The sequence below is a fragment of the Alnus glutinosa genome, chromosome 12, assembly GCF_958979055.1.
Source record: "Alnus glutinosa chromosome 12, dhAlnGlut1.1, whole genome shotgun sequence".
Lineage (NCBI taxonomy): Eukaryota > Viridiplantae > Streptophyta > Magnoliopsida > Fagales > Betulaceae > Alnus > Alnus glutinosa.
The window spans coordinates 20,828,423-20,950,318 of NC_084897.1; the positions used below are offsets into that span (position 1 = coordinate 20,828,423).

At 36.0% G+C, this 121,896-nt stretch overlaps 13 protein-coding genes, 1 long non-coding RNA gene and 1 pseudogene across 18 annotated transcripts; 9 read left to right on the forward strand and 6 right to left on the reverse strand.

Moving 5' to 3' along the window:
- Positions 1–9,719: 9,719 nt before the first annotated feature.
- Positions 9,720–13,763, reverse strand: LOC133851921 (F-box/FBD/LRR-repeat protein At5g56420-like). Of its 2 annotated transcripts, XM_062288547.1 has the most exons (4): positions 13,396–13,756; positions 12,172–13,129; positions 10,209–10,367; positions 9,720–10,118 (listed from the first exon to the last, which is right to left on the reverse strand). In XM_062288547.1, the coding sequence occupies exons 2-4, from the start codon at positions 13,111–13,113 to the stop codon at positions 9,816–9,818; spliced, it is 1,404 nt and encodes a 467-aa protein (XP_062144531.1). In that variant the 5' UTR covers positions 13,114–13,129; positions 13,396–13,756; the 3' UTR covers positions 9,720–9,815. The 2 variants fall into 2 exon arrangements, with proteins under 2 accessions (XP_062144531.1, XP_062144532.1); XM_062288548.1 differs by lacking the exon at positions 10,209–10,367 and having other exon boundaries at positions 13,396–13,763.
- Positions 13,764–24,014: 10,251 nt separating this feature from the next.
- LOC133852641 (F-box/LRR-repeat protein At4g14103-like) lies at positions 24,015–27,890 on the reverse strand. The gene is made up of 4 exons (XM_062289409.1): positions 27,785–27,890; positions 26,504–27,477; positions 24,372–24,530; positions 24,015–24,290 (listed from the first exon to the last, which is right to left on the reverse strand). The coding sequence occupies exons 2-4, from the start codon at positions 27,455–27,457 to the stop codon at positions 24,015–24,017; spliced, it is 1,389 nt and encodes a 462-aa protein (XP_062145393.1). The 5' UTR covers positions 27,458–27,477; positions 27,785–27,890.
- Positions 27,891–39,126: 11,236 nt separating this feature from the next.
- On the forward strand, positions 39,127–44,645 carry LOC133852025 (alpha-crystallin domain-containing protein 22.3-like). 2 transcript variants are annotated; one of them, XM_062288689.1, is made up of 3 exons: positions 39,127–39,344; positions 43,353–43,678; positions 44,116–44,645. In XM_062288689.1, exons 1-3 carry the CDS (start codon positions 39,328–39,330, stop codon positions 44,349–44,351), a joined length of 579 nt encoding a protein of 192 aa, XP_062144673.1. In that variant the 5' UTR covers positions 39,127–39,327; the 3' UTR covers positions 44,352–44,645. The 2 variants fall into 2 exon arrangements, with proteins under 2 accessions (XP_062144673.1, XP_062144674.1); XM_062288690.1 differs by having other exon boundaries at positions 39,130–39,344; positions 43,353–43,660.
- Positions 44,646–45,259: 614 nt separating this feature from the next.
- Positions 45,260–49,974, reverse strand: LOC133852119 (uncharacterized). The gene is made up of 4 exons (XR_009895895.1): positions 49,155–49,974; positions 47,100–48,598; positions 45,635–46,017; positions 45,260–45,500 (listed from the first exon to the last, which is right to left on the reverse strand). It is a non-coding gene; the product is annotated as an uncharacterized LOC133852119 (long non-coding RNA).
- Positions 49,975–52,325: 2,351 nt separating this feature from the next.
- LOC133852642 (putative pentatricopeptide repeat-containing protein At3g05240) lies at positions 52,326–54,153 on the reverse strand (annotated as a pseudogene).
- On the reverse strand, positions 54,124–55,162 carry LOC133852364 (uncharacterized). Its single transcript, XM_062289106.1, has one exon. The coding sequence runs from the start codon at positions 54,967–54,969 to the stop codon at positions 54,241–54,243; it is 729 nt and encodes a 242-aa protein (XP_062145090.1). The 5' UTR covers positions 54,970–55,162; the 3' UTR covers positions 54,124–54,240.
- Positions 55,163–56,006: 844 nt separating this feature from the next.
- On the forward strand, positions 56,007–58,677 carry LOC133852497 (root phototropism protein 3-like). Its single transcript, XM_062289264.1, has 4 exons — positions 56,007–56,222; positions 56,312–56,381; positions 56,553–57,611; positions 58,024–58,677. Exons 1-4 carry the CDS (start codon positions 56,044–56,046, stop codon positions 58,387–58,389), a joined length of 1,674 nt encoding a protein of 557 aa, XP_062145248.1. The 5' UTR covers positions 56,007–56,043; the 3' UTR covers positions 58,390–58,677.
- A 4,610-nt stretch (positions 58,678–63,287) lies between these two features.
- LOC133852094 (uncharacterized) lies at positions 63,288–68,314 on the forward strand. The gene is made up of 7 exons (XM_062288767.1): positions 63,288–63,411; positions 65,483–65,577; positions 65,805–65,884; positions 65,979–66,034; positions 66,132–66,244; positions 67,614–67,675; positions 67,879–68,314. The coding sequence occupies exons 1-7, from the start codon at positions 63,303–63,305 to the stop codon at positions 68,177–68,179; spliced, it is 816 nt and encodes a 271-aa protein (XP_062144751.1). The 5' UTR covers positions 63,288–63,302; the 3' UTR covers positions 68,180–68,314.
- A 483-nt stretch (positions 68,315–68,797) lies between these two features.
- On the forward strand, positions 68,798–73,564 carry LOC133883029 (amidase 1). The gene is made up of 9 exons (XM_062322207.1): positions 68,798–68,953; positions 69,743–69,895; positions 70,267–70,391; positions 70,472–70,597; positions 71,164–71,346; positions 71,503–71,650; positions 71,785–71,953; positions 72,702–72,836; positions 72,929–73,564. The coding sequence occupies exons 1-9, from the start codon at positions 68,844–68,846 to the stop codon at positions 73,079–73,081; spliced, it is 1,302 nt and encodes a 433-aa protein (XP_062178191.1). The 5' UTR covers positions 68,798–68,843; the 3' UTR covers positions 73,082–73,564.
- Positions 73,565–77,879: 4,315 nt separating this feature from the next.
- LOC133851582 (mevalonate kinase) lies at positions 77,880–86,428 on the forward strand. The gene is made up of 6 exons (XM_062288052.1): positions 77,880–78,169; positions 79,503–79,746; positions 79,820–80,073; positions 80,706–81,119; positions 82,081–82,225; positions 86,213–86,428. Exons 1-5 carry the CDS (start codon positions 78,037–78,039, stop codon positions 82,197–82,199), a joined length of 1,164 nt encoding a protein of 387 aa, XP_062144036.1. The 5' UTR covers positions 77,880–78,036; the 3' UTR covers positions 82,200–82,225; positions 86,213–86,428.
- A 333-nt stretch (positions 86,429–86,761) lies between these two features.
- On the reverse strand, positions 86,762–89,085 carry LOC133852434 (NADPH-dependent aldehyde reductase 1, chloroplastic-like). The gene is made up of 4 exons (XM_062289191.1): positions 88,861–89,085; positions 87,662–88,038; positions 87,232–87,590; positions 86,762–87,070 (listed from the first exon to the last, which is right to left on the reverse strand). The coding sequence occupies exons 1-4, from the start codon at positions 88,981–88,983 to the stop codon at positions 87,048–87,050; spliced, it is 882 nt and encodes a 293-aa protein (XP_062145175.1). The 5' UTR covers positions 88,984–89,085; the 3' UTR covers positions 86,762–87,047.
- Positions 89,086–91,694: 2,609 nt separating this feature from the next.
- LOC133852644 (uncharacterized GPI-anchored protein At3g06035) lies at positions 91,695–93,651 on the forward strand. Its single transcript, XM_062289410.1, has 2 exons — positions 91,695–91,767; positions 93,152–93,651. Exons 1-2 carry the CDS (start codon positions 91,695–91,697, stop codon positions 93,649–93,651), a joined length of 573 nt encoding a protein of 190 aa, XP_062145394.1.
- Positions 93,652–95,665: 2,014 nt separating this feature from the next.
- LOC133851965 (uncharacterized GPI-anchored protein At5g19250-like) lies at positions 95,666–99,642 on the forward strand. The gene is made up of 2 exons (XM_062288601.1): positions 95,666–95,819; positions 98,830–99,642. Exons 1-2 carry the CDS (start codon positions 95,735–95,737, stop codon positions 99,345–99,347), a joined length of 603 nt encoding a protein of 200 aa, XP_062144585.1. The 5' UTR covers positions 95,666–95,734; the 3' UTR covers positions 99,348–99,642.
- A 3,454-nt stretch (positions 99,643–103,096) lies between these two features.
- Positions 103,097–111,821, forward strand: LOC133851183 (uncharacterized). Of its 3 annotated transcripts, none has more exons than XM_062287507.1 (12): positions 103,097–103,811; positions 106,121–106,189; positions 106,435–106,755; positions 106,841–107,149; positions 107,235–107,540; positions 107,634–107,702; positions 108,181–108,678; positions 108,774–108,842; positions 109,300–109,464; positions 110,293–110,509; positions 110,648–110,989; positions 111,252–111,821. In XM_062287507.1, the coding sequence occupies exons 1-12, from the start codon at positions 103,155–103,157 to the stop codon at positions 111,362–111,364; spliced, it is 3,135 nt and encodes a 1,044-aa protein (XP_062143491.1). In that variant the 5' UTR covers positions 103,097–103,154; the 3' UTR covers positions 111,365–111,821. The 3 variants fall into 3 exon arrangements, with proteins under 3 accessions (XP_062143491.1, XP_062143492.1, XP_062143493.1); XM_062287508.1 differs by having other exon boundaries at positions 103,097–103,805; XM_062287509.1 differs by lacking the exon at positions 106,121–106,189 and having other exon boundaries at positions 103,097–103,805.
- A 2,672-nt stretch (positions 111,822–114,493) lies between these two features.
- On the forward strand, positions 114,494–119,774 carry LOC133852177 (serine--tRNA ligase). Its single transcript, XM_062288870.1, has 9 exons — positions 114,494–114,773; positions 114,859–114,929; positions 115,884–116,045; positions 116,125–116,230; positions 117,218–117,411; positions 117,921–118,024; positions 118,108–118,291; positions 118,689–118,868; positions 119,407–119,774. Exons 1-9 carry the CDS (start codon positions 114,641–114,643, stop codon positions 119,614–119,616), a joined length of 1,344 nt encoding a protein of 447 aa, XP_062144854.1. The 5' UTR covers positions 114,494–114,640; the 3' UTR covers positions 119,617–119,774.
- Positions 119,775–121,896: the final 2,122 nt, after the last annotated feature.

Here is a 121,896-nt window from a genome sequence, read left to right on the forward strand (position 1 = left end):
GTTAAAAAAAAAAAAAAAAAAAAAAAAAGAAAAGAAAAAAAGAAAAAAAAAGGACCAGTTTAAGTAAGTAGGTTTTATATTAATTTTATTATATTATGTCAATCCTATGTAATCTCTATTATTGAAATGTTGTGTGTGAACACCTTAGTTGTTTAATATTTTTTAATTTTTAGTTTCATGCCTATACGTACTCTGTCTTCTTTATTTTGACGCCCTCTGTAATTGTCTCATTGCCTATCTATCATCTGTCCCTGTTTTTCTGTTCTTTCTTCTCCTTCTTTTTATTCAATTAAGGGCGAAACAAATTGGAAATTACAACATTAAAAAAAAAAAAAAAAAGAAAAAAGAAAAAAGAAAAAGAAAGTAAAAGTTTGGCAACTCAAACAAAAGTCTCAAACAATTAGGAAATCAATGTAATAAAATTTAAAACTATTAAGAATTGGTTAAATAAACCACTCAGCCCATTAAGAGAGCTAGTATTGCCACAAAGAGAGATTTTACAGAGGGAGTGTTCCATGAATGAAACTACCTGCATAGCAACAATTGTGTCAAGCAAAAAAATGCTCCACAACAAAAGAACAAGCATTGAAAAAAGTTGGATGGAAGCTGCCGAAGAGAAGCTTTACCACGGTATCCAGTAAGGACAATACCCGACAAGGAGAGCTTAGTGTACCCAAAAGAAATGCAACTAAATCTAGGATTCTCCAAAAGCAAAAATAGGATACCAACTTCAAAGATCCAACGAAAAAAGAATAAGGAAAGCCAATGTTTCGACAAGTGAACCAAAAACCGGCAGGGAAAAAGTAGCACATGCTACACATGCGCTAGATTAGACGCTGATGGTGCAAGAGGAGTGGCGCGTAGGTGCAGCCTTCACAATTTATTTATTTCAAAAATCAAATAAATTGAGTAAATTTTCCTATCTTTTTTTATTTCATGACCAACTCTCCCCTACACTACTCTAGCCAAAGGGGTTGAGATATTTTAACAATCGAAGAAGGGGGTATCCTCTTTATATTGAGTTTTTTTTCATAACTTTCAAAGATTAATTAATACCTGTATCCCACTACCATTCACAAAAATTATCTTATTTTCATTAATCATAACTTTCGGTAATATGCATAAGAGTACAATTTGGAATGCATGGAGATTGATTTTATTTTATTTTTATTTAAATAGAGTACCATGCCACGTAAGCTTTAGGGGAATAAAAAAGGAATGAAGACATGGTGCATAGCATTATTAATATTCTATTGATAATGACATTTAAATATTTTGAAGAAGTTACATTTACTCATTATTATTAAACAATTTGTAATTTTTTTTGGACTTTTAATTTGTGCAAAGTCCCCTCTCTAAATTATCAGCATTTCTTCCACCCCATCCGTTGACCTCTGTTCATTACTAGGTATATTCAGTTTTCAAATCTACTAGTGACGGGTGCTGCGAAAAAATCTTGGGTTTTAGTTAAAGTTGCAAAGGGTGCGAGTTCTTCCTTCACAAATCATGCGGCAAACAACCCCACGAGTTGCAGCACCCATTGCACCCACAACACCCGTTTATTCTCCAGAGTAGAACAAGCCCAGATAATGAGCTATGTTATTTCTACTATAAATTTATGAGAAATGATAAAATTACAACTATTGTACAACTATTCTACAACTCAAGACATATTGGGTAAAACCCACATGTGTTTGAGTCTCACTCATATATCTTGGTTGTAGGATAGTTGTGCAATATGGATTGTGCATAAATCACTTTGCTAAGAGCATTTACAGCAGATCATGTATATTTCAATTTAAAATAGTTAATCAAAACCCACTTTATCTAGTTTAGCTAATGAATTTTAAATAACACCTTACATCCGATTATTTATTCTTAACTCTATATTCTTTCTTTATTTTTTTTATTACTTTTTTCACTATTGTATTTTTTTTTTTTAAGAGATAGAAGACGTGGGTTTGGCTTGTCTATCTTGTCTAATTTTATTAATGTCAATAAATTTTCTCCACAACAACATTTCAACACTCTTAAGAACATTAGTTGTATTTCAACAACATTTAATTTCATGTAAATTATGTCTATATAATAACGTCAATATTTATTGCACAAGAATTAAAGAAAAAGAAAGCCAAAAAAAATGAAGAAGAAAACAAAAAGAATGAAGAAGGGAGGTGAAAGAAAGAATTAAATACAGATAGATTTGTCACGTGGAGTTGTACTGTTCACATATGTGAAGAAAATGTATTTTAAATTTGGTTTATATAATCAATTAGAAGAATATTTTAGTGATTTTAATATTTATTTTAATTTAAAAAATAAAAATAGATAGTCCACTGTGAGCTATTTAAATAATACTCGGGGCTTAATTACCATTTTTCTCATTGACAGACTCAGGGGCAACCCTCAGTTGTCCTTGAGCAGCGTGATTTCTGCATTGAGGAGTGATCGCTGCACTCTTTGAGCACAACTTGTGCACCCACAGCAGGCACAAGGGAGTGGGACCCAGTGTGATTTTTGCTATGAGTACACAAGTTGTGCAGCAAGAGTGTTTGTATCATTTTCCTTCCACATTTTGGCAGTGTACGTAATTGTTGGCACATTTGGCAGGGTCGTTCACTCTCACTTGGGTGGCAAGAAAAACCCATTACAAAAGCTGAGCATTTGTTGTTGCTGATGGGACAACAGGATCCGGCTTAGGTGCTATAGTTTAAAACTACAGCACCGTGCTGTAAAAAATAAATGGCCTAGATTTAATCTAGGTTTTAAAGCAAACGCTTGCTTTAAAAGAGCAACACTCCGGTTCACCGGTCCTAGCATATATGCGAACTTCTTGCATCTCCAATATTTGATTATATGTAACACTCCGGTTCTAGTTTGAGAAGATGAGTACGTGACTCACATATAGTGAACAGTTTATAAAGACATTAAAAGCCAGAGGACTTGATTTGTCTTACTTTTTTTTTTATGATGTTTTGGATGCAATACAAAAGCAAATATGCAAAGTTTAACGACGTAAGTACAGTATTTTCGAATAGAGGCAGCATTGGTTTTGGACGCAATACATAAGATGATATGCTAAGTTTAACAATGTAGGTGTTGGAATAGTTTTTTGGGGGTGAATGCATGGGTGATGGACATTGAATCAAGTTGCACCTACAAGAAACGGAAATTGTGACAATAAAATTTTGTTGGTGTGTACTGAAGGGATAATTCTGATGCTTAGGTGATGATAATATTCAGGAAAGCAAATTGAAAATAATTAGTTCTGAGTTTTGAGCTAAGGCCAAATGTCCATGTTACGTGGTTGGAGCTTTCCTTTTCAGCCTCACTGATTCGTGGGAATGAGGCTTAATTATTGGTTTTTTTATTATCCCTCAAAATTTGGGATGTTGGCAATATTCCGAGATTGTGTATGATTTTGATTTTTTGCTACTGGAGATGATCCCTTGCTTTGTGTGGCGCTATGAAACCGGATTGGTGTATCCTTTTCTGGTTTTATTGGGCCCAAGGATGTTTGGTTAATAGTGCAATGTGGGCTGGCTTTCTATATCGGCCCAATTCCCAACCGTAGGTAAATTATTTTCAAATCAAGTCAGCATTGGAATTTAGAGAATTTGCTTGTCCAATTTTTTTAGAAAAAAATGTATAGTTGACTTAATTTACAAATCATTTTATATAATATAGAAATGAATTTTAAGGTTCTTGTGGTAGGCAAAAATTACAAATTACTCCATATTCATTCCGATTGCATTATTGGAGAATCCTCGTATGAGAAATAATTGGCATCTACCACCTCTTTCTCATAGCGCTAAGATCGTTAATTACATGAGCAAATTTAAGGATTCTCATAGTCATGTTGTGAATCAGATCCCGATTGAATTGTTCATTTATATTCTAAAAGACAGGCATGTTCGACATTTTCAATGATTATTTGTGTTCTTACGTGTTAATGAATACATAATAGTTTTATAAATTAGATTAGAAGATAAATATATTATTATTAGACACCCAGAATCATCTGTTATTGTTCCCAGCTTTGGTTTATAGTGGCAGAAAATTTCATCTGTCAGGATTATAGCTGCTGCCATAGCCTCTGCTTCAGTTTATATAGGAAAAAATGAATGTGATTTGGAAACATAAATGAAATTGTAGATTTAGTTATCCTCTTTTATGGGATGTAATTTGTGCCATCAGCTACTCAAATATTGGCATCTCTATCCTACACTTTTTCTACGTGAAGATCGAATGAGTGTTACCCAAGTGTCAAGATCTTCATCGCGTTGTTTAACTCTGTTTCTCTTTTACCAAAAATTGATTACTTTTGATGGTCAGACAAGGCTTGTAGATGAATGAGGATGATAAAGTTAGTAAAGATGTAAACAATTTAGGTAGAAAAGTTATAGATAGTGAGAATTTGAATACTATAGGACCTGTATGTCTTAACTTTTTCAATGATGGTTTTCAACGAAATACAAAAACAAATATGCAAAGTTTGACAACATGGATAAAGTATTTTTGGATGGTACGGTGTCTACATTGGAATCTAGACGATGGGCTTGTCTTAACTTTTCCTATGATGGTTTTGAACGCAATCAGAAGTAGGCATGCAAAGTTTAACAATAAAAATAAAGCATTTTCGGATAGAGTCAGTAATAAGATCTAGAGGACATGGTTGTCTTAACTTTTCTAGTAATTGTTTTGGAAAAATGTTTCTTACACAACAACTATATATGCACAACAATTATACAACTTTACTAACAAGAGGTGGGGCCCATGTGGTGGGACCTACTACATGAATCCCATCTCATGTGAGTAGAGTTGTGTAATTATTGTGTATGATTGTTGTATAAGAATCACCTCTCATTGTTTTGAACGTAATACAAAAGCAGATATGTAAAGTTTAACAATGTAAGTAAAGTATTTTTCAATGGACATGAATTTCTTAAAAATTAGTTTGTAGAAAATTTTTTACAACTCACATATAAAAATAACATCTGTCCTTTAAGCATATGAGAAGCACATGTTGTTTTAATTGTATATACTTCTCACATGTTTTTTTAATATCATTAATTAAAAAACATCTGTTTCTCACCTGCTTAAAGAACACATGTTATTTTTAAATACTGGTCGTAAAAAATTTCATACAAATCAATTTGTAAGAAATTTTTATCATTTTCGAATAGAGCTAGCATTGAACAACAGAAGCAAGAGATGTGTTTCTAGCCGATCGATCTTACCTTCCGAAGCCAAAATCCGATGCTTTGATGTGAATATTGATGACTGGTTATGCGATCTAGCATGTGGTTTTTTCTCCTTTTAGTAAAATAGTACGAAGGGAAAAATTCATTTTACCCCAAGTTTTTACTACCTTTTTTTAAAAAAAAATTCTTAATTTTGTTTCAAATGTTTAAAAATTAGCAATTTATGTTCACCAAGTTTCTGAAATGGTTGATGTAGCCATTTAATTAACAAAATTCATCTTCTTTTTTTTGTATTTTTTTTTTTTTTGTATGGAAGAAGACCATTATGTGGTGCTGACGCATGTGAATTTTTAAGAGATAAAAAGTTTAAAATGCCATCATTTTCCTTGAAAAAAGAAAAGAAATAAAAATGTGGTTAATTTGATCACCCCTAAAGGCTAAATGGGGATAGTCGAAACCACCTCAAAAAGGTTTGAGCCACCACCAAATGCCTAAGGGGGTGGCTATGGCCACTCCAATCAATTTTTTTCCACCCCATAAAAAATGGGGGCATTTTGGGGAAATCATGCGTCAAGTTGAGGGTAAGTTGAAGATATTTGTCTATAAACGACTTTAAAATGTCCGATTTAAAAACGCGATCGTTAAAAACACAATTTAACCTTTAAAATTGTTCACTTTTAAAAACTCATCCTTTTTCCGTTAAAAAGAATTGGTCATTTGCCCTTTTTCCTTTAAAATTAACAAATGGAGCAACAACTTTATTCCCAGCTGCTGCATGCATCAAAATGTCTGCATAATCCATATGGGCTTAGTAATTAATGCTGAGATTTGCACTGCATATGCATAAAGTCGTGATGGGGTGTTATCCATTCCATTTCCTTTAGCTTTAAAATTGCATTGGAAAGGAAATATAAATCAAAAGATGATACTAATTAATGTTCCTGAAAAAGCAATTTAAGAGTTCACGAAAACATAAATTCGTCTAAATTAGGTTGTCGGAATTTCCTTCGACCAAAATTTTATAATATTGTATATTTTTGAGCATGTGAGAATTACGTATTTTTATTTTTTGGTTAAGTACTTGGGTCCTTTTTATTTTGAAGATAAATTTCTCATTTTGGTGTAGGGTAATCTATCTTTTTGGAAGAAGCTGATCAGGGGTCCAAAATACACACATCTAGATCTGTGCTCATCTCTTGAAGTAAGCTTAGGAGAGAATCATCTAAATATTTCATTATTACAAAAGATGTTGTCTTAAAGTATTGATTAAATGACTAAATTTTTCTATTCTTAATTGTTTACGCTTTTAGAATAAGTGAAGATTTAAGAGTACTAACAACAAACTCCCTAAATTTCATTCTCTTTTTTAAATATAGAGAAAACTCTTAAAAAAATCATACAACAAACTCTCTAAGCGTTCTCTAAAATAAGAAAAGCCCAAGGGAACCTATAGGGTAGTACTTTTGGTTCCTTATCCATTATTTTATTGATTGTTTTTTTTTTTCCCATGGCATTTAATTTAAAGAATGTTTAAATGACTTTTTTGTTCTTCTTTCATTTCCTTAACATTTAGTTGAAAGAATATTTAAATGGTAAAAGAAAATTATAAAAAAAACTATTATAAAGTTTATTTGAATAGAGAAATAAAAAGTAAATTAATTTTTTAAATTTAAGAAAAATTTAAAGAAAGTTACAGGTATCAGAGTTAGAGATTCTTTGTTTCGATCACTCCTATTTAATTAAAATATTTTACATGTTAAATGAGTTTAAACCTAACCGTAAGAAAAAAATGTTCAAGTGTTGATTAAATCGATCCTTCGTACATAACATCTTAAACTTTAGGGATTATTCTTTACCGAGCGGATCAACCTTCACTGCTCACCATAAAATTTCACTAGCTAGTTTTATGATAGTGCAATTTACCGAGTGGATATTGCTAATTAAAAAGTGGTCTTGCATGTAGGAAAATTAGTTTAATGGATCGAGAGAGAAAGACACGTGGAGCTTCAACATTTCTTCCACCCCTATCCATTGACCTTGGATCAGTACTGGGATTTGATTGGTTATTTTGGTGATTTATGTCATTGTTCTGGGTGTGGCGAAAAATTTTTGGGTTTTAGATACGGTTGCAAAAGGTGCAAGTTCTTCCTTCACAAATCATGTGGCACACAACCCCGCGAGGCCACGAGTTGCAGCACCCATTGCACCTGCAACACCCTCTTATTCTCCAAATCGGAACAACCCCAGATGATGAGCTATGTTATTTCTGCAATAAGTATATACGCTGGGGCTACGCTTACCATTGTTCTGACTGTAATTTGAACCTGGCCTTCATCTTAAATGCGCTTCTATAGTACCCTTCACCGTAGAAGTTGGATTTCATGACCACCCATTGAAGCTCCTGCGGAAATCAGTCTCGTTCACTTGTGATGCATGTGGGAAAGAAGATAAAGACATGTACTCTTACTTATGTACCAGTACTCTCACATGCTCACTCATGGTCCACCGAAAATGTGTTGCCTTACCATTGACTATCAAACATTCAAGTCACCGCCACGCTCTCAACCTCACCCGCTCTTCTCAAGTATCCGACCATCGAATTTGTCTTGTGTGTGTTAAAAAGGTGGACACTGACAGGGTTTATTATTGCTTAAAATGCAATTTCGTTGCCCACCTTAATTGTGCTACACACGAGGGATACACGGAGGAAATAAAAAAGGAAGATTCAGAAGTACTGGATGAATCCATTAACGACTCATTACCTTATGCTATCAAAAAGATCACGATGGGGGAGGATAAAATTGAAATAGCCCAAGAAATCCAACACTTTAGTCATGAACACGACTTAAAGCTTATCAACAATGAAAAATGTGATGGGTGTATGCATCCTATATTCCCTCCGTTTTACACATGTGCTCAATGCAGATTTTTTCTTCATAAATTGTGTTGAATAATTACCAAGAAAAAAGCAATACCCACTTCATCCCCACCTCCTCACCCTCCTCGCAAAGGCGCCTTATGCTTACTTCATTTGTAATGTTTGTGGTCATGATTGTTATGGCTTCACCTACAGTTGCGAGAAAAGCAAGTTTGATGCAGATGTTCAATGTAGTTTGATCTCAAACATCTTCACTCATGACGGTCACGACCACCCGCATATTCTGTCAAGGGCAACCTATCATGAGAAGTGTAGTTGTGATAGAAAAGGAAATGTTTTGATAAAGTGTGTTGATTGTGAATTCACTTTGGATCTCAGATGCGCTACGCTGCCGCATACCGTGAGGCACTGATATTGGAACAGCCCTTCAACCTATGTTATAATGCTAAAAATGATTCTAACGACGAATATTATTGTGATATTTACGAAAAAGGAGATCCAAAATATTAGTTTTACTACTGTGGAGATCTGAGTTTTCCTGCTCATTCCGATTGCATTCTTGAAAAACTTCCGTATAAAAAATATTGACATCTACCAACTCCTTATGACAGCCTTTGAGATCGTTAATTACGTGAGCATGTTTAAGGTTTCTCATCATCATGTTGTGATTTAGATCCTCGATTGTTAAGGAGTGATTTGGAGAATTTCTTGAACCCAATTTGAAAGGCAAATATGTCCGATAAATATAAGGATATTTGACTTATTTGTCGACTTTTTACCGAGTATACTTAGCAAGGGATGAAATTCATTTTGATAATCAGGGTGCCATTTGATGGATGACTAAATTCATAACTGCTTTTAACTTGCTAGTTTCTTGGGACAAACAAATACCTTCTTTTTTGTTTGTAATAATACAACATAAGAGTTATTATGCTAGCCACTAAACTAACGTTGCAGTCCACGTAACTTAAGAGTGCCTCGTAAACAAAACAGTTAAGGCGTGATTGTACTACTCCTTTGTTTAACCCTTTAAGGGGCAATCGCGTCTACCCACATGAGCCATCATAGTGGTCGAGTGGTCAGTGGAGTTTGTTCGGCCAACCCACAATCGGTGAGAGAGGATGGCGAAACCATCGAAGTGCAGAGCTACTAAGGGAGTGAAATTTTAAGCACTGCACCAAGTCACCAACCAATATGCTTTGTCACCGTAGCCAATTGCATTCCGAATCGGCAGAGCATTGGTCTCCCAAATATGATGTCAAACCAACAGCTCACCAACATAGTACGGATATCTACACTGTAACAAAGCTTTTAGAAACATTCCATGAATATACTGAGATGTTTAAAAAGAAGGTTTCAGAACTCGTAAATGAGACGTGCAGAAAGTATGCAGAATAAATTTCCTATATTGCCTCAAAGCATCCTTTAGGTGAAGATAAAAAGTACTAAGTATCGATCAATCAAAACACAATGTGCTTGAGAAAAACGGTAACAACACTAACATTTTGGGCTGATTTGAATAATTCCATGTTTTTATACATTTAGCAGAACAAAGTTCAAAAAATAAAATAAAATAAAAACAACAATAGAAAAAACAAACACTGGACACCTAAAATTAGCATAAAAAGTTTAAAGGATTCAAAACTAATTATCACAAATAACATAAACCAACATTCTATAACAGCAAGTTAGTAGTTACCAAGGTAGGGTAGAAGGCTAACAAGCCATACTTTTTACTGTTTTACTACATCCTGCCATGGATTTAGAAAAACAATTTCACAGTTCTGTGACCCTTTAGGGATCTCTATCAACTGTTTACAAAGATTTACTTGCTTCTCTAAGTTCCCTGCTAAGCGCTCTGAGCAATATATATCTATTTCATCCAATACAATAGCATTCTTGAGCAAAATCTTCATAGCAAAAAACTCCTCCTTATCTCCATCATAATTCCGTACTACAATCCACTTGAGATGGGACAAGAAACATGGAGGCAATGGGTCTAGTTTCCAATCATCGTTCTCCCGCAAGCTGATCCCCTAAATTATCATACAAATTAAAAGTTTTAGTCATGCTAATAAATCAGTAATAGGATGGAACATATACAATCTCAAGTACAATAAAGTTACCCAAGAAAATTTCATAGTCTTGAGACAAGGAGAGTTATGCAATATCCTCAATAATCCAACACAACCAAGATCTATTGTCGAACCCTCAAAAAAAACCAAATTCGCCAGGTTATTGAACATAGGCATATGATATAAGCGTTCTCCTGCATCTCTCAAAGCCTAAGAACAAAATAAAGCAATGCAACATAATTAAAATACTTCCAAGAACAAAGAAAAAATAAATGACAAATGCATTATAAAAGCATTATTGAAAAATGTTAAGGCTCCACTAATTACATATGCCATACACAGGAGGGAGTTCCAACAAGCCCAAAAACCAAAAAACAGCAAAAACACCCACAACTCAACCAGCCCAAAAAGCCCACAAACCTAAAACCCACAAGACAAAGCCCAAAACCTCAAACGCCAACAAGCGTGAGCCTTGCCTTTCCCACACCTAGATGATGCTCCCTTCGCATCATAGTTAAAGGAGCATTCCAAATTCAGATTCTCCCTTCTACCCTTAACCTCCCAAGGGGTATCCTCTATTGAGTCTTCGATCCCCTCATCCCCCAACAATGCCCAATCTAAAAAGGTAGCAAGGGGAGAACCACCCAAAGGGTACGGAAACTCTCCATCCTCCTCAACCCAAAAATCTCCATCCTCCCATCACTAACAAAAACCTCCGGAGACGGATCAAATCCAATCAGCCACTTTTGCAATTGAACCAAGCCTGTCACCTTCTCCATCACTACAAACAAGACACTGAAAGTAGACATTGCCTCGACAATCAAGGTCTCCCCCATATTCAAAAATCTGATATCCCCCAACTTGCGGTTATATCACCTTACGGGTTTAGGGGTCGGCATTGCAACCCTAAACCCATTGTCGGAACACAAGGCCAAGCCAATGAAACAGAATGCAATGGAATCTGGGAACTATACTTATCTTCCATCGAATCTTGCAAAGTTGCCACCGTAGGTTCATTGGCGACACCTGAGGTCACCGGGCCAATCCCATCGAGCCGGAAAACCCCCAACAAAGTCGTCAAAACCAACCCATTAAACAAAAACCTATTCAATAATTTCCAATCATTCACTAATGTAGGTAGTCATATGGATTTAATAGTAAGAGATTGGATGGGATCGGGGTAAGAATTAGGTAATTAGGTTCAAGTCTTACCAAGCAATAGAAGAATTATGTGTTTAAAATGAATAACACATAACCTACGAGTAGAACATAAACGATATATGGAAACTTTCATCATTCCAATAGAAGCAATCAGAATAGCACTTATCCAATGGTTTTCCAAATGCTATACAGATACAAACCCCATTTGGTCACATACTTTATAAAAAAGAAGAAACAAAAAGAATGAATTAATTTATGAATAGAATACGTACTTCAATATCTTTATTAAGTTGAGTATTGCATGATTATATTTCAATTTCAACCACTTAATGTGTGAGCATCATTAAAAAATTACAAAAACAAGAGCTCTCATCACTAAAGTAATTAACTTGACAATCGAATGGTAAATCACAAAACTACAACCGTCTTTGAAATTTTACACAAACTGAAATCCATAATATAATTGTACTTTTGAAGTTGCATAGAATTACATGATCTTTTATGGGAGTAACACTTGTTACAAGGGAGTGAAACACCTTGAGAAATTTCTCAAGTGAGATCATGATACAGATGTTAGGAGAACACCTTAACCTAAAAGTTTAAACAAATTGATTAAGATCTTATTGATAACATCTTTCTGTGTCATGACATTTTCTTATCCACAAGAATGCTCGTCTAACATCAGTCACCACTCAAATAGCACGAAAACATGGAAGGGTAACTTTCCCTTCATATGGAAGGAGCTTTATAATAGCATATTTATGCAAGCAGTTCAAGTAGGTGTTGATTTTTCTAGAATTATGTTGATATGCTACAGTAAAATTTGAATTTACAAAGAGAGAAGCAGCCATACCTCAACCACCTCAAGGGAAAGACTTAGTACTTCAACATTGGAGAGCCCTATAAGAAGCTTATACATGCGATGAGCAATTTGAGCTGATGCATTATCGAGGATAACATTAATCTCTGCCCTTTCCAGTGAGAATGACTTGTATAAGCAATACTCGTTGAACAGTTCACCAAAGTAATCAAATTTTTTTAGACCTAATGCAAAAATCATAATCTGACAACCATCCCCATAACTCAAATTTAGCCACTTAAGTTCCGTTATGCTCAAAGAATGAAGCTTGGGAGCAGAAAGATGCACAAACTTGAGACCCTTCCAGCTGCAATTCTTTAAACACAAGTTCTCAAGGACCGGCAAACCAGAGAAAAATTGCTGGGTTAAGTACTCATCCGAAAATGTAACTTTTATGATAGTCAAGGTCTTTAGATTTGAGAAACAAATTGTAGTGGGAAGCTTGAGGATATAGGACATTCGAAGGTGTAAGCTTATAAGTGTCTTACAGGTAAACAAGCAATAAGGCAATGAAAATTTTCCCTTGAAGTTGTCAAGCTTAATATACAACTCTTGAACATTATGCCTTACAACGGCAGAGATCCACCTATTAACACGAGATGCATCATGTAGCACATCACAAGAGAGAGTGAATTGTTTTATAGCATAAGAGTCACGAAGACAGAGCACTCTTTCCACAAAATTCATCAAAAGATTTCTCTTAGCGGGAAAGGATCGTCCAAAATCTAGATTTGGAATTGATGCCCATAGGTATTCCCACCTTTTAGAAAGTAGGCTTGTCCTGACGGCATCTTTTGTTGGAAGAAAGGAAAGTATGTGTCGAAGGATCTCCTCAGGTAAGTCACCTAAACATTTGTTGTTTTCATCAATGTCCTGATCTTCTTCATTCAGTTTCTGCTTCTTTTGGGGTTCTTTAATCAAACAAGTTTTCTCCATAATTCAGATGGTTCCCCTGATTCATCCAATAATTTGTCAGATACAACAATTTCTACAAAAGGCCTATAGTGGAACTTTTCAGAAACACATTGACACTGAGATACAAAATTACAAACATTCAGCTAAACACACGATGAGCATTATTTTGAGCTACAAACGAAGGTGTTTTCATTAGGAAAAATTTTAAGCAATCAAAATTACTTGTCATGATTGTCAAAATCTACAAGACTTCCTAATGCGTAAAAGGATCATAAAAACAAAGGTTGAATAATTACTGCTCACCTCACGCCACTGGCGGGAACTAAACGACGGCGTTTCTAGTGGGTCGTTTGGTGTTCCAGTTGGAGAGAAGCAAAAAGGAAAGCACGGAGACGGAGGGATACGATTTGGTGGATAGAATGTTGCTACAGATCTGATTAGTAGGAATCAGATCTGTTGATGGGTAGGGTTTGATGCTGACGAAGGAGGAAGTGAGGAACTTTTGTTAGAAGGGAGTTCGGTGCTTAGGAGAAGGAACGGATACTTTGGAAAGGGAAAGGGGCAAGTATGCGAAGTCAGTCCCTCGAGGATCGAGCCAAGCGTTTCAAAGCTGCCCGATTGTGTTCTAAATGCGAAAGTTGGGATCTGGCTTGCTGTTAGTTAAAACGACTAACAGCAGCGCCGTTTTGGTTGTCTCTCTCTCCACTTTTCCACTTTACTTTTCGTTTGCTTTTTATACCCAGCTATAAATGCCACTCCTTTCAAATTCCAAAATCCTGGCCCTTGATTAGATTCATAGGTCAAAAACATATCTTATTTTTGTCTTATCGAGGAAAGCAAAATTTTCAGCTTTTTCTCCATTTTGGATGGTTACCACGACCCGGGTTAACAAGCCTGAAAAAAAAAAAAAAAAAAAAAAACGCACTTTAGTCTTTTGATAATTGTAATATTAATCCTTGTGGTATGCTATAATTATTTTTCACTCTGTATAGTTTAAAAAGTTCATAGGAGGTCTTTATGATAAATAATAATTACAAATCGATCCTTAGTGTTAAATTCTATTAAAATTTTTAACAGATTCTGTTAAATGTCACGTCAGATCAATGAGAATGTGACAAGTGTCCATTTTAATAAAAAAATTATTAATAAATAAATAAATATACTTATTCTTTAAAAAAAAATTTAAATTCAAAAAAAAAAAACAAAACAAAAAAGTAAGGGGTGGCTGCCGAGGGTGGCGCGCAGTCACCCCCAGTGGCCGGCAGTGGCCATCGGGCCACCCCTAGTTGGTCCAGGGGTGGCCTTCAGGCCACCCCCAGGTCATTGGGGGTGGCTGGGCCACCCCTTGCTTTTTTGTTTTTTTTTTTTTCAATTTGAATTTGAATTTGAATTTGAATTTTTTTAAAAAAATAAATTTTTTTATTTATTTTTTAATATTTTTTTTATTATTAAGATGGACACGTGCCGCATTTTTATTGATCTGACGTAACGCTGATGTGGAATTTAACAGAATCTGTTAAAAATTTTAACGAAATTTGACGTTAGTGATCGATTTGTAATTATTGCTTACCACAATAACCTCTCATGAACTTTTTAAACCATAGGAAGTGAAAAATAATTATGACATACCACAGGGACCAATGGTGCAATTATCCCTTTAGTCTTTTATTGAGTTTTCCCCCTCTCAGTCTCTCTCTCCCAAAATTTTTCCCTCTCCTCCCCTCTCCCACCCACTACAACCACAACCACCACCAAATACATCTCCTATTATGGGCATGAAAATCTAACAAATAAATTGTAATTGACATAATGATAAATGATAATGAAAAATAACAATTTGACACTTTAAAAGGTCAATTCCTCATCTCACTCTAACACACAGTTAAGAGATGAATCCTTTCACTCAAACACACGATAAGAGATGAACTTTTGATAATTTTTTGGTTACCTTCATTGATAATCAAAGCTGAATTTAAATACAAGAGACAAGCTAAATTAACTAATTAACTACCCACTAAAACCATTACATAATAACTACTAATTAAACTATCCATTACCACATAACTGACCCACTCACATTACACTACCTACATGGACAACCTCTGCATAATAACTACTACATTACACTACTGTCTTGCACTAGCCTAGCCACTGTCATGTCTTCCACACGTCTTCTGCACGAAGCTCATAACAATCATGCCCATAACATACCCCCATTCTTCAGGAGACCTTGCCCACAAGGTTAGAAAAATAAAATTTGCAACACGCTTCTTGTGTAAAAAATTCCACACTCGTACCATTGCATCATCACTTCCGCAGAAAAGTGGTGATTTAGTCGGATCAGGATGAAACATAATACAAGAAACAACCCTTGCGTGGCTCTTGAAGAATTGAGCACAAAAGCCACCATCAGCGTTCCAAATAAGAACTTTCCTATCAGCTCCTGCAGTTGCAAGCAATCCTCCAGACAAGTGGCAAGCCATACCCTTCACTGAACGTTCATGGCCCTTTTTATCCTCTTCAGAAATTAGGCACACTTGCACAAAGCTGGCAGTCCATTGAATTTTGCAGAACCCATCATTCATCATCGGTTGTTCCTCTGCCAGATGTAGACCTTCCGTGGACACTTGGTTGATAACTTCATTCTCAAGCATCTGAATGAGAGGTGGTTGATCAGGAATCGAATTCCCAGTCCCCTTAATTTCAGAGGGATCAAAACACATATACTGCAAGTTGTCATCATCTGCATTAAAGAATGTCAGATTTTCGTCAAGCATGTCAAAACTTGCAGGATCTGCCTCCAAGGGGTTTGAAAGATCATTAGATTCAAGGTATAATCCATCGCCCAATGGATGATAATCAGTTACCCTTGTGACTATGGGCTTCAACCAATGTAAGCCTCCTCCGTGGTCTATCTCTGCTTTACCTGGTTTACGACTCTTCTTCCTTTCATGGTAGACAATACTAAGAATTCTTGGATGCTCAACCTGATTCCTTAGCTTATTTAGCCAAACAGAATCTGACTCTATTAGCTGATATATTTTCTGCTCGTCCACAACTGGGTTTTGCTCTTTGGATTCCTCTGGTACTTTGATATCTTCCTTCACCCATGTATTTTCTTCAAGCTGTAACTCTCCAATTGGCGAGGCTTTTTGGCTAGGCACTTCAACAATTTCTTTGAGAATAACATCTGAACGTACATCAGTTGCAAAAGCTGCTTCTAACTTTGGGACTTTGTCATGTTGAGGTTGTTCTTCTTCCTCCTCTTCTTTAAGCGCATCTTCCACTTCGGTGAGCAACGATTGGCTATTCGCTCCATACTCTCCTTCATTCGCTCCGTACTCTCCTTTAATTGGGCAACATTAACCGCAACATTATCTCCCCTCAAAAAAAAAAAAAAAAAAAAAACCGCAACATTATCTGTAAACATCTTTAAATCTTTTTGAAGTTAGAGCACTAGTTTCCAGATTTCTTCATAATTTCGTTTCTTTGTGGATGCAGGAACGTGGTTTAAGGTTGCAAGAACGCAGCTCTGATACCACTTGTTATGGGCCTAGAAATCTGAGAAATAAATTGTAATTGACATAATGATAAATGACAATGAAAAATAACAATTTGACACTTCAAGGAGTCAATCCCTCCTCTTACTCTAACACACGGTTAAAAGATGAGTCCTTTCACTCAAACACACGGTAAGAGATGAACCTTGGATAATTTTCTGGTTACCTTCGTTGATAATCAAAGCTGAATTTAAATATAAGAGACAAGCTAAATTAACTAATTAACTAACCACTAAACCCATTACATAATAACTACCCATTACATAATAACTACTAATTAAACTACCCATTACCACATAACTGACCCACTAACATTACATTACCTACGTAGACAACATCTACATAATAACTATTGCATTACACTATTGTCTTGCACTAGCCTAGCCACTGCCACGTCTTCCACACACGTCTTCTACACAAAGCTCATAACAATCATGCCCATAACATCTCTGGCCACCACTAACTACCGCCAGCCACCTCCATCCAGTACTGCCGCCAACCATCTGGCCTTTTTCCCCTCTCTCTCCGCCAAAACTTTTCCCTCCCCCCTCTCCCACCAACCACCAAATACCCGGCCACTACCTTCCAATGCCGCCAACCATCCAGTCTTTTCCCTTTCTCTATGCGCCAAACTTTTCCCTCCCCCCACCACCAAATACCCAGCCATCACTGTCAGTGTCGTTGCCCACCATCTGGCCGATCTCGCTAAGCCTCACGCGGTTTGGTCGCCTCCGCCCCTTGAACGACGCCACGGCCGGTCTGTTTTCCTTTCTCTAAGCCTCATGCGGTTTGCTGCTTGTTAATTATATTTTTTTACCATGTTCTGTTATTTTTGTCAGATTAAACTAATTTTAGCCCTTGGAAAAAAGTCCTATATTTGAAGTATGACCAAGATTTGTGTAGAGAAGAGGTGGTTTAGAAAATTATGTAGGGGAGGATCTGAATGGCGGCAATGTCCCCATGTATTATTTCTTCTCGCAACCTGTGGGGGACAAAGAAAACTACAAGCTTCTTCAAGTATTGAGCAGGAATTGTGGATAATTGTTTATTTATGAGTTATTGGATGTGTGGATATTAGTTGATATAGTGAATTGTTAAAAGATTTATATGGACTACTGCCTAATGAATTCCAAGTTTTGAGAAGAATTAGGAGGGGCCGGAGGGCTATTCCCAGTCTCTTCTATGCTATTTTGTTTTACTATAAATGTGATGTCCGAGTTATTTCCCTTGAAAAAGGCTACTTGAACATGTTTTGTCTCCCAAAATAGGGAGAAAAAAAAAAAAAAAAAGATCGTAAAAAATGTTTCTCCAAAAAAATTTACTATATCATGGAAAATGTTTCTAGAAACAACACTTAAAAAAGAAACCTATATATCCTTAATGTTTTAGTCATTTTTGATATAGTATTCTGGTAGGTGACGTGTCGATCAAAGATTTGCCAAAGTGCTCCTTCTTCCCTACAAGTGAAAGCTGCGTCGAGGGATGCCGACAATCCTGCTTCGATGCTTAAATGAGTGTATGGTTTGAGAGTAAATGCTCAGAGTAATATTAAGAAGATAAAATGAATGTACCTCGATAGTTGAGGAGATTCTGGTATTTATAGAGATTAGGAAGCAGTTAGGATCGTTCCTGGTTTATGCACAAGCCGGTATTTGAGGAAGTCATGGCCTCGGGTGCATGGATATTTCGGGCTCCACGTACTCCTATCTCGGGTGCACGATTCGTTTCTGAGTGGCGTGTCACTGAAGCGGTTCACGACGCACGACCTTAGTATGGATTGTGTGTCATGTGCCTAGTGATTTCGAGATATTCGCAGGCAAGAGCTTCTTGGACCACCCGAACCGACCCGGGTGGTCAGGTCGGATGGATCGGGCCGAGCCTAGACAAAGTCTAATGTGCTTTTAGTACTTGAAGGTGTAGAGTGATTTTCTCGACTAGTTTGGCCCGGTCGGACGGACCCCCTGGGCTTGTCTGATCGGGTTGGGCCCAGTACCCGAGGAGAGCGATATTCTCCCAAACAATCATTGATTCATGTCTGGCTTTATAAACTATTTAATTTGATTACCCAATATGCCTTGGTTTAATTAGAACCAAAGATAAATTCCCGAAAGATGGTTTTCATCATCATGTACTAAAATTTTCAAAGCAAGTGTTTACTTGGAGTATTTCAAATGATATAGTTCACCAAATCATTTATGTAGATAATTCTGGACTTCTGAATTTCTGTCACAGTAACTATTTGTTGCAAGAATGTATACAACCTTGATGACACATAAATGGGCAATGTCAGAGTTCTTCCGGAATCCTGCAAGCATGACAAAAGCTCAACAATAAATCAAGAAAAAAGAATTTGATATTGCTTAAGGCTCCAAAAGAATTTGATATTGTCCAAGCTGGAATTTGTGGTTGTATTTCATATAGATAAATACTTTACACTTGGTGTTGTACGTTGTTGGGTCTTGTAATTGTTTGTAAGTTTCTTCTTGTTGTTTGTAGTTAACGGTGGTGTTCATGTTGTATCTTGTTGGGTTGATTTTGTTGATTTTTTGAGTTTGTAGTTGCCATAACTTATGTTGGTGTTTGTAATAGGTGTTAGGTGGTGTACCATGTACACAAAAGAATTGATGTTGTCTTCGTGTATAAGAATTGCATTGTTTTGAAAGTTGTATTGTTTCAATTGATCTTATCTTCATATATAAGAACTACATTATTTTGAAATTTAGCATGTGCTTGTTAAATTGAACTAATAGAGTTACAAAAACAACATATTTCCTTACTTCATTGATTATATCCTTGTGTTTACAAAAACATGCACTTTATGCTTAATTTCCACGTACTTAATTTTTGAGCAGTCAGGCCATGAAACATTGCATGGAAGATGATGCATATGAATTTAAACTTCTTGTGTTATCCTCTGAATGTTTGAAGGGATGCTTACATTTCATTGGAAAATCTTGATGCCAAAGTTAGTGTTACTGATATAGCAGTTTTCTCAGCAAATAAAAAAGAATTTACAAAATTAACTATGGACTGTTTTTGTAGGGATGTTATGCCTCAATATTACCAATACACCAATACTCGCCTAGACCCCCCCCCCCCCCAAAAAAAAAATAATAATAATAATAAAAGAACTTGTTATGATCTAGTAGGTAGAGTTTGACATAATCTATTGAACCAACCTAAATACCATTAAAAATATAATTTGATAAATCAATAAACATATCATTCATTACAGCTTGATGAGTTTCAGAACCAACCAAATCAGCAAGTCACAACTTACATCACAATATATGACTTCTATTATGTTACATCACATAAGTAAGATGAAGGCTCATCCTTATCAAATATGTGCTTCTTAAGTCATAGTGAATATAGGATCAATTTTGCGCTTCTTAGGCTTATCTTCTCACTGCTGCCTTGATAGAAAATTGCCCATGACATGCTGATGGATTCAAACAGTTCACAAGAAACAAAACACGGCTCTTTAAGGTGAAAGAATCATCTACAAGCTCAAATCTGCCCACCACCAGCTGTGAAAGTGTTGCACAGAGAGCATTTAAGGTGAATGGAGCTCCACTGCAGGCATTATTAAACCCTCCTAAAAGAGAAGAAAAAACACATTGTATTAACAGAGGACATTGAAACAAACAGATGTGATTTGACAAGGAAGCTTTTGGTTGGGCATACCGTTAAACTACCCCACAGCTTGAAAAGGATTGATTCCATATTTGAGCATTGCAGTAATATTTGTTGGCAGCTGTGATCCAGTGTCCTGATGCGAGTATGGAAAACATGACAACATTACAAAATTTCATCGCATCAGGCTTCACACATTAAAACATCATGCTTCGAATATAAATAAATAAATATCATTCCAAGTAGAACTAAACAAACCATGGTACTTAACACTTTGCTTACAGCTACTTAACACTTTCACAGCACAAAGAATCTAACATCACAAAAAATTCAAACATTTCAATTCACTCTTGAGAATCAAATGGCCCAAAAAATAGAATCAACTAAATAATTAATAACCAGATGATAAAGACGGAAGAAGATAAAATGAACCAAAATTGAAAACATTTTAACCCCGACCCACAAACACAAGAACGTAAAAAGAGTGATAAAGCTTCTTACTTAATAATAATAAAGCAAAACACCGTAATATTCCAAACACCACTACTCAAAAGAGAAAACCCAATACTCCATTACATTGAACCTACAAAATCTAGAGATAAGACTTGGTAAAACACCAAATAGTTCTGGAAAACTTGTTGTAAATTGAAAACATCATCCAAAGAATGAATACCCATAACTCGGTTCTATCTCCAATCCACAAAATACACTCTTATTAACCAATTTAATTAATGTGTATGCTAAAGGGAGCTATAGATCTTATGGGTATCCAAAAAAAAAATGGCCAATTGAATACACAACCTAAACCTAAATCAAGCACCAAAAACAACAAATACATGCAAAACCCGGATGAGTGAACCCAAAAAAAAAAAAAAAAAGAATAAAAAGAAAAACAGATTGGTGGTGTCGTGGTGGGTGGGCGTCGTTCAGTGGGCGGAGGCGACCAAACCACGTGAGATTGAGATAGATCGGCCAGATGGTGGGTGGCGGCACTGCTTGGTGGTGGGCAGAGGCACTGGATGGTGGCGGTTACGCTGCTTGGTGGGAGAAGGGGAGGAAAGAATTTGGGGGGGAGAGAAAGGTGGGGGGAAATGAAAATTTGGGGGAGAGAAACCAACGCACGTTTTGGTTTTTAAATTTGAATTTGAATTTTTTTTTTTTTTAATAGGCTAGTTAACCTCAGATCATTTGTAGTGAATTCGTCAAACTAACGAAATCACCAAAATCAGACGATTTTGCTCAAATTCACGTCTACAGCAAACTCGTTATTGCTATAGTAATTCAGGCAATTGTCAAAGACCATCGTCTCTTCAGCCGAGTGACTTTAGATCGTCTCTTCTTATTTTTCATTTTTTTTATTTCATTTCCCCGCGTACTCGTTTAGTCTCAAAGCTCCTTCACGCCGGTTTTGCGTCTACCAGAGATAGAAGAAGATCCACGGGAGAGGGAGATCGACGCATTCGTTGCTAGGTGATTTTCGCTCTAAATCTGCTTGCTTTTTGGGTGATTTGGGTTCCTGTGTGTTTTGTTTGGGGAATTAGGGTTTGGGTTTGCTTGAATTTCCGTTAATGTTGGGGTTTTGGGTTTCTTGGTTGGGAAAGAATTTGGGTTTTAGGGTTTTGGGACTGTAGTTCGTGGTAGGTTGTATGAGAATTTGGTTTCTAAGGTTCTTGAGGACGAAACGCCGTCGTCCTAGTTTCTCGGCTGATCAGTTTCTCAGACTTTCTCGGCGATTTTTCTCCCTGCGAAACATTCCCTGGAAAAGTAGTAATAAAGGGAGTAACAACGACTGGTAAAAAAATAGTGTGCAAAAACTCCCAAATCTTTCAGATGCACACAAAATCTGTGCCCACTGGGGCACTTCTCTATCTCATCCCAGCTGCCAGGTCCAGTCGACCGGCAACAATTTTCTGGTTCTTTTGGAATTGATGGGATTTTGGAAGGCCTTGTACATGAAGAAATGGTGATTAACAAGTCTTACATTTTTGGTGAGCATGGACTGATTTAATTTTAGTTGAGAGCATAACTAGGACAGGAGGAGCTTTAGAAAGAATGTGGTTCAGAGTGCTGTTTGCCTGCAACTTCCACCTTGATGTACAATGTAGATATTTATTTCCTTTGTAAATGTTGCTTAATATCCCAGCCTTTCATTTGTTCCATTTGTAATATTGCCGTAAATACTTGACGGCTAGTAACGTTTAAGAATTTGTATAGCTTGATAACTCATGCATCTGTAACTTATGTATCTTTGAATATAAATAAGAATGCATACTCTGTTTTTGGTTAAGATAACCAAATCAGTTTTTCAAATTATTACAGATCATTTGTAAAGGTCCAATTTATCTATCTTTTTCTTTTGTTCTTCCTTTGTCCCCCTCTATTTTCTCTTCTTCATCAACACGTCTACTGCCACCCCAATGCTTGTTGCGGTTCCATCCCTGACCCTTCCCCTCCATATCTTCCTAAAAGATAGAAAAATAAATAGCAATTGTTACTGCCCAGAGCCAGTTTCTTGGTCGGTTATAACAGGACCGGAATTGCACCCCTACCCTGTATGTGTATTTTCAATATCCAAAAGTCGTGTTTGTAGAAATTAAGGATGTCAATCGTCATATAATGTATTCATGTTGTGTTGATCCACTTGCGCCATGTGGTTGTGTATGTATGTTGTTTGGGGACAAAGATTTTCTGTAGTTAGTCTATAAATTAATTGTTACTTGTTTTTTATTTTATTTTAATAAAATCGATTTATAAAAAATTGGCTTGTATCACTTAAGCACGTAATTTTACATATTAAGGATTACTAGATTAGAGGTATCACTTAACTAGCTAGGTTGGAAAATTCCTTAACCCAATTTGAAAGGCAAATATGTCCAATAAATATAAGGATATTTGACTTCTTTGGTGACATTCTATCGCGGGTAGGAGTAGAAGGATTTGAAATGGAGAGGATACCGGTTAGTATATTTAAGAGGATGAAATGGTCATTTTTTATTTTATTTTTTAAATTACCATTTTACCTTCTCAATTGAACTAACCGACTCCTCTCCATTACATTTAAAATGGAGACGATCCATTTTTCGGGTAGCAAGGGATGAAATTCATTTTGATTATCAGTGTTCTATTTGATGGATGATTAAATTCATAACTACTTTTTACTTGCTTTAAAAAGTAAAAATCAAATTTATTACATTATCTTACAAATTTTTTTGATAAGTTTTTCATTACATTATCTTACAAATTAATGTGACAATATAACATAACACTTATTATGATAGCCATTAAACTAACCTAAGCAAATATGATGTCAAACCAACAGCTCACCAACATAGTACGGATATCCACACTGTAATAAAGCTTTTAGAAACATTCCATGAATATACTAAGATGTTCAAAACACAATATGCTTGAGAAAAAAGGTAACAACACTGACATTTTTGGCTGATTTGAATAATTCCATGTTTTTATACATTTAGCAGAACAATAAAGGGAAAATTCAAATGATCGACATATTTTGTGAGCTTGTATAGATAATAAGAAAAATAACCAAAAAAGTTTAAAAAAGAAATTAAAAACAAAAATAGAAAAAACAAACACTGAACACCTAAAATTAGCATAAAAAGCTAAAGGATTCAAAACTAATTATCACAAATAACATAAACCAACATTTCACAACATCATGTTTGTAGTTGTAAGGAAGAGGAATTAAGGACTTTAGGTAAAGGCTCATTGTAAAACAATTTTACAATTTTGTGACCCTTTAGGGATCTCTATCAACTGTTTGTAGAGATTTTCTTGCTTCTCTAAGTTCCCTGCCAAGCGCTCAGAGCAAAATATAACTATTTCATCCAAAACAATAGCATTCTTGAGCAAAATCTTAATAGCAGAAAGTTCCTCACTTTCTCCATCAAAATCACATACTTCAATCCACTTGAGATGGGACAAGAAGCATGGAGGCAATGGGTCTAACATCCAATCATCGTTCTCCCACAACCTGATCCCCTAAATTATCATACAAATTAAAAAGTTTTAGCCATGCTAATAAATCAGCAATAGGATGGAATACAAGTACAATAAAGTTACCTCAAAAAACTTCATAGTTTTGAGACAAGGAGAGTTCTGTAATATCCTCAACAGTCCTACACAGCCAAGATCTATTGCCCAATCCTCAAAAAATACTAAATCCGTCAAGTTATTGAACATAGGTAGATGAGATAAGCGTTCTCCTGCATTTCTCAAAGCCTAAGAACAAAATAAAGCAATGCAGCATAATTAAAATACTTCCAAGAACAAAGAAAAAAATAAATGACAAATGCATTATAAAAGCATTATTGAAAAATGTAAGGCTCCACTAATTACGTATGCAGTATACACAGGAGGGAGTTCCAACAAGCCCAAAAACCAAAAATCAGCAAAAACACCCACAACTCAACCAACCCAAAAAGCCCACAAACTCAAAACCCACAAGACAAAAAAGCCCAAAACTTCAAACGCCAACAAGTGTGAGCCTTGCCTTTCCCATGCCTAGATGATGCTCCATTCGCATCATAGTTATAAGAGCATTCAAAATTCAGAATCTCCCTTCTACCCTTAACCTCCCAAGGGGTATCCTCTATTGAGTCTTTGATCCCCTCATCCCCCAACAAAGTCCAATCTAAAAAGGTAGCAAGGAGAAAACACCCAAAGGGTACAGAAACTCTCCATCCTCCCATCACCAACAAAAACCTCCGGAGACGGACCAAATCCAATCAACCACTTTTGCAATTGAACCAAGCCTGTCACCTTCTCCATCACTACAGACAGGACACCGACAGTAGACGTTGCCTCGACAATCAAGGTCTCCTCCATATTCAAAAATCTGATATTCCTCAACTTGCGGTTATATCACCTCACAGGTTTAGGGGTCAGCATTATAACCCTAAACCCTTCGTCGGAACATAGGGCCAAGCCAAAGAAACTGAATGCAGTGGAATCTAGAGCTATACTTATCTTCCATCAAATCCGACGAAGTTGCCGTCATAGGTTCATTGGCGACACCGAGTTCACTGGACCAATCCCATCAAACCGAAAAACCCCCAACAGAGTCGTCAAAACCAACCCATTAAACAAAAACCTATTCAATAATTTCCAATCATTCACTAATGTAGGTAGTCATATGGATTTAATAGTAAGAGATTGGATGGGATCAAGGTAAGACTTAGGTTCAGGTCTTACCAAGCAATAGAAGAATTGTGTTTAATATCAATAAAACATAATCTAAGAGTAGAACATAAACAATATATGGAAACTTTCATTGTAACAACCCACCTCCAATATTGTCCGCTTTTAGTTCCCCTGAACTAGACTTCTCAGGAAGTTACCCATCCTGGTACTACTCTCGCAATAGCAAGCTTAACTACGAGATTTTGATAGGTTTATTGCCATCACGGCTTTAAAACGCGTTATTGTCAAAAATGATATGTTTATACATATAAGCACATCTCCATTTCCAGGCAATGTGGGACGTCACATTTATCATTCCAATAGAAGCAATCAGAGTAGCACTTATCCAATGGTTTTCTAAATGCTATACAGATACAAACCCCATTTGGTCACATACTTTCTAAAAAAGAAGAAAACAAAAAGAATGAATTAATTTATGAATAGAATACATTCTCCTTCGATATCTTTATTAAGTTTGAGTATTGCATGAATATATTTCAATTTCAACCACTTGATTTGTGAGCATCTTAAAAAAATTACAAAAACAAGAGTTCTCATCACTAAAGTAATTAACTTGACAATCGAATGGTAAATCAGGAAACTACAACCGTCTTTGAAATTTTACATAAACTAAAATCCATAATATAATTGTACTTTTTTAAGTTGTATAGAATTACCTGATTTTTTATGGGAGTGGCGTGAAACACCTTGAGAAATTTCTCAAGTGAGAGCATGATACAAATGTTAGGAGAACACCCTTAAAGTTTAAATTGCTTAAGATCTTATCAATAATACTCTTTGTGTCATGACATTTTCTCATCCACAAGAATGCTTGTCTAACATCTGTCATCACTCAAATAGCATGAAAACATAGAAGGGTAAATTTCCTTTATATGGGACTGGCTTTATCATAGCACATTTATGCAAGCAGTTCAAGTAGGAGTTGATTTTTCCATAATTATGTTGATATGTTACAGTAAAATTTGAATTTACAAAGAGAGAAGCAGCCATACCTCAACCACCTCATCGGAAAGTAATAGTAATTTAACGTTGGAGAGCCCTGTAAGAAGTTTACACACGCGATGAGCAATTTGAGCTGATGTATCATAAGAAATCATACTAATCTCTGCCTTTTCCAGTGAGAATGACTTGTATAAGCAATAGTCGCTGAACAGTTCACCAGTGTAATTAAATTCTTTTAGACCAAATGCAAAAATCATAATCTGACAACCATCCCCATAACTCGAATTTGGCCTCTCAAATTCCGAAATTCTCAGAGAATGAAGCTTGGGAACAGAAAGATGCACAACCTTGAGACTCCCCCAGCTGCAATCGTGTAAACACAATTTCTCAAGGACTGGCATACCATAAAATAATTGTTCGATTAAGTACTCATCCGAAAATGTAACACTTTCGATTGTCAAGGTCTTTAGATTTGAGAAACAAATTGCAGTGGGAAGCTTCAGAATAATGGGCATATAAAGGTGTAAGCTTGTCAGTGTCTTACAGGTAAACAAGCAGTAAGGGAGAAAAAATTCTCCCTTGAAATTGTCAAGACTAATATCCAACTCTTGAACATTATGCCTCACAGCGGCAGAGATCCAGGTATTAACACGAGATGCATCACGTAGCACATCACAAGAGAGATTAAATCGTTTTATAGCATAGGAGCCACGAAGACAGAGCACCCTTTCCACAAAATTCATCAAAAGCCTTCTCTTAGCAGGCGACGACAGCTTCAAAAGTTCTCGACAAAAATCTAGATTGGGAATAGATGCCCATCTGTATTCCCAGCTTTTAGAAAGTACGCTTGTCCTAACGGCGTCTTTTGTTGGAAGAAATGACAGGATGTGTCGAAGAACCTCCTCAGGTAAGTCACCTAAGCATTTGCTCTTCTCATTAATGTCCTCTTCTTCGTTCAATTTCTTCTTCTTTTGGGGTTCTTGAATCAAACAAGTTCCCTCCATATATAATTCAGCTGGTTCCCCTAATTCATCCAATACTTCGTGAGACACAACAATCTCTACAAAAGGCTATATTTAGGCTTCAAATGAAAACTTTTTAGAAACATATTGACACTTTTACATAAAGAAAGTTACAAACATTCAGCTAAACACGTGATGAGCATTATTTTGAGCTACAAACGAAGGTTTTCACAAGGAAGAATGCTTAAGGAAAATTTTAAGCAATCAAAATTACATGTGATCATGATAGTAAAAAACATCTACAAGACTTTCTTAAGGAAGAATGCGTAAAAGGATCGTAAAAACAAAGGTTGGTTAGTTTCCGCTCACCTCACTCCACTGGCAGTAGCAGATTTAAGGTGACGGAAGAAGCAAGGCAGAGGAGAAATGAGAAGAGACGTCGGAAGAAGATGATCGAAGGTGTTGGGCGTTTGGGTTTGAATTGGTCTTAAACGTTGAGCAGTGCGTCAAGACAGTGAAGTGATGTGATGTGATGTGGCAAAGTATTGTGTTATCAGACGTTGGGCAGTGAGTGAGTCGTGCGTGAGAAGCAATGGTTTAAACGCACCGTTTTGAATAACTGATATTAGTTTTGTTTGTTTGGTTGGGGTTTGGGGTGAAACGCACGTTTGTAAATAAGCCCTGTTAAACCCCTTTTTTACTGTATATAAATTTAAATGTTAATATATTCATGAGTCTCCTCTTATATGGTACTTCATTCTTACTACTACCGTGACATGTAATCAAATTAATTTGATTCTCGTTCTTTCAATCTATTTCTTCATGCCTATAAATTTTAAAAATAAATTCATATGAATTTTAACATTTCAAGGTTTTGTTTTTAATTGTAAAATATATATATATATATATATACAGGTTATAGTTTTATGAGTTAAACGAGTGGACATGTAATTTGTTGTAATATATGTATTACAAACATTATTTCTCTTTTATTTATTTTTTAAATATTTTACCATTTGGTATTAAAATACATTCATAAGTTTGTATGGCAAAAAAAATTAAACTGACTTTTGTTTTGACCATTGAGCTTTATTAAGCCTTGAAAAGTTTTTATTATTTTTTTTCTTCGATTATGTTGACCATTTGTTATTAAAATTAACTTTTAAGGTTTTTTTTTTTAAAAAAAAAAAAAAAACCCTTATCATGTTAACGTTCATGCATGGATTTTAGTTAATTTTATGGCTTTTGTTTTGCTCTTTAAACGGTCTTTTTTTTTTTTTTCTTCTCGAAAAGGTCACGTGACCGTTTGATCAACAAAAAATTATGAGAAATGCTAGAGGTACCAAATCTTTTACTAAGAGATAAGTATCAATATGATGTAGAACTTGTTCATTGGTACTCATAGTATTTCTTTTTATTAATTGTTTTGATCATCTCCAATGAATAAGTTTCACATCATCTTAGCACCCATCTCTTTGTAAAATTTTCAATCCTCCTAGCATTTCTCAAAAACCATTATGGTTCATGGTTTTTTTCTGTTTCAGTTTTCTTCTTCAAACATTACCGTTTTGGTCAAAAATTTATCACACAACTTTAGTTACACCAGAATTTCACGTGTAATCATTAGTTCTTTTTCATTGCTTTCCAACTTATACACGTACATATATATATATATATAGCTTATAAAGGAGAAAAATGTGATTGAACTGTGTTGTTGTTGCAACATTCTTGTTTTCAAGGCATGAGGCCATAGTTTATATTATTAGTTTTTCTTTGGAGAAAAATATTTTTTTTCAAAATCTCCCGTCCACTTTGATCTAAGGGTTGTTCTATGTGATCTTTGTTCTTGAAAGTGTCTTTAACGAAAATAGATGCTATAGTCTAATCTTGAGAGGTTGCATACCAAGAGATTCGATCACACTGAGTTATGCACTCCGATAGACACGAATCAACTTTTAAGGACAATGCTCTTACGTGATTCTATAGTGAGATCTTTCCTTACTTTAAGCCCTTTAATTTGCAATCGTTAAACCCTTAACTTCATTGTAATATAACATTTTGCTTTGTTTTAATGTTTTGATCATTTTCAAGTGACTAAAGGAAAAAGACCTAAAAGCCATAAAAAATCGAGCTTAAAATGAGCAACATGTTTTCTGCCAAGGAAGTGGGATCGAGCACCGCAATTCCTCAATCAAGCTCATAGGCGCTCGAGCGCCATAAATCTGAGATCGAGCGCAAGAGCGCTCAAGCGCACTTGATCTGGGATCGAACGCAAATGGAGGCGCCGAAATGCAGAAATGCAAACCTGCTGTTCTGAAAATGGAATAAACAGAAAAATCAAAAGGTAGGCGATTCTTCTGGTCTGGGCGGCACGAAATCATGATGGAGATGCCTTTCCTCACCTTGAAGAAACCCCCTACTTGTCTATATAAGGGATCCCACGTTCCATTTTTTCTTCTCTTAGTTAGATTTAGGTTAGTTTAGGAGTAGCGGTAGGATAGTTTTTTTTTTTTTTTCCAGAGAACAGAAACAGTGAACATGAGGGAGAGTATTTCTTGTAAAATTTTCAGAAGCTCAATGGGGGATTGCACTTCAACTCCAAAGGATCAAAGGACCTCCATGAGTGGCTAAAGCTCTCCATAGGGTTTTGATAAACCCTATCCAAGTATCAATGACTTAATTGTGCTTTGTTCTTTGAGATTTTAATTTTGGGCATTGATGATTGTATAACTATGATAATTACTATATTGTAATTGGTTTTAATGTTAATGCAATCTTGATTAATTCCTTATCTTCTCTATGATAAAGCTTTTTATCTTGATTGTGCACAAATTATATTTATTGTTCAAAAGATGATAAATGTAATGGTTATGCAATGGTATTCTTTGAACATGCAACAAAAGGTTTTGATAATTCATGCCTAGGATAGACAAATCATGCTACACTTTAGGTTAGAGTAATTTAGGTAGATGATTTGTACTAATCTTAAGATGAGCTACACTTAATCATTGTTTGTGTGTAACCAAATTAATGAATTTGATAGCCCATGCTTAGGGTAAACGGATCATGATGCACCATAGTTTAGGTAGACGATCCGTGCTAGTCGAAGATAGGTTACACTTATTTTTAATGATGGTACTTTCTTGACAATTTTGGTGTGTGCTTGACAACCACACACAAGTAATATCATGCCTAGAATGAATGTCCCATGTTTATTGTGATAGCCATTGGTACAAGGAAAGTGGTGAAGTCAATTCCCTATTTTCCATTTCATTAAGTTCAACTCAAATTAATTTTCCAACACTTAGTGTAGTTTTTAGTTTATAAAACAAAAATCAACAAAAAAATCGTTTTCTAACGGATAAATAAGAATTGATTTTATTAAGTCTTGATAGATGCAACCAACTCAATCCCTGAGGATCGACACCCTCAATATAGACACTATCCTACAGTGATTCATGCTATTGGGAGTGGTATTTATTATTGAAGTTTGAAATTGACCGCATCATAAAACCTCCCTCTATCGGCTTATGTAAAGCAAACCTAAAATAGAGTTGTCGTCCATTTGTGAACAGTGCAATACCACATGAGGCGTTGCACTGTACACGGATCTAGTGAATATTTTATTGTTATTTCTTCCACTTTCTTCCTCTCTCTCTCTCTCTCTCTCTCTCTCTCTCTCTCTCTCTCTCTCTCTCTCTCTCAAACACACACACACACACACACACACACACATATCTTTTCCTTTTTTTCCTCTTCATTTCCCTACTGAAATTGATGGTTTTGGGGCTTGGTGTTGGGGTTTTGATTTTATCAACCCAATACTAGCGAATCAACTTGTGCCGGTAGTTCTATTTTAGTGGCTCTAGGCTGTTGGCATACTCTGGGTTCAGGTTCGGTGGGTCCGTGTTGTGATTTGGTGTTACCGTACACACGCCAATGATGAATAATATGAGAAGAAAAGAGAAGATAAAAGAGAGAAAGACACAAGATTTACGTGGTTCAACAATTTGCCTACGTTCACAGGAGAGAGTGCGGCTGTATTCTGTATCTCAATTGTTATTGGGTTACAATACAACATATATATAATAAACCCTTGCAGCTACCCCGAAACCCCATTTCCTTACAAGATGTCGCGTATTCCCTGTGGCGTGTCCAAACGCTAGTGACCTACCGTCCGAACGGCTACATAAAATCCTACCCCTGTCTGCGTCTATCGCATCCTTATCTGGACACCCCATCGAACATGTACTCTCGGGAGTAGGTGTTCGCTCGATGGTCCTGACGCCCATGCGAACATGAGCTCTCTGTAGTAGCTATATGCTGACCCATTCGGATAGACACCGAACACTGGAGGGCATCTAGACGGTTCACAAGCCCATTCGGACTGTTGACTACGAATAAGAGCCACATGTCTTCAACAATCTCCACCTTGGCAAGTATTCACCACCTCGAAGATAGACACCATCGTACTCCACCTATAACTGGTAAGTTTGGGGCTGCCGCCTCTCCTCATCTCCTTTCTAGTACCTTGAGACATTTATCAAGTCCAAGCAATGCTTGAACTTGTCCGCGGTAACTGGCTTCGTCAACATATCTGTTGCATTCTCAGAAGTGTGGATATTCTCCAATAACAAGTCGCCTGTAAAAACCAATTCCCTGATCTTGTGGAACCTCACATCAATATGCTTGGTTCTCAAGTGATACACCTGGTTATTCGCCAAATAGATGGCATTCTGACTGTCACAATGTAACTGAACTCCACCTTGTTGAATACCTAGCTCCTTGACTAACCCTCTGAGCCACAAAGCTTCCTTTGCAACCTCAACCATTGCCATGTACTCTGCCTCAGTTGTGAACATTGTAACAGTTGACTGGATCATGGATCTCCAACAAATAGGCCATCCTACAAAAGTAAACACATACCATGTGGTAGACCTCCTATCATCCAAATCGCCTGCATAGTTTGCGTCAACGTACCCCGCAATTGACACATCACCCTTTTGCCCTGCAATAGTGATGCCAAAATCTGTTGGACCCTTCAAGTACCTAAAAATCCACTAGACTACATTCCAAAGATGCCTTCTTGGATTTGCCATGAACTTGCTCTCCACACTGATTGCTTGAACTATATCTGGCCTAGTATAAACCATTGCGTACATTATACATCCCACTGCGCTGGCATATGGGACCTTGGACATGCCTTCAGTTTCTTCAACTGACCTTGGACATTGTGAGGTAGACAAACAGAAATGATTCACCAAAGGTGTACTCACTGGTTTGCATCATTCATGCTAAACCTCTCTAGCACCTTCACCTAATCGGCCTGGGATAGCCACAATTTCCTGGCGTCCCTGTCTCTGCGAATTTCCATCCCAAGAATCTTCTTCGCTACACCCAAGTCCTTCATGCCAAATTCCTTGCTCAACAACGCCTTCAGCTTGTAGACTTCTTTCATGCTCCTTGCTGCGATAAGCATATCATCCACGTATAGTAACAGAAAAATATATGAGCCATCAACAAGGCTCCTCACATACACACTGCAATCATACTCGCATTTGTTGTAGCTAATCTTGATCATGTAGGAGTCAAACCTCTTGTACCATTGCCTAATTTGCCTTGGAGACTGCTTCAGCCCATAAAGAGACTTCTTCAATTTACAGACTAAGTGCTCCTGTCCAAGTTTACTGAACCTCTCTGGTTACACCATGTAAATTTGTTCTTCCAGCTCACCATGAAGGAAAGCTGTCTTCACATTCATTTGCTCTAGTGCCATATCAAAGTGTGCTACCAACGCTAAAACCACTCTGATGGAAGTATGCCTGACCACCGGGGAAAATATTTCCTTGTCAACTCCTTGCTGCTGGGAGTAGCCCTTAGCTACTAGGCAAGCCTTGAACTTTTTCCCACCTTTTTATGATACTGCTTCTTTCTTCTTGTACAACTATGTGCATCCTATCGCCCTCTTCCCTTCTAGAACCTCCACCAAATCTCATGTCTGATTCTTGTGCAGGGATTTCATTTCTTCCGCCATAGCGCCCACCCATCTGCTTTTCTCCTGGCTATTGATAGCTTCCTGAAAAGAAGTAGGATCTCCGCTACTAATAACAAGAGCAAAAGAAACCATGTCCTCGAATCCATACCTGACTGGTGGCTTGATAGTACGCCTGGGTCTATCTGTGGCAATAGTGTGCTGCTCATCAGCACTTGAAGTAGAGGCCTCTGCACCCTGAGATGTTCTCTCCTACACCTGAGTCTCTAACTCCACCTCCACAATAAGCTTATCACTGCTGCTGCTTTCTGGCACCTGCTGCACTTTCTCCTGAGTACTCTTCAACATGGCATTTTCATCAAATACTACGTCTCTACTGATCACCACCTTGTTTATCGTAGGATCACACAACTTGTATCTCTTCACCCCTTTCTCATACCCAAGAAAGATACACTGTCTAGACTTCGAGTCAAGCTTCGATCTCTCCTCACTAGGAATATGCACATAATGCTGGACAACCAAATACTCTCAAGCCAGAGTAATCTACCTCGTTACCTGTCCATGCCTCCTCTACAACTTTCCCTCCCAGTAATGCCCTTGGTGATTTGTTTACCAAGTAGCAAGCCATACTCACCGTGTCAGCCCAGAAATTCTTCGCAAGTCAAGCATTCAACTTGAGACATCGTACTCTTTCTACAATCGACCTGTTCATCCTTTCTGCCATACCGTTTTGTTGTGGTGTCCTACGTACTGTGAAGTGTCTTCTTATGTCATGCTGCTCACAAAAGACTCTGAACTTATCATTTGTGTACTTAGTCCCATTGGCTGTCCAGAGGCACTTGATCTTCCTCCCGGTATGGTTCTCCACTTTATCTTTCCACATCTTGAACTTTGGAAACGTTTATAACTTGTGCCGCATAAAGTACACCCAAACCTTTCTAGAAAAATCATTAATAAAAGTCAGAAATATATATGTTCCCTCCCTGTGATGCTGTCCTCACTGGCCCCCAAATATCGGAATGGATGTAGTCTAAAACACCATCTATCTTATGCGTGGTTGACTTGAATTGTACCCTGCTTTGTTTTCCTATAACACAAAACTTACAGAATTCAAGTTTACATGTTTTAACCCCCTTCAACAGATTTCTCATATGAAGTTCTAACATGCCCCGCTCACCCATTGGTGTGTGCACATATGCCACAAAACAGTATCATCACATTCAGACTCCACAGAAGCTGCTCCACCTACAACTGTGTTTCCTAACAGTTTATAGGTGCTTTTGGAATTCTTTTCTCCCTTCATTACAACCATAGCACCCTTAACCACTTTCATTACCCTACCTTCAGACTTATAACAAAAACCATTAGAGTCTAAAGTGCCTAATGAAATCAAATTCTTTTCTACTTCTTGGACATGTCTAACATCACACAACGCTCTAACCACACCTTCAAACATCCTAATTCTGATATTTCCTATCCCAGTAATTTTGCAATGTGCACCATTACCCATAGTAACAATACTAGAATTTACTGACCTGTAGGTGTCAAACCAACCTCTGTTGGACGTCACATAAAAAGAACATGATGAATCCAAAAGCCAAGAATTCACCAAATGCTCTGAAGTACTTGCAACAGAGAGCATATCACCATCAACAACTTCTGAATCATCCTCCACCACGTTGGTAGACCTTGAGGAACCTTCCTTCTCATCGTCCTTCTTCTTCAGGTTTGGACAGTCTCGCTTCATGTGACCTCTTTTTCTGCACTTGTAGCAATTGACGTCCTTCCTCCTTTTGTACTTTGACTGAAAACTTCTTGAACTCGACCCTCCCTTGTTGTTGCTTCTTCCACGCTCCTGGTTACCCTTTACAAGTAGCCCTTCCCCTTGAGAATTCTCATCACTGACTTTCTTGCTCTGATGAAACGCCAGCAGGGCCCTTTTAACGTCTTCTAACCCCAGAGACTCTTTCCCCCATGTCAAAGTTGTAACCAAATTGTTGTACATGTTGGAAGTTGGGAGTGAAATCAACAGCATCAACACCTTGTCTTTGTCTTTGAACTTCACATCAAGCCTATTCAAATCACCAATTACCTGATTGAATACATTGATGTGCTGGCTCAAATCTGAGGCTTCCGCCATCTTCAGCCCGTTAACCGCTGCTTCAGATAAAGCTTGTTCGTCAACGATTTGGACATATATCTACTTTCCAGTTTTAACCAAACTGCCCCTAGAGATTCTTCGTCCATGACATGATATATCACGTCATCTCCCAAACAAAGGCGAATAGTAGTCACCGCCTTTGCCTCAAGCTCCTTCTAATATAAGTATGTCATCTTAGTTGGTTTCGTCTCATATAACGTCTTTATCATTGATAAGTCTTGAATTATTCTTTTCAATAACCCTTAATTTGCACTTGTTATACATAGTTTGTGTTGTATATATAATGTTTTGTTGTAGTTTAGTGTTTTGTCTTATTTTCAGGTCTTAGTTGAAATCTAATTCAAAACACCCGAATTAGACCTGAAAAATACATCAATAGCAATTTGATCATTTCCAGAGTTCAAGTTTGATCCTACCAAGTGAAGAATCGGCTAAGGCAAATCGATCGATCGATTATCTGTACAGCCAAAAATGCAATCGATCGATTCATCAGTCGAACAAAACTCGATCATTCGAGATGTGATCGATCGATTATCTATGCAGCCACGAATTCAATCGATCGAATTGGGATCTTTTTGAAAAAATCTGGAATGATGTCGACATGATTTTGTGCGGATGAAATTGATCTGATTTGTGCGGTCCTTGGGGGATGTCGACATCCAATTTGAGTGGCTCATATTGATTCTTGATGATATATGTTGTAAATCCAAATTCCTATATATATGGGAAAAGGGTTAGGGTTTAATTCATGCATCTTTTGGGGGTTTCGATTTTCGCAGGTGTATCCCTTTAATTTCTTTGTGCTTTAGCTTTCCTTTGATGCAACTCTCTGGGCCGAAATCCAGAGAACTTGTTTCCTTTGCATTTCTTCTTTAATTTTCAAGTTATAGCGTAGGTTTTGTATTTCCTTATCTTTCCTTTTGTAATCCGAATTTTTAGAAGTTTAATATAGTTGTTTTTAAATCATTTTGATCTTGTTTCTTTACTGTTTTCATGCTTAGATTAGTTTAATCATGTCTAGCTAAATCTTCTCTTAGGGTTTTGATAAGATCTTTTCCAAAAATCATGGAGTTTTCTTGAGTTGTATGATGATTATGTAAGACTAGAGGATTTCAAAACTTATGCTAAAAAGTTTTGTTATCAATATTCCAATCCATTTATTCATGAAAAACAGTTATGCTTGTCTATGAGATTTATTGAGTAAAACCAACGTTCTCGATTTCTTTGATTGAGAGAACAATGTATTTGCAATGGTATTGTTTGGTGTAGTTTGGTGTAAAACTAAGATACCTTATCATTGTGGAGTAGTTTGGTGTGAAACTAAGATACCTTATCATTGTGGCCTAACTAGAGTGTTCATGTATTGTGTATGATTATTAGGAGGTTTTATAGTCCATGCTATGGAGTTTAGATCATTTCACATGTAGTTGTCAGGTGGGTGATTTAGATGTAATTAGATGGGTTATTATTTCTTCTTAACTAAAGTATATTTATGTCGAGGTCGTCGTATGATTGACACTCATTACGCGCTCATATCATGCATGTTAGGAAAATCCGTTTAGACTTTAGACGTTCCATTGGTTGAGAATTTGATGCGATCATTACCTTAAGTTTCATTTTAAGTTTGTTTTTATCACTTTATTTGTTATAGCTTCAATTCTACAACTTTCATCTTTGTTTTCAAAGTTAAGTTAAATACGCCTTTTAAGTATCTCGTTACGCAAAATAACCCCCTAATTCTTGTGGTTCGATAACCTTTACTATAGTACAATTGATTCGTACTATTGCGAGTGGTTCAAACTTATAAATTTAAAATCCACGTAGTAGTCAGAATTAGCCTGACGCTACCAACCATACCTTGTTGCACCAACAAATCCTTGACATGCTGCTGCCACAATCTGAAGTTGCCCGTTCCATCGAACTTCATAACATCGAATTTCGCAGAGAAGTGGCAACTCCAACCATTGCAAGAGAAACTTGGCTCTGATACCAATTGTTGTGATTTTCTGTTACCGTGCACACACCAATGATGAATAATATGAGAAGAAAATAGAAGAAAAAAGAGAGAAAGATACAAGATTTACGTGGTTCAGCAATTTGCCTACGTCCACAGATGAAAGTGTGGTTATATTCTATATCTTAATCGTTCTTGGGTTACAATACAAAAAAAATAAAATAGTAAACACATGTAGCTACCTTGAAACCCCAGCTCCCAACAAGTATTCGCATATTCCTTGTGGCGCGTCCGGATGCTAGTATACCGTCCAGACAGCTACATAAAACCCTACCCCTGTCCGCATCTATCGCATCCCTGTCCAGACACCCCATTGAACATGTAGTCTCGGGAGTAGGTGTTCCCTTAACAACCGAACGCTCATGCGAACACGAGCTCTTTGTAGTAGCTGTCTACTAACCTATTCAGACAAACACTGAACACTAGAAGGCGTCCAGACGGCTCACAAGCCCGTCCTGACTGTTGATTGCGAATAAGAGCCACCTGTCTTCAACAGTTCGGTTCGGTGGCCCTATGGGGTGCTCTCCCCCTTCTCTCTCTCTCTCTCTCGCTCACTCGGTTGTTCTTGTTTAAAGGTGATGGTTGCCAGTTGTATGTAGAAGTTTCTAGTGTAGTGGGTTGGTGGGTCTGGTGTGGTGTGGTGTGTGTAGAAGTTTCTATGGGGGTGCTCTCTCTCTCTCTCTCTTAGTGGTTCTGTTCAAAGGTGACAGTTGCCGGTTGTGTGTAGAAGTTTTTGGTACAATGATGTGTTTTATTTTAGTGTTTTTGGTGAAGATGTGTTTTTAATTAAAATGAATAAAAATAAAAATTGATTATTTTAATAAAATAGAGAAGAAATTTAGATAAATTGATGGATGAAGGTGTTGAAAAGTGATTAGCTAAACTAGCAAAAGTAGATTTTCGTTAGCTAGTTTAGATAAAATTTTACACAAGCGGCTATGAGTGCTCGGCTATGAGTGCTCGAACAAGAAAGCCAACGATTTGACAAGTAAACCAAAAACCGGCAGGAAAAAAGTGATGCATGCTACACGTGTGCTAGATCGGACGCCGGTGGTGCAAGAGGAGTGGCGTGTGGGCAGAGACTTTCCAATTGCAAACAAAACAGGGAAAAAAGAAGAAAATGAGGAAAAGAGGGGACATCATAAAAGTTTTCAAAAATCAAAGAAATTGTGTAAATTTTGCCCCTTTTTTTTTTATTTTTTCGTGACCAACTCTCCCCTACCCTGTTTTTACTCTCCATACTGGAAGACCATTAGCCAAAGGGTTGAGATTTTTTTTTTTTGAACAAAGAAATACTTCTATTCCAATTAGAGATGACCAAGTTAAAGTCTAGAGACCTCACTGTCTCTACAAACAACAGCAGAAATAAAGAGAGACATCTCCTCGAACCAAGTCTTAGAAATACATTTAGAAGAAGCCTTCCTAGCCTTCACATGGATAACAACATTAAAATCTCTAAAGCAATGAGCCCAAGAATAAGAAGAAAAACATGACGTGTCTTGTTTAATTGCCTCCACAAAATGGCCAATTCCACATTTAATTAGCCTTCACAAACCCCAAGCCAGGGACCTTCCAAACTTTGTTAAGCTTCCTCTTTATATTGAGTTTTTTCATAACTATCAAAACCCCCCAACTCCGTCTATTTTAACAAGAGCTTGAGAAAAGCAAAACCCACTTCAATTTCTTACAAAACCCTTCAAAATACTCGACGCCGCAACAAGCAAAGTCTGTACCGTACATCTCCAATGGCTTCCCCTCTCAGGTAAGTACTGCAAATATACATGATGCACAAATGTATAATTTCGTGCTGGCGCGTAAAAATGCAGATACATAATAGACATTTGTTCTTTGTAATTTGGGGTTGTTCTAGAGGCAAGTCTTCTTCTTGGTAAATGCGCGCTTGTGATATTCATGTCGTTTTCTTTCTTAAAAATTGTTTGTGTTATGGTTGTGAAGAAGGCATCTATATTTTATGAATATTGCATTATATTTATTATAAAGGAATTAGTTGGTTTTTTCCGCTGATTGATTTTGGAAAATGATTTTTCCAGAGTTATACAAAGAGTGACCAATTTCGGGGAGTCTTATAGGGATTGTATATTAGTGTGAGGGATAATGAATTTGTTTTGTAAATGTTTGGGTCAATGGGTCACAACAAGCACTCATGCGAGAGAACTACAATCGTGAAATATCCTGAAAATTACCAGTAGCATGGAAAATTAGTTTGGAAACAGTTTTTCAAGATGTCCTACCAAATGGCTTTCCTGACTACTTTTGAAGTTTTCTGTTCATGGAAACATAGAAAATGCTTGTATTTTTTTTTTTTTTTGACACCGACTAGACCAATAAATATGCATTTCCCATTATTGGAAGCATAAAGTGTGTTGTTTTTGTCACTAAATCGACCAAGTATTGTAAAAAATGTCACGGTCATTTTCATTTTTTTTCCAGGCTTTCCAGAAATTGAATTGGCTGTTGTTTTTGTGACCAAACGAGCCAATCGGGATTTGTTTTTGCACTGGTACCTCATACCATTTTCAATTATTTAGTTTTGGTTGCTCAGGCGGCCCCTTTTAAGCCGCCCGTTCTTTTCGCCTTCCCCCCTTTGCTGGTTCCGAAAGTGGTACCTCCGGTGACTCTTGGTTGCCCCAGCGATTCCGGCGAGTCCTCCGGTGACTATTGCTGGGTCTGATTCTTCCGATGGTCCTGGGTTTGCTGCTGATCCACTGCCTAGCAGTTCTGGGTTCACTCCTCCGGGTTCTGTCCCCTTGCTGGTTGGGTCTGGGTTGGATCCTTCCTTCTCCTTGTCCTCTCAAGCCCCTGCGGCACCAGTAGAAAAGAAGAAGTCTGCGCAAACACCTGCGGTTCCAGTAGAAGAGAAGAAGTTTTTTGAAGGTTTGGAGGCTCCTAGTCAGGTACCAGAGTCTGGTGTTGCCCCTCCGTTATCCGCTGGAACGACTGAATTGGGCAAGAAGATCTCTTCGGCTGAGAAGTTGACGCCGGAGAGGGAGCTCCCTTTGAAGAAGGTTTTAGAGCCTCCAGAGGTGAAGGATCCGCCTTTTGTTTGCGACCAGAATTGGGAGAAGGAGGCTTGGAAGAAGGAGGCAGAGCTTTGGGGGAGAATCTCTGAGATGTATCCGGGGGTGACTGAGGAACAGAGACAGAGGCTCATTGAAATCTGGGGCAAGATGATAGAGCGCAAGAAACACGAAAGTAAGAGGGAGCTTCGGAATCTACAAAGTTCCGTCAATTACGGAGACATTAAAGCTTCTTCGAGGTGTAGGAAAGACAAGGCCATTAGGTCGTAGGGTTGTATACCTTGGGGGTTCTTGTGGGTTGTTCGCTGGTGTTTTTTCAGTTTTTAGGGTTTTCTTGGTTTTTTTTGGGTGCGTTGCTTGGGTTCTTTTGTAGGTTGTCTTTTGGGTGTTATTTTGGTTTCTAGGTTTTGTCTTGGGGTCTTTTTGTTCGGGTTTTTTCGGGTCAACTTTGGCTCTCCTGTGTACGTAGAGGCGCCTTACGCTTTCTTTTCTATAAAATTTTACTTATTTATCAAAAAAAAAAGATTTTCATCATTTTAGTTTTTGGAAAGTGTGTTTGTAAAAACCTGTTTAGGAGACCTGAACCAAATGAGGAAGTCTGATTATAGACTAGTTTTTTTATGGCCCCTCTTCATTATGTTCACTTCGCTTACGCTCCGCTCTGACAACTGGCCAACTATACCAGTATTTCGCTTCTATGCATAAGAGAATATGAGTTACTTATTCCAACACACTTTATATATTCCATGTCGATGAAAGCATAACACTAGCTACATGGTGTGGAATTTCATTACCGCTTAGTAAACTTGTGGACCGTACTCATAATCAATCTGTTCAAAATCAACCAGAAGTACTGGATTGTCCAAAATATATGGTTCAAGCTTTAGATTCCTTGTTACTGGACCACTACATTGAGCAATGTTTTGAAGGCTAGACACTGTGCAAACGTGGATGTAAGGGTAATGTTGTGTGTTTTGTTGGCTTCCAACATTGTGTAGTTTTCAGGCCAATAATAATAATAATATATGGTCTAATTCCGCTTGGCCATAGAAGGATCGGTAACAGCTTCATTATTTTCCTGTTAGCTTATGTGACACCAACGATCAAGTTTTTACTGTAAAAGGATGTTTGCATGCATTTGGTGGTCTATAAAGATTTCACTGCCTTAGGTGTGAAGGGAAGGGGTTCATATCAAGAACTTCTCCATTTCATGGATTCCATGTACCTTAGTTCTGAATCAGATTACCCTGCTACTTGCCGTCACCAGACCATCTCCTTGTTGCCATTTCAGTTGGTCTCAATGCACAACTAAATACATGGTATGATTTTTCATTCCATCTAAAGTGGCATGGCTGCTTAATTTTATAATGTGTTTTCTGTATGTCATTGTAATCGAAGGTGTGAGGCCTAAAGAATAACCCAATGGGGGTATTACTTTGAGTGTTGACATTGTATGTTGCCCTGTATATGTAGGGTTTCTTTCATTCAGAATGGTTTGTAGGAGATGGAGTTCCCTAACTTGCATGGCCATCAATTTGATATGGTAACTAATTAGGAAATTGCCAATCAAGGACGTATTTGCAAATATGAGTACCTTCCATTGCCTTGGAATATTCAATATGCAGTTTCCATGGTGAGTATTTGTTTTTTGAGGGAATTGCTAAAACAGGATGTTTGAAGTCAAGCCTTGAAGAAGCACGCACTAGTTGCCTTTGGTAGAAGTAGAAAGGCTCCAGCTCCATCTTAGAGGTTGAAAAAAATTATATCCTGGGCGGTATATCTGTGTGTGAACACACACACACTTACATACTCTCACCTTTGACTTCCTGGACATGCATCATTGGCACATATACCCTTCTGGCTTCAAATGAGAGTGTCCACTTCTTTAGCGGGAAGCTTATTGTCCTACTAAATAAGGAAGCTTATCTGTCCTATGAAATAAGGAAGCTCTCGTATTGTTCAATAAATGAAACTGGCACTTTTGTTTTAGTAATACCAATAATATTTGATCACAATGATGAATAGGGGAAAATAAATAATTGGGAGAGGACATAGTAAATAAAGGTGGTGAGAAAATTGTGTCTTGATAATGTGAACTGTATCTGTATAAGAGTCAAGCTTATAGCTTTTAGCCCTATAACACTTCTATGTCTATGTTAAATATACTTGGACATCATTTGCCCCAAGGAAAGCATATCTCAGCTGTAATGAAATTTTTGGTTGTCACTAGCCAAGAAGAAGAAGAAGAAGATGAAGATGAATAAAAAGATGCTGCACTAAGCTGTTCATGATTTTTCTATTATTGATATTTTTATGTGATTTGTCCAAGTATTTTGCAGCTCCTACGTCTTGATCTGTTTAACTCCACTATTGTGATAGTCCTTGTTAGAGGGTCTTTCTTTTCTCTTCCACCCCCCAACCCCACCACAAAGTGAGTTTATAATGTTGTTTGAGGGGGGGTGGGCATCACACAGGATTGAACCTTGGACCTGTTTCTATAGATAGTAGTCTTGTTCAACACTTTTGTGGTGATATTTTCTATTAACTTTCCAGAACTGGTACACATCTTGATATCAAGGAGGCCTATATTTTATTTTATTTTATTTTTTTAGTTGAATTTTGAAATTATTAATGCAGAGTCAAAATGTTTGGTCTACATGGTGCTACATTTTTCATAGGGAACATATTACACATTATTTGCAATCCCTGATGGATTAATTATTTCCTTCCAGGAGTGGGAGATCAAGAAAAGAAAATAATGAGCCAGGGCCTATAAATCCTCAGCAAGCCATTCTGGCTGTGGCACCACTCAATAGTGTGCCATACATTGGTCCACCTACACCGCATAGCTATACTGTATCATCACCAACTAAAAGGTACACAGAGACTCTGGAAAAAGTTGCCACCAGAGTGGGGGTTGCATTGACTGGATGTGCAGCTATGGGAAAGATTGGACCAGTTATAGGACTAATGGACATCGGCGAATCCAAAGATTCTTACCTTTTTCGTGTCTCCCTGCCAGGGGTAGCAAGGGATGAGAGTGAGTTTCATTCACATGGTACAGTTTGATCAACTATTGAATTCAATCATTTTACTTACTAGTTAAATATTCTTAGGAACAAATTTTATTTCTAAATTATATTGCAGGAACTTTAGTAGTTAGTTTGGCCTTTTCTGGTTATTTTATAACATATGAGGGAAATCATTGTTGATTCATGTGATTTATGCATTAGCTCAAGTGCAACTCTTGATATGGATTTTCTTTCAAATCGGTATGAAATGAAATTGATCTTTCATCTGGTCTCTGTAACATTATTTCATTTGTTTCTATAATCCTTCACTTAAAGACTTTCTCGAATTAGCTAATTTACTTGTTATGAACATAGAATTTCATATGATGCGAGAATCATGGTTAATTTCTCCCATTATACTGCCAGCTTCTAATATTCATCTTTCTAACATTTACTGAGCCTTGTCTTCATTTTCTGACTGCAGATGGTTTCCGTTGTGATGTTGAACCTGATGGAAAAGTAGTAATAAAGGGTGTAACAACGACTGGTGAAAAAATAGTGTGCAAAAACTCCCAAATCTTTCAGATGCACACACAAAATCTATGCCCACCAGGGCACTTCTCTATCTCATTCCAGCTGCCAGGTCCAGTCGACCGGCAACAATTTTCTGGTTCTTTTGGAATTGATGGGATTTTGGAAGGCGTTGTGAAGAAAAGGTGATTGACAAGTCTTACATTTTTGGTGAGCATGGACTGATTTAATTTTAGTTGAGAGTATAACAAGGACAGGAGGAGCTTTAGAAAGGATGTTGTTCAGAGTGCTGTTTGCCTGCAACTTTGTAGATATACGTTCCTACATAGAGCTGAATGACAAAAAGCGATAGTGCATCATTTTAAGACTTTGTTTAGTTAAGTCAAGTCTATGCTATTTCTGATAAATTTTACAATTACAAAGTGTTGCTACTTTTGGGAATTATAAATTTTTAGAAGGAATACAACCAAAAGACGGTAACTTTTTTTTTTTTTTTTTTTTTTTTTTTTTTTAAAAAATTTATTTATTTATAAGTACAACAGTAACCAATTACAACAAAAAAGAAAAAACACAACAAGAGAGCTTGGGCAACCCAAAATTGAAACTAAGAATGAAAGTACGCGGGGGCAATGTTTTCGAAGATGCGGGCCCATTAGCTCGAGGCACGGATGCCACAAAGTCGGGGTCACCATTAAAGGTGATTTCAAATGTGTATTGAGTCACAAGGACCCAAACACCTAAACAGGGGAGAAGGGAACAACAAAAAAACCCATAAAAACATACAAACAAACACAATACCCCTGGAGTTGCAACACCCATTACACCCACCCAAAACACCCTCTTATTCTGCTCGAACGAGTGGCAGGGGATGTACGTATGTGGGGGGGCAACCAAATGTTTTCATCCTCCTTCCAAAGGCACCTTATATTGGTAGCTTCTTTTGGTGCCGTGCTTGTCGTTGCCCTTGTAATGGCTTCACCTACAATTGTGACAAATGCAACTTCGGCCTTGATGTACAATGTAGACAAGACCAACACCAAGGTATTGTAAATGCTGTAAATACTTGACGGTTGGTAACGTTAAGAATGCATACTCATGCAGCTATAACTCATGTATCTTTGAATATAAATAAGAATGCATACTCTGTCTTTGGTTAAGAAAACCAAATCAGCATTTGATTTTTCAAATTATTACAGATCATTTGTAAAGGTCCAATTTATCTATCTTTTTCTTTTGTTCTTCCTTTGTCCCCTCTATTTTCTCTTCTTCATCAACACGTCGAAGGCCACCCCAATGCTTGCCGTAGTTCCGTCCCTGACCCTTCCCCTCCGTCTCTTCCTTAAAAATAGGAAAACAAAGAAAAAATAAATAGCAATTTCAATATACAAACAAGCACATACCAGAGAGAGAGAGGCAAGAGGGACTTCTTGGACCTTGACCCCATGATGCTCAAAACTCACGAAAATACTCACAGTTTTGGTTCCTCAACAATTTCCCTGATCCCATTGAAGTCAAACGAAACATCCTCAAAGTGCAGGAAAGTCTGGAATGGGGCTTTTGAGCCGCTTTTCCATGCTCTCATATCCCATAGCATGTACTTCAAGTGGATTTTGAAGCTGAAAATTTCTTGGGGGTCCTTCCATATATGCTTCAGTTTTGGCAGATGAATCAGATGCAATTCTTTTAATTGAGTGGCTGTTACAGCACATGTTTCTTGAACAATAAGATTTTCACAAAACTCAACTTTTATAATCTGAGGTTTGCAAAAGGAATCTGCAGTGAATTGGTTATGCCATATAATCTTCAAGTCAACCATGTAGAAGATTCTCAATTTTTCCAAACTAGGGAATGGAACCTACAGAATTCATCCGGTATGTGTTAATGACATATACAACCATCATATTGAAGATAAGATACCAAGTAAAGATGACAAAAATTTGTAAGTTTGTAATCTTAACAAGGGAACGAGTAGAAGGTAAAAAATTAAAAATCAACCTCTTTGTAGAAGAGAGGCTGCACAAGAGTATGAGGATTCTCCTTTTAATTAGTTCATTTTGCCAACTTTTTCATCTACAAGGTCCCGTTCTATGTATCATAACAAAAATTAGGTTCACTCTGTCTAGACACAATATCACTTCTACCATAATGCTGGACATCTTAAAAAAGTAGTTAAAGCTCTCACCTCTTGCACAACCTCTCTTTGTAGAAGAGAGGTTGCACAAGAGTATGAGGATTCTCCTTTTAATTAGTTCATTTTGTCAACTTTTTCATCTACAAGGTCCCGTTCTATGTATCATAACAAAAATTAGGTTCACTCTGTCTAGAAGCAATATCACTTCTACCATAATGCTGGACATCTTAAAAAAGTAGTTAAAGCTCTCACCTCTTCAACCAAGAAAAAGGTGTGCGGAATTGAACCACCCCCAATGTGTATATAATATATGTGTATAATTAAAACAAATAATAGTAAATAAAAAATATGAAAGAACCAGATATTGCATGATCATGAACCAAGGAAGATTCTTCAATTTGGGTAATGTAGCACACTCGAAAGAGCTTTTCAAAGGTTCTAGCCACCCAAAAAAGAAAAGGGTTTCAAACGTCACAGAGTAGTAGTGGTATTACTAGCTAATTTATGTGTCTTAAGGATGTGATATGGCTTCAAAATTAATCATAAATTGGTTAATAACTAACTAGTATTTTAGAAACCCAATTAACAGATTTCACAAACCTTCATCTCCACAGATACTCCTATAAAGTCGATCCTTGTTCAATGCCCGCACACAAAAAGTCAAAGAAATTTCTTGTGACATTACAAAAATTCTAGTAATGGTAAAGAAGATTAAGTAGTTCGTTCCATTTATAAGCAATATCACTTCTATCACTTCTACCAAAATGTGTGGACATTTAACGAGATTAGTTAAGGCTCTTACATACCTCATCAACCAAGGAAAAGGGGTTGTTTAATCTCAAGTTGGCTCTCTTAAAAGCTTAAAAGTTCAGCATTGGCCATTCTGAAGTTTGCACTTCAAGGTAAAACCACTTGAGTCTTGGTAGCACTGCAAGCTGCAGGACAGTTACTTGCAGGAAGACGAACCCAGCTATTGGTTGCACCGCTTCTTCCCCTGCAACAATTTCCTCCGGTACCTTAAATCAACTATCACAAGTTGCTCCCATTGCATGAGACATCTAGCCACAGAGGCCAGAAATAGACTTTTCAAACTCATACATCCCGCAACACATACACTTTGTATATTTTGAAAGCTGAAAATTGATTTGGGGTCTTTACTCCATACATGCCTCATATTGGGAAGCCAACTCAAATACAATATTTTCAACTGAATGGCTGTTACAACATGCATTTCTGTAACAGTTGGCATATCAAATTAAAAGATGTTCATTATTATATTGTAAGAGCTTGTAAAAGGAATCCACGACAAATTGGTTCCACCATATGATTTTCAAGCCATCCATGTGGAAGATTCCCAAATATTCAAAACTAGGGCAGGCAAGCTGCAGGGTTCATCCCATGTGCTAATTACACACATATTAGTAATAACTCGCATAACGGGTTTTTTTCAAAAAAGTTTAGAATAAAAAAGGGGATGCTAAAAAGATTTACCTCTTCATTGAAGAGAAGTTGGATAGCGATACGAGGGCTCTCATTTGCATTCATTTCTTTGAGTTTTTTGCTGGTTGTCATGCCCAAACTAACAGGTTTGGATATGAATGTCTTTAATTTAGGGTAATGGTCTATCATTAACACCTTCAAGGATGGAAATTTGATATTACTTCCTTTCGCATAATCTTTTTAGGATTGGAAGCTCTTCTAGGAACATGGATTCTAGTCGAGGGAACAACACCTTAGGAATTGTTTCTTCTACTACTCCTAAATTTCTTCTAGGAAGATGGATTCTAGTAGAAGAAACAATTCCTAAGGTGTTGTTCCCTCGACTAGAATCATGTTTCTAGAAGAGCTTCCAATCCAAAAAAGATTATGTGAAAGGAAGTAATATCAAATTTCCATCCTTGAAGGTGTTAATGATAGACCATTGCCCTAAATTAAAGACATTCATATCCAAACCTGTTAGTTTGGGCATGACAACCAGCAAAAAACTCAAATAAATGAATGCAAATGAGAGCCCTCGTATCGCTATGCAACTTCTGATCAATGAAGAGGTAAATCTTTTTGACTTGTTTCCCTGTTTTAGCCTCCTCTTTTTTATTTTAAACTTGAAAAGAAAAAAATAGTTATGAGAGTTATTACATATAGGTGTGTAATTAGCACATGGGATGAACCTTGCAGGTTGCTTCCCTAGTTTGGAATATTTGACAATCTCCCACATGGATGACTTGAAAATTGTTAAATCAGCGCTTGCGATTTAAATTATATTCTAACACTCTTTCTTGAACAAAAACTCCCCTATGCCTAACACCTGCAATAATTACAAAAGGAAGGGATGAGATCCCGAGATTATTATAAGAAATTAAAGCTGAAGCTAGAAATAAAGTCAAAAATAGATCCAAACATATCTATATAATATAATCCTAGAATTCTTTAACTAAAAGACCGAGGAAAGGATATAATGACAATGATATGGCGATCAATGAGACCTTTTTTTTTGTGCCGGTTGAGAAGCTGCAGGAAGTAGGTCATGGTGGATCCGGGGTGGCGACTCAAGGTCAGTGGAGGGCCATGTGCGTGGCGGAGATGAATGGAAAACGGCAAATCTAACTTCTATCTTCCCACGACGAAAAAAAGAAAGAAAGAAAAGACACCCCCCCCCAAAAAAAAAATGAAGGTAAAAGATAAGAGAAAGTAGAAGAGAAAAAAAAGGAGCAGGCACAAACCTAAAAGCAAGAAGAAAACAACCAAAGCAATGCAATGGGATTAAAGAGAAAAGGAGGAGCAGACACTCGTATACTAGTACATCTAGTCACTAGAATAAATTAAACAAAAGCAGAGAAAAGATGGAAATTAGAACCACGTACCTCTCTTTGCCTGCCCCGAATCAAGACTGCACTTCAAAGATGCTCACCGGAATGAATGTGAAAATCAATATCAGACTTTGGCCATGAAACTTTACAGTGTGTGATGAAGATGGTAAAGTGACTTTAAGAGCATCGTTTCACTCAATCTCTCGCTCTCTCTTCTCCCGCTTCTTTCTCTATCGTCTCTGTCTCTCAACCTCTCTCTCTCGTCTTTGTCTCTCAATCTCTATCTCTCTTCTCCGTCTTCTTTCTCTTTCGTCCCTGTCTCTCAATCTCTCCCTCTCTCTCGTCTCCATTGATTTCTGGGTTTTGCTGTTCTTCGTTTTTTTGTTTGTTGATTGTTGATTTCTAGTGGAATTTGGGGGTAGGGGGTTTGAGTTGTGGAGTTTTGGGGTGTGAATTTTGATCAGTGAGTGGTGGCGGAATATGCGTTTTGAGGATTTTGTGTATTTTTATGTGTTTCAGCCTTTTGAGGATTTTGTTTTTCGTTTGTTTAATCCTGCATTCTGGACTGAGATGAGAGAGAGAGAGAGAAAGGCGTGAGTTGAAGAGGGAGATGGGGTGCTGCGAGAGGAAGAAGAAAAGATTGGCAGAGAGAGAGGAAAAACCAGAGCAGAGACGACAATGGATCCAGATCCACGGTAAGAAATTGCCGTGGACAGCAATTTTGACACACAAGGCTAAGAACATCCCACGTAAACCCCTTATTAAATTTTAATTTTTAAACCAAAATTTAACCCCTTTCTTTCTTTTTATTACCTTTCTCCCCTACTCTTCTGCATCTTCCTCTTCTTCATTTCTCACTCTTCCCCATTTTCTTGAAAGGAGAAGCATCACATGCGTCAATAGTATCATTTAACGAAATAGATACAGTCTATTTTAAAGGAAATGTATGGTGCGTTTGGGTATTAAATTTTAAGAATTAGAATTGAATTCTAATTCTATTTACAAATATTGAGGTAAGAAATTATGTTTGGGTGTTGAATTTTGAGATTGAAAAATATTATATTTTAATGGTAAGAAATGATTGATAGTTTAAAAAGTTGTGTGTAATGATTGGTATTTTGAAAAGTTGTGTGAAATAATAATTTAAATAATAATAATTTATTATATATTGATTATTTAATTAAAAATAAATAAATAATTTTTTTTAAAAAAAATAATTGAAATCAAAATTAAAAATTAAAAAAAAAAAATGAAGCAAGGGTGGCTGCCGGTTGGCAGCCACCCTCAGAGGAGGTTGGGGGTGGCCGCGCGGCCACCCCCAGTGCTCGGGGGAGGCCGCGCGGCCACCCCCGGCCACCCCCAGTACTCGGGGGAGGCCGCGCGGCTACCCCCAAGGGTCAGGGGTGGCCGCGCGACCACCCCCAAGGGTAAGGGGTGGCCGCGCGGCCACCCCCAGTAGTCGGGGGAGGCCGCTCAGCCTCCCCCAAGGGGGTGGCTCCCTCTGTTTTTTTTTTTTAATTTCTTTTATTTTTTTATTTAAATTATTAATATTAATTTCTTTTATTTTATATTGATTTAAATTATTAATATTAATATTTTTTTAGTCAACTTTTTCTGCACTGGGTCCCACCAGGAATCTCAAAATTCGGGTCAAAATCCGGGTTTTTGGGCGGGTGGGTGGGTTTTAGAAAAAATCCGGATTGAATAATTATTCATTTCTGTACCCAAACAGTTCATTAGAATTTAAAGTTGATGCATATGAAGTCAATGAAATATAGAGTAACATATTCCTTAATGAAATGAAGAGAATCCTATTATTCAATAATGGCTATTGAAAGAGGAAAAATTATATTTTTACATTTTTTGTACATCTCATTTTTAAATTTATCTTTATATTTATGGAGTTTACATTAAACCCTATAAATTCAATATTTGGTTTATGTAAATGTACAAAAAATATATAAGATATGTAAGTGTATCATTTTTCCAATTAAAAGGGCTACTTGGACATATTTTGGCCGCGACCATTTTTCTGGATATTTATAGTAAATGATGTATTGAGCAAATGTTTGGAGATATTCATGGTATGTTTCCTTTATCTATGTAATAGTTTTTTCAGACAATGATTATGTTTTTATATTGTTTGGAGTACATTATGTGGCTTATATTCACAATTAATAGATATGGAAGTAGTTGAAGGAGTTTTATTTGATTTTTGGATTTAATGATAGTTGAATTGTGAAATAGAATATTCGTGTATTTGGATTTGGGTTGGTTAAGGGTGCGTTTAAGTTTTCGATTTCGTAGACAAAAGTGCAATTTTAATTTAAATCGCAGAAAATAAATTGTTTGAAAATTGTTTTTTTTTTTTTTTAAATGTCTTACAAGTAAAGGGTGATTTTTTGAAAACACATAATTTATAATGTTAATTTACGATTTTAAAGGTAAAACTATAATTTTGTCAAACGCTTAATTGTTTTTTTTTTTAAATTACATTTTCAAATCACACATTTTAAAAATTGTTATTTTTAAATTATACTTTTTGAAATTGCAACTTTCCTAATTAACATGTGCAAAAAAAAGGAGAGGATATATTGTTTTTATTTATAAAATATTAACAGTGATTTTTTTAAAAAAAAAAAATTAAAAAATTTAACACCTCTAATTTTTTTTTTTTTTTTTTTTTGAGTAACACCTATAATTTCTTAGGAAACAAGAAACACGGCGTTTAATTTTTTTTTTTTCCAAAAAAAAAAAAAAAAAAAAAAAAACCCGGCGTTAAAAATAAGAGACAATTCTCGTAGTTTGTAGAAAAAATGCTGCTAATTATCTTCAATATTTTTTTGAGAAGCGACGTTAAAAAATTGGAGATGAAGACAAATGAAGAGAATTATCTTTAATTTTTAATGTCATTTTTTTTATAAACGATGTGAATTTGTTTAAAATTGTCATTTTTTTTTAAAAAAGGTCGCAAAATTTACATTCCCGACATTGGTATTATAGGAAATTAGAAAACAACGATGAAAATAGCATTTTTTTTTTTTTAATGAAAACGTCACTAATCATGTTTTTTTTTTTGACATATTACAAAATGAATTATGATATAATTATGAGCTCGGCAATTTCAGTTCCACCGCACTATGCAAAGATTTTTTACAATCCTTCTGTCATATATTCACCGGCCTAATGCCTGAGGTTCCTTATATGTTATAATTATGATATATTCTATGAACCGTATATGTTAGAAAGAACATGAACTCCACTACCCTGAGGCTCCGGTTCCAACCCCATTATGCGGCTTCTCACTTGGTCAACTAGATTCACGTTTTCATGAATGTCACAGTCATTTAGAAGAGCATCCCATATGGCAATTTTGGGTCTGGCTGGCATTTTCTTCACTAATCTCTCTGCCTCTTCAAAATGACCTGCTCGACACAGAAGCTCAACCCTGCATGCAACCACAGTGTGCTAGTGTTGGCTCCATGCTGTAAACATCTGCCATTGAGGTAAATTGTCTCTGACCTTCTTCAACCAGTCCAACATGGTTATCTGCACTTAGAACCCTAATGTATGTGATCTCGTCAGGGATAACAGTAGCATCCTCTTGAAAGTACTTAGTGCTTCCTCTCCATGTCCATATGCATGGCTAAACCAACGACCATGCTAGTTCATGCCATCACATCTTTGGCTTTCAATTTACAAAAGATCTACTGCGAACTTCTTGCATCTCAAATTTCAGCATACATATCCACCAGGGTAGTTTCAAAAGCAATATCCTTGCTGATGTTGGTCTTTGATACAAAAACATGAATGCTTGGCCCAATGGCCAATGTTAGAGCCCCAAGCAAGTATAGGCAACTATGATGCTAAAAAAGGTAGCTGTGTTCGGCTCAAACCCAGCAATCAGCATATTAAAGAACAGGCCTAATGCCTCCTCAACCCTGCCATACTGATTATAAGCACCAATCATGAAGTTCCAGGCAACCATATTTCTTTCAGGCATTTTGCTGAACAGGTTCCTTGCATATCTGAAGCTGCCACGTTTGACACATATCCATAATGGCTGTTGCAAGTATCACATTGGAAATTCAAGTCTGATTCAAAGGGATCATATCCAAGTTGGCAGACACGAATGTGAACCCATTTTCCAGTGTCTATATATCTCTGGTATGAGCACATGCAACTAATACATCCACCAAGGCAATCTCATTAGGCTCTACGGTCCAAAACTCCATGTCTTCCTTCAAACACCAACCGTTATTAAACTAGTCCTAGCCACCACATTCCACTTTGGTATACAATCAACCACTTATAATCCTTCTTCCATATCTGCACAAGATACATACATATTGAGGAAACCAAAAGAAGCATACACATTCAATTCAACCCAGTTTTCACAATGTGATCGTGAACTGCTTTTCCATAAATTGGATCAGTAACTACTGAACATGCTTTGAGCACAGAAGGGAACATAAAATGGTTCAACGAGACGACCAACCCTTTTGCTGCATTTCTCTATACATAAACAAAGCCTCATCTAGGTTCTACTCTTAGAGTAACCTTTTATCATAGAGTTCCAAATGTATAAATTAGGCACTTCAATTTGGTTAAAAATCGAGTTTGCATAATTGAAGTCTCCAGCTTCAGAACTTGTGCAAAAATCAATAAGCCTGCTCAGGCCTCAGGGGGATTACATTTTTTATGACTGATGTGATCATCAGCCCATTAAACTATTTCAACCCAGTCATGGTTCTGCAGTTAATCTAACAAAGACAGGGTGGAAGGTCTTTGGGGAATTTCCCTGGGCAGATACAAGAGCTTGTGGATGTAATTAAGCATCAATAGGAGCCTAGAGAAAAGTTCGGGTGCTAATGCCACATTTCAAGATATCAAGATTTTCGACTCTATGCAGACTGCAAAGTATTTCAAATTGACAATCACTGATCGGACTAGCAACATCAAGTTCATATAAATTTTCAATCAAAGAATACATAGTATGATTATAGGGAAAAAAGAAAAGAAAAGAAAAAGCATACAGAATTAAATGAATCATCTTTTCACTGTCTATGATAAGAAAAAAGACTAAACAATGACAATCCAGAAAAGAAAAATAACTCCATATTTGTTTTATAGAGCTCTTTTACAATGATCTACCACCTTTACGTCTTCTTCTTCTGCCAACCTCCATCATTGGATGACAAACCCTGACCCTTTCGACCCATTTTTGCATCTGCTCCCTCCTTAACCCAAAACCCATCAAAACCCCGCCTACACAGAACCCCAAAACCCAATCTTTACTTCTTCTCTTTCCCCACCACTGAATCAAAACAACATCAAGTAGCCCAATACCCAAACACCCACAAAGCACATTGCGCTCTAACTCTTTCCCAAACAACAAACCCAAACCAAAAATGAGCAACAACCCAAGGAGCAACATTTTTATCTTCCCTTTCCTTCTCCACCCATCAAATCCTCCTCCTCCAAACACCTTCCAAAGCCACACACCCGCTCCATTTCCATCTCCGCAGCCGATTTCCCCAATAACCAAATCTAACGGCTGTGGTAAAATGTTGATTTTTGAGGCCATGATTGATATCAATTCGAGTGCGTACCTTGTTAATCTTTGAGACCCATTTCTTCTTCTTTTTTTTCTTGCACATATAACTGGTTGTTGGGCCTTTCTTGCACAGATAATTGGGTTTTGTATCTGGGTTCGATGCAAAAGGAAAAGCGATGAGCTAATAAAAGACAATTTCGGTGCAAAGATATTGGTGTTAGAAAGGGAAGTATTCATTTCAGCAATTGGGTATGAAAGAAAGAATTTATGTGACAGGTGGGTTTGGGTTTTGGAGTAAAAGGTCTCCTGCATTGTGCTCTCCTTAGTGCTTTGTGTTCTTGAAGAAGAAATGACCGTTAGAAGGTGCTCTCTCTCACGACTCACGAGCGTTATTACTGAGCAAAGCAGTGGGCCATTTTTTGTTCTAAAGCCATGAGATCCGATATATGGGTCTTGGGTCAATTTATAAACTACGGGTCGTCCATTTGAAAACAAGATGTTTGGGGAAATGTCCTCTTTCGGCCTGTAGGGCAATAATCAGATTCTCTTATAAAAAAAAAAAAAATTAGTATATTTTACTAGAGAACTTCATTTAAGTATATCGAACTTTTACTATTTTTAAAAGAATATATATGAACTTTAAAATGTCTCAATTTAATATATTTATTTTTCAAAAAGTCTTAATTTGGAATCATTTATTAGAATTTTTCGTTAAATCCTATCAAAATTTTTAAAATACTTATGTTTTTTTTAAAAAAAAAAAAATTATTAAAATTTTTAAAGATTCAGGCATGAGTATTTTGTAAATTCTGTTAAATTCTAATAAACACATTATCCTAACAATTTTTTTTTACTTCAAAGGTTTACTGTCTTTTACTTGATCAAGTATCTAATATCTGTTGTGAGTGATAGGACTAAAACAGAGGAGCCAAAAAAGAGTAGGATGTTGAAATGACACTGACCCCATTATATTTGTTCAGATTTGTTGTGAGTGAGGAACCAAAAAGAGCAGAACTTTGAAAATACTATTGAATGAAGAAGAAGTTTGTTCAGATTTGTTGTGAGTGATGAACCGAAAAGAGCAGAACTTTGAAAATACTATTGAATGAAGAAGAAGAAGAAGAAAATGAAACTACTGAATGAGCAGGCTAACTTTCTTTCATTATTTTCATTTTTAATGAGAGCTGACACTGATGGAGAAAGGTGGTTCGATGTCTCTCTCTATAAGTGGATGATATTATCAAGGCGTTGGCTCCATTCTGTCCACACTTTTCACCTGTACCTAAAATGACTCAAGGGATGGCAAAAGGCAACAAACCTTCTTAGTGACATAACCACTGCAAAACAAATATTGCATAATCTCAGTAAGAAAGCCTCGAAAGAAGAATGCAATACAGATGTGCCATCCCTGCCGAACATGTTAAACCTACAATGGGAAGGAGAAGTCTTGACACAGTTAATTTAATTCGAAGCTCAATATCTGGCAGGAAAAGCAACCGATGTGTCATTTTTCCAGCAAATGTCAGCATGGTTGCCGAAGCTCTAGAAAGAAGAAACAAGGATTGGTAAACACACACAACACCCTCCTCCTCTCTATCTATAGATTTATATGGATTGTTGATTATGTTCAACGACTCCCATTTATTCCATGCAGGATTGTCCGAACAAAATTTGAGAGTGATCTGATCATACAAGTTGGAGATTCAACCTTTTACTTGCACAAGGTGCACTCAATCACTCTGTTTTCAATTACTCTGTTTTCAATTCATACAAATATTAGATTAGCTTAATATATTAGCTACAAACTGAAAATAATTATATCTTTGCTAATCATACAAGATATCAGGTCCAGATTCATTAAAATTCAATTAAATAGAACTTTGTTTTTATGGCAGCTCCCTATGGTGTCAAGAAGTATATATTTGAATAAACTGGTATTTGATAGAAGAAGCAATGGCAAGACAGACGTGCAACTAGACAATCTTCCAGGAGGAACAAAAACTTTCGAATCAGTAGTGAAATTTTGTTACGGATGGAAGGTTGAGTTAACAGCAGCCAACATTGCTCCATTATATTGTGCTGCACATTTCTTGGAAATGACTGACGATCTTGAACAAGGCAATCTCATTTCCAAAACTGAGGCTTTTCTAAGCTTTCTAATCCTTACCTCATGGAAAGACACATTTCAGATTTTCAAAAGTTGTGAACCCGTTTCTTCGTGGGCCAAAGAGTTGGGAATTGTGAAGAGATGCTCAGAAGCCATCGCCTTGAATGTTCAAGCAAATAATGTCGAGAACTCAGTACCTGAAGACAGACATCATAATTGGTGGTTTGAAGATGCTTCAGCCCTTCGAATAGATCATTTTATGGAAGTGATTCAATCCATTAAAAGTAAAGGGGTGAGATCAGAGCTTGTAGGATCATGTATAGCACATTGGACTGCAAAACGGCTTTCCCAAATCACTTTTGGACTTCAAAATTTGACTCCCAAGCATATGACACACCAGTTACAAAGAGTTACAACTGAGTGCTTGATTAAGCTGCTTCCTGTTGAGGAAAATTCAGTTTCTTGCAATTTTCTACTACACCTTCTCAAGGTAGCTTTAATGGTGAAAATCAATTCTGAATTACTGAATATGCTAGAAAGAAGAATCTCTTTCATGTTGGAGCAGTGTCGTGTTCCAGATCTCTTAGTTAAGAACTATGGAGATGATGACAGTGTTTATGATGTGGGCATTGTTGTTAGGGTGGTAGAATCTTATGTTTCTTTTGTTTCAAGCAAACCCACACCAAAACTATTTGTTGTGGGAAGGTTGGTGGATGGTTATCTTAAACTGGTTGCAAGGGATGAGAATCTTTGTGCCAAATGTTTCCAGTCACTTGTAGAAGCATTGCCAAAAGATGCGCGGTTTTGTGATGACAACCTTTATGGAGCCATTGACATGTATCTCAAGGTACGTAAATGTTTTCCTTCTCAATCATCAACATTGGCTGAAAATTTAGTTGTTGAGACCAGGAACATCATAAAATAGGGAGTTAGTTTGGCTAAAACAATCAGCATAGTAATGTGATTTTTATTGGATATTTTAAAAGCTCAAAGCTTAGCACAGCAGAACAATTTCTTCATTTACACCTCCCGAAATATAAGTGGTTTTGCAATAATAATCTCGAAGTTTAAAAATTTGCAATATCGGTATATCATGTTTTTCTTTTTTAGTTTCACCCTTTTTTTTTTTTTTTGTTAAAATGTCCAAAATGCCTCTTTAAAAAAATAAATATGATTGCAAAACTGCCTTATACTTCAAAAGGTGTAAGGAAAGCTTTCCCATTTTATTAATAAACCTCAAGAACATGTAACTTGTGCAGGCACACCCTAGCTTGACAGAAGAAGAAAGAGTAGGTGTATGTAGAACCCTTGAATCTCATAGACTATCACAAGAAGCGCGTGAGCACGTGATGAAGAACAACCGGATGCCGTTGAAAATCGTGACACGATTCATCCAATTAGAGCAAGTAAACATGACAAGGTCAATGACAGCTTTTGGATCAAAATATCAAAGAACCAAGACTTCAATTCTTAGACTAAGTAAGTTAGGGAGGAGATGGATGAATTCCCAGAAAGAGATCAAGATAATGAAGAAAGAGGTTGACAAAATGAAGGTGCAACTCAATGAACTACAGATGTGTAAGCTAAAGCTGGAAAAACAAGTGAAGAGAAGATGCCTTCATTAGAAGGAAAAACTCAGCTTTGTACGAAATACTTTTATGTTGGCTCTTCGATTTTGTAACCATTAGATTTCCTGTGTGTGGAGGATGGTCTATGACTACTATGTGCTGGCAATATCAGCTGGCAGCCATCACTTGTTCTTAGAAATATTACCACAGACATTTCCCCTGTACAGCTTGGACTATTTCACATCTGTAGTGTATCAGGACAACAAGCAAAATTCACTGTACTTTTCTAGGCCTTCTAATCGATCATGGTAGTTCTTAGGGATAACTATAAGTAGAATAGAGAGTACAAAATAGTGTATAAGGGTGATTACACCATAACAATGGTGGTCACCCCCTGCACCCTATGATCTCCATGGATGGTGATAACTCTTCATGAAGAGGTGCATGGAAGCCTATAAATAGGCTATGGGGGCAGTGGGTTACTCATTCGATTTTTTCTGCCATTTTCTTAGCTTTGGTTTCCTCCTGCATTCCACCCTAACAAGTGAAACCATCCACACACAAATATTCAAAGATCTATCAATTTGTATCAGAGTCAGTTGGAGGAGGAAATCAAGAACAACGTGAAGAGTGGCTGTAAATGAATTGAGCTGCTCATAAACAGCTCGAGCTCGAGTCGAGTTTGGTTCGTTTAATAGATGAACCGAGTTTGAACATAAATTTAAGCTCCTTTATTAAATGAATAGAGCTTCAGCTGGACTCGTATAAACTCGTATAACTTCATTTTATTATATTTTATAGTATTTTTTATGTAAAAATGAATTCTCTTTGTAAGGTAATAGATATAGCTTATATTATTGTAATTTTGACTCTTGATCTAAATATACATGTATTTTTATGTGTATATTGATTGTATATACATACTATAAGATAAACATATAGACTCGAGGTTAGATTGTTTAATATTTGAGTTAATTTATCTAATTAACTCAAATAATAAAATCATAAGAATAATTAATTAACTAATAATTAGTATGGATTTACGAAAAAATAAACAATCACAACATTTACTTTATATATGTAGTAATAAGTTAGTTGAGTAATTTGTGAACAAGCTTGAATTCGTTTGAAAAATAAATGAACATAGTTTGAATAGATTATCTAGCTCAGTAATAAGATTGAACTCGGTTCGTGTTCGAGAAAAATTAAATAAACAAAGCTTGAACATTCAATATTCATCTCGACTCAGCTTGATTACAGTCATAGTGAAGAGCATTCCAGGGACGTCCTTCAATAGATCGAGACGACCATCAACAGTCAAATTCTTGGTTTGGCATTAATCTGGCATATTATAATCTTCATCAATCCATTGCCAAACGAGTGAAAAACCTCTACAAATCTGTGTGGGTGGTTTTTACTTTTTAGTACACTAAGAATATCACAAACTTGCAGAGACGTTACCAGTTAGAAGAAACTTTCTCTATTCTCCATAGTCAAAAACAGAGGACTTTTTGCACAAAAACTTCTCCTACAAAAGACACAGAAATGTCTCCTCTACTGGGGGACATGGTGGCTATATATGTTTGATAATGTGGTTTGGAGGGTATTTTTTGTTTTTTTTTTTTGTTTAAATTGTTTTTGTGTGAGATAAAGGTGAAACTGTGCTTAAAGGTTATAGAAATAAGTCTAGGCTCAAGAGGGACCCAAAAAAGCCTAACACAAGGCAAATTGTCACAAGAGCTCAAAAAGGCTCAGAGCCAATGAGAAACCTAATGTAAGGCGCAAGCCTAATTAAATACAAGCCTTAGGGCTCAGGACCCGACCAAGTTAAATGATCACTTCTACTAGGGCCCAAGAAACCCCAAAGAAGCCCAATAGGAGCCCGTGAGAAGCCTAATATAAGGCCTCATCCTTTACCACACTCATGTATGCAAAAAGGGGAGTTTTAGAAAAACACCCGAAATGGGTGTGTAATTTTGGGTGTTTTTTTTTTAGCATTTTTCATGCAAAAGACACACTTCTCCCTCTACGGGAGCTCTCTCCATATTTTCTACCCTCAAGCATAGAAAAAATTGACTTGGGCGTCGGAGTGCCTCCGGTCTCCTGACAACCCTTTTCTATTTTGCAGGTGATTATCGACTTAGTCCGGGTGTGCGGAATTTGGATATAAAAGCATTTTTGTGTTAATATTTTTGTTTTGAGAAGATAAAGTAAAAGACAACAAAAATTTTAAGAAACGGAGTCAACTTATTTTCTTCTCAATTTCTCCAAGAAAATAAGGGTCAATTTATATGTGCTTATACTTTGTTAAAATATTAATTTAAATAATTAAATGTACAATTTTCTATTAACTTAAACTTTTGGAATAAGTAATAACTTAATTTGATATCAGAGTAAATGTACTAAATTCGAATATTGTATATGTCATTCACTTCTAATTTCAATTAAATATTCTATGTTTTTAGGCCTCACTTATTCGGTTTGAAAGTTTGAGTCTTGTATTAATTTAAGTAATTAAGTGAACCATTTCCTATCAAGATAAGTGGTGATTTAACAAACTTCTCTTAAAAATAAATTAAATAATTATGAAGTGAGAGAAGGCCCACTTAATTTTAATTACTACAAATCATTATATATTTGCATTTAATTCTATTGTCATGCACTACAGATGTTGCTTCATTAATTAGGATACTATTGTGATGTGTGAAGCCATCATATGTGGAGCAGCTGGAATGAGTTGGATTCAACATAACAGCAACTTGTCCTGATATCAGTAATGTGGGTAACAGCAAAATCTGATAGTTGGATAAGATTAAGATGAGGAAATGTACTTAATGATACAACTTAAAAAGAATAAAAAGACTCTTTAAAAGGCATGAACACTTCATTTCCCTGATGAAGAAAATGGCAGAAACTACAAAGTGTAAGGAAGTCTGTAGCACTTTGCCTGCAGAAACTAACAACTCATGGCCATTTAGAATCAAACTTACAACAGATCATATGCGTTGGGATAGCCTCAAGATTTCGCCTTCGAAGGAGTTTGAAGAACACATTTTAGGTAACATGAACAAGGATAGCCATGTAGTTTTGGATGCATGGAAAGCTGTCGAAATATTGGTTTATGATGTCGACACTGATGAAACCTACCCTGTAAAGTTGGCAAAGAAAGAGTCCTTCTGGTTTGAACCCTTTTCTGATGAGAAGCAGAGAAAGGGAAAACCCTTTTGTCCTAATGCTGCAGCAATGAAGAAGCAGCCTTGTTATGACTTGGAAGAAGCCAGGAAAGAGTTTGTTTATTCGATTGAGCCTTTCAGACAAATTGTAAGGAAAAGGAACCTCAACTATAACCAGGAGATTGGATTGCGATGGTCAAGTTGCAGAGGTGTTGAGAAGTTGGAATTCTCAGTTTTGTATGTACCAAGGTTGGATTTGCACAGCTTAAGGATTTGAGAGGTCAGTGGAAGAAACAACAGAGACATATGATAGATTTTCATAAGTGAGTGAGTGCATACAATTACAAGCATGAGGGCTGATGAGATGGTTCTCATTTCTTATTTCTTCTTTCATTAAATGAGAAAAGGGTTACAAGCAACAAAAAAAATTCAACAGGATTGAGCTCCTCAAGAACAAATCCAAACCAAAGAAACAATGCCGAATTTGTAAACAACAAATAAGAAATGGGTGTGTTTATGATCCCAAAGGGGTCATAAATGTCCCGGTCCTTTAGACCTAGGGCATATACCAAGAAATGAGCTGCAGAAAACAGTATAAACACCAAAACAGAGGAGGGTAGGGGCATGACCCTCTTAATTAAGTTTGCTGTACTTTTGGCCATATTTACATACATTAGATATACATGCACTGCTGATGTATAAAAGCATAAGAGTCTCTCAGAAAACAAACTTCGCTTAACCTCTGCTTTTACACCCACTACTTTCGCTGATTATGTGATATTTTCAAGTAATGAAACGATTTCTTGCATTGTTCAATATGCAGATTGATACAGGTAAAGCAAAGAACTCATGTCAAGCAGAACAAGTTGATATATATAGATAAATTTATTGAAATTAAACATTACTTTCCATGTGTTTCTAATGTAATTGTTTTTAGCGCTTTCTTTTCTTTTGTATCTTGTCTCTCCTTTTCATTTCTCTTTTTCTCTTTGTCTGAAGTTTATACTTGTTGTTAGATTATTTCAATCAAGTAATTTTTTCTCTACTTTTTTCTATTTTCTTTTTCTTAAAAAAAAAAAAAATCAACTTTCCCTCCGTTCGTATATTTCACTTTTATGCATATTGAAAGTTAGAAAAACTTTTATTGCTTTATAACGAATTGTCTTTCACTAAATTTAAATTGGCGTTTGAATAGACTCATGCTTTGTGGTATTATCTAATGCACGCGCATAGGCATACTTTGCACGTGCGCATAGGCATACTTTCGCATGAGCCACAAATGAACATATTATTTTCTTGTGAAATTTGATGCAGTTCTTCTATTTAAAAATAAAATATAAAAAAAAAAAATTGAAACCGAACAGTTGGGACACGTATCTCATAATAAGAAATAAAGAACACGTATTTCAATCTCAATACATCTAGTTTTAATCTAATTGAGCACCCTCTTCTATTTCCTCGAATGTCGTCCGCCTGGTTAATTAGATTATACTCATGGCTTAAACACGACTCAAACCCAACAGAAGAAGAAAAATTACTATGTAATCCGAACTTGTGTGTAACAAAATAATTGGAATCTACTTTTATATATATATATATATATATATATATATATATAGGAATCAACTTAAAAAATTAATAAATAAATAAATAATTGGAATTGGAATTGGAATTGAACAGGGTACCGGGCAATAATCTTTATCTTTTGGGGGTCAAAGATTATTGGGCAAAGGCTATAAATGTGATATGAACATATGGGTTTCCTGAGAGTTCGTAGCCTTTAGACTAAGAAGCGCCATGAACGAGGAATCCAACAACAGCACCTCTAGCTCTGCAGGGGACTCGAACCCTTGCCCCATCTGCCTCGGACCCATCGTTCAAGATTCCTATCTTGACAAATGTTTCCGTACGTCTCTCTCTCTCTCTCTCTCTCTGTGTTTGATTGCCGAGAAAAGTGAAGGGGAAGAAAATATATTGGGGTTGTTGATTTTAGTTTCCAAGTGATGAAAATTTAACATTTATTTAAGATTCGTTTTTATTTTATTTTATTTTAAATTTGTTCTTACTCTTTGCGTTTCCCCGGCAACCAAATGTAGCATAAACTTTGTTCAAAAAAAAAATGGAGCATAAATTTCCTCTATCATCAGTGTAATAAGTTAAAAGACTGTTTTTTTTTGTTCAACTTCATGAGTTGGGTTGTTCAACTTCGGAAATACATTACCATTAGACAATTCAATGACCAGTTGGCTGTGTTTGGTTTCTTTCCAATTAGAAACCTTTAAAACTATGAAAATCATAAAACTTACAATCTATAAAGATCATGAAATCGCATTCTATTCTACTACATAGCTTTTGGGAATGAGTGTATTATCTGACTGTTGTTTCTTATACACAATGACTTTCACAGTTTCGTGAATCAAACTCTGCAGATTATTTCATGCAATTCTTTCATACTGGGAAAAATGAAACTTAAGCAGATAATTAAACTTATATAAAAATTTAAATAATGTATAAACTAATTTTATTTAAATAATTAAAAGCAGAAAATAAACGCTTGGGAACCTAGGGTAGACTGGATAATATTATTCTTGGCATAATTTTAACTGTTCGCCAATTATTGTTTCTAAGCAAAAGTTATTGTTAGGATTCCAATAAAATGAAAGCTTTCTACCTACTTACTAATTATAATAAGGATAATTGGGAAGATTCGACTGTGTGCATTCTGTGGTGGTGGTGGTGTTGGAGAAAATCTCACTTGACTAAAGAAACATAAGCATAGGATTGTAAATGAACTGAGTTGTTCATGAACATCTCAAGGTTGGCTCGTATAAGCTTTGCCTGAACTCAATCCGTTTAATAACAAGTCGGGCTCAATCAATAATTATTGCTCATGTATAAAACGAGCCAAACTCAGATAAATTCGGTTCAACTTGGTTTAAGCTCGTGAACAATGCTTGTATACACTTGACTTGACTCATTAAGCTTGTACACACACACACACATGTTGGTATGAATATATTAACATATATAACATATTATATATACATACATACTAACATGTGTGTGTGTGTGTGTATAACTAAAATATGCATACGCTAACATAATAACATATGTACATATTCATATACATACATATATGTAGGCTAGTATGTATTCAATAACATAATACTACAATATTAACGTATGCATATACAAAATTAAAATGTGCTAGTGTATATATACTAACATGTATATATGTAGTAATTTATATAAGTCGACTTCAAACTTGGTTGATTTCTATTGAGCCAAATTCGAACATGTTTCTAAAGCTTGATACAAGCTTGAGCCTAGTTCGAGCTTACATATATATTTTTTGAGCCGAGTTCAAAAAACCAATACTCGGCTCAATTTGGCGCATTATAGTTTTATAAGCATTTGGGAACTTAGGTCAAGGTAGATACGAACTTCATTGTGGTATTGTGACTGTTTACAATTAATCCCCCTTTATCCGGGGTAAAGGCAAGAGGGTTCTTTAAGTGTTATGATGAAGCCCAAGGCTCTTGTGCGGGTGCCAGTTTGTGGGTGTCTTGTTGTAGTTCTGTTGGGATTTGAGGGTCTCTTTGTAGTTCCTTGCTTTTGGGTTTTTGCGGGTGTCCTTGGCTGGGTTATTTTTGTTTTGCTTTGTGCCTTACGCTTTTTATGATATTTGTTGATTACCTATCTAAAACAATTAATCCCCCTTTAGCATAAATTAATATTAGAAGTTAAAAGGTACTCTGAATATCTTTCTAGCCATTTATATATATGTTTTATTTATTATGTTGCCTATTGCTCAAGAAGTTATAATGCTTGATATAGATCTACTCTCCAATTGAGAGGGGAGTGAACATGCTGCAGTTCTTCTTCTTCTTCTTCTTTTTCTTGTAAGCATGGCATTGCTACAGTAAATCATATGTAGTTATTTATTAAGCGTAGTATTCCCATTCTTGTGTTTTCAGATAAGTTTTGTTACAGTTGCATTGTACAATGGACGAAAGTGGTTGCTGGCAAGCACTCTCGCCCACCTTCTTCTGTAAAATGTCCTCTCTGCAAGGTTCAGTATAGTCTTTTATCCACTGTATCCCAGTCCTTTTTTTTTTTGGACATAGCATCCTGGGATTAACTATGATTAAAATCTTTTCATTCAAGGAAAGAAATATTCAATCAAATGTTACAAAAAGTTATAGACGTGCTCGTCTGGCTGAAAACATTCAAAGGGTGGTTCAGAGCGTGGGGAAAGACTGTTATCATAACTGACTAGACATTTTGTCTAATTTGCAGACTGAAAATTTATCTATAGTACATGGATATGATGGAAGTTCTTTTCAACAGCATTACATTAATCAGGATTTTGGATATAGGTATCTTCCTGGCAATTTCTTTTCTTTTGAGTTTCCCCTTCCACTATGTTATGAGAAGTCTTTATTTATGTTACTTTATGTAATGGTGCTGCAGTTTTATCTTGACAAGAGCACACAAGTATAGATTACAGTGCTACTACACTGAACCAGGTCTTATTTGGTTGGCTATCTGTTTTTTTACTTTATTTTCTGACAGCACCACAGTTACCTGTATATATGTTTTTCAGTTAGCTGTCTGTTCAATCAGGTATCGTAAATGACATATTCAATGTATCACGGTATTGGAAGTCTCATAAGTATCTTCAGCCCAACCACTGGCTCCAAAGTTGGTTGAGAAGGGAAATTCAAGCTCTGATGCAGGTACATGTATTAACCAGTTTAATTTTTCCTATATGTACATAGTAAATGTGATGGGAACCTGAATGAGAGAAGGATAGAAAAAGAAAAACCGTAACACAAACTGATGTAGATCAAGTTGCATTTAATTTTATGATGAAAATGGGATAAGACAGAGGTGTCCGAACGAGTCTTCTGGGTGAGTTTCTGATGTGACTCCAGGGAGTCTTGGTCAAAGTGGCATTCGGTAAGCAGAACGATGTGTCTAGAACTGAGACCAAATGAGGAATCGAGGTATTCAGTCGGTGCCATGGTCACTCCTCGTCCGAACGAGTAGTAAGCCTGAAACGTTCGGTTGGAAGGCTGGTGGAGCTCGTCCAACTGAGAATATTCGTAGCAATTTCATTGCGATTCTCATCTGAACGAGTTACTAGTCTTGTCCAAACGAGATCGCAACTAAATGTTTTAATTACGTGTTTTAGTAGGTTTACGACTGTGTTTTCTATATAAACCTAATAAGGACAGCCTTGGCCGCAGTTTATGTTTGTTTTTTCTCAGTTTTCGTTAAAAAATATTCAAATGTTGAGTTTTCTTCTATCTTATCTCAATTCCTGGATTTAATTTTTGGTTTTTGGAAGAGTTGTGAATTGTGTGTTGTTTGGTTTTTGTGACTCACTACACCTACCCTGCATCAATTCCTCCTCGGGTTGGAGACAATTTGCCATCGAATTTGCATCGTCATTAGATGAATGAAGTCGATAAACTTCCCGGAAATACAATTGAGCCATATTGACAGCATCAGAAGTCTTCTTGCAAGCAATAAAGTGAGTCATCTTAGAAAACCGATCAACCACAACAAAGATAGTCATTACCTCTTTGTGTCCTCGATAACCCCAGTACAAAGTCCATTCTCACGTTAGTCCATGGTTAATTTGGAATTGGAAGTGACATGTACAAAGCACCATTAGTAGTTGACCCTTTGACACTTGACAAATCCGACAACCCTTACATTTTATGGCTTAAACAGAGTTCTTTTCCTTGTATTGTTTTCAAGCGGTTGCAAATGTTGGTGAAATTTCTGATTTTTTTGCTTATTTGTTTTATTTTGCCAATTTGAATTCATTGGCTGATTTCAGCCATTATGAATTCAAATTTGTCACTATATACCAAAGGTCCTTGTTTGAACTGATGGTTAATGAGTCATGTGAATGTGTTTTCATTGAATCTTCAGCCAGAAATTTCTATAATGCAACTACATCTTACGAAGTTGTAACGATATCTAATTACCTGTTTTATAATGAAACTACATATCATTGTCTCTTGTTGACAAACTGTTACCTTTTTCTCTTTTTTTTTTTCTTCTTTTTTTGACATGTCCACACACTTGGTGTAGGAAGAAGATGTTGGTATTATTGTGCACCACATACTTGGTGTAATTGATTCGTCCTTGACAAGGTAATATTTATTGCCATTTGCATCTTAAATTGTTTGAAAAATGAGTTGATCATGTAAAGCAATCACTTAATGCTCACTATTTATTCCTTGTTCTCTTTTACCAGAAAGGATTTAACCTAAAAGAATCATTATATTGGATGGTAATGACATTCCAATGATTTTCACTCTACCTGAATTTACACCCCGAGCACCGCATTTTTCAGGAATGACCAAAAACATCATGTAAAAGTGCCTGAAACAAAACAAGAAGAGGTCATCAAGGCTTTAGTCTCCAATGCTGCAAGGCCTTTTCTGGGAGCAAGAACAGACAGATTTGTAAATGAGTTGGAACTATTTCTTGCTTCAGGCTTGAACATTGAAGCCTATGATGCAGTTTACATGCAGCGGTTAGGCTGGAGTTCTTCTGGAGTCAGCAGTGAGGCTTCTAAAGAAGCACTTAATGAACGGACGACTGTAATTCCATACTTGTATATCTTTGATGAGGACTCTGATGGACCAAATTAGATGAAGTACATAAAAACTTTGTATCTCATTCATAAATATATTTCTGTACCAGTTTTCTTAACAACTGTGTTTTGTTCCCAAATTTGTGGACTAGTAAAGAGCCCTAGCAAGATATAAAAGCCTGAAGTTTACCCATTTTCCGGTGCCTCCTGCAAGTTTATTCATGTCTGACTGACTCAATGGATGGCTGAAGCGACATAACATCCTGGTCTTGTTTGCAATTCTATGTCAGTACATTAAGCCGCCTTCATGTTCATGATTGCACCATTGAGTTTATAATCAAATGAAAGAAACTGAGACCTGTGTGCTATATTCTCCAAATTTTTCCTAAATATCACGAGTTAAATCCCAATTTAGTTTGGGGGGGGGACTAAAAAATTAGGTTTGGGGTGATTAAAAAAAAAAAATTGAAGGATAAAAAAGTTAATTTTAAACAATAAACAAGAGAAATTTTTAAATTTTTTTAGGACTTTGGGGTCCCAACTTTTTTTGTTCCTTTCAAATATATACACACACGTGAGGGCCCCTTATCCTATCTAGATGCCAGATGGTACGTCCCTGTAGTAATGTTACTATAGCGTCTTCGCCTTTTTACAAGTCACCACTTCTCTGTTTAGAAGTTAGAACATAGAGATAGCTTCAGTCAGAGAGCTCAGTAACGGACATGGCAAGAGACTCAGATTATGGAGCTTTCATGGAGAAGTTCCTGCTCCAACCAAGCTCTTCAGCACATAAGCTTCCCTTGAATCCCCTCACCTTTGCCGTCAAAGACATGTGAGTCCTAACTTCAGTTCCATTTCGTTGGCTTTCCTTATATTATACTGTCACTCTTTTTTTAATACCCGATGGTGGGTACATGAAATTTCAAGGAATCGTTCTTGTTTTTATCTGATTTTGTACTGAAGCATGAGTTCAATTATAGGTTTTGCTTATTCTCTTTTCAAGTGTGTGTGTGTGCAAAATCATATATGACGTTAAGCTGATCAGAGTAGTGGTCCTGGTTCCCTGACTCCATAATTTATTTCCCATTTCAGATAAATATTCCATTTTCTGGTCTTACTTGTTGAGAGATGTCTAAGCACGCAAGTGAGGGGAGGGTTATTATATCAATTAAAGCTTTTGGAATAAGGAGAGATTTTTTTTTTTTTAACACGTCAATTCTCAAGTTGTGTACATGAAAATTTATCTTGTTTTCATGTTCCTTTGAACTCATTGATCAATTTAGCTATTGGGTATAGTCCATGCTCTTGAAGTTTAAATCTGTGTGTCTACTTGTGTGTGTTTGTGTCTGTGCAAATTCATATATTAGTTTCAGGTACTGGGGCTTATCTGTACTATTTAAGTGCGCTTCCAAGCTTATGCATCAATTTCAGTTTTTTTTTTTTTTTTTTTTTTTTTTTTTTTTTTTTTTTTTTTTGTGATTATCTATATTCTTTTGCAGTATGTGCAAGCTTGTGTATTTATATCAAGGATTGGATTTTTTTTATCTGTTGTTTTGCAGATTTTGCATGTATGTGTATGTGTGTCTATTAGCTTTCTCTTTAAGTTTCAATTTGGAAACAGATTTGATGTGGATGGACACGTGACTGGATTTGGAAATCCTGACTGGTTGAGGACTCATCCGGCTGCCACATCAACAGCCCCGTCCGTTTCGGCTGTCTTAAGTCAAGGTGCCACATGTGTTGGTAAAACTGTCATGGATGAAATGGCATACAGGTTAGTATTGAGAAAACAATAACTTGAATATCCTTCCAATTTTTGTTCTTTTTTTTTTTTTTTCTTTTTTCTGGGTAAAGCAGTAATTAGAAATGAGTTTGTATTTTAGAAAATTATCAGAATTTTGGGAAACGGTAATGATTCAATCATGGTTATGATTGTATCTCTATGTATGAAGTATTCTAGTCTAAAGAATTGTTTTTGCGCTTTAAAATGATTTGGAGCATGATGCTGAACTGATATATTTCTGTGCCGTTCCCCATTGCTTCCTAAATAGTTGAGGACTCTCAGTTATTCATCTTGCTAAAGTAGGTCCTTGAATGGTCACATCATTGTTACTCGGCATATAATTGATTGACCACTTTTGGCAGTATTAATGGAGAAAACATACATTATGGCACACCTAGAAATCCGTGTGTGCCTGATCGGGTACCTGGAGGATCTTCCAGTGGATCTGCTGTTGCAGTAGGCGCAAAGCTTGTAGATTTTGCCTTAGGTAATTTTCTTTCATGAACAATTTTTATGTTTCTTTGCTCGTCCTTAATAGATTGAACCAAAAACTTCTTGCTATCATAGGAACTGACACTGGAGGAAGTGTAAGAGTACCCGCATCATATTGTGGAATTCTTGGATTTCGGCCTTCACATAATGCCATTTCTACTGCTGGAGTTATTCCTATGGCCCAAAGTTTTGATACCGTGGGTAAGAAACCAACTATTTTATGGCTTGATTTCAGATGTTTATCTTACATTGAAATTTAGCTAGGAAAAACTCAACTCTGCACCTGAAAAGTATGGCCGAATGGTGATTATACATTGTTGAGATTGACGCACTGGTTTGGACAATAATGCAGCAAAAAACCTGTATTATTCCAGTTTTCCTCATCCTAACATCTCATGCCCAAAATTTTCTTCTATTTCTTGTGAATTATCCATGTGCCAGTTATCTGTGTCTGCTTTATGGTATGTGTCTTTGTGTGTCTGTTTGTGTGTCTATGTGTGTTCATAATAACCTATGGTACGTTTGAGTAATAGAGTTTAAGCATTCAGAAGCATTTTGTCTAGAAGCTTTCTGTTGTACTCAAAGTCTCAAATGACAAACTCCTCATCAATTTTTCTATGTATAATAGACCGGCCAATTGCTGCTATTTTGTTTAGTAGTGTGGTATAGTAATGTCTTCTGTATGTCGGTCCTCCTAATGTTGTAGAATTTATTTATTTATTTTTTCTTTTGGCATCTCAATCTTTTGAAAAAAACTTCTCTTCCAGGATGGTTTGCTAGGGACCCTGTGATTTTGAACAGAGTTGGACGAGCACTATTGCATTTACCTGATGTTGGTCCTGTCAGTCCCACTCGGATAATTATTGCAGAAGATTGTTTCCAGCTTTCAACCATTCCAACCGATCGAATTACTCAACCTCTTGTTAAATCAGTGGAGAAGTTATTTGGCGGTAAATGCATTATTTGTATGAATCTGTGATGTGTCTAGTTTTGTATGTGGGTGAATTCATACACCATATAAATTTACAATAACTCCATGGTATGTAATTAGATCAATATGTTTCTCATGAGTGATATGTCACTTCATGTTTTCACTAATAATGCAGGTCATCTTGTAAAGCATGCAGTCCTTGGGGACTATGTCAAGGACAAAGTTCCAAGTTTGAAACCATTTATGAGTAAAGGGAATGCAGATCAAGATTATAATATACCATCTTTAGCAGCTCTTTCAAGTGCCATGCGGTTGCTTCAAAGGTTCAGATTGCACTCTCTCAATTGATTCAATCGACTTGAATGATAACTGTAATATTGGTCTGGCTCTTGCCAGATGAAGATACTTTTCTTATATAAAAATTGGTTCCTGAACTTATTAACCTTTAAAATCATAGGTATGAATTCAAGATTAACCATGGTGAATGGGTCAGTACTGTCAAACCTGATCTGGGTCCTGGGATAGCAGAACGGGTGCGGGAAGCCCTTATGACAACAGATGACAGCATGGATATCTGTCACTCTGTGAAGACTGAATTACGCGCTGCTCTTATTGCTCTTCTTGGGGTACTCTCTATCTCTACCTCTGAATGTATCAGAAACCTAAGATTCTGCTTTAAGGAGATTCCATAATCCATAATTAAAAGAACTAGTGTACATTTTTCCTTTAAATAAGTTAAGAGCTTAATATGTGATAATGGATGTGTTTTATGAGATTATATGCATGTGCCTCTTAATACAACACACCATTATCTCTCATAAACGGAGACATCCCTTTAATCAAGGCAACAGAGATGCTAAAAAGTCAAAGATGCAATCTATGCATTAAAAATGTAATGCCACAATTAAGTTTTGTCCTTTCTATACATTTACACACATCTGACTCCAATTTGCTTTCATTCAGATTTCAGAACTAGGAGTATCGTAATGTGATTCTAGTTATTCCATATCTAGGAGGTTCAAATATTCATTTATTTGATAAACAAAACCTAGAAATAAATAAATTGTGATTCTATGCTATTGACGAAAATCAAGCTAGTATACTTAGCCTATTTCCTGGAGATGCCATCCGAAAGTAAAAGCAGAATGTTTCTTTTCCTATATTGTTTTGCTACGAAAACATTATTAATGGTTGTTTTCCCCTAAATTTTTCAAGAGTGGTGAGGTTAGTGAGAGTGGCATTACCGGTAATGACTCCATCTTTGCATTTCAAAATTGAGCAACTTATAGCAGCAAAAATAGTGATGCCATCTTTCATTTATGAATTCACCTTTTCCACTAGCCTAAGTAACACCTGGGAATGATGATCATTCAGGATTTTGGTGTCTTAGCAATTCCTACAGTTCCAGGGCCTCCACCAAAATTACAAACAGAAGCAACTTCATTGGAAACTTTCCGTGCCCGAGCTTTTAGCTTGCTATCGATTGCTGGAGTATCTGGATTCTGCCAGGTTCTGTGTGTGTATTTGTTTGTTTGTTTTGAGGCACGAGAATCTTGCTTTTTCCTTGCTTGTTTATGTTAAGACTTTGTTTATATCTGCAGGTAAGCATACCACTGGGTTTGTGTGATAATCTTCCTGTGGCAATTTCCCTGTTGGCAAAACATGGCTCAGATGGGTTCCTGTTAAATCTTGTCGAGACTCTTTATGACACTCTTAAAGAAGAGATTTTCATTGCTGAGAGAAGGAGTTACTGAACTCTGTCTCATCCAAAATTTTATAGTAAGTCCTGTATCCTATTTAAAAGATATAAAATTGGAAAAGGTTCTTGCTTGCAATTTTGTGCCACATGAGCTATTTCTTCTTGAAACATTTAATTCTCGAAGTGACTCTGAAATGTAACAAATAACTAATTGACTATCAATTTATTGCATAATAAAATGCAGAGCCATTTCCTGCTGAATGGATTAACTTCAGAGGCCAAGACTTGCACCAGTTCTACCTTAAGTTTGAGATGATCAAAGAATGTTGTGTGCGGACATTAGAGATCTTTTTGTGGTAACAGATACAATTGCAGATTTGAGATTTGAAACAGTAACTTATCCAGGTCTATTGATTAGTGTTGGCCGGTGATGATATCATGATAGTGTAATGTGGACAAAGATAATAGCCATTGAATATGATGGCTAGCATAATGGCAGTTTAGTATATGGTTGAAAACCTATTCATGATTACCTAAACATAGAGCACTCACATTTTAGTTTAGGAAGGGAACCTGCAATATCAGCTATGCTTCATTAGGTTACCAAGAGGAAAAGAAAGAAAGGTGGAATCTTATTGTATGAATCCTCCCACATTGTCCAAACCTTTAAAAGTGGTAAGGTCTGATATTGGTCTGATATTTGCTTCATGTTCAAAGGTCTTCCAGGCAACCAAGTGAAGAAGATATACTCCTATTATTTCTTCTTCTTTGCTTTATTGTTTATGTAGAAAAAGTGGGGGGAAATTTAAAGAAGAAAAAAAATCTTGGTAACTTTCTCTTCAAATCTAATTTGGGGAAAATTCTGGTGGGTCAAATAGAAAATTTATGAATCATTTTATTCCATCTCCCTACTCTTCTCTCTTCTCATTTATTAACCAAACAATGGAACAGAAGAAAACTCCACAGTTTTATATTCTTCTCTCTTTCTCTAGTGGCAAACCAAACGGGCAAACACAGGTCGATGATGTGCCACCAACATTATTCTTTGAATTTAAAGGAGGCATGCTTGATAATGGTTTTGACCAAGTATTTTGATGTTATATATAAAAGAGAAAAATGATTTTTGATTAGGTTTACAAAGTATTAAATATTGCGTTTGATAACCCTTTTTTAACGCGTGATTTTTGTGCTTTTTGGTGAGAAAGTGTTGATGTGACGTGAAAGTGAAATGCGTTTTTGAATATTTTTTAATTTTTGTGAGGAATTTTTTTTTTTTTTTTTTTGGGTTTTTTGTGAAAACCGTCATAAATGTCATTAATCAATTAGGAGAACTCATTTTCTTCAAATACAATGTGCGAAATAATTAGAGGGATAGGACCCGACCTAGACTTGGTAGATCCGGTTCTTAACAGCCCCAATTTAGCAAGTATATGAGCTACACTATTACATGTCATTTTTACGGCGAATTTAACCGTCGTATTTGTTAATGTTTTGACTTTTTTAAATTAAAAAAAAAAAAAAAAAAAGAGAGAGAGAGAGGGTGACAAATGTACTTGTGTATTGAATTATTTGCTAATAATTTTGAATATAATTTTAAAAATAATGAAAAGTATTTTCGAAAGAAAAATGTTAGAAGTATTTACACTTTTACAAAGAAAGGTTTACAAACTGACATGGCATTTTCTACAAAGACGAAAATACCCTTCCCTTCACCAGTCAAAAAATCTCTCTGGCACTCTCCCCTCTAGCCGGCCGTTCTCCCTCTCTCCAGCACACTCTCTCTCTCCCCTCTCACTGGCCGGCCGGATCTCTGACCGGAAACCCACGCTTGGCCAGCGTGAGTTTGAGAAATCCAGCCGGATCTGAGATACGGCCAAACCCACCCTCGACCAGATATGAGATCCAATCGGATCTCTTGCCGGGATACCCACGCTCGCCAGATCTGGCCGGCAGCCAGAGATCCGGCCTTCTCGAACCCAGATCCGGCCGACCGTCCATTCCAGAACCTAGATCAGGCCGAAAACTCACCCCTGTCGCCGCCGTTCCCTTACTTCGTCCTCGCCAGCCGGATCTACTGGTCAGGCTTCCACTGGGCTAGTCGGGGTCATGGTTGGCCGGTGTGTTGGATTTTCAACGGTGTCTTGATTCAATAGGAAAAAGAAGGGTATTTTTATCTTATGCATTTAATTTTTTTTTTTTTTGACTTTTTTGGCATTAAATTGACATTGAGCTTTATATAAAACTTCACGTCAGTTTATAAATTTATTGGTAAGCTTCCCTTTGTAACGGTAGCAGCTCTCTTTTCGAAATGGTTACCAAACTAATGACAACCCCGAGTCAGACGATAGAGAAAGAAAGGGCATAGGCCAAGGTGGGGCCCAGGAGCCCCTGGGTCAAAGACGAAGGTAGGTGAGTGAGCATTGTAGACGCCCTGCACCGTCTTTCATCGAGCCGAAATAAACAAATGTGCTCAAAATTTACACACCTTTTACATTTTTTTGGGCCTCTAAATCCCAAGCGCCTCTCCAACTCGTGCGAGACACGACCCAATCAAAGGGAACTTGGGTATTAAGGGGGCTGAAGTTTGACTGTGAGATGCCCCAGGATGTTCAAGTGGAACATCCAATCAGAGACAGGCACGACAGAGTAGAAGGGGCATGGCAGTCAATTTACAAAAGAAACGCAGAAATAATTTTTTTTTTGTTTGTTTTTTTTCATTTTCTCTAAAACTTTGCTATATTCACTAAAAATCATTTATTGCTGCTGGAGTATTTATGCTCTGTTAATTAGATTGTTATAATGCTGTTAAATAAGATAATTTGAACTCGAGTCAATTTAAGGTCCGTTTGGATTTACGATTTCAAAAAATGCAATTTACAAATGTGCAATTTAAAAAAGTGGTTTTTAAAAACACAGTTAAGCGTTTGGTAAAATCTCAGGTTAGCCTCTAAAATTATGTGTTTTCAAAAAAACACCTCATTACCTGCGATTTGAAAAAATAATTTTCAACGTTTTCAAATCGCAGTTTTTTAAAAACGCAATTTCTAAATAGTTCATTTTCTGCAATTTGATTTAAAATCGTATTTTATGCCTACGAAATCGTAATCTCAAACACACCCTTAATTGAGTTTGTTTAGGTTAATGAGTTATGTTTCAACTAGGCTAAATAATCATATGTATTTTTCCTTATCATTCTCTAGTCTCTCTATCACTTTTTTATCTTCACTATTTTTATTCATGTTTTTCGATTCTTTTCTTTTCCACAAAACAATGTTGAAGTGGCATCATGTTTATCTGATTTTTGTATCTCTATTTTTATACACACAAAAAAAATATCTTACTCCCAAGTTTCCCTCACCGATTGACTATAAGATCTTGTTTGGTTCGCGAAATAGATATTTCATTATAAAAATGAAGAAGAGTGTAATGAAATAATTATTCTAATTCCTTAGTTTTGTGATAACACGTATACCACAATTAAAATTGACCCAAAATTATTAAAAAACCTACATAATTTCTTATTTTTCAAAAAACTCAAATTTTTAAAATAATAATAATAATAAATGTGTGGACCTTAGATCTATGGGTGGCCACCCACAGATCTGATCTAATTTTTTTTTTTTTTTTTTAAAGTTCATTAGTCAATTAAGAGCATTCTCATCCGCTTAGTCAAATATTATTTTAGCAAGCACATATGTTAAAATGGGAGCAAAAAAAACTGCATCCGCCTGATCAATTTGGATGATAAAAATGATACACATACTCTTACTTTTACATTCTCAAGTGCATACTCTATAATGTGACAGTGAAAATCACAATTAAATTTTGAATTGATCACTATTAGATTTTGGATCCAATAATAATTTTCATTTCATGTCAATGAGGGTGCACTTGAGAGTGTGAGTGAAATTGTGTGGAACATTTCTTTTTGTGTGAGCTGCTACAGTGTACTGTTCACTTACAAAGTAAAAACAAAAGCATTTTTCAATCTTTAACATTATCTCTCCTCTCAAATTTCTTAATAAATAATATTTAAATAAAATAGTAAAAGTGAATAGTTAAAATGGATAGTCAAATATAAATGATTGGGAAAACTTCACTTAAGGGTACCGAACTTTCACAGATTTTCAAAGAAGATACATGAACTTCAAAACGTCTCAATTTAGGATATCTATTTTTCGGAAAGTCTCAATTAGGGGTTCTCCATTATGATTTTTCATTAAATTCTATAAAAAATTTCAAATTACCCCACATTTTTTTAGGAAAAAAAAAAAAAAAAAGAAATTGTTAGGATTTAAGTGTTGGTTAGAATTTAACTGAATTTACAAAAATAATCATACCTAAATCTTTGAAAATTTATATATATATATTTAAAATAAAACAGAGGTACGTTGGGAATTTTGATAGGATTTAACAGAAAATCCTAAAGGTTGATCCTTAATTGAGACTCTCCAAAAAAATGATACTATAAATTGAGACGTTTCGAAGTTCAGATATCTTATTTGAAAAATTGTGAAAGTTTAGTATTCTTAAGTGAAGTTTTTCATGATTGAAATGTTTGAAAAAGCGAATAATTAAAATAAAAAATAGTGATTTTTTTAGCTAAAATAATTAGAGAGTAAATTTGCGAATGTGAATTCTCTAATTGTATTAAATTGCACTTAAAAAATGGTAATGAGCTACGGACACATACCAACTGTGTTCCCAATACCACCTGATCCAATCCACCACAGAACGTGGGTCCCACTCACGGCAGTATTTTCCACGCACGATTGAATCACGTTGTCAACCCCACCAGGCCACCACACGAAACATAAATAGAATAAATAAAGCAACGACTACATACTCCGCCAGTTGATGTCGTTTGTTGTACTCTCCGCCAATTCAAAGTATCACTGACTCCTACGAATCAATAAAACGAACGCAGAGGGACTGAGGGAGTAAGAAGAAACAAGGAGCATCAAAGTTTAAGCGGAAAAAAGAATAAAATTGAAATTTGAGGGAGAAACAATGGAAGTGAAAGCTAGAGCTCCAGGGAAAATCATCCTCGCCGGAGAACATGCTGTGGTGCACGGATCCACGGCCGTGGCTGCCTCCATTGGCCTCTACACCCATGTTTCTCTTCGATTCCCCACTCCCTCTGGTACTCTCTCTCTCTCTCTCTCTCTCTCTCTCTCTCTTTGTTGTTATTTTTAGCTGGGTGGTTTACATTGGATTTTTTTTTTTTTTTTTGGGGGGTGCTAAATTAGCAGAGATGGAGATTCTGGTATTGGCCTGAATTGGGTTTGGTTGAAATGTCGATTGGAGGATACCGTTTTCTGCTTTTGTGTATTTATGCTGTGTGTTGCAATGTATTGCTGTAGCCGTTTTCTTTGGATTTGTGATTGTGGGGATTGGATTGAATTGTGTTTGGTTGGATTGTTGATTGGAGGATACCCTTTTAAGCATTTGTACCTTCCGGCTCTGTGCGTGTGTGTGTGAGTGTCTGTCTGTGTGCGTGCTTGTGTTGTAATGATTCGGTACGGTTGTTTACTTTCGCTTGTGATTTTGGATTGGGTTGCATTGGGTTTGCTTGAAAGTTGAAACTTTGTTTTTCTTTTGGGGGTCGGACTTGAAACTTTGATGGCAAGATACCCTTCTGAGCTTTTTCCGATTTTGATTCTATAATTTAATTTAGCAAGAGCTTTAGGTGGTAGTGCCTGTCTTTAAGCAAGTTAAATTTGCAGAAATGAAGGTCCTCTTTTTTCCCCCTAATTAGATTACGTTCTTTTGGGTTTGCTGGATTTTTTTATTTTTATTTTTATTTTTTAAAAAAACCCTTTTAAAGTTCGTTGATGATATTTTCCCCCTTATCGCAACTGCCATTTGTGAGCAGCTTAGAAAAAAAAACTCCCATTTGTGAGCTAAATTTGAAGAGGCGACGTTTCTTCCATTAAGTTTTTCTGGCTTTGCATGAACTGATAACGGTGAGCCCATTATGATTTTATAAAAATTTGCTGAGATGAAATTTTATTTGTTGGATTGTTTCGACAAAAATAACCAAGAAAGACTCAATACCTAAACAATCTACATTTTGATATGAAGGTAACAAAAACGGTTCATTTTTCTGTTTCGGAATGCTAAAAACTGGGCTAAAAATTTACTTCTGATTTTGTTTTAGGGTAGATTCCTTTTAGAAGGTAAAATGCATTGAATAATAAAGTATAAATCTTTACAGAGAGGAGGAATAGGTGTGTAGCATTGGAAATTAACAGCTCAATTTAAATACACTTAGCTCAAAGAATTTTATCCTCACAACAAGAATTGGAGAGCGAGTGAGCAGTTTAAATATATGAAATAATGCGATGGCCTTTTTGAGATTTTTACGAATTTAACCACTTCTTTTTTTCCTTTTCTTTTCTTTGACACAATTCTAGTCCATTTCTCTTCAGGTTCTCTGTTGAATTTATCCCTAACATTTTGTGCTTTCTTCATAGACAATGATGACTCGCTAAAACTCCAGCTCAAGGATATGGCTTTAGAATTTTCATGGCCAGTTACTAGAATCAAAGAAGCACTACCTGAACTTGGAAGTTCGCTCTCTCCAACTCCCACATCATGCTCAATAGAGTCCATGAAATCAATTGCAGCTCTAGTTGAAGAACAAAATATTCCAGAAGCAAAAGTTGACCTTGCTGCTGGAGTTTCAGCTTTTCTCTGGCTATACTCCTGTATTCAAGGGTATATGCATTAGTTTATTTTTCACTATTCTTTTCTTGATATTTTATTTTCTGATGTCCTCTTGATGCATCAGCTTTAAGCCTGCTACGGTGGTTGTCAATTCTGAGCTTCCTATGGGTTCGGGCTTGGGTTCATCTGCTGCATTTTGCGTTGCACTCTCAGCTGCTCTCCTTGCTTTTTCAGAATCTGCAAGTTTGGATATGAACCAGCAGGGGTGGTCAGTTTTTGGGGAAAGTGAACTTGAATTGGTGAATAAATGGGCTTTTGAAGGTGAAAAGATACTTCATGGAAAGCCATCTGGACTTGACAACACTGTAAGCACATATGGTATGTGATCTTTGTGAGCTATGCTAGACAAATCTATCCTTTTTAATCAAAGTTTTACCCCCTAAGAATTTGCCTTCCCTGTTGCTCATTATAATGAGTAGGACTTAGGTATCATTGGGTACCAGCAAGGAATAGGAACATGATAATTATTGGTAATATGAAAAAGTTGTAAAAGTAGTGGTAACGTGAAAAATTTACTTGAGAAACAGAGAATGAATTCAATGCAGAATATTAGTTGACGTAAAGAAATCCATTTTTAGTATAGCAGGCATACATTCCTGTCTTCTATTCACTATCACCTAATCTACTAAAAATTTTTTGGCTACTTAACTTGAATAAGTCACGAGTTATCTAGACAATATTAATGGGCTGTACACGCATATTAAACTTGTTACTGTGTATGACTTTTCAATAATTTAAAGCATTCTGTTATCCATTTTCACCCCCTACGTGCCTCCTGCTGAAAATGGAATAATAAGAATTAAATAGAAAGAATCATTATCATATTTGGACATTTTATTTGGGTTCGTATGTTTGTCAACTTCACCATAGAGTATTCTGTTTCCTTTATCTCACAAATGCAAGAGGGTTTCTGTAATATGAATTAAAAATCTGAAATTCTTATGCAACAGGCAACATGATCAAGTTCAAGTCAGGTAATTTGACACGTCTCAAGTCAAATATGACACTCAGAATGCTCATTACCAACACTAAGGTTGGGAGGAATACAAAGGCATTAGTTGCTGGTGTTTCAGAGAGGACCTTAAGGCACCCAGATGCCATGAGTTTTGTGTTTAATGCAGTTGATTCTATCAGCAAAGAGTTGTCTGCCATTATACAGTCTCCGGCTCCTGATGACCTCTCCATTACAGAGAAGGAAGAGAAGATAGAAGAGTTAATGGAAATGAATCAAGGTCTCCTCCAGTGTATGGGAGTCAGCCATGCTTCAATAGAAACTGTTCTTAGGACAACGTTGAAGTACAAGTTAGCTTCCAAATTGACAGGAGCTGGTGGTGGAGGATGTGTTCTGACGCTGTTGCCAACCCGTATCCATTTCCTCATGCTTTTTATATATTATGCGTTCAAGCCTTTTTTTTTCTTCTTTCTCTATGTTTCTTCTATGGTTTCTTATCCATATACTCTGATGAATGCTATCACCTTGTTTTAATTTCTATTTACATATCGGTTGGCTGTGGAAGTCTTGGTGTAGATATAGGCCAAGCTTTACCTATATGTTATACTATGGTTGTCTTAGAAGAACTTGAATTGTTTCACCACTACGAGGAGCTAATAGCATATACTATATAGGAGAAGTTCCAGTGGGACTCGGGGTTTTTTCCTTTTTCTTTTCTTTTTGTCTCTTTTATTGGTAGGTTATAGATGCATCTGTTAGGTCTTGAACCTACACTTTCATGTTTCAACTTGTTCTTAGCGGGAGAGGTTGGCATGGGAAGGGGATGGCGGGGCGAGGTGCTGTTTGAGCTAGAGCTGATTTGCAGGATTTAACTTTGTATCAGGCCTTTGTAATGGATCCCAATTTCATTATATACTTTCTTAGGTTTTCAAATGGAAGTTCCTCTTATGGAAAAATATTGATCTTTGAACAATCTTTATCTGAAAACTTAAGGTAAAAACAGGTCGGTGCACTTATAGAAATCTATTCTTTATTTTTGTTGTAACTTGTAGTCACCACTTTGCCTCCACCATGTTCTTGCACGGTGAGGAGATGCCACTGGAGCTAGAGCTCATTGGCAACACTTATAAAACTCTATACGAGTGTCTTTGATCATTGAAAGCAACAATCACAGAAAATGATATTAGGGTACTCCTGTAATGGGTTTGAAAATTTATTAGCGTGGGAAAATTTGATATTTTCAACTATTATATATGTGATCAAAATCAGAAAGTTCTGCATCATAAGATAAAAGTCTGAACACAGTCTAACATATTGATATGCGCTCTTAAATTTTATATTCTTTCAGTTGATCCCTTAACCGCATGAATCAGTGCTATCAGGAACAGTTGTTGATAAGGTAATTGCTGAGCTGGAGTCGTGCGGCTTCCAATGTCTGATTGCTGCAATAGGTGGTAATGGTGTTGAGGTTTGCTTTGGTGGTTCATCCTGATTTTTCCTTCACAGTGATGAATAAGAGTAAGATCCTTGATGTCAAATAATAAGCATGAAAAAGTCTGCTTTTTGGTTATGTGTTCCCCGTCTTTCTCGTCTTTGATTTGCTGGGTGTTGTCTCTTGTATAGTTCCTATGTACTTCGATTGCGCCCCTTGCACTTCTAATGAATTTCCTTTTCTTGCAAAAAAATAAAATGAATTTCCTTTACTTACAAATTAATATATTGTAATGTACTTATATTTTTCAGTCTATATTCTAAACACTAATCGTAAAGAAATGATAGATTTATGGAAGAGAATAGAGGTGGAAGAAGATGAATCGCAAGCTGGACACTTCGAGAGGTCCAGAATCTCCAAGCTTTATTCAAGGAAAGCCTAAACTCCATGGACACTGTTTACACATTGACAAATTCGATATAGATTCATTCGTGGACCTGGGTTATATACAAGCTTCCAACTATAACTACCCCTAACTAATAACAACCCAACCCACTAGCTCTAAAACTAACTTCTAACAATTCAGCTCATCAAGCCATCTTAACCTAATTAACCCCCATTAAGCCCACTATATTATTCCCTTACAATCCCTTCTCCTTCAAAACACCTTGCCCACAAGGTGTAGTTTTTACAAGAAAAACCCACTTAAGGAACTAACAAAAGGCAAAGTACCACCAATAAAATGCAAGTCTTCTAAGATTCTCTAATGTCTTCTAGCTGTCCATGTGTATTGTCTTCACTAATCCTCTGGAATTCTCTATTGCGTCATCTGCCAATCCGCAATTCACCATGCCCTTTACGAAGTTTATTGGAAATGAGCTGGATCAGACAATATTACCCTCCCGTAGACTTACAAAATTCTCCTCCAGCAGACTTACAAAAATTTTCATCTCTTTTGTCTCTTCAACTGACAGTACTACTCAACAGCCTTCACTCTTCAGCAACTTGTCACTTTTCCTTACATTTGCTGCACACACTACGACACATTAAGCATCAGACCATTAATCTGCCACAAGTTGCTTACTTTAACCAAATTGACAGCTATCACACTATTTCCTATAACTTGTCTTCCCAATGCCATCTTCTTCTCTATCAATTTATTGCTTTGCTCTTGCTTTGCAGTCCCATTTCTTCTTCCTTCTTGAGCTTCTGGGCTTATTCTAGTTGTAATCTTCCAACGCCATCGATGCTTAAAAACCACAAAATTCTTTCGATCATCACCACCGATTCTCTTTGCAAGTCTCCTCCCAAACAGCGAACTCAGAAACTCGTTGCCCTCTCCATCCTCTCCTGTATATGTCAAACTGAAATGGAAGTCAATTCTCAATTTCTTCTTCTTTCCCTTAGCCAAAATTACACCTAGCCCAACGCCACCAAAACCCATCGAATCTATCTCTTCTTTCGAACCCGACCCATTTCCACTCAACCCACAAACCAGGTCCTTCTTCCGCATCTTCAAAGACTGGGTTGAAGGAGGGATTGATGTCGATAAACGCTTCCAGATTCCTGGATCAAAATTCCATCTGCCACACCAAAGAAAGAAGATACTCTCCCTATTACTTCGTAATTGTTTAGCATACACATTCTCAGCATCACAATTTTGCTCCTCCCTGTCTGGAAAAAGGTTTCCGAACCCTTGCCCCAACAAGTCATCTTTCTTGATTTCTTGATGTTGCTGGTCGCCCTTCTTCCTTTGCTTGTCTTCTTCAAATAGACTCTGATCTTTTTGTTCTTGAATTTCTATTTCAATAGATTCCACTGCAGTACCGGAAGCAACATCTTTGTTCTTGATCGGCTGATTTCTTACTTCTTGAATTTCCTCACCAGAAACTTCTTCTAGCTTTTCAACTAATGACCCTTTTTGTTCCCTTAATTCTTGTTCTTTTTCAGGTTCAAATCTGGTGTGCAACTCCCTCACAAATGCATCCCAATCGGGAAACAGCCCACTATCCTCCCCATTGTGGAACCATATTAACGGAACCCCTTCCAAATAAAAAGAAGCTACCTTGATTTTTCGATTCTCAGGAATTTGATAGTAATCCAAGTATTGAATAGCCTTAGATACCCAATTGGATGGATTTTCACCATCAAAGCTGGGAATGTCTACCCTCATTTGACGAGGTTGGGAACTTCTACCACCCGCACCAGAAGATTCTGGTACCCAAGACTCCACATTATCTTTACTAAAATCATTATCAAGAATAGGGCTTTTGAACTTTACCAGTTTCTTCATATCTTCAGCAAAATCTTTGAACTGCAACTGCATCTCTTCTACTGCCCGGAACTGGGAATCCTGCAAATTTTTCTGCATATCCAAATTAGATTTTTGAGCGTCTTGAAACTGCCTGTAATTAGCCTTCATTGACTCCTGTGTCGCCTTAATGGACTCTTGGACAAACTTCTGGAACTCTTTCTGATTTTCTTGTGCCACTTTCACTGTCTCTGCCAATTGAGAAACTCTAGTGCCGTCCGCCATTATTCCCAAGCTCGGTGACTTCTGATACCACTTGTAATGTACTTATATTTTTCAGTCTATATTCTAAACACTAATCGTAAAGAAATGATAGATTTATGGAAGAGAATAGAGGTGGAAGAAGATGAATCGCAAGCTGGACACTTCGAGAGGTCCAGAATCTCCAAGCTTTATTCAAGGAAAGCCTAAACTCCATGGACACTGTTTACACATTGACAAATTCGATATAGATTCATTCGTGGACCTGGGTTATATACAAGCTTCCAACTATAACTACCCCTAACTAATAACAACCCAACCCACTAGCTCTAAAACTAACTTCTAACAATTCAGCTCATCAAGCCATCTTAACCTAATTAACCCCCATTAAGCCCACTATATTATTCCCTTACATATATCTGTAGAATAATTAATTTGAGTTAATTTCAGATCTTTTTGAGGTCTCGGGAATATCTATCTTGTTGCTTCACGGGTATTTAAGACATGTAAAAAGTTGCAGGAATTTTTACATCTTGAATGCTGGTTTGCTTACTCCATGATGTAGCCAATTTCACACAAACGGAAATATATATGTGTGTATATATATATATATATATATATTTGGCCCCTTTGGCAGAGATACTTGATACGGTTAGCATGCAAGTGCTCTTCATATTTATGGATTGTACATTATGAAATCCCACAGGAGATTCTTCTGTGTAGTGTTGTCAGCCTAGTCTTGCAGGGATAGACATCCACATCCACTCCATTGTCGCCAAGTTTCATTTCATCAAAGTGGTGATAGAATTGATGCCAAAATTGTTTCTCTTTCCTATTTTATCTTGATTTTGCCTCTTCAGTTTAAATATTGATAGAAGCCGTGTAGTTTGCCACAATCACTTCATTTTTTTCCTATTCAAAAGGGCAGGGGAAGATCAACTGTGACTATTCTATTTGGGCGTGACCATAAGTAACACCTATCGTTTGAGAGCTACACAAGATGGGTCTAGATGATAGGAACCACATATGCTCCCTCAAGTCCAACTAAACCATAGTCTGACTCAGCCCAATCAAGACATCAATGAAAACTAAGGTGGTTTTCATTAATCAGGCATGAAAATTCCAATTGTGGGATTCAAACCCATGCTCTTATGTGTATCTAACCACTTTGGAGATTTCCTTGGGCGATTGAACCACCACCCTAGATGGTCAAAGGCATAGATTGAAGATTCTCTTAGCAGGACGTTTCACTTGACAATGCTTTTTGCACAACTTCAAACACAAAACACTCACAAAAACATTTTAAATTACTTTCATCTTTATGTTACATAAGAACGCTTTTTCAACCAAAAAAAACAACAATGCCTTCTAAAAAGTTTATCAAACGAACGGATGTTTTGTAAGGTTTAATGCGATTTAATTAGGTGTGTTGAGATGATGAAATAGGAGTTGTATGTGCAGTTGCTCTTAGTGCAGCAAGATATATCATATAATCATTCATCTGATAACAACAGATGCTGTTTATCATATCATAACAAACCCTTTGATGTTCTTTTTGCAGGTGGATGGATAACCATTCATTTGCAAGTCACCCTTTTGCCAATATGGCGAATTAATCACATTCAAGGTAGCGATTGAACAACCTAGGATTTACTCTTGTGCGTATGCTGTAGATGATTTATTTACTCCCTACCCTTCTGATGGGTTAACTTTCTACCTAAGCTATGCCTATCCTGAAGAAAATAAATATATAGTTAATAAAAACGAATTCTTGCTATCTAATTTCCATTACTTTTTTATAATTCCAATTCTCTAATAGTCGTCGCAAGCTGGTGCATGGCTTAAGCTATTCCTCTTGCATCCATGGAATTGGACCTTTATCATATGGAACATCACCAGACATTATTCATGGAATTAAGAAAAGCATATGATATCACTCCTGAATATGATATCCTCCTCTTTTTCAGGCGATACTATATCTCACAACCCTCTTTTTTGGGATAGGGTTCTATCTTTAGAGGAAGGGAAAAAAGAACAAGAACAAGGAGAAAAGAAGGTAAAAATAATTGCACCATGAGCAAGCAAACCCTAAACCAAACTTCATACATTTTCATAGCTCGAAAACTTAAAAAACATCCAGAAAAACAGAATTACAGGCTTGCTCATGCAACAAGCAGATGACTGCATAACACCAGATGCTTAATAAATACAAACTTCCCAAATACTAAAGTAGCTGAACCGTATATACATTGGACACTTTATAAGCACTCTCCAGGTGCATCGGCAGGCTGCAGCTGAGCCATATACAAAAGCACCCGTAGACACTGTTTGCCACTCTTTCTTCCATACAACATAACAGAACAGAGAAAGCCAAAGACGTTTCTTTCACATGGCCCTCAAGCATTCACTATAGTTCCACCTGCACAACAAAATTGCCCAGAAGAAAAAGGGGCATCAATTAGGGTTAGTAATTTTTGACACACGAACACAAACCGTCACCCGTCATCAATATCGGCTCATAGGCCTATGAGCTTCTAAAACATACCGAAGTTGCAGCTTTATGATAACTGAAAAACTTACCATTAGGATGGAGAACCTGGCCAGTCATGTAAGAGGAGCAATGGTTGCAGGCAAGAAAGACATACGATGGAGCAACTTCAATGGGCTGACCAGCCCTTCCCATAGGCACTTGAGACCCGAACTTAGCACACTCTTCCTCGTTGAAAGATGCCGGAATCAATGGCGTCCAGATGGGTCCGGGGGCGACCCCATTGACGCGTATGCCTCTCTTTACAAGCTGGAGAGCTAGAGCTCTAGTGTAAGCCACTATGGCACCTTTGGTTGCCGTGTACTCGATCAATCTGCTGTTTCCCTTATATGCGTTCACGGATGTTGTATTGATTATGGAGCTCCCTTCTTTCATGTGCTTCAGAGCATGCCTACCAGCATCATAATTCAGTAAGACCAATTATGAGAAAAGCTTCAAAACAAATTGTTTTGTTATATACACCTGGCGGTGAAGAAGTAAGAGAAGATATTGGTCCTAAACACTCTCAGAAGCCTTTCCTCATCAATCTCCTCCACTGAGCTTGACTTGTATTGCTCAGCCGCATTGTTAACCAGTACATCTATCCGGCCATACGCATTAACGACGTCACCAACTACCCTTCTACAATTTTCATCAAATCCCAGGTCCGCCGCTATTGCCATGGGCTCTTTCGCATCAGAAGTCTTTGCCCTTTTGATCAACTGTAGTGTGTCCTGGGCATCCTTGTCCTCTTCAGCCTTCACATATGTGAAGGCCACGGTTGCACCCTCTAGAGCAAAGCAGTATGCCACTGCTCGCCCAATCCCCGAGTCGCCGCCTGTCACCAGCGCCACCCTTCCCTGCAAAAGATCGATACTTGTGGATGCATGGAAATTGCAGAATACTACCATAAAATATATCACAGAATATATAGTTCGTGATAATCAATTATGTCAAAAGCTTGGTAAGGAGAAAAGAGTTAAGAGAAAACTTCTTGAAATTCAAGAAATTAAATCCGACCAAAATTTCTAAAATACCCCTATATATATATATATATATAATTCAAAGATCAGGCATTAATATTTTTAAAAATTTTCGTTAAATCTTGATCAAAAATTTCTAAAAAGAAGGAAAGTAAAGGTATTTTAAGAATTTTGAAACCCCTTTTATAAGGATTTAAAGGAATATTTTAATGATGGGTGAAATTGAAAAAAATTAAAAGATAAATATACTAAATTAAAACTTTTTAAAATTTATGGGTAAATTGCAAAAGTGAAATTCCTTTTTTATTTTTATGACTGTACTAAGCAATACTTTTTTTATTTTTCAAATTAAAGGTAATTACTTATTAAGCCTCATGGAAAAGCAAAAATTTGAATGATTCAAATGACCAACTTTAGGGTATGCACAGAGACACGATTAATGACACAGACATTGAGGAATGCTAAAATTTCTTTTAGTATTTTTTTGGTGTCCATCTATAATAAAAAATAAATAAATAAAAAAAATTACATATATGTCCTTAGGAATGACATAGATGCAATTTTTTAATTATTTTTATGTTCTTATAGATAGACACCAAAAGAGCAATAAAAAAAGCTCTAGCATTCTTCCATACTCTTACCGTGTGTACATAAAAATATATGTATGCATGTGAATATGAAATTAGAAATTATATATACACAAAGTTTATTGGATGGTGTGTAGTCTGAGCTGGTAAACTGAGGGGCAGGTTCCATGACATGCTCTTTTCCAGGCTGTCTCTCCTGCCTCTGTGGTGGAAACTGCTCGCCACCGGAAGCCATTCTTTCAAATACTAGTCTAAATAGTCTCTGAGTCGCCGGAAAAGGAGTCTTCTGTTGAGTTTTGAGGTGGGTTTTGGAAGGAAAACAAGGTGATGTAGTTGCTAAGGCCCCTGAAAGAGAGATTACGTGAGAGAGCTTACAAACATTGAGGGTTTGGATGTGCGTAGTGGCAGCTGCTAAATTGTTGTGGATTTTTTTATAGCTAGTGTTTGGCATGTGGGCAAGCGGAGATACGTGGCTGGAGGGGCTGTCAACGTGTCAGGTCAATCGCATGCAGCGGACACGTATGTGGAAATTAACGGACATTTTGGTTGAGATGGCGGACTGATCATGTGAAGTGGGGTGGCTGCGGGTGGGGGAGTTTCTAGGGTGATCTACTGGGGACTATTCTTCTTTGGAAGTTCTCCGAACTTTGAGTTAACTTTTTATCTTTCTTCGGTAAAACTAAAACCAAACAAAAAGGAAGAATGCAAACTCGAACAAAACAAAGCAGGATATCTATCAATATGAACTAGAGATGTAATCGAATAAAATTAAAACCAAAAAGTCTAGCATTAGAAGTTAAAATTTGGGGATAAATATACTTTAGTCTCATGAATTGATAGGTGTGACATTTAAGCCAGTACATCAAACTATCATTTGATTGTAACTTAGCCTCATTCTGACTGTCTTGACCGTTACGTTTTGACAGAAAATCAAATTTGATCAAAATCTTTCAAAAATATTTTTATTTTGACCATTGAAAAATCAAAATTATCCTTTACCGGTTTTGATGGGCTCCCTTGCGACCTACCGATATAGAGGAAGGTGGGTTGCAGGAAACTTATTACGTACCCATCCTACGACCAAATCCGTGAGACAAAAGAATCAAGGTGATTGGGGGGGGGGGGGGCATGAACCACCCTCTTCCACTCTTTAGGGTGAGTACGTAGCGGGGGACTTCTCCACCCACACGACCACTTCAAGAGAGTGGATCGAAGGTCTCCCTTGAACTACATTTGCAAGGATGGGGTTAGGTCGTTAGGAACCCTATCAACACCCACAAAGGTGTTTTTGCCTTACAGCCACCCCTTTTTTTCAAATGAATTGGATGCATGACGTGACAAAAAGGATATGTAGCAATGTTTTATAGGTCTTTTCATGCTTCATTTTGTAAGGGCGACAAAAATTTCATTAACTTTTTAGACAGTAGATAAACGAAATGACCATTTTAATAAAGGTTGAAAGCATGAAGAGTACTTAATTTATTACTCTTAAAATGAAGTATAAATCACAAGAACCAAATTTATATTTAATTAATTTTTTTTTTTTTTTTTAACTCCTAATTAATCGCATTCTACTTTATTTTCACTTTTCTTGGTGTTTGTCAGAATTTGAAAAAATGTGAAAAGACAACTATACCCTCCATATTTAATTAAATGGAGAGAATGAAATGGAGATGATTTTTGTCCTGTTTGTCAACAGATCGACGTCTTTCTTGCATGTCAGATGTCACCAACAAATTAATTAATGGCAAAAACACTGAGGAATCCAGAGTGGGGGAAATATTGTGCCGAATTGTTAGGTCCATATATATATATGGGATAATTGCACCGTTGGTCCCTGTAGTATGCCATAATTATTTTTCACTCCCTATGGTTTAAAAAGTGCATGGGAGGTCCATGTGGATTACAATAATTATGTTTTACTCCTTAGGTCGATTTTTCGTCCACCAGTTTGACGAAATCTGTTAGTCCTACACGTCAGCGCCACATGTCGCCAATAAGATGGCGACACGTGTCCATCTTAATAAAAAATAAAAATTTATTAAAAAAATAAATAAATAAACTTATTTTTTTAAAAATAATAAAAAAAAAAAAAAAAAAAAATTTAAAAAAAAAAAAAAAAAAAAAAAACAAACAAACAAACAAAAAAAGGCAGGCCAAGGGGTGGCCAAGCCATCCCCAATGGCCGCGGGGGGTGGCGCGCGGCCACTCCTAGTGGTCGGGGGTGGCCATCGGGCCACCCACCCCCAAGCCATTGGGGGTGGCCGCGCTCCACCCCCGGCCACTGGGGAGGCCGTGGTCATTGGGCCACCCACCCCCAGGCTATTGGGAGTGGCCGCGCGGCCACCCCTTGGCTTGCCTTTTTTCTTTCTTTTTTTTTGTTTTTTTAAAAAATAAGTTTATATTTTTTTTATTAAGATGGACACGTGTCGCCATCTTATTGGCAACACGTGGTGCTGACGTGTAGGGCTAACAGATTCCTTCAAACTGGTGGATGGAAAATCGACCCAGGAAGTAAAACGTAATTATTGTAATCTACAGGGACCTCCCATGCACTTTTTAAACCATAGAGAATGAAAAATAATTATAACATACCACAGGAACCAACGATACAATTATTCTTATATATATATATATACACACGACATAAAACGTACATAGAGGTCATGGTACTTTGCATGTCCGCCACGTGCAAGACCAATCAATTTATACTTGTCAATTTGCCACCAGTTTTCCGTTATGGATTGAGCACACGAAGTGGCACCTGGAACCGCTGTCAAAACCAAGGCACCATTTCAATAAACTGAAGGAAAACCATCTATATATATATAAACTACAGCCCCATATCTATTTTTCCTTCCTTCAATTCTGTACGTAGTGCGTTCTTATCTTCTTCAATATATCTTCAGAAAATCTCTCTTTCTCTTCTCCTTTTCACCGATCACCATGGCCTCTCTCAAAGTACTTGGTCTCTTTCTCTTTGTGCTTGTTTTGCTTCCTCCCCCAGTGCACTGCAATGGTACTCCTCTATCTCTATCTCTCTACCTCTCTTTTTGTTTGTCGTTTGTCTTTTTTGTGTGAGATAGTTAATGATATTAATTATTTGAGTTGGTTGTGGTAGAGTAAAGTATATATATACTTGTAGCACTATAAAATTTATCCTTTTCTTTTTCCTTACTTTTACACACTAGAATATCATGGGGTTAAGTCAAACATGTGATTACAATTTAAGCTTTTTTATTTTTGTTAGGAGGGTAGGAGAGATCTGACAATGGACGTTGATGAGTATTATCTCTAGTCTAACTGCTTGCATTACTTACAATCTCCCCTTTTTTCAATTTGCTGTTGAATTGATCGAAAGGTTTCTTGTCAAAATTTATTTTCTTTATATTTTCTTTGATTTTCTTTACGTGGAAGAAGAACGTTGTGTTTGGTAATGATAATGATTTTTGTGTTGAGGTTCTTGTTTGAATAGAAATAAAGAATGTGGTTGATGCGAGAGAAACGTGAAATGAGAATTGAATTTTTTGTGAGATGAAAAAGAAAAAGAAAAAGTTGGTTGTTAATAGTTTTGAATGAATGAATGTTGAATTTTTTTTTAGGAAACTAAAATCAAAAGGCAACAATGTTTGCCAAACGATGCCGTTACATAACTTAAGAGAACCCCATGCCATTTGTCCCCATTATTTTCTTTATTGTTTGGACTATGAATTTCTTGAAAGTTTACCGAGTTACTAGCCAAAATCACCCATCTTCTTTTTCTTTTTTTCCTTTTTCTTTTCCCCCCTTTTTTCAAGTTAATGTAGAAATGCACGATAATATTCTTAAAAAAATAAACAAATAAATAAATTATAACTTCATGTTAGGGTATTGATACTTTTAAACCTTCAAACTAAGGTATTTAAGTTTCCAAACCTCTTAATAAAGGGTTATCCGTTAGGATTTTTCATCAAATCCTGCCAAAATTCTCAAAATACCCTAGTACTTTTTTTAAAAAAAAATAAAATAAAATAAAAAATTATAAGAATTTTAAAAAATTCATACCCGAATATTTTTGCAAATTCCGTTAAATTCTGACTAACCGCTAAATCTTAACAATTTTTTTTCTTAAAAAATGAGGGATATTTTGAAAACTTGGATACCCTAATTTGAAACGTTTGAAAGTTTAATACTATTTTTTCAAAACGTATGATAGTTCGTTACCATTTTTTGAAGTTATCCCAAAAAAAAAAAAAACTGTAGAATTATTTTTTATTTTTATTTTTAACTGTTCGGATTTAATTTAATTTTAATTTTTTTTTCGATAAAAAGTTACTAGAGGTTAACTTTTGCTGCATTACTTCTAGCTAATAAACTGCTGCTTATGGTGAGGTCTTCCTGTATCATTTTATCTACACGTACAGAGGAAGATGATCTTCTTATGGGCATCAACAGTTTCCGGCGCTCGGCGAATCTTCCGGCGCTCGCTAAAAACGGCAACGCAGACTGCCTTTCCGACGAAATCGCCGACGAATTAGGGGACGAGCCTTGCTCCAGCGCAACCAACGGCGCCAGCATTGTTCCAAGCAACTCCACAACGCTACTCCCCGACCTCCCCAAGCACTTAAAGAAGTGCAAAATCAATCCAAACAGCACGGCAGAAGGGATCATAATGCCAGTTTGCGTGCCCAAACTGGTTTCAACCCTTGTGCTTACAAACTACACTCACACTCCGTACGCCAAGTATCTCAACAGCTCGAAGTACAGCGGCGTCGGCGTCGGTGCCGAGGATGATTGGATGGTGGTTGTTTTGAGCACCGACACGGTGGGTGGAAGTTTTGCTGGCGCCGTCTCTTTGGTTTCGGGGGTTGGTTTGGCTCAGTGCCTGGCGTCTTTGTTGTTGGGTTTGTTTGTTGTTTTTTGAGACCTAAATTGCTCTCTTTTTGTCACCCTCGATCATGATCACATGCCTTGCCTCATGTATATGTTTATCTAGTTTAATTTCTGGTTGTTTATATTTGTGAACTTCGGCGTCTTCCATTAATTAATGTCTTGACATCTTCTGATCGTAATGGACTATTTTTCGTGCATGGAAAAATAGGAATTGAAATTGTCTTTGAAAAAGACAGAGATGCGTTTGGATGCTTGGTCGAGAAATATAAATAAATAGATAAAAAAAATTCTGTTGGCCAACTTGGCGGGTGTCTCACTTTCTCACGGTAAAGCAACTGTAACAACAGCCCCACACTATAGCTGTCAAAGCGAATTAAACTGTTCGCTTTTTCCGTACAACGTTATAACCACGGTCGGCGGTCCCGAATGAGTGGCGGGATGGGGTGGGGTGCTGGTAGGAACACCAGCATTTCCCGGCGTAAAAACAGCAAGTAAGATCACTAGCAATTTTTAAAATTTTATTTATTGTTTTAAATATAGAAAAATTTCTTAAATCAGATTTATTTACTTGTTGTCTCTAAACTAATAAAAGATCAAGAAAATTAAAATTTGTACTATAAATTTTGTAGGGAAGCAAAAGCGGTACTCTTATTCTTCTCTTATTTCAGCATTTATTTAAAATAATATTTAAATAATTTATATTTCTCTTAACATTTAATTTTAAGAATATTTAAATGTTATAGAAAAATATTTGATAAGAAAAGCTATTCTTAAATAAAAATAAATAAAAAGTAATTTAATTTCTTAAATTGAAAACAGTTTAAGGCACTTTTAGAATCTTTTCATAATTGAACTGACCCCAGGCCCAAGAAACCCATATGCCCGAATAACTGGACCCAACCCACAGATTCCCTCGGGCCGAATGAATTAACCAACCAGGGGACAAAAAGGGGGCCGCGTCGTATGGGATAATTGATCCGATACTTCACCCCAACTATTCCGGACAATTAGAAAGCAAGCAACATCCTTTTTTTGATTCTAGCAAGCAACATCCTTAACCTGCCAACAAATTTGGGGCTTTAATTAAAAAATATTGGTGGTAATTAAATAAAAAATGCTAGAAAATACAAAATTTAGAGAATTTTCATCTCTCTAGCATTTTTTTTTCTATTCTATTTTGAACGTGGACTCAATCATAAATGTATTATTTTTAAACGTTGTGTGTTTACTGAAGCAATACATGTAGGATTTTTTAAGCATTTGACAAAATCGTAATCCTAAACGCATCCGTAAAAGAGAGAGGAAAAAAAACATATATCATGCAATGATATTAGTGTATTTCTTAATTATTTTTTTACCATAATTAATTTGGGGCCTTAGTTAAATAATATTAACAGTAATTAAATAAGATATTTAGAGACTTTTCATTTTCTTAGCATTTTTTTTTCCATTCTATTTTGAACCTTGGACTCAATTATAGATACACTATTTTTTAACGTAGTGGGTGTACTGAAGCAACACATGTAAGAAAGAGAAAAAAAAACCCCATATCTATTAATTTCTTTCTTAATATATTTTTACTATAATTTGGGAGCTTAATTAAAAAATATTGATAGTAATTAAAGCTTTTTTAAAAAAATAAATAAATTTCCAGTAATATTTCGTAATTGAAGCCTTATTAAATTGGGGTGGACGGCATGATATTATGCATTTCTTAGTTATATTTTTAATTATCATAATTTGTGATCTTAATTAAATAATATTTGTGGTAATTAAGGCCTTTATTTTTATTTTATTTTAAAAATAGATCTTCATTAATATTTCTTAATTGCGGGCCTTATTAAATTAGAGGTCTTAGACGGCCGCCTAATCTGTGCTCCAACAGACCCTATTTTGAGGTTGGCCATGCGATTCACTGCATTATCAGACAAGAAATAGAGATGGCACCTTCAACACCTTGATATGCAAGGCAACCCACACGAAAAGCATAGATTCAAAGTTCATATGTCTCAAAGGAAAGCCCCGGCCCTAGCTAAGATCATCTTTTCTTTATTCTTGTTTGTACTTCTATATATCGTCCATCATAGAGCTCTGATCTCTTTGACACTGAAACCATGGCCTTCTTTAAAACTGGTCTCTCCATCTTTTTGCTTGTTGTTCATGGCATGCTGTTTCTTTCTCATCCAATGCATTGTAATGGTACTACTCTCTCTCTCTCTCTCTCTCTCTGCGGTTTTTTCTTTATTTTTCTTTCGGGATATGTGGATATATTTGGCACCAAAGGAGGGAGGGGAAAATATCTTCCTGGATTTTGCTTTCTTTGTGCATGAGAGTGTGAGAGGCAGTGTTTCTTTGAGTTGAAGCATGTCAATTGACAAAAAGTTAAGATTTTCATCTATTTTTTCTGTTTTATTTTTGCTTCGCCGAGGTATTCTTGAATATAGCTCCAAAGAAATATAAGAACTTTGAGTGGATGCATGTGTCAGTGTTAGTGTTACACTCATTGTGAATTTTACTTTTTGTTTTTTTTAGGCATATATGTGAATCACTTTACCTGAAGCATGATTTTTAGTTTTATTGGTAGGAGACAAAATTTTGGAACAGGCATATATATATATGTGCTTAATTCCAATTAGTAAAACTTTTGTATTAATGTTTTCTCAACGATTAATTAAAGATTGTAGATTTTGATTGGGTTACTAAACCAATTTCCTGTGAACTTAATCTAATAAAATCTGAAATCCATGATCAGGAAGCAAATTCTAGCTCTTTTTTTTCCATTTGAACAATCATGATGGAAGTATGATAACTTGATTGGAATAGTGCTTAAATGTTGAAATAAGTGGTTTATATTCTCTTGGGCATAAAGAGTAATACAAAAATATCATCATAGTGGCGTATTTTAAGATTTTTCATGAGTAATGCTACACATCATCCTCTTGTCCACCTTTTATCCTCCCAAAATTGATGTGGCTCTTAAAATCACCATTGGATCAAAATTCAATAATGATTTATCATAAATTCAATGGTGATTTTAAGAGCCACATCAAATTTGGGAGGACAAAAGGAGGACAAGGGGATGATGTGTAGTATTACTCATTTTTCATATCTGTCCGTACAGTAAAGTTTTGTTATAAATATATTATGCTGTAACCCTAAATTATTATTGAATATAGTCGCACTCCCGTGGACATAAACACATTGCCGAACCACATAAATTTATGTTTTTTTTTTTTTTTAATTTCATATTATTTATCATTGTGCACAATATCAACATTAAATCATTTGATTTGTAGGATACTTATCCCAAAAAGGGGAAAAGAAAAAGGATTTTGGTGAATGATATTTGATTAGCGAATTATATATATTTGTGTCTGGGTTTACAGGAGCATTTGGTGCTTTCCTGAAAACACAGCAGAATCATTTTTGTTTCCATTGGAAGGGGAGCTGGCTTTTTTCTCTTTTTCTTTTTCCTTTTTCTCCTTTGCTTTTTATTTGACTGATGACAGACTAGGATTGCTTTTTCAAGCTCCAAATGGCATATTTTAAAAATCTTGAATGCAAACCAAATAATCTTATATAATTATTAAAGTTAGACTAAAAGTGATTCTTTTTTTTTTTTTTTTTTGAAGAAGAAGACGACTAAAAGTGATTCTGCTGTCTTTTTCCTGTTTCTGTTTTGGCTCAACTTGTTGCCTCATCAAAGTATCTTCACATTCAGCTTAGGAATTTTTTTTTGTTTTCATTTAATTAAAAATTACCTCCTTTTTAAAAAAATTAAAAAAATAAAAAATTACACATACCTTTTCAACTACTACCGAATTGTAATCTTTCAAAAAAAAAAAAAAAAACTATTATCCAATGTGCCCCACAAAGGCCAAAACTACCAATTGTGTCAATGCCCCACCCTAAATTATCAAACAAGCCAATGTCCCTTAATGACAAAAATACTATTTAAAATTATATAAAAACAAAACAAAAAAAAATATTTAAAAAAAAGGAAATAAAATTAAAAAAAACACGGTTTTTCTTTCTTCTTTTTTTGAATTTTTTTTTTAGATTTTGTTTTATATAATTTTCATTTCGGGCCACCCCTTGGATTTTGATTTCTCTCTCTCTCTCTCTCTCTCTCTCTCTCTTTTATTCTTTTTTCTTTTAAAAAAAAAAAATTTATATATATATATATATATATATATATATATAAAATTTATAAGGATATATTTGTCTTATTAGAACTTTTTTAGGGTTATTTTTGTCTTTTTATTGGCTTTAATTATGGAAATATTGACATTCTTTTGTAGTTTGGGGGAAAGAAAATTGACACAATTAATAGTTTGGATGGCACATTGACAATAGAGTGGTAGTTTGAATGGGGGGTATATGTATATACTTTTCTTTTTTTGTTTTTTAGCTACCCAATTTTTCAAAGCACCTATATCTCACTCTCTATTTTAACTTAAGTGACTTTCACTTTTATATTTAAATATACTTTCTCAAAATTTATTTATTCTTTATTGAAATGAAAAAGAATGTTATGGATTAAAAAACGCTTATTATACCAGTTATATGGCAATCGTATAACAGCCTACTAAATAGCATTGCTCTTCTCTAAATTGCTAAGTGAGAAGCAGGTCATCTTGCTCCTATTTTAGATAAAACTTTACTTATCACTACTGATTTTTTCACCACTTCTACAATCGTACTCTTAAATTTTAAAAACTCTCAATTGAGTATATTCATCTTCCAATTTTTTTCAATTTCATCAATTCATTAGGTTTTTCTATAAAATCTATTAAAATTTTCAAAATACCCTTATTTTTAAAAAAATATATATAATATTTTTTCAAAGACTCAGGCGTGAGTAGTTTTGTAAATTCCGTTAAATTAATCCACTAATGTTTAAATCGTTACAATTTTATTCTTTTATTCCTTAACAAAAATTATGAGTACTTTAAGAATTTTGACACCCGTTTAGGATTTAACGGAAAATTCTAACGTAGTAAAGAAATTGAAAAAAATAAAATTTAAAAGATGCATACACTAAATTGACATTTTTTAAAAATTTATTAATATAATTACAAAAATAATAAAATATCAACAGTAATAAATGAAGTTTTTTTAATATTTTAATGCTCTTGAAAGGGTAGTTTTAGAACCACAAAAAGAAGATATTATTACTAACCAATGCAAGTTTTACATCTACGTGCAGACGATGAAGACAAACTCTTCCAAGAAATTAACACTTACAGGCACTCACTAAAGCTCGAAAACTTCACTGAAAACGAGAAAGCAGCTTGCCTAGCAGATAAAATTGCCGACGGCTTGAAGGACAAACCTTGCGACAAGAAACTAGCCGGCCACGACTACAGCTATACTCCAGGCACCGAGCCCAAGTTCGCCAACTTCGAAAAGCTCCTCGACAAGTGTGACATAGATGCCACCACCACCACAGATGGGGTTATATTGCCCGCTTGTGCCCCCAGAGTCAACTCAACCGAGTCGATTACTAACTACACGAAAACTGAATACGCAAAATTTATTAAAAATTCCAACTACTCCGGGGCTGCGGTTGGCTCTAAACATAAATGGATTGTGGTTATTCTGACCACTGCCTCATCGGATGGACATGGAACCTTTTCTGGTGCAGTTTCTTTGGTTGCAAACATCAGTATGGCTAACTGCATGGTTGCTTTGTTACTCGCCTTGCTTCTTCTTTCGGTGTGCTGAAGTACTGCATGCTCCAGGTGTCTACATTGTTTTAATTTGTGTGTTGTCTTTGTTTTTTTGTCTTTTGTTTTGGGCATGAGGATGAGGTTCTTAATGTTGTCTTTGGTTGTGTAAAGTTTGCAGAGTGATTGGTCTTTCTTTTTAACATATTATGATTGCATTTGTACGTGTATAAGTAAGATCTGCAAAACAAACTGGTGCAGTATATTGATAAGATGTGGAGTTCATTGTTATGCTTGCTCTAGTAGTACTCTGTCTTTTCATTTGATGATCTTAAGCTTCTTTTTATAGCTTCTGCTAATTTCCAAGATTCAAATGAAGGGTCCCAAATAGCTCTTTTTGTTGGTGATCGTTTCACAAATATTTATTTCTGCAGAGTTGGTTTTGGTGTTTTGAAGGCCAGGGTGCATGGCATAGCCTGTCTAATTAATGTGTGTGATGGCTTTTTTTTAAATTGAATAAGGAAAGGGGTTAAAAGGAATGATCATTTTCAATACTTTTAATCCAAAAGAAAGAAGAAGTTGACGATCTATAAATGAAAAATAGGTGGACTTCCTAACAATAAATACAAATTGAACTAGAACAGTGCTGAAATAGATACAAATGACCTGGTCCTCTCAAATAGCCGCACAATTAAGGGAATTAGTACTGACGGCGGGAAGCTAGGATGCCGATGATGCTGGTGAAGTGGTGCTTGGGAGCCAGAGACCTTTGGAGGAATGTAAATGTAGCTTTGAAAAATACTAGATCTAAGAACTTAAAAAATAGCCACCGACACTAGAGAAGCCAGCGAACATTGAGGAGAGAGCCACCAACTTCGTGAAAAAGCTGACTTATTTTGGTGTAATTAATGATGTTTATTTTCACGAATGTGATTTTCAGAATTGTGAGAACATGAAAAGTAAATTTATTTTATGGACTAAATTAGATTTACGGTATCTAAATGTTTATCATGTCATTTAAAATATTTAAATTAGATTTTATATATGGTATGTAACCATATATACGTTACTTATGTTATCATGTCATTTAAATGATTGCACCAACCTATTCTCCAACAATGTCCGTCATAGAGACGTAATCTATGAATTAAGCAAAATTGACATCTAATTGATTGTCCTAAATTATTTCTACTTGAAAAAAAGATGCATTCAATACAAAGCTCAAACTGTTGGCCGGAGCCTTTTGTTCTACGGTTATTTTTTTACTCATAATTAAGAAACATTTATTGTAAATTACGTAACTCCGATCCATCCCCACTTTCGGTTGATAAGAAATCTAATCTTGAATTTTTAATTATTTCAATTAAAACTTTAAAATTTTTTTTTAAAAAAATAATTTTTATCTTTCCATTCATCTCTGTCAACTCTGGTCAAACGGGACACATGCATGTTAAAAACTTAGATGTTCAAACCACTTAAAAAAAAAAAAAAAAAACATCGAAGGCGTCACCTTTCACAAATTTCCAAAAAATAAAGAAGCAGGAGATTTGATTCTTACACTACACCATTACAACAACTGCACAATAACCTCTCACATGATGGTGGGTCTCAGTGTGTAGGGCCCACCCTCATGTGAAGAGTTGTTGTACAGTTGTTGTATTGGTGTTGTAAATCTAACATTTTCCAAGAAGTAGAGGTCAGCCAGGAGCACTAAGCAGTTATTATAAGTAAGAAAAATGATTTCAGGGTTCCCGTCCCTGACAGGCCATTTTTAATAAAAAAAATAAATAAATATAATTAAAAAGTGTTATTTGATGTGACATTAAAGGATAATTTTTTTTATTATATTTTATTTTTTTATTAAAAAGAACTTACAAGAGGACGAAACCATTCCCTATGTATTACCGCTCTATGAGTAGTGATAATGGCTTTAAGAGGCGGAATAGGACTCTCGCCATTCAAAATAAAATGGGTATTATCTATTTTATAATTAATTAGGATTTAAAAATCATGTGTAGATGACGTTAATATTACCATGTTTTTTTTTAAAAAAAAAAATTAAATAATATAACTTCCTGTACACAGTTAGATCTATAAACTTCAAATAAAATGGAAAGGATTCTTGTCCCTTAACAAAGTTTTTATTACAAATTTCTTACGATGACATAGCATACCAGATTTGATGACATGATTATTTAAAAAAATTGACTTATCAATTTAATTAGGGATAAATTTTATTTAGTCCCAAGACTTTTATATTTAGATTTAGTCTTTGGGTCTCAAATTTCATGAATATAGTCTTTAGATTTTGCTCAAATTTTAAGTAGGATCTGCTATTACTTTACCGTTAAAGTTAACGATTTACCATTTATCACATGTGTTTTATTTGACACGCTAATATCTATGCCACATCATCAATTGCCAAGTAAAAAGGCAAAAAAAAAAAAAAAAAGGGGCCCAATTAAAGAAACAAAAACATTATTTTTCGTGGTCTCAATCTTCTGACTTTGTAGCATCAGGGTCATCATGGGTGCGTCCTCATCCCATTTTCAATGAAAGATAGGCCACCTATTTCATTTTTTTGCACTTTCTACATATGAGGAACATTCTTAAGTAAAACAACATTAAAATAGGTTTATGTAAATCACATTCAAAAGGGGTCCTAGACAAAACAAACGAAAACAAATTTAAGATCGATCTCATCCAAACCCATATCTAGCATACACATATACATAAATATATATAGAGATGCTCACAGGTGTTATTGGCCAATTATGGTTAATGTACTTAATTAGTAGTTATAAAATTAACGTGGTTAATAGTTGTGAGTTATGTAATTAAGGTTTATTGTTTAAGGGCAGTTATTGTTAATGGACAATTGCCTTAAAAAAAATTAAGTGATAGTAAGCCTCAACTGTAGAAGTTATCATATATTGAAGCTTGTTGGTGTTCTAGTGAAAGGAATGAAAGTAATTGCATATAAAGCTGTGAGCTTATATAGCCATGTGCTAGATGAGAGATTGGCCTCTTGAAGTGCCACAATATGTTTTAATTGTTTTCTATTTACAATTTATCACTCTCAAATACTAGGCTCATTACAAGATTTATAGCAAGGCTGCAAGAGGACGCACCCATAATGATCTTGATGCAACAAAGTTAAAAGATTAGAACATGAAGAATATGATTTTTGTTTTTCTAAGTTATATATATATATATATATATATATATATATATATATATATATATATATATATATATATATATATATATATATATATATATATATATATTTATGGATGGCTTTAGACACCTAATGGCGTGGCATTGACATTAGGTGCCGACATAAATGATGGCGTGTCAAATGACACACACATGACATATGGTAAACCGTTAATTTTGACAGTAAAATAATAGATAAATCTATTTAAAACTTTAAAAAAATTTAAGGACTTTATTCTGAAAATTGAAAATTCAATGACTAAATTCATTAAGAATGAAAACTTAAAAGGGTAAATATATATATATATTTTCATTTAATTAGTTAAAAATTGTTTTTTTTCCAGCTATACACTTTTAATTATTTAATCACTTATAAATTGTCAAATCAATTTGGTAAGAAATTTTAGTAAAAGCTAAAATTTCAAGCATTTTTCTCAGGAAATTTTTTTAAGATATTGATATAAGAAAACACAATTTTTTTTTTTTTTTTTTTTAAAAAAGTGTTTGCCTGTGTTGGGTCCCGTCCACGTCAGACTGCATTACATCTAACGTGCACCACGTGCGCACCGTTTCGCACTAATCCCCAAAACCGCGTGTGTGTGTGAGAGAGAGAGAGAGAGAGAGAGAGAGAGAGAAGCCCTGAGCTATGGCGGAGGACGATGAAGACGAGAGCTTCGGGGACTTCCATTTCGCATCGTTCCCAAATCTCACCGTCCATTCCGTTCCCACCCCAATCAGCGTCAGGAATTCCTCCTCCTCCGATTCATGGGGCGAGTTCATCGCCACGCCCAAATCCAACCTCTCCGGTGGTCCAGCAGACACCCTTTCCCCTCCCCCCAACAACTCCAACTCTAAAACCGATCATCTTGGGCCGGGATGGGTTGATCCGGTGAAGGCCCAGTGGGTGAAGCGACGGGGAGCTCTGCCGTTGTCCATATTTGGGGAATTGGAAGAGGAAGAGAAAGAGGAGGAGGAATCTGGTGCGGGCGAGTCTAGATTTGGTGATGGTGGAAACGTTTTCTCTGACAACAAAAAAGGCGATTCTGAGAGAAAAGGATCGGGTTTGAATGTTAATGATTTGATTGCAAATTTGTATGGCCAGAATCAGCCAATAAAGACCCACAACAGGTTGAATTTGAATTCAAATGGATCTGAGTTTAACACAAATATGAATGGGTTTGGCTCGGATTCGCTCAAAGGGAATGTGGGTTCTGATGATTTTGATGAAGATGATGATGATGGGTGGGAATTCAAGGCTGCGGGACTCGAATCTCGGATCGGAAATGGGGATTCTAAGGTAAAGGTATAACCTTTTTTTCTGTAAATTTTCAGTTCTTTGTTTAGTTACCACGAAAAAATGAAAAAAAAAATAAAAATAGTTGAAGTCTATAATTAATTTCAAGTTGTTTTTTGTTAATTAGGAAAGCTTTGGATAGATCAACACTGATTAAGCTTGGATAGCACAAGTGTTTATCAAGTTATCAGATCAACACCAATGCTTTGAAGATATTGGTAATGAGTATATTATGGATTTACTTTGGAGATCAATCTTTCAAGAAACTGAAATTGATGAGTTTGGTAACATAATTCGATGCAAAATACATGACCTCATGCATGATCTTACCATTTCAGCGGCATGATCGTTGATCACCACATTAGATTATAAGGAGAGAAACATTGATGAGAAAACTCGTCATGTATCAGTTGGCTACAATATAGATATTTGATCAATTCTGACTTCATTGTGTAAAGCTAGTAGGATATGAACATTTCTTTGCCTCGGTGGCCATGGCTTTGGAGCTGAGATTGATTGTGATGCAATTTTGTCGAGTTTTAAGCTGTTGGGCGTGTTGGATATGCATCTAAGAAATCTTGATTTTGTGCCAAGCTCTATCGGTAAGTTGAAGCATTTAAAATATACTGATCTTTCTGAAAACGGCAATATGAAGAAGCTGCCCAATCTTTATCTAGGTTGCAGAATTTGCAAACAATAAGACTCTAGTGGTTGGAAACTAGAAAAATTTATGAGAGGCATTAAAAGATTAGTCAACCTCAGGCATCTTCAGATGGATGGATATCGTGCTTTGACTTATATGCCCCGTAGATTGGGGCAACTGCCTAATCTTCAGACGTTATCAAGATTTGTGGTTCACTCGAGTTCTCTTTCCAGGCAAAGTGGTGGGTTAAAAGAACTAAACAGACTAATAATCTGAGAGCAAAAGTTCGAGATTTTTCGGTTTGAGAGATGTTTCGTTGGAATGTAATTTAAAGGAGAAACAACATCTTCATGCTTTTTTGCGTTTATTACGGGAAACTCAAGGAGATTTCAATGATTCGAAAATTGGTGATGATGTAATGTCATTGGAAGGCTTCCAACTGCACCCAAATTTTAAATGCTTCAACTTACCGTTAGAGCTTGGCACAAAATCAAGATTTCTTAGATGCATATCTGTAACGACCCACCCCAAAACGACACAATATTGTTCTCTTTTGGCTCTCCCGAACCAGACATCACAGGAAGTCACCCATCCTGGTACTACTTTTATAGAAGCACGCTTAACTGTAGAGTTCTGATGGGTTCATGGTCATCACGGCTTTAAAACGCGTTGTGTTAAGAATTGTGCGAATATACATATAAGCATATACCCATTCCTATAACCAAAACGTCACAATCACCCCCTCTTGAGACCCAGCATCCTCGTTGGTGAGCTTCATGGGATCCTCTCATTCTTGGTATCCCAACGAGTGCCCGCTGGCGACCCTCATGGGCTTGTTCACGCTCCTCCCATCTCATGCTGGACAATGACTTTGATACAATTTGTAACCACCTACCTCCAAACGACACAATATTATCTGCTTTTGGCTCCCCCAAACCAGACTTCTCAGGAGGTCACTCATCGTGGTACTACTCTCACAGAAGCACGCTTAACTGCTGAATTCTGATAAGTTCATGACCATCACGGCTGTAAAACGCGTTGTGTCAAGAAGAGTGCGAATATACGTATAAGCACATACCCATTCCTTTACTCAGGCGATGTGGGACGTCACAATACCAAACACGCCCAAAAACTTAAAACTTGAAAAAATTGCATCACAATCAATCTCAGCCTGAGAGCCTTGGCCACCGAGGCAAAGAAATTTTCGTATCCTACTTGCTTTACACAATGAAGTTAGAATTGATAAAATATCTGTATCGTACCCAGCTGATACATGATGAGTTTTCTCATGAATGTTTCTCTCCTTATCATCTAATGTGGTGATCAACGATCATGCCACTGAAATGGCAAGATCATGCATGAGGTCACGTATTTTGCATCTCATTATGGTACCATACTCATCAATTTCAACTTCTTGAAAGATTGATCTCCAAAGTAAATCCATAAAATACTCATTACCAATATCTTCAAAGCATCGGTGTTGATCTGATAAATTGACAAACCCTTGTGCTATCCAAAGCTTAATCAGTGTTGATCTATCGATTTGGTGTATTAGTTTTGATTTTTAATTCGATGAGGCACAATTGAGTAGATGTGGTGTGTGTAGTGCCAACGATTAAAAAGAGCATTAGGGAAGATATGATTTTAGTTTTAAATTGTTTTCTGTTTATATCAGGAAGAAGGGATTTTTGAATCATTAAGATTGAAAGTGGAAGCAACGGCACAGATAGACCAGGAAATCCAGGCGGGTATTGTTTATTTTTTTGTATCTGAATGTTGATGCTTGGTAGTGTTTGTGTCACACACTTGAATTTTCCTTGAGAGTTTAGAACCAATTTGCTTTCTTCAAGCTACTTAATTTGGCATTAAACTTTTTCATGAACTTGAAATAGGATGGTATTTGTGTAGTTAATTATGCTGCTAAAAGTATAGATATGTGTGCTTTTGTGGGGATTTCATCAGTCTAAATCTGAGGTTTTCTGATTGAAGGTTGAAGGGAAAGGATGGGGAAATACTGAGGGAGCCACGCCTACATTTGGGTTTGGCAATGGTATGCCTGGTCCTGGCAATTTGTTTTTAGTGTCAAATGGGACTTCTCACAGAAGTGGTGAATGGGGTTTTGGGTTTGATTTCAACTCAAGTCCTATGACTAAAGAAGATGGTTTTATCTCGGGTTCAGTCTCCAAAAGCAAGGACAATGATACTGCAAATGGGATGTACTCTTCTGCAGCTGATAAAAAAGTTGATTCTGTGAAAGATTTTTGGGAATTCAAGGATGCATTTCCAGAAACTGGATCACAGCATAAGTTGGTGAGTCAGTTTGATTTGGTTTCTTTATGTTATAATGTTGAGATTTCAAAGAATTTGCATTGTCAGACTTTAAGTTTGGCTGTAGGAGGATCCAAAGGTTGCTGATACATCTCTCACTGCCACTGGCGTAGAAGCAAAAATATTTGATGGTGATGGTGTCGGTGGATCTGTTGATTTATTTGCTCTATCAGATGGGGTCTCTCAAAATTCTAGGGAATGGGACTCTGGATTTAATTTTAACCCAAGTTTTATGAAAGGTATCATCGCGGATTCATACTCTAAAGGGAAACAGAATGATTTGATATCATCTCTTTCTTATGAGAATGTCGGTGCCAACAAGAACTTTTGGGAATTTAAGGATGCATTTTCAGAATCTGGATCTAAACATAAATCAGTGAGTCACTTTGATTTGAATTCTTTATTTTGTGTACAATGTTGAAACTCTGGAAGAATGTGCTCAAACATATTTGTTGTTGTAGGAAGAGCCAAAGGGTTCTGATCGTTCTCCTGCTTGTGTAGAAGCACTTACATATGATGTCAATTGTGCAAGCAATCTTAAAGATTCATGGGTAGCATCAGATGGGATTTCTCCCAATTCTGCAGAATTGGAATTTGGATTTAATTTCAATCCAACTTCTGTGACTAATGATGATATTATCTCTGAGTCTTACCCTAAAAGCAAGCAGAATGGTTTGAATTCCTCTCCAGTTGATGAGAATGATGAATCTGGTGAGAACTTTGGGGAATTCAGGGATGCACTTTCAGAAACCGGATCAAAGCATGAGGTGTGGTGACATTTTGATTTTATTTCTTTAATTCATTTTGTATTTTAAGATATGTAAAGAACATGGATACTAAAAGCTTTTGCTTGGTTGTAGGAAGAGTACAAGGTTGCTGATTATTCTCCCGATGGTGTAGAAGCACCTGCTTTTAGTGATGAAATCCAGGTAGTGATTCAGTTGATATGCTTATTCCATTAATTAAAAAATTTATATATTAGGTTTCCTGCAATTCAAAATGTTCTGCTTATAAACTATGGTTGAATCATTCTTCTCACTCTGCTTTCTCTTTTCTTTTTCTTTCTTTCTTTCTTTCTTTTTTTTTTTTTGGGGGGGGGGGGGGTTTTTGTTTAAAATGTTATAGATGTTGATTTTGATGATACTGGTGAACAAAGGCAATTCTTACTATATTTGTCAACATAACATGACTAAGATGATTTGGGCTTTTGGGCATATATGAGCTGCCTTGATGTTGATCTGTTTTCTCTTTCCTTACATCTGATTCTTGTTTCCAATATTATTTAGGTCTGTCTTTTGCAATTTTAGTATTTAATTGACAAAGTAAAGTTTGATAGTGTTTTATGCTCTCATTAGGGCATTCTTTTTCTTGTTGTTCTGATACCATCTTCCATTCTTATTTTTCCAGAGGAATGAGGTAAGGTCTGAGAATCACAGAGAACCCTTGCCCATGGCCATTTTCAGTGATAGAAACCTGGATTCTGATGATCCCTTTATCCTTAAAGATGCTTCTACTGTTGCACCCGCCTCCAACCCAAGCAATAGCGTCAAAAGTCCCAGTTCTAATGTATCTATCAATGATCTCATATCAAGTCTGTACAGTCAAGCTGAGCAGAATGTTTCTGTTGATCATATACCAAAAGCAAGTGACAACGGGATGCATTCCCCCACAACAGTGTTTAAATCTGATTCAGTCAACATTGATGATGATTTTGATGAAGATTCCTGGGATTTTAAGGCTGCCGATTCAGGTACCAGAGCTGACGACCAAAGTTCTGATATTGATCTTGGAGATTCACAGAAAAAACTTTCTACCACATTAGAGCTAAATGATTGTGTGGATTTCTATTGCAAATTAAAGGATGAATTGTGCTCAGTTGTACTGTGTCATCTTGATAATCTGAAGGTTGGTAAAGTTGTTAAAATTATTTTTTTCTTTTTCTTTTTTTAAAATGTTAAAGTTGCTTATCTTATTGAATTTGTTGAAAATGCAATTGTCAGAGAGCTCAAAGTACTGCTACTCTTTCTGGTGAAGAGGCAAAAGCAAAATCTCTTGATGAGGAAATCAAGGTTGGTGACTGTACTTGGTCATGTATTTTGTGCCATTCCTTATTATTTTCACAATTTGTCTGGCTTTAGGCTTTGAGTATGCAATGCGGAAAAGCTTGAGAATCTTGTATAGAAACATTTTAAGTGAAGTTGGCTGTTTATCTTGAATGCATAAGAAATTAATTCAATAAGATCATGGCGTCTGGAGGTTGGATCCTCTCTCCTTAAGGAATTCATATTAGCAGTTCTGGAGTTTATATTGTTTTCATCATCTTAGCTTTCACTTTGATAACTCGTTCTCTCTCCCCTCATCAATAATACATGTCTATTGAATATTTTCTTCTTATTTTGAATTCAGTACTCTAATTCACTTTAATTTGTCTTTTAGGATTATGATTATATATAACTTCTTTGATGAGCTGTTTTTTTGGTGGGGGGGTCTTAACTTTGCTATATTTATTGTTGCTTTCTGTTGTAGGAATTCTCTGAGGAACTGCACAAAGATAATCTGATCTCTAAAGAAGTGCAGTCAGAGAATCTATCACCAAGAGATATTTGCTTCAGTAATTTTCTAGAAGTTCTGCAGGAACCAAAGTTCCAAGCACTTGAGTCAGAATATCAGTTATCAAGAAGATTGTCATTGGTATGCATCTTTTGCATTGATTTGTCCTGAAGAACTTGAAAACATCCTAATTACAGCTAAAAGCTTCCATATTTGAAAGTCACCTTTTAGTTATTCTCATCAAAACATGATAACTTACTTATATAAAAAACATGCATTTAGATATTTACAATGGGTTAACATAAATAATGTCAGATACTTGTGAGTGCATAAAATTTGTTAGTAATATGGTCACTGTATGTTGAATTTTTTAAACTCTAAAATTGAAACTGTGCTTGATCTTCTGACAGTAATTGGAGCATATGATCACCATTATAAGCTGCTTGGCTTCTTTTCCTAGGCCAATTATAAGATGTGCTAATGCGGTAGTTTATGTGCTGATGTTGAGTGAGTGTTCAGAACTGTTTATGTGCTGGCTTTAGGAAATGTTCTTACGTTGTTTGCTTCCATTCTCTCTCTCTTTCTAATTGTTTAAGTAGCTTTTTCTTATGTTTTTTAGTGGAGTTCAATATCCAATATGACCTTAAGGAGTGATGAACTTAGATTTTAGGATTTTTAAACAATTGTGCATCTTATCAAGCAGTTCTGAATTTAGTGCAATGGATAAATACAGTTCCAAGTGAGGTACTAAGCTTGATTCTTACCAACAATGATTGCAACCAACAAACTATATTTGAACACTCTCTCTCTCTCTCTCTCTCAACACAAAATCTCTAGGTGAGCAATAATATGTTTGTCGAAAACTCAGAAAATAACTAGTTTTTTTCTTTCTATGTTGCATCGTTTATAATATTGTGCTCATTAGTGACTTTAGCTTGTCACCTATCCAAGTGTATTTTGTTTTATTAGGCAGAAAAGGAAGTGAGGTCAGCTATTGAAGTCCTAAAAGATGTGGAATCAACACTAACGATTCTAAAATTGGGATCAATGGAGGAGCAACAATATTATGTTTCGGCATGGTCTAATATACTCTCTATTTGTATCGAAGAGCTGAAACACGGAGCCTTAATTTGGAAGCAGTCAGTACAAAAGAACATACAAAGTCAAATATTATCAGAACCTCAAGGTACCGATTGGCTATAACTATCATGATGATGGTAGATTTATTTAACATTATCGTGTCCATACAGCAACAAAAAAAAAAAAAAGTTACATTGTCTTCTCGTTACTCAATTTTTATGCTTTTTTTTGGGTGAAAATTCAGGGAAGCGGTATATCCTTGCCCTTGGAGAAATTTACAGAGTAGTTGAAGTTCTTGGAGCCTCAGCCAAGCTTTACAAGCCATGGATATTTTTATATTCTGGTGATACCAATCGCTTGGTTGGTCTTCTAAGTGAGTGTTATAGTATATGGTCAAGTTCAGGACTTGAAGATGCTCTCGAGAGTATTTCTGATCACATTGATTTTGAGTATGATGGAACTATAAAGGCGCTACTGGAATCTGTCAACTATATTCATAATATCGATGCACTTGCTCTTCAAAACCTTGTTTTCTCTGGACAACCAATGTGTCGATTGTCAGCCTTAACTGCAGGAACTGTGCCAGGTATGGAGATATTGTTTTGATAGGTCTCAAAGGTTAATTAAGCTATTCCAGGCCAATTAAATAACCATTTTCCTCTATTTGGGTTTCGGAATTATTACCACTCACTGTTTTATATATCATTCTTGGGTTGTCCGTGATAAGTTTGTATTAAAATAATGAAATTCTTTTATATTGATGCAAGATTTCTGTTTTGATGAATCTAAAAACAGTACTTTGAAGTTTTGGCATTTTCTAACCTTCTCTAGAATTTTGCCTGAATCAGGCTTGAGACTAGTGGTTTGGAATGGGGAGCACTACTTTCTCACGCTTGCAAACTTGTGGGCAAATCTAATAAGTTGTGATTCTCCTAAGTTGCCACGAATTAGTGGTAGCTGATGAGTTTGGTAGCTTTTTTGGAGCCCTTCAGCTCTGATCAGAGTCTGAATTGTTTCCTCTGGGATTGAGGCTTTTGGAGTGCTAACTGCAGTTGCTTGACCATAACAATCACACAAGGGACGAAAAAAACGCAGTTTGATTTTCAAGATCTCGCTGAAGACGTCAGTGCTCGGTTTTGATGGGGACAAGTATAGAATTCAATCTTTCTTTTTCATTTACTTTATTGATTACCATTCTTTTTGGTGGAAGCTATAGGCTAATAATTGGATGTAGAAGGTATTGTATTACTGTGTTTTTAAGTTTGTATGTTCAGGAAGTGGGTGATAAGAAAACACCCATATACCTAGAAATAGAGCTGTGAAACTTTGAGGATAATAAATTATTTCTATTCCATTATATACTGTGAATTCGCAGTCACTAAGAAGGATGAATGAAAATGTTATTGTTTGTCCAGTAATACATTGTTCAACATAAGTGGAATTTCCAGTCAAGACCACCGTTTGATAAAATTTTGGTTTTGTTTTGAGATGTATTAATTGAAAGCAAATTTTGTAACTAATGTTCATCTCATCATCTGATACATTTCTTGGAGATGGCTTGCTGCAATGCCTTTTCAGTTTGTTAACATTTCAAGGGTTGGAACATTTGACGAGACTGCACTGTACAAGTGCCTTTCCGTCCAAAACCAGAACAACATAAAATGAAGTAAAGATCTGATGAAATTGTAGGAGATAGAAAATAAGTCCCATAAATACTTGGTTATATTATATCTAGTTACATCCCATGGTACAAATTGTCTGTTCTTGTGTAATTTCAATTTCACGTGTAGAGCATGTTGAGCCCATGTGACAGTCAAGTTGAATAATGCTACATACACTTCCTCACTCATTTTCATACTCTCTTGGGTAACTGTTAAACCATTATTAGATTAAAATCCATTGGACTTCAATCTAATGGTTGTTTTAAAAGCAACCTAAGAAAGTGCGGAAAAGTGAGATTTTGTTTACATTACTCCAGTTAAGTCCTACATAGTTTGTGCCACCGGAAATTTTGCATTAGTTGGAACCGCGTGGAGTTGTCTATGCGGATTGAGATTTAGTGCAATACTTCATATTTGGGCTCAAATCCTAACAAAAAAATGGACGTAAGTTGTTGTTGGATGGTTCGACCACTCCCCAAACTGGCTATCAAGGCTAATCAAACCACTCCCGTAGTCAAGGAGTTGGTTCGGTTGCCCTTGAACCACCCTAGCAATCACCCAAACTTCTTTTATTATTATTATCATTATTGTCAAAATCTGAGCCATTCATTTAAAATGAATGAACCAAATAAAATGTGTTGTACCATATCTCAATCCTATAGAATGATTATACACTTGACAAACTATCTCATATCATGTTCAATTTATTTTTTTATTTTTTTTCTAATTAAATGAGGAAAAAATGGCTACGAGCGAGGATTATCCCACTTTGTATCCAAATAGACGAGAGAACGAGAGATCTTAAGAAAATGCTTCCAAAAATAAGAAGAGAAGCATCATGCCCATTTATTTCAAAGGCATGTGTTTTGTGATGGGAAAATGGCATTCTTTCTTTACCAATCACATCACTATTTTTTTTTCCCCAAAACCCCAAAATAAAAAACACATCGTGGATAAAAATATAAAAACAAATAACACTATAATTACAATTTAAGTATGTTGAATTCGTAAATAAAAAGTAAATGTAATTAAACAAGTAAGGTGTAATTTTTTACACCACTTATTAACAATTTAAACTCGAGGTGGCAATTCAAGTTCATGGGTCAAGTCTGCGTTATGTAGAGCCATAGGAATACAACTATATAGATCAACCCTAACTCGATCTATTTAATTAAACATGTCAGACTCATCAATCTTAATACAACCCGTTAAATAAATGAGTGATACAACACAACCTATATAACTCGTTTAATAAATAAATTGTGTTGAGTTGATCTAAACACAACCCATCTTAACACGTTTTGACTTGTTAAATATAAATAGGTTAAATTGACCCAAATACCTTTTATTTTATTATAGTTGACCTAAATACTTGGTATACTTTATTAGTACAATTTCATTTCTTATAAGCATAAATTATATTAATTATACACATAGATTTTTAACAATCAATTTAATAATCGATATCCAATTATCTATAACCATAATTAATAAGCATAACTCAACTTCTCTTTTTTCTTTTATATGACCAACCAATGGGAGGGAGGGGGAGAGTAGAGGAGATTCGAATGAGTACATTCGCTTTATGAGGTGTGGTTCTCAGCCGATTAAACTAACCCTTGATATACATAAATCAACTTCTCAATGCAATATCTAATCAAAAATAATTTTATAGTCTATTTGAATTTGTCTACATAAATAAACACATAGCAATAAAGAAAACAAAATTACATTATAACAATAACATGATAAAGTCTTTGGACTTAGCATCAACATCAATTATTAGCATAATGGAAATTTGAGGGAGTCGAAATATAATTTAAATTTATATGAGTTATTGTAGTCAATTGCAGTTAAGTAAATTGACCTGAAACTTATTCGTTTATTAATCGTGTCTTAGTTGGGTTAACTCGATTTGATTTGAATATTATTACAATAAATCAATCTCACTAATTTCGTATCGTGTTAATGTTGAATTCGCAAATCATATAAAAAATTGGCATCCTTAATTTAATCTCGACTTTAACTACAATTGGTCAAATACAAAATTTCCCAAAACTTTTATTATTATTATTTTTAATGTAAAATTCTCAAAAGAAAAGGCAGAAAGCATTCATTTTTTAACAAATTTAGAGTATTTCCAGTAGAATAGGCAAAATAGATAATTTTTTTGCCCTAGTTTGAATAGTGACTACGAAAAGTTTTTTATTATTTGATCTCTCTTTCCTTCTTTCACTTTATTTTTCCTAATTTATTTCACACTTTTTTTTATACAAAATAATATTTAAATACAAATAGAAAGTAAAATAAAAAATCTGTTGAAGGAAATATATATAAAAAAAAATAACTAAAATAGAGAATTTATTTATTTTTTTAATAGCTATTCTGATTACTAATGGTCGGAGATGCTCTTACTAATCCAACATGAAACGTGCCCAGGGTAAGGGTAGATTCGCTCCGTGTCCCAAACAGCATCTCTTTCCATAGCTAGGGTTTATCGAGTGGAGAACCTTGCTCCTTTGCTTTACTCTCCATTTCCGTTGTTGCAGACACACGCTCACAGTCACAGAGAGAGAATGTTGGACATCAATTTGTTCAGAGTAGAGAAGGGCGGCAATCCTGATCTCATCCGCGAATCTCAACGGCGTCGTTTCGCCAAAGTCGAGCTCGTCGACGAGGTCATCAAGATCGACAAAGAATGGCGTCAACGTAATCTCTCTCTCTCTCTCTCTCTCTCTCTCTGAAGTTATAAATTTGTTAATTGTTTTGTTCATTCAATTCCGTTGATGATCAGTTCAATTCGAGCTCGAGAATCTTCGCAAGGACTTCAACAAGATCAACAAGCAAATCGCTCAGCTTCGAATTGTGAGTGTTTCATACCTTCTCCTTTTCATTTCTTTACCATTGTCATTTTCCTGGATACCTAGTTATTGTTTTTGGTTGTTGGATCTGTTTGGTTAAGAAGGAAAAAGAATTCAAGGGAAAACATTCGCGTTTGTGATTATGTTAGAGCCTCAAAGGAAATAAAAAGTTACTTAGGCGCGCTTTTGTTGTTGAAAAGTTTGAAAATTTGTTTGATTTGCTATCAGATAATGTTGGAAAACTGCATAATGTTATGCCAGGATCTGATGTTATTCCATGAAAAAGAAAAATAAAGAAAGGAAGATAGTTGGGAGAGTATAGTACCCATTTGTAACAGTAATAGTGCCTCGAAATATTCATCGCAGAGAAATTTTCTGGTAGAATTTGGTTCTTTTTTCACATGAAGCTCGAACAGGGTGGGAACCAATGTACATTGGAAGCCATGCCCTTTCCTGTATAAACAAAACAGTGTCTTGAGGTGTATTTTTATACACTCTGAAGTAAGAATACTGAGGGTTATAGTTGCTCGTTAGGTTTTTATTTGAAGCTTTTAGATTACATGAGTTCTGGAAAAGAAACAAGAAAAAAGTTGTACAAGGATTTGTTTGGTGTAATGGACTTCGGGTTGGAGTCTCCAGTTTCAAATTGTTTTTTGCTTGCTTTTTGTATAAGAAATGGAAGAAGTTCACATGTGTACATAGGCATCAGGCTGGTGTGTGCATGCAAATGAGAGGATGTATATGGAAATGTAGAAAACATTATTCTTCTGTAGAAGAGTGATGAACTCCATATTTCGGAAATTGTATCAGATTAATTCTGTGCGCCAAAAGACATTTGGCTTGATCTTTTTAGTCTTCTGGTAATTTTATATATTCGGGTTCTGTTGGAAACTTTTTTAATTTGTTCTTGGGCTCATTTGGTATGAAACTGAATTGCGTAATTTGTTTTGCAAAAAAGGCGGGTGAAGACACCTCTGAGATGATTAAGAATACAGAGGATAATAAGAAGTCGGCAGCAGAGAAAGAAGCTGAAGTCCGGGAAGTTTTGAAACAATTGAATGCAAAATTGGAAATAATTGGAAATCTCGTTCATGATTCAGTTCCAGTCAGCGACGATGAGGTAAATGACTTGGCATGTTTCATATCTTTTCATAGTGCTAATGCTTATTTGGAATTCTGAATTTATGAATGTGATGTAGGCAAACAATGCAGTGGTCAGATCATGGGGTGAGAAACGGTTGGAGCCAAAACTAAAGAATCATGTTGAGCTTGTTGAGCTCCTCGGTATTGCAGATTTGAAGAAAGGTATTAAATTATAGTCATCCAGATTTAAGGCCACAGCTTTTGCACCTGGCCTTGAAAGCATTACGGTTTAATATAGGAAAATATTGTGGTGCACCTAATATTTTATAAGTTGATTGATGCATGACACTGGTTGGACATTGATTATTGTGTACGTGTTGAAGGTATTTTATTTAATGCCAGCTTACAATTGGTGTATCTCTGTCTTTGATCACTGGAGTTGCTCCAAGTCTACACTGATTGATCTGATCAAACATTTTTTTTTTATGGGTGTTGCAATTGTTTTTAATGAATGAAACAGCAAACCATATTTGCACTTTGTGTTATGGCTATTTTTGAACAACTGAACTATGGCGCTGTACACTTTTTTACTAGAAAAAAAGATTGTTAATAATTAGTAAAGCGCCTATATCCATGTGAAGTGTCTGATTTTGTTCATTCTGCTTTGATCAGCTTTCAGATTTAAATATCTGTACTTCTATAAAAAAAGAAAAATTTAAAAAAAGGGAAAAAAAGAAAGTAAAATCATTAAGCTTCAGCAAGTGGTTACTAAGATTTATGAATCCATAACCACACAAAACTCTAATATATGATTCTTCATTTCAACCTGAATTAGAGGTTAGTCTTAGTGTAGCAGGTTAGTTTTTCCTCTTCTATAAGATTAGGGTCCTAGAGTGTGCAATAATTTACCCTACTTACTCAATTGTGTTCTAATCCATCTCATGGGATCAACTTCTTGGGTTTGTGTAATTCAAATTCACTCAGTGGGGCAAAAGAAAAAGACATAACTTGGCCATTCTAAGCTATACGCATTCTCATTTCAATGTTCTTTTGTCCATTCACTTTTAGTGCCTGGATGTATTATTCCTACAAAGTGCGATTACTAGCCTCATAGCATTAAACCTCTCTCAACAGATTAAACTCATGTGACAGCTCAATCTGTGATGGAATTCGTTTGATTGCTAATCCCAGGATGCTTGAAATCTGTAGGTACTGATGTAGCTGGAGGTAGAGGTTTCTACTTGAAAGGAGATGGTGTGCGTCTTAACCAAGCTCTGATTAACTTTGGTCTTGATTTTTTGGAGAAAAGAGGATATACAGCATTGCAGACTCCATTCTTCATGAGAAAAGATATCATGGCAAAGTGTGCTCAACTTGCACAATTTGATGAAGAACTTTACAAGGTAACATTTGCATATTTTGCAAATATCTCTAGTGCTATGCACCCAAAAGATTTAGTGGATGTGTGCACATGTTTATTTTGTATTTTAAGATTTTGATCTTTTTGGTAGTATTTGGATGCAATATTATGTTTGACTTTTTACTTGTTAGTAAAGTCTGAATTCTTCATGGATGGAGTCTTTCAGTATGTTGACTTTTTATGCACTTTGTTGTCATGGCTGGCTAATTCTAATCTGTTCGTATCATTTTCTTTCTTTGACTCCACTTATTTCTTGCATTTTTGGCATTTCTCTTTTCTTTGTTTTTGTTTTAACTTTGGGAGTTACATCTTGTATACTTCTTGTGTTATACCCCCTTGGCGCCTTTTTGGTACAAGTAATTATCGGAAAAAGAAAAGAAAGAGAGGGTGGGAGGATCTTACACCAGAGAAAGAGGAATACTTCTTCTGTACTCTTTTCTTACAATTTATCTTCCAGTTCATGAGCTAACTGACGTTATTGGCATGTAATAGGTGACAGGAGAGGGAGATGACAAATATCTGATTGCTACAGCTGAACAGCCACTCTGTGCGTATCATTTGGATGATTGGATCCATCCTTCTGAGCTGCCCATAAGGTTGTAATATATTCTTGAATCTTTTCCTGTCTAAGAAAAATACGGTTGTTGCCTTTTGTTCATGAATATTCAATGTTTTCCAGATATGCTGGATACTCATCTTGCTTCCGTAAAGAGGCTGGTTCACACGGTCGAGATACTCTGGGAATATTCAGAGTTCATCAGTTTGAGAAGGTGGAGCAGTTTTGCATTACTGGCCCAGATAATGGTGAATCTTGGGCCATGCATGAGGAAATGATCAAAAACTCTGAGGATTTCTACCAGACGGTATCATCCTTCATAAATACTAGAATGTGTTTAATTTTCTGTTCATTGGAAAATTCTTGATTAGGAAATTGATGACTAGGTTAGCTCTGCACATGCCACCTGACCTGGGCGATCCAGGGATGAGTTTTGATACTCCAATTTCTATGTTTTCTAAGTAAGAAATACAAATGTGTGTTTGTGTGTGCGGACATATGTATAAGTCAAGACATACTATATATTTGTGCAAGTACGGGCTTGTGTGCAAAAGTGAAACAGGTTGGTTCTTTTTCTCTCCCGGCTTCATGTGGGAGAGACATGGGGTCCTATATACGAATTCCTCTTAGTGACATGATGATCATTCTCAATTCAATAGTGCATTGTATTTTACTGGCATCTGATATAGTTTTTGATAATGCAGCTAAACCTCCCCTATCAAATTGTTGCCATCGTTTCTGGTGCTCTGAATGATGCAGCTTCAAAGAAGTATGATTTGGAAGCATGGTTTCCTGCATCTCAGACTTACAGAGAGCTGGTGTCCTGTTCAAACTGTACAGACTATCAGTCCAGAAGATTGGAAATTCGATGTGGGCAGAAAAAGGTATATCCTTTGAACTCTCTTATTACTCTTAGCCAAGCCATAGGGTCATCATTATTCCTGATTACTGATCAGGATGCCTCTATCAACAGCAATATTGAGTATATTAATGAAATAAAGTTGATGGAAGCTTACAATTTAGTAGAAAGGTTTTCTTATTGAATAATAAAAACTTATTCATCATCCAGCATGCCTGTGTGAATTTTCCTCCTTATGTTTATATTCTTATCATAAAAACTTTTAATTTTGGCTGTTAAAATGCTTTGGACTTTTTGGGATGATTCAGAATGAGGATTGTCCAAAGAATGAGAAAAGCTATTTCTATTGGGCCAACTATGCTTTAAACCATCTCAAATATAAGAATAATCAGGATACTTTTGCTGGTAGAAAATGGATTATCTATATTGGCAATTGAATCTAGATTGACCCTTTCCTCTCTCAGATAATAATTTCAGCTTCGACTGCAAGTAACTCCTCATATGATATGGCCTTTTCAAATGTCTGATTTTTTTGCCCGTTCTTTTATTTTGTGCTGTTGCAGAACAATGAGCAAGCAAAGAAATATGTCCACCTATTGAACTCTACTCTCACAGCAACAGAGAGAACCATGTGCTGCATTCTTGAGAACTACCAAAGGGAGGATGGTGTTGAGGTACCAGCAGCTTTACGAGAATTTATGGGTGGAAAGTCCTTCCTACCTTTCAAGAACAAACCTGCCAGTGAAGCCAAAGGGAAGAAACCGAAGGCCTAGTTTATTATTTTACTAAACTTTGATTGAGAATTACTTATAAAATAACTAAAACTTTGAATGGGCGAAAACAACACGAAATTATATTGTTTTGATGCTTTGTTCAGAAATTGGAAAACCTAATTTTGTGATTAACGTCTTCAAGTTGATCATATTTATTACCTAGCTTTATTGGATATTTTAACAATTTTGTTATTTATATATCTAATAATGAAATTAAGGATTGATGGTATGTGAATATGGACTGGTTTGGTTCTTCCGGTGATGTATCAACAGGATGAGTTGCGCCCACTCATGCAGTTTTCAAGCATATCAACGGAAAGTTGCACTGAAAAGCGTGCTTCTTCTTTTTTTTCTTTTTTCTTTTTTTTTTTTCTTTTTTTTTTTTTTCTTTTTTTATTTTTTGCAGAAAGTTTAATGGTTCCTCTTTCATAGATTTGGGGAACTGGATAATTTTTTTAAAAAAAAAAATAAAAAATAAAAAATCTGGTGATAATCCATGGATGGTTACAGAATTATTTGTTAATCTAATTGATTAAACTTGCACTAATTGTGATTACATGATAAAGTTATGCTGAACTGATTGAATTTGATAAAGAGCATGTTCTGGTAATCTACGAGGCCGTAGCACGAGTCAAATGCAAAGTATTATAATTGATTAAATCTCGTATTTAGTTTATTTAATCTTTTAATCACACTCCCACTTTCTGAAATTTGTGTTTTTTTTTTTTCTTTTGCAGGATACGCAAACCCATTCAATTAGGTCAAACAAGCTCAAAATTGAGTTCAATTATGAAACTGATTGAAAAGGGGAGCATGGTTTGGAAGCACGGGTTTAAATTATTGGGCAAAGTTTTGTAATGTCTGGATTAAATTCCAGCCGACTATTGAAAGTTGGACTTTTTGAACTAGTGTCCACAACAAAGAAGCCTTTTGGCTCTAGGTTCAACTCTATCCGAGAATCATATACCTTTTTCTATGTTGTATTTTTTCTCAGGGTCAAAGAATGAGACAACTTTTGAAACATTGCTCTCATCTCCTCAGCCTTGCGTCACTTGGACAATTATTAATTTGCATATTTCATTGCTTGTTTTTGTCCAAACCAATCAACATTACCCGAATGTGCTATGGTTCCTTCATCCTTTTGTTATTTTCCTGATTGGCGAGCTTTGAACAGTAGATGTGCCTACACCAATCTCCCACGCAATTCACGACCTAGCTAGTCACCAAAGGTTGTCAATTCGTATTCGAGTGTTAGATGTGGATCGTGTTGAGACATAAGTATAATATTATATAGGTCAACCATAACCAGACACATTTAATTAAACGAGTCAAACCCTTTAACCTTAACCTACTAATTTCATGTTGGGTTCATGTCAGGTTCGCAGGTCGTGTCAAAATTTGTTAACCTTTATATCGCATGTCAGATTTTGGTCGTGTCGAAACACGGATGTAAGACTGTATTGGTAAACCATAATCAAGACTTTTTAATTAAACGTGTAAGACTTCTCAATCCTAACCCCACTAATTTCGTGTATGATTCGTATCGGGTCGCGGGTCTTGTCAAAAATTGACAGCCGTGTATTCATCCGCACCCTTACAAAAGATTATGAACTCAACTATTTCAAGAAAGCCATTACTAAACTGCACAAGTGATACAAGGTAATTGTAGTAGTTCTGCACTTCTCTGAGTAAGGATTCGATTGCATGTATAATTTAAAACCCAATCGAAACAACCAAAAGAATGATCCAAAGCTACAAGTGTAGGCACTATAATACCTTATTTTCGATAAAAATAACACTTTATCCAAACCAAATACAGTTTTTTGGTCTCCTAACAAACATCATAAAACTAAAAATATAAAATTATAAGGAAACACAAACAACGTCTCTACTATCATTCAGTCTTCATCAATCTCCCATGTGCACAGCAGTTTATATATATATATACAGTACCTCTAATAGATTCTCACTAGCTGGGCAGACTTACCTGTTGTGTAAGGGATCAGGACAAGAGGGTACTTCTCTTTTGACGGTTGCAAAAATGCCTCCATCTTCTGCAGAAGAGCTCTTTTTCCAAACTTGAGGCTTCTCTAAATTCTTCACTTTCTCCTTTAGATGTCTAGCCCCCAAAACTTCATGGTGTAAAGCTGAAATACTTGAAAGAAGCAGTAGGAGACACACAACTTGACTCCTTGAGATAAACATGGCTTTCCTATATCTAGAAAAATGTTTGTCTTTTTGATCTTTTCCTTGCTTTAAATTTCTCTTTTAGCTAAAGAA

Excerpts from the sequence above, each read along its gene's own strand:
- LOC133851582 (XM_062288052.1), top strand. The coding sequence starts at position 78,037 with ATGGAAGTGAAAGCTAGAGCTCCAGGGAAAATCATCCTCGCCGGAGAA. Across the intron at positions 79,747-79,819 it reads CTATACTCCTGTATTCAAGG|CTTTAAGCCTGCTACGGTGG; the intron begins GTATATGCATTA and ends TTGATGCATCAG. Across the intron at positions 80,074-80,705 it reads CAACACTGTAAGCACATATG|GCAACATGATCAAGTTCAAG; the intron begins GTATGTGATCTT and ends CTTATGCAACAG.
- LOC133852497 (XM_062289264.1), top strand. The coding sequence starts at position 56,044 with ATGCAATACAGATGTGCCATCCCTGCCGAACATGTTAAACCTACAATG. Across the intron at positions 56,223-56,311 it reads GAAAGAAGAAACAAGGATTG|GATTGTCCGAACAAAATTTG; the intron begins GTAAACACACAC and ends TATTCCATGCAG. Across the intron at positions 56,382-56,552 it reads CAACCTTTTACTTGCACAAG|CTCCCTATGGTGTCAAGAAG; the intron begins GTGCACTCAATC and ends TTTTTATGGCAG.
- LOC133851183 (XM_062287507.1), top strand. The coding sequence starts at position 103,155 with ATGGCGGAGGACGATGAAGACGAGAGCTTCGGGGACTTCCATTTCGCA. Across the intron at positions 108,843-109,299 it reads CTCTTGATGAGGAAATCAAG|GAATTCTCTGAGGAACTGCA; the intron begins GTTGGTGACTGT and ends TTTCTGTTGTAG. Across the intron at positions 109,465-110,292 it reads TATCAAGAAGATTGTCATTG|GCAGAAAAGGAAGTGAGGTC; the intron begins GTATGCATCTTT and ends TTGTTTTATTAG.
- LOC133852644 (XM_062289410.1), top strand. The coding sequence starts at position 91,695 with ATGGCCTCTCTCAAAGTACTTGGTCTCTTTCTCTTTGTGCTTGTTTTG. Across the intron at positions 91,768-93,151 it reads TCCCCCAGTGCACTGCAATG|AGGAAGATGATCTTCTTATG; the intron begins GTACTCCTCTAT and ends CTACACGTACAG.
- LOC133851921 (XM_062288547.1), bottom strand. The coding sequence starts at position 13,113 with ATGGAGAAAACTTGTTTGATTAAAGAACCCCAAAAGAAGCAGAAACTG. Across the intron at positions 10,368-12,171 it reads TTTCCCTTGAGGTGGTTGAG|GCTTTGAGAGATGCAGGAGA; the intron begins GTATGGCTGCTT and ends TTTTGTTCTTAG. Across the intron at positions 10,119-10,208 it reads AGACTATGAAATTTTCTTGG|GGGATCAGCTTGCGGGAGAA; the intron begins GTAACTTTATTG and ends ATGATAATTTAG.
- LOC133852364 (XM_062289106.1), bottom strand. The coding sequence starts at position 54,969 with ATGCAGGAGACCTTTTACTCCAAAACCCAAACCCACCTGTCACATAAA.
- LOC133852094 (XM_062288767.1), top strand. The coding sequence starts at position 63,303 with ATGAACGAGGAATCCAACAACAGCACCTCTAGCTCTGCAGGGGACTCG. Across the intron at positions 63,412-65,482 it reads CTATCTTGACAAATGTTTCC|ATAAGTTTTGTTACAGTTGC; the intron begins GTACGTCTCTCT and ends TTGTGTTTTCAG. Across the intron at positions 65,885-65,978 it reads AATCAGGATTTTGGATATAG|TTTTATCTTGACAAGAGCAC; the intron begins GTATCTTCCTGG and ends ATGGTGCTGCAG.
- LOC133852025 (XM_062288689.1), top strand. Across the intron at positions 43,679-44,115 it reads GAGTGAGTTTCATTCACATG|ATGGTTTCCGTTGTGATGTT; the intron begins GTACAGTTTGAT and ends TTCTGACTGCAG.
- LOC133852434 (XM_062289191.1), bottom strand. The coding sequence starts at position 88,983 with ATGGCTTCCGGTGGCGAGCAGTTTCCACCACAGAGGCAGGAGAGACAG. Across the intron at positions 88,039-88,860 it reads CACCATCCAATAAACTTTGT|GGAAGGGTGGCGCTGGTGAC; the intron begins GTATATATAATT and ends GATCTTTTGCAG. Across the intron at positions 87,591-87,661 it reads TCTTACTTCTTCACCGCCAG|GCATGCTCTGAAGCACATGA; the intron begins GTGTATATAACA and ends TGATGCTGGTAG.
- LOC133852641 (XM_062289409.1), bottom strand. The coding sequence starts at position 27,457 with ATGGAGGGAACTTGTTTGATTCAAGAACCCCAAAAGAAGAAGAAATTG. Across the intron at positions 24,531-26,503 it reads TTTCCGATGAGGTGGTTGAG|GCTTTGAGAAATGCAGGAGA; the intron begins GTATGGCTGCTT and ends TTTTGTTCTTAG. Across the intron at positions 24,291-24,371 it reads AAACTATGAAGTTTTTTGAG|GGGATCAGGTTGTGGGAGAA; the intron begins GTAACTTTATTG and ends ATGATAATTTAG.
- LOC133883029 (XM_062322207.1), top strand. The coding sequence starts at position 68,844 with ATGGCAAGAGACTCAGATTATGGAGCTTTCATGGAGAAGTTCCTGCTC. Across the intron at positions 68,954-69,742 it reads ACCTTTGCCGTCAAAGACAT|ATTTGATGTGGATGGACACG; the intron begins GTGAGTCCTAAC and ends ATTTGGAAACAG. Across the intron at positions 71,651-71,784 it reads GCCATGCGGTTGCTTCAAAG|GTATGAATTCAAGATTAACC; the intron begins GTTCAGATTGCA and ends TTAAAATCATAG.
- LOC133851965 (XM_062288601.1), top strand. The coding sequence starts at position 95,735 with ATGGCCTTCTTTAAAACTGGTCTCTCCATCTTTTTGCTTGTTGTTCAT. Across the intron at positions 95,820-98,829 it reads TCATCCAATGCATTGTAATG|ACGATGAAGACAAACTCTTC; the intron begins GTACTACTCTCT and ends ATCTACGTGCAG.
- LOC133852177 (XM_062288870.1), top strand. The coding sequence starts at position 114,641 with ATGTTGGACATCAATTTGTTCAGAGTAGAGAAGGGCGGCAATCCTGAT. Across the intron at positions 114,774-114,858 it reads CGACAAAGAATGGCGTCAAC|TTCAATTCGAGCTCGAGAAT; the intron begins GTAATCTCTCTC and ends GTTGATGATCAG. Across the intron at positions 118,292-118,688 it reads CTGAGGATTTCTACCAGACG|CTAAACCTCCCCTATCAAAT; the intron begins GTATCATCCTTC and ends TTGATAATGCAG.